General features: G+C 43.6%; 1 protein-coding gene across 1 annotated transcript; it reads left to right on the top strand.

Moving 5' to 3' along the window:
• Nucleotides 1–68702: 68702 nt before the first annotated feature.
• On the top strand, nt 68703–129683 carry LOC147705954 (BPI fold-containing family C protein-like). The gene is made up of 16 exons (XM_086932420.1): nt 68703–68834; nt 77183–77312; nt 88262–88370; nt 89010–89138; nt 93561–93716; nt 95545–95608; nt 96356–96416; nt 100408–100499; nt 101519–101692; nt 101794–101838; nt 106617–106778; nt 108527–108615; nt 115627–115687; nt 121738–121801; nt 125327–125403; nt 129410–129683. The coding sequence occupies exons 2-16, from the start codon at nt 77207–77209 to the stop codon at nt 129458–129460; spliced, it is 1440 nt and encodes a 479-aa protein (XP_086788546.1). The 5' UTR covers nt 68703–68834; nt 77183–77206; the 3' UTR covers nt 129461–129683.
• The last annotated feature ends 14496 nt before the right edge of the window (nt 129684–144179 follow it).

The following is a 144179-nucleotide window of genomic DNA, read 5'->3' as shown; positions in this document are numbered from 1 at the left end:
TATTTCTCATCAAAAATTGAATCAGCTAAAAACTCAGCCAAAGAACTTTATCAAGTCATTAATAAGCTCACTAGACAACCAGATTATAAAGGAGAATGGGTTAGCCAGTCTTTCTGTGATAAGATTGTCTCGCATTTTAAAGACAAAGTTGATTCAATTTCAACGCCTTTGCTCACACTGACTACCATCATCCCCAACAATCAAGTCAAGGTGCTTGGCAATCCTAAAATTGACATGACAATGAACACTCTCCAATCTTTTTCCTCGGTCTCTTCCACACAAATAATAGACCTCATATTGACCATCAAATCAGACTCTCCAGATGATCCTTGCCCAACTTCAGTCATTAAGTTGGTCCCCAACATTATAGCAGATCACTTGTCAAACATATTTAACAACATGTTTAAGACAGACAGGTATATTTCCTCCCCAATGGAAATGGGCATCCATTCTGCCCCTTCTGAAAAAAAGAATGCGGACCCCGAAGATCCCGTCAACTACTGGCCAATCTCCAGACTCCCATTCCCTGATAAAATAGTTGAAAAAGTTATTAACATCCAACTTAATCAGTTCAACAAGGATTTCATTTTCCTTGACCCTACCCAATTTGGGATAAGATCGGAGCATATTATTATTATTATTCTGAGTTTTATATAGCGCCTGGTTACCAGAAAGGCATCCCAGCGCTCAACAGGGAATGAAACTACAGAGTAATGCGGGGGTTTAAGCAGAAAACAGAAAGGTTTTTAAAAGCTTGCGGAACCGAAGCAGACTGGCTTCCGAGCGAAGTTGTAGGGGAAGAGAATTCCACAGAGTGGCTACGTTTATAGAGAACCTTCTGCCACCAGTTCTTACTTTCTTCACCCTCCCAACCTGCAAAAGATGTTGGTGGTCAGACCGGAGAGAGCGGAGGGCTTTGTAGGGCTGAACCATCTTCCCCAGAATAGGTGGACCTGCCCCCTGCAGGACTTTATGAGCGATACAGAGTGACTTGAACTTCACCCTGTCCCTCACAGGGAGCCAATGCAGTGCCTTGAGCGCAGGGCGAGCAGATTGATGTCTGGGGATACCCGTCAGAAGCCTGGCGGCCGCATTCTGCACTTGCTGCAGTTTGTTCATGGTAGATTCTGGAGCACCCAGGAACAACGCGTTGCTGAAATCCAGCCGCGAGATGATAAGCCCCTGGATGAGAAGTCTCCTAGTGGCCGCTGGGAGCAGCGGTAGAATCTTCCGAGCCGAGCGGAGCAGGCCAAAGCACACGCCAGCAGTCTTTTTGGCATGGGTTTTAAACGACAGGTCCTGCTCAAGCCAGACCCCGAGGCTCTTAAACTCCTGCTTGGGGGTGGGTACAGGTCCAAGGCAGTCGGGCCAGCTGCTGGGAGACAGAGATGGAGAGGAGTTTCCCAGCAGCATCAGCTCCGTCTTGGAGCCGTTGAGCTTTAAAGCTGAGCTGCACATCCATGTGTAGATCTTCTCCAGACACGAGTGCAGCCGGTCAGGATGGTGAGCCGACTGGGAAAGGCCTACCACCAACTGAGTATCATCAGCATAACTGATGATTTTGATACCCAGTGGCAGTACCACGCTCTCCAGGGGGGCCATGTAGACGTTGAATAACGTAGGGCTCAATGAAGAGCCCTGTGGCACACCACACTGGAGAGGGATTGAAGATGATTTTTCAGGGCCTTCCCATACCTCGAATGTGCGACCTTCCAAGAAGGAATAGCACAGATACTGCCCTGATCAAGCCAATGGATGAACTAAAGTTCATCCTGGATGAAGGGGGATCAGCCGCTCTAATTTTGCTGGACCACTCTGCTGCTTTCGATACGGTGAATCATGTGATCAACATCTATGCCTTTTCTTCTAAATCTTTCCGTCTGCCCTGTGGGGTTCCGCACGGCTCTTCACTCAGTCCCACCCTTTTTAATGTTTATGTTGCAGATCTAGCTCCTATGGTCTAATCCTTCGGTTCACTCTTACATCATATGCCCACGATACACAAATCATCCTATTAGCCACTAAAAATACATATGATACCAGCCTCGGCATTCATAACTGCATGAAATACATCTATGATTGGATGAACAAGCACTGTCTTAAGCTCAAACCTGGGAAGGCTGAAATGATCACACTCTGCAATAAACTCAATTTCTGGTTTGCTTTGTGCTGCTGGCCTGCAGATATGGTACCCCTTCCTGTCCCCATCAGGAAAGCCAAAAGTCTGGGGGACATAAAAAATGATCACCTACGTTTAGGCAATTAAGTCAATACAGTTGTCTTCTACTTCTATAACATCTTGAGAATGCTAAGATAAGTTCTCATCTTTCTGCCTATCTCAGTTAGGAAGTCAGTGGTATCCACCTTAGTATTATAAAAAATAGACTACTGTAATGGCCTCTACATGGGCCTGTGAGCTCAATATTTGAACAAATTGGATGTCCTCCCGAATTCTGCAGCCAGTTTTCTACTGAAGATACCCAGGCATCATTCAGTTTCCGCCACACTCTAAAGACCTCCACTGACTGAAGGTCAAAAATAGAATTAAGTTTAAGGCCCCCTGTTTGACTATAAAGAGTGATATGCCCACCTTTCTGAGGGAAACCTTTAGTTGGTACACCTCAACTAGAAACCTGAGATCATCAGGCATGCATAGAATAAACTCCATTAGATTTAAATGAATCAAAATGGGGAGGCAGCAGCTTTGCCATCAGAGCAGGTACATCCTCAAACCTCCTGCCAATCACCATAAGATCTGCCCCTTCCTTGCTTCAGTTTAGGGAACTTCTAAAAACCTGTATTTTCAATCAGTAGGCTCTATTACTCTGTTCATAGTCTCTCACAGAATCAGCGCCAAGACACCTTCGGGTATACGCTGTGATTTATAAATTGGGCAACATAACATATCATTTTCCCCTGTGTGGGTGCACACCTGATCAGGCTAGCGCCAACGCAGGCACCCTTGCACAATAGTGCAAGGGTATGCAAGGATGTCTGCATTGAGCAGAAAGAAGACTGTTTATGTGCTGGAAGGCTCACCTTCTTCTACATGAACAATCAATGACCTTTTACTGTTTCCCTGTGTATCCTACAACGCAGCAAACATTGGACCATCAAATATGATGAGAAAATAAACAGTTCTCATTCTTGCGCATGTTTAAGAATTTTCTTTCAATAGTTGTACCTATTACACACTCCACCATATTTACGCTGCCCTTGGGGAAGCGTACAAAATAATGGTATTTAGGTTGTAACATTGCCCATCCCTTTCACCCTAACTATGGGGTGAGGGGGGTCTTATGCACAAGTTGATGTTAAGCAGCGTTAAGTGGCTTAACGCTGCCTTCTGACTAAGGCTAAGCCACTATCGATACCACAATGTTGTGCAAAGTAATGTTGCTGTGGCCATAGGTTCGTTGAAATATGCCTCAACATGTCAAAGATTCACAATATTTGAAGCAAGACAGGGATTACTGTTTGAAATTGAAGTTGGGTACCAAACTATGTCTTATGGTTGTATTTACTCAAACATATTTTGGGTTAGGCCACTCCTCCAATATTGTTACATACGCCAGCTCTCAGTTTGTGTATGAGACTGCCTCTCTGTAGTAATACTTGTCACTGACAACTGTTGCTCCAATGAGCTGAACATCAGTGACAGCTACATAACATCAGGGTGTACATGGATTCCATGTCTGGGTATTACCAACATCCCCCAAATGTGTCCTCTTCTGTATGCACACTGTGAAACCCACCTGCATCAGCTGGAGTAACAGACACAATTTGCACTTATTTATTTATTTATTTAAATTTGTATATCAGCACACAGCTACCCAAAAAGGGTTTCCCGGCACCATGAGGAACAGCAGAGAGTGGAGAGACCTATTGGCTGAAAAGCCTGGACTTAGTGAAAGTGCTGCTGTAACTTCACAAGATTCATTGACTTGTGAACTAAAGCAGCCATGTCCACATGATACTCTAACAGGAAGGCATATTCACTTTCTGGTTTGGGCATGAATTCACACCTGATATCACAACACTATGCAAATTGCTGGCCCACTGTGTGACAAATTCATACAGTATTTATCTTGCCATTAGCACCCACAGCCACAGCATTCAGGACGGACAAAATGGAAACCAATGGATCGACCATAAGATAAAAATACTGTCAAGAGGCAACGTTTGAGAAGAATGGTGTAGGGTAGTGTCTTTCCAAATTGGTTTCCAATCTGCTCCAACAAGTTGCAAAAGCATGATAGCAACAATTGTGCTATGATAACAGGCAAACACTATTTTTCATTTACAAACAGTGTCCACTTTTTCTGCCATGCACCAAAGCTGGCCCCGTGCACAATGGTGGCAGAGTGCCTACATGGTTGGGATGCAGCAAAATATGCACAATGACAGGGCAATACACTGAAACAAGCCATAAAGTTACTAGTAGAGTGCAGGGATGAATTTAACAAACTGGGAATGTGCAACAAAAACTCAAGAAGGCTAATGCTGTGCTCTATCAGTAGATCATAAATATGTTAAAAAATCTCTACTTAATGCTCTCTCATCACAATAGAGTTAAGGTCCATGCAATGCACACCCAGACTGTGTTCAACAACATACTGGAACAATCACAGAAAAGTACTTCTTCTCACAAAAAGCTAAATTTATGACTTAAGGCACTCACCAGTGGTGTGTGGGTCTCTGAAGGCATCAATGTCCATCTGAGTGATCAATCATCTACCAGCTGTGACGCATGTAAAATAACAATTGTATTAGACATAACTTTTCACATGTCACGATCATTACCGAAGTCATCTTCATTCAATTTTGTGAACTGTAACAGTTTTGTCCCTATCCATGTTCCCTACATGAAGGGAGGTGCTTTACCTGTCTGACTCACAACAAATGATGATTGCAGCCTTGTGGACTTCAAGCCAATCCTGCATGTATACATGATCATATTGTGACTACAACTTGAGGGACACATTCACAAGGCACTATTCCCCTCCACAACATCACTTTTCTTTACATTGTGTAGTCAGTTTGGGCCTAGCAATTATCCCAAGGGTCTGTTCAGACACTTGACGTGGTTTGATCCCTGACTGATAAAGACACTGACCAGCTTATTAACGACCTTCTCTCTGTAGATCTTGAACAACTGATAACAGCTCCAACACATAAGGCAGGACATATGCTTGATGGCATTTTTACTAACAATCCTCATATCATCAAGAACAAAATACTTCCCCTAACATGGTCTGATCACTTTGCCATTCTATTTGACATCAAAACTAAAACTATAGCTCCTAAAAATACATCTCAGAACTCCCATCTAACCACTAGAGACTGGAAAAATTTAGATTACAATCAACTCACACAGACTCTTACTGATGCTTTCATGGGTATAGACAATGAAACTGACCCTAATATTGCAGCCACCAGATACACTTCCATTCTGGAAGGGGCATTTTCCACATTAGCTCTATCCAGAACATCCAAACATAACAGTAAGACCCCCTCGGCCCCATGGTTTACTGAAAATCTTAGACTTCAACGACAACATTGTCGTAACCTTGAGCGCCATTGGCGCAAACACTACAATTCATCAAACAAAACAATATACAAAGCTACACTTCATAATTACAAGCAGAGCATAGCAACAGAAAAAAACACCTATTACACCACCCAAATAGATCAAGCTAGATGCAGCATGAAGAAATTGTTCGAAGTTGTAAACCACCTTGCCGAACCATCCAACCCTCCTACCAAAACATATCAAACCCTTTGTAACACATTGGCTGACTTCTTCTCTGAAAAGGTCACATCTATATTTAAGGATTTCACCCCAAATTCCAACATTACTGATTCTTCTAACACTCAGATAAACTTGAACTCTACAGCTCTAACGGAATTCACTATGATACATCCACAATACATCCATAAATTAATTCTGTCAATCAAATCTGGTTCCCCACTGGACCCTTGCCACCCTTCCATACTCAATACTATCCCAGACATCATTACTCTACCACTGACACACATCTGTAATATTATGTTTTCAACAGGATCTTACCCTACTATTTGGAAAAATACTGTAATCAGGCCACTTCTCAAAAAACCTTCCCTTGACCCTTTACTACCTTCCAGCTACCGTCCTATTGCATCTCTGCCGTTCCCAGCTAAGATCTTTGAATCTGCCATGAACAAACAACTGTCTGACTACATTCAAACTAACGACCTTTTAGATGACACCCAGTTCGGTTTCCGACAAGGTCACGGAACAGAAACTGCCTTGATTAAGGCTGCAGATGAAATAAGGACCACGATGGATAATGGCGGACAGGCTGTCCTGATTTTGCTGGACTTGTCGGCGGCTTTCGACACGGTCGATCATTCTACTTTGATCGGCCGTGTCGAGGCCATCGGTATTAAACACAAAGCCAGAGATCTTATTACATCTTTCCTGGCTGACGGCAAACAGGCAGTTAAGTTAGGTACTTTCACTTCTCCTACTTTCAGCCTTCCTTGTGGAGTCCCTCAGGGTTCCTCGCTAAGTCCGACCCTTTTTAATATCTATGTTTCGGACTTAGCGAGGGTAATAAAAGCTTATAACATCAACCTAACAACATACGCCGACGATACCCAGTTGGTACTATCCATACATAAAAATGGACTCAAGGTTGCAGCAAACTTCAAGGACGGCATGAGGGCCATCAGCAGTTGGATGGCTTCCAACTGTTTAAAACTTAATTCATCTAAGACGGAGGTCATGCTCTTTGGAAGTATTCAGCCTCTGTGGTCCCCCTTATGGTGGCCGGAGGAAATGGGAACTCCACCTCAACCAGTCAGTAAAGTCAGAAACCTGGGAGTAATATTTGATGATAAACTCCTTTTCCATCATCACGTGAACGCTGTAGTATCATCATCATTTAACATCTTAAGGAAAATAAAGAATCTTCTCCCATATCTTTCCACAACTACAGGAAAAACACTTATATCTACACTGGTGTTTTCACGCACTGACTACTGCAATGCCCTTTTCCTCAACGCACAAAAAAAGGTAATCTCCAAAATACAAATGATACAAAATGCCTCTGCCAGAGTTTTACTGGGCATTCCAAAATCTAGCTCTGTCTCCGGACATTTGGACCAATTGCACTGGCTTCCAGTTAGAAGTCGCACAAAGTTCAAGGCCCTTTGTATTGTCTACAAGGCAATAAACAACATGGGACCTAAATTCCTCAGAAGTTCCCTTAAGCCTTTGGCAACCCCCAGAACGCTTCGTTCCAACACGGCTCATCTGCTTCAGATACCCAGAACAAGGAAAGTTAACTGGGGAGACATGTTTTACCATAGCAGCTGCAAAACTATGGAACTCCCTTCCTTTTAATATAAAATCCAGTCCATCCCTGATTATTTTCAGAAAACAGCTAAAGACATGGCTGTTCTCCCAACGATATGGCTAATCATAAATCATTCTAACCTTTGCCTTAGAGATCTAACTATTGGTATCAGCTCTTAGCCCTCAGCGCCGAGACACCCAAGAGTAATTGCAGCGCTTTAAAAATCGCATAAATAAATAAATAAATAAATAAATAAATAAATAAATCCTGCATTGTGTCTAACGCTGCCTTTCAAACTCAACTTTGTGTGAAGTGTTCCTTTGGAAATTGGTGTTGTGATGGGCGTTCCACCACAACACCCATATCATATTGCGATGGAGCATATGGAGCATATTTAAGAGGCTGGGGTACATATGGTCCTGTGCCTACATTGGAAACTGCTGAAAAATGGTTTGACCCTTGCCCACCAGAGACAGAGGAGGGATTCCATCAGGTATGTAGTTTTGCTGTGTGTGCTGTGTGTGCTGCATTGTGCAGCTCACATAGGTCCTTCCTGCACATTGCAAGTCCTCACAGACAAAATACGTTGTCCACTATCTTTGTATTCTGCATTGTGCAGCACACATACAAACATGATAAAGTACTTTCTGATTGTTTATGTGCAGAAGGGAACATATTTCTACGCATCGGGCAAGTGTGGCTGCGTTTGAGCTAGGCAGCTTCTGTTCCCAAAAAGTTGATGGTATCATCCTGTTGCGTATATTACATTGTGCCACTGACTGCAGTTGTTAACAAAAAAACACACTGTGATATCATACAACTTTTGTCACGTACTTCCCTCACCAAAATGGAAGCTCTTCATTTAGTGTGATTTCAGTGTTTACAGTGGTATTCATTTACCATTAAAACGTAGTATTCATTTAGTAAGCATGAAGGCTAAGTAGTATGCCCACGAGCCGAAATATGCTAATGAGGGAATACTAGTCCTACTCAACTACCCTTCAAATACATGATGAACACTTCAATTGATTGCTAAAAGAAGACTAGTAGTATTCTAGAAGAATAGTATTTGAAGCTTAGTAGTCTTCTGTTAGTGTTTATCTGCAGCTCTTGTGCTATTTCAAGAGCAAAATGAAGGCTAGTCTCATTGATTGTGACCACCATTTGAAGACTAGTGGTATTCTTTGTGAGCAATATCTGAATACTAACTGACCACTATTTGAAGACTAGTGGTATTCTTTGTGAGCAATATATGAATACTAACGGACCACTATTTGAAGACTAGTGGTATTCTCTGTGAGCAATTTCTGAATACTAATGGACCACTATTTGAAGACTAGTGGTATTCTTTGTGAGCAATATCTGAATATTAACGGCAATGATTGTGAAGACTCAAGTAAGACTAGTAAAATTTAAAGTGAATGTTAATTGAACACTAGTCACATTTGCTCTGATTAATTCATAGTAATGCGATTGATTTGATAGCATGCACAGCGCTTCTCTTAATGATGCCTTATGGGCCTTTCAGACTACATTTTATTTGCTACATGTTTTCGGAGTGAATGATTATAATCTGCCTGTTACAAACTCATTAGTCATACATTCAGCAAACATTTTATGATGTGTACCTGGAACATGTGTTTGTTTTCAGAGTACCCAGAAGGAACAATTGTGCAAAATTGAATTAGTCGCCAGATAAAAGCTTAACTGTTCTAACTCCTCCTGTGTTGATTTTCATACCTGCTTGGGTCTGTACTCTGCCACCAGGCAGGAATTTTGTCTTTGTGGACGCCCTTTCCAACGCCCGTTTTCCTCGGGTCTGTAGTCTGCCATTAGGCAGTTTGTTATTGCACACCAGGGGGGTCAGTAACAGGCCGTTTTGTTATATGCTCCTGGGGAGTCTGTTATGTTGGAATTTTAGAATTCCAAGGGCCCACTTCTGTTAGGCAGACTGCCCATTAATATTTTTCCTGCACCTGGGCTGTTGGGTCCTGATCTGTAGCCCTATTTAAACGCAGGCTCTGCTTGCCCAAAGTGTAGGCTGACACCCAGCACTCCATATATGACCTTCGAATTACCCACTTACCTTTTGAAGGGTTTTTCTACCTGGGGTCATGGATGACCAGTGGGAGGAGGATCCCCTTAACGCCCTACCATGGGCTGTTTCTTTTTATGACGTAGTGGACAATTTCATAGTCGCGGAGGCATTGGCGCCGTTAGAGGATCGCCTGACACGCAAAATTGATAAGGCTTGTGAGATATTGGCTAAAGCTGCGCTATGTGTGCCAAACCCTACACCAGGGAATGCAATGACAGATGCTCAGCCACCACCTTCTAAGCGACCCAGAGACTCGGGCGTCGACACTGATGCGGTCAGTCGCCTTAAGCAGGCATTCCTGGCCAGTTCTCAGGCGTCCACAACCACTGTTGCAGCAAGCCCTGCTGCAGCATCACCTGCCACCCAGGGGGCGGATGATCAGGGTGGAGCGGATGATCAAGGGGACACTGCGCTATATAAAAGTTTATAAATTACCTCCAGTAAGTCCCACACAGCGAGATTGCTAAGAGGTCTTCGGAGGCCATGTCCCCTTTCTCCACCACTCCGCAAACGCGCTCCTGGCACACTACTGGTTGGGGATGAAGTCCACTTTACTCCTGAGGGACCTTTGGAGGCTAAGAAGCCCTCCTTGTACCTCCTGTAAGTGCTACACAGCGGGATTCCTGAGAGCTGTTTGGAGGCCCATCCACCTTTCTCCACCACTCTGCAAACGCCATTACGGCTTAAAAAACTATAGGCATTCGCTGAAAAAAATAAAGGTTACAGGGGCGTTATAGCTAGGAAACGGAGATTGAAAAAATGTTAGTAGTTCAATGAAAAAACCAAAGGTCACAGGGACGTTTTAGCTTCAGCCGTTACGTTACGGGCAGCTCTGTGGTGCCGCCGTGCTACTGGCTGCCTGCGTAGGACAGCGAGGGCGCGAGGCAATACTTTATTAATATAATATAATTAACCCGGCGGCCGTTGCAGAGGCGGGACGGGCACAGCACAGACTTCTAATGTTAGCCTCCCCTTTATGTTGCCCTGTATGCCTGGACACAGCAGTTGAAGGTGCGCCGGCCCGCTCCCCCAGTCACAAGGCCTGGGACGGAGGCCTACTTTTAATGCACATCCAAGGGGAAGCCGTCCGCTCTGGAGCCCTTTACATAGCTAGGTACTCACCCATATATCACATCCATTCACTCACCCTCACAGCCATACACACACTAACCCATACAGCCCCTCACAAATGCATTCACTAACCCATACAGCTACTGACTCACCCACTCATTCATCAATACAGGCAGTCGCACACCCCCTCACCCAGACAGGTACTCAGACAACTAATCAATCGCCCATACAGCCACTCATGTACCCACTCACACACCCATACAACCACTTAGACATCAACTGACAGACTCATACAGTCAATCACACACTCACTGAACCATCCAGACAGGCACTCATACACCCAGCGATTCACTATATACACCTTGGTATTTATATTTAACACTTAAACTCTATAAAAACAGTCAGTCACTGAGTGATGTGGTGGTGTTGGGAGGCGTGCAGCAGTGGGAGGCGTGCAGCAGTGGGAGGCGTGCAGCAGCGGGAGGCGTGCAGCAGCGGGAGGCGTGCAGCAGTGTGAGTAAAGCAGCAGTGTGTGGCGTGCAGCAGTGTGTGGCGTGCAGCAGTGTGTGGCGTGCAGCAGTGTGTGGCGTGCAGCAGTGAGAGGCGTGCAGCAGTGAGAGGCGTGCAGCAGTGAGAGGCGTGCAGCAGTGAGAGACGTGCAGCAGTGAGAGACGTGCAGCAGTGAGAGACGTGCAGCAGTGAGAGACGTGCAGCAGTGAAAGGCGTGCAGCAGTGAGAGGCGTGCAGCAGTGAGAGGCGTGCAGCAGTGAGAGGCGTGCAGCAGCGTGCGGCAGTGTGAGGCGTGCAGCAGCGTGCGGCAGTGTGAGGCGTGCAGCAGCGTGCGGCAGTGTGAGGCGTGCAGCAGTGTGTGGCCCCAGAGTGATGTGCTGGTGTCCCAGAGTGATGTGCTGGTGTCCCAGAGTGATGTGGCGGGGTCCCAGAGTGATGTGGCGGGGTCTCAGAGTGATGTGGCGGGGTCCCAGAGTGATGTGGCGGGGTCCCAGAGTGATGTGGCGGGGTCCCAGAGTGATGTGGCGGGGTCCCAGAGTGATGTGGAGGTGTCCCAGAGTGATGTGGCGGTGTCCCAGAGTGATTTGGTGGTGTTGCGAGACGTGCAGCAGTGTGAGGCGTGCAGCAGTGTGAGTAATGTAGCAGTGTAACGTAATGCAGCAGTGCGAGGCATGCAGCAGTGCGCGGCGTGCAGCAGTGCGAGGCGTGCAGCAGTGCGAGGCGTGCAGCAGTGCGAGGCGTGCAGCAGTGTGAGTAATGTAGCAGTGTGAGTAACGTAATGCAGCAGTGCGAGGCGTGCAGCAGTGCGCGGCGTGCAGCAGTGCGCGGCGTGCAGCAGTGCGCGCGTGCGGCAGTGTGACGCGTGCGGCAGTGTGACGCGTGCGGCAGTGTGTGACATGCAGCATGGTGCAAGCAGACGGGGGGTTGGCTGACGGGGGTTGGCAGACGGGGGGGGGGGGGGGGTGGGGGGGGGGGGGGGGTTTCACGCGGCAGTCTGTCTCTTTTTATGCCCGGTGTGGTCTGTCTTCAGGCAGCGCACTGTAAAGAGACAAAGCTACCTTGTTTTCTCTGTTTCTGGTCACCATGCAGAGCCCTCACTCACCCTGTCCAGCCTACAAGTTTACCCTTTTCAAAACTTCCAACGTTAGTCAAATCCTGGTCTCAAGCCCCACCCGGAGAGCCCCTTTTTATCCCGTAATTCCTTACTTTTCCAATTGTCTTCTTGCATGGACTGTGCAAAATGGCCTTATTTGGATGATTAAAAATTACGCTTCCCATTGACTATTTCTTCCACGTAGAGATCGTTAATACAAATGCCAATCTGTCATTTTACACACCATTTCCTCCTTTTGTCCCTCCTAATTGAAATCTTCCAAAATTCCCTACATGCTCAAAAATTCTAATGGTAACGGCTGTTCCCCTTGGCCTGCTCCTCCAGATCAACCGTTAGACCCCCTTGGTGCCTTTCTAAACGTCACCATTGGTCTGCGCATAGCTGCCAAGGTTTCAGATTGCCATGTGTGACATTTCGATAATTTCAGTGTTATTATGAGTGACACTTCAAAGAATATGAGTGACACTTTCTCGCAAGCACAATAAAGCAATGAAGATGAGGGAAACATATTAATATCACAAATTACAACCATTTGTGCAATGAGACACTATACTAGCTCCTCAGAAAACCCCTGCTTCCCTCTGTTGCAGGGGATGAAATATCTAGCAGACATCACTGCACTGTGTGAGTTGGACGTTAGTCAAGTTTGAATGAGGGTTTCTGCAGGCTGTGAAAGGCCCATAGGCAATGCTACTGTGCACACTCCAACTGAGACGAGGAGGCAGAAAGGCATGGATTGACTGACACTGGGACACACATACTATAACAGATGCTTATTTACACACTGGAATTTAGAGAGATTGACACGGGTAAAAAAAAAAAAGACATGGGCAGACTGTCACTACAACTTAATGCAGACACAGGGTAGAAAGGCACAGGGAACTCGCACCTCAACGTAGAGACACATGAATGGGACATAAAGGTCTGGGTGAATTGGCACTGACAATTACACACACGGGTAGAAAGACAGAAAGCGAGACCTATTGTCAGTTGGAAGGAGCAGAGAGTCACTGTCGCCCTAAGAGAACATAAATCGACACTTCTGTTGGAAACATGTCTCTGCTTAATCACTTATGGCAAAGCTCTGCAGTGAGTAATCCACTGCAAGAACGAAGGCGACTGATGTTCAGCCAGCGCAGTGTTGTGTTGCCTGCCCATCAGTAACTTTGCCTAACATAGACCAGCAGTCTGGTACAAAGGCCAATTGACTCCTGTGTAAGTAGGGAGCTCCTCTTACACCGGTAAAAACAAACTTTGGGGCGCAGCTAAGAGGAAAATCAATGGTAGAAGCACTGAAATTGACCTAAGCAGACCTGCGCAGTTAAAATGGAACTTTCGCCACAAAGATTACATGTTGTCAATTTAGAGCACGATCTAATGGCACATGCGCAGTCGTAGCTAGTAGCTGCCCTAGCACAGACATGAAGATAGCTCAGACACAGAAATGAAGTGGTAAAGAACAGAGGGTCTGCACCTGGCGATGAAGGCACAAGCACCAAGTCCTTCCCCACCAGTCCTCGCCCGCTGTTGGACTGGGCTAGTAGGAACCGCAGCAAACAAGGGGCTGGCAGGCTCAGCTTTGGGAAAGGCTGCCCCAGTGTGCAAGCGCATTAGTTCCTATTCCACAGCACAAGCAATACACAGTCCTGCCAAGTATCACGCATCAGGCGTGACGCTAACGCATTTCAGTGTGGTGTTCCCGCAGCACCGCACTGAAATGCATTGTCACGCATTTGTGCCACTGACCAGCACTCTGATGACAGTGCTGAAACAGCGCCTCTGACACCTGTGCGCTGCTCGGGTGCAAGGCAGGCGCGGTGCGTCCGTTGGGGCGTAGGGGCGTAGCCCCACTAAGCCCCATGGACCCACCGCGTCGCCACTAAACCACATACAATTTTTTTTAAAAAATCGCGCTACCTGCCGGCCGGGAATCCGGGAGACACCCGACTTTCCCGGAGTGCGCAGGGGGGGTGGGGGCCTGATGGGCCTGCTAAAGCTGCGCATGACGACTTTTGGGCACAAACATGCCAGCGCATGCGCAGATTGTTTCCCCCCTGATTTTCCCTTTAGAGAGAGGACATGGGGGTGGGCGGCAGCCCCCGGGGTTGTACAGGGCGACTGGGCGAGCAGTTATGGTGCCCCCCCAGCCAATCCTGGCTGGGGGGGCACCATACAGCGCCAAGATTGGCTGGTCAATACCTAGCCCGGGTACATAACCCCCTGTCTGGGGGGCCAGAGCTCTCTCCCTCCCACGTACTTCGGCCTCTGTTTGTTTATGGGGTTCGTTTGATGGAAGACTTGACCTCAGACCTGACTTGACCGGACCCAGGAAGGAATACTTGAGAGGGCGACACTGCGACAGTCAAGTCCCAAAGGAACTGCTCGGCCAGGGAGACCCGGCGTTCACACCAGCTCAGGTATGATCAGAGTGCTATGAAGGAACATTGTTTACTAAACGGGTTCACTGTAGTAGTGTAGTGTACACGGAACGTGAAATCCGACCTTGAGAAATATAGATGCCGAGTGATTTTTATTTATTAAATTATGCCGCAGTAGCAATCGCCAGTTAGGCAGCACAGGTTTGCTTATGAAATGTGGTGATAGAAAAGTAAATACCTGATTAACGCATTAAATAAACTATAGGAAGTAACGTTATGCAGCGCTTGGAATGGCGATTGGAATGGCGGTTTTTGGCGCGCTGCTACAAATGAGTGTAGCTTTGTCGGCAATCTAACTGCTAATGACTCGTTTTGCTGCCCTTATTTAGACTAGTTTTGCTGCCCTTCTGCCTTCATTTACACTCGTTTTGCTGCCCTTCTGCAACTCGTTTTGCTGCCCTTCTGCCGTCAATTAGACTCGTTTTGCTGCCCTCATTTACACCTGTTTTGCTGCCCTTCTGCAACTCGTTTTGCTGCCCTTCTGCCCTCATTTACACTCGTTTTGCTGCCCTTCTGCAACTCGTTTTGCTGCCCTTCTGCCGTCAATTAGACTCGTTTTGCTGCCCTCATTTACACTCGTTTTGCTGCCCTTCTGCAACATTTGTGTTTGTCAGTGTTACATGCAATGTTTATTTCCCACGATCCCCACCCCTTTATTATGATGGATGCAGGATGGATGAGTGGATGGATGAGTGGATGGGTGGATGGATGGATGGATGGATGGGTGGATGGATGGATGCATGAATAAATGATGGATGCAGGATGGATGCAGGATGGGTGGGTGGGTGGATGGATGGATGAATGATGGATGCAGGATGGATGGGTGGATGCATGAAAGAATGATGGATGCAGGATGGATGGATGGATGCATGAATGAATGATGGATGCAGGATGGATGGGTGGATGCATGAATGGATGCAGGATGGATGATGGATGGGTGGATGGATGGATGGGTGGATGGGTGGATGCATGAATGAATGATGTATGGATGCAGGATGGGTGGGTGGGTGGATGGATGGGCGGATGCATGAATGATGTATGGATGGATGCAAGGTGGTTCCGGCTCGCTTGCTGTGCTCGCTGCGGTGCAATATGCAAATTAGTTTACGGCCCACCACTTTCAAATGTCACTAGCCGCCCCTGGTGCAAGGCCCTCCCTGCAGCTGTAGTGTGCACTTGTCACAGGCTCTTTTAGTTCAATAGTAATTTTGCATTCATTTATCACTACGGTCCCTCGTGTTACTGCCCTTCCATTTCTGGTGCTGTGCAAAAGTTTTAAGATTCCCTTAGAGTGTTTAGTTGCTCAGATTGGTGTAATTTCTGATAATGTGTCACTCATAATTAGACTGAAAGTATGAAAATGTCCCAAAACATTCTGAAAACTTGGCAACTATGCACAGTTTAATAGTCTGATCTCTGATAAATTATTTTAGTCACACACAATCAATTTAGTTGACAGGCGGGGCTGCTCTGGCTCATCATCCTTCTGAATGAGCCCGGTTCATCTGCAGATCTGATTTAACCACAGTAACTCTGCAGGCCCGGCCGCAGGGCTGCTCGGTCTCCTCATCCTTATCGTGGGCGCCCTGACTAACTGGGCTAATCTTCCCAGACTACGGGTCAGCGCGTGACTGTTTTCCAGGCTAGCTCTCGCATGTTCTCTCGGCACTGGGGCCCAGGCGGGGACAGGTGATTGGGGGGCTGAGGGAGTTCCTTGTTGCTCAAATGTCTGTTATTTCTGATATTCAGAAGTTTCCCTAGTCTTCATTGCATGATTTTTGCTCGAGAGAAAATGTCACTCATAATTTCAGAGAAATTGTAAAATGTCACACATGGCAATCTGAAACCGTGGCAGCTGAATACCAAAGTCACGCACCTCTGTAAAAGGGTTCATCCTACCGGCAGATTCGGAGCCTTCTCTCGGGATCTAGCGCTACCAAGCACAGGCTCACACTATCTTTTCTTCGAGACAGGAAGTTCGAATTTGAATTTCAGCGCCGTCGCTATTAGCGCATGCGCACCAGATGTCTCTCCATGGTAGGCACTGGCGGCTCTCGCTGTCACTCGGCGGAAGTGACCGCCCAGAGCGGGTGTGTCTTTATCCTTCCAAGAAATAAACTACTACAGAGCCCGGAAGTAGGGAAGACCCGGAAACGTCCGCTTTTATTTCACACTGTTTTGTTCGGTGCCAGTCTTGTCATTCGTTCTCGTAGTGCAGGATCAGACCGGATTTAATTTCAATGGGTTGTGTCCTTAGAATGGGTTGTGTCCTGGAGGTGCACCGTGTCAAAAGTCAAAGCGAGGGCAAGTTTATTTATGCGATTTTATATAGCGCGGACTTTACCCGAAGGTGTCAGAGCGCTGAACAATGTCACACCTTTCAGACTCAGCAGTGTAAGATGTGAAAGAAATGAGAGATACATCAATATATCAATGTGTTTTACTCTCTTAAGCTCGGTTTACCAGATGTGTAAGTCTATGCGTGCTCAATATGTATGTAATACACGAGGACCTATGTTTGTTCTGTATGTAAATAACTCGTAGGTCTGTGTGGATAATCACCTAATAGTAGACATTCATATAGTGCACTATACAAATCCCATTCTTTTTGGTGCTTTTTAAAAGGTAGCAGTGATAACCCAACGCAATGGTACGCATTTTATCAATATTAGAAGAACAAAATATAATGGTAGTGAATATGAGGCTTCAAACGTGTTGTTGGTTACCAGCCTATATATGTAGCTTGTACTTAATGCAGCAAGTTATTTTAACAGAATTTGAACTGGTTGCCAGCAGGTCACACAAGGAGGTATGCAACAAGCACATCAACCCTCTGATCTAAGGTATTTGGATACAAAACTTTGACCTGCAGCTTTTCACACAGTGCTCTAGGGCAGACCTCCCTACCGTTAAAGATAGTTTATTCCCATTCAAACTTGCGAATAGAAGATGGCACACTAATCACTAATGTAAATACATTCTTCCAGGGCCCTCCAGTTTTAGAAATTTCTAAGAATAGGAACTAGGTGGCATATTTTCTGACACCACAGGAAGTGATTTCTCATGACTTTTGACTTTAACACGACACAAGATGCGACTGAGTGACCTGACTAAATACCAAAAGCTAAATAAAGAAGACACATTGCTTACATTGATTGTGGAGAAGCACTCTTTTAATTAACTGAGCCTCGAGAAGGAGGATGAAGCTGATTTACAAAATGACAATTAAAATAATGCAATCACTAGCAATGACCATAGGTCTGCTTTTTTAATAAACACTGTTTTCATTCATTGTTGAGTTTGTCCGTGTGAGTGACTCTGGAGGTATGTGTGAATATTTGTGCATCTGTATAGATGCATGTATATAGGAGCATTCATGGATGGTTGAATAGATAGTCGAATGCAAGAGTAAATGAGGTATTGGTGTGTGGATGCATAAATGGATGAAAGGGTGTGGCTGAGTGCATGGATAAGTGAGTGAATATAAATAAGTGCTACTTGGATAAATTAGTGGATGTATAGAAGAATGCATGGAGTGACTACTAAGCAGGAGCAGTTTAATGGGTGAATAAGATAACAAGTGTGCCTGGATGGACAAATGAGTGAGCGAGTAGATGAGAGAATGGATGCCTATAAATAAGTTAGTGAGTGCAACTGCATTTAAGTCACTCGCACCTGCACTTCTAAAACTACTAGCATACTTAAGCCAGCAACCTCATTCACACCTCACTGCCACATGAACTAGTAACCTTTCTCGAACCTGCAATGGAAGCTGCAAAATATTCTCATTTGCACCTCACTCACTCAACTGGGACTTCCACCAGTAAGCTCACAATCACCTTGCTCACACCTCTACTGTCACTTGTACCAGCACCTGTACTGGCACTTTAACTCTCATATGCCCTCACACTTGGAATGGCATCATTAATCTCTCTCACAGCAGCGCTCACCTCTGCTCTGCCACTAGTGTTCACTCCTGCTCTCCTACTTGCAGTCAGAGCTATCTTGACACTTGCACCAGTAACATCTGGTCACTGCTAGATGATTTGAATAAAATTCATTGGTGGATTCATGCAGCGTCTCAGTCTATTGCAGCCACACTCACTGCAGACTGATGGAGGACGGTGATTCCTAATCCTCAAAGAGCAGAAATATCTCTAGGGAGACTCCTGGTAACTTTGAGGCTGGCTCAGGCTCCACGCTGGGGCCTTTCTCACATCCTAGTGCCCTTCCATTTCTGGTGCTTTGCAGCATTTTTCAGATTTTCTCAGTATATCTTGTTGCTCAAATGGGTGTAATTTCTGATATTTATATATTTGCCTCGTCTTCATTGCTTGATTTTGCTCGCGAGAAAGTGTCACTCATAGTTGTTAAATGTCACTCATAATTACACTGAAATTATGAAAATGTCACACATAAGCAATCTGAAACCTTGGCAGCTATGACCGTGCGACTTTTATTGCACAACGCCTGTTCATTAATTAGACGTTTTATCAATCACTGAATATATTTCAACACATCCGATTTATTAAAAAAATATATATAAACACAAACACCATTTTTGATTTATTTATTTATTCATGCATTTTTATATAGCATGAACTTTACCCAGAAGTGCCAGAGCGCTTCACAATACAGCGGCTTGTTTCTAAGAAGTGCCGGTACTCTCCCTCTCAAAATAAACAAGAAGACCCTACACCTACCCCCTGTCCGTCCCCTACACTGAACCACTACCTTTCACAGCCCCGGCACTACCCTAAACCCTAAAACACTACCCTACGCTACACAAACACCACAACACTACCCTAAACCCTAAAACACTACCCCCAGAATGACCCCCAGTCCGGTCCCTACACTCAAACACTACCCTGCACGACCCCTAGCACTACCCTAAACCCTAAAACACTACCCTGCACTACACAACACTACCCTAAACCCTAAAACACTACCCCCAGCACGACCTTACACCTACCCCCTGTCCGTCCCCTACACTGAACCACTACCCTGCACAACCCAGACACTACCCTAAACCCTAAAACACTACCCTACACTACACAAACACCACAACACTACCCTAAACCCTAAAACACTACACAGCACTACCCTAAACTCTAAAACACTACCCAGAGCACGTCCCTCAGTTCGGTCCCTAGACTCAAACACTACGCTGCATGACCCCCCCAGCACTACCCTAAACCCTAAAACACTACCCTACAAAAACACCGTAACACTACCCTAAACCACTACCCCCAGCATGACCCTCCCCCGACCCCCAGTCCGGTCCCCACACTTAAACACTACCCTGCACGACCCCCCAGCACTACCCTGAACCCTAAAACACTACCCTGCACTACACAACACTACCCTAAACCCTAAAACTACCCCCAGCACGACCCCCAGTTCAGGCCCTATACTCAAACACTACCCTGCACGACCCCCCAGCACTACCCTGAACCCTAAAACACTACCCTGCACTACACAACACTACCCTAAACCCTAAAACTACCCCCAGCACGACCCCCAGTTCAGGCCCTACACTCAAAGACTACCCTGCACGACCCCCCAGCACTACCCTGAACCCTAAAACACTACACAGCACTACCCTAAACCCTAAAACACTACCCCCAGCACGACCCTCAGTTCAGTCCCTACACTCAAACACTACGCTGCACGACCCCACCAGCACTACCCTAAACCCTAAAACACTACCCTACACAAACACCACAACACTACCCTAAACCACTACCCCCAGCACGACCGTCCCCCGACCCCCAGTCCGGTCCCCACACTTAAACACTACCCTGCACAACCCCCCAGCACTACCCGAACCCTAAAACACCACCCTGCACTACACAACATTAACCTAAACCCTAAAACTACCCCCAGCACAACACCCAGTCTGGGCCCTACACTCAAACACTACCCTGCACGACCCCCCAGCACTACCCTAAACCCTAAAACACTACCCTTCAAAAACACCACAACACTACCCTAAACCTCTACCCCTAGCACGACCCTCCCCCGACCCCCAGTCCGGTCCCCACACTTGAACACTACCCTGCAAGACCCCCCAGCACTACCCTGAACTCTAAAACACTACCCTGCACCACACAGCACTACCCTAAACCCTAAAACACTGCCCCCAGCATGAACCCCGACCCCCAGTCCGGTCCCTACACTCAAACACTACCCTGCACGACCCCCCCAGCACTACCCTAAACCCTAAAATACTATCCCCAGAACGACCCCCAGTCCGGTCCCCACACTTAAACACTACTCTGCACGACCCCCAGCACTATTCTAAACTCTAAAACACTACACAGCACTACCCTAAACCCTAAAACACTACCCCAGCATGACCTCCCGACCCCCAGTCCGGTCCCTACACTCAAACACTACACTGCACGACCCCCCCAGCACTACCCTAAACCCTAAAACACTACACAAACACAACACTACCCTAAACCCTAAAATACTACCCCCAGCACGACCCTCCCCAAACCTCCAGTCCGATCCCCACACTCAAACATTACCCTGTACGACCCCCGAGCACCATACCCTAAAACCTGAAACACTGCCCTAAACACCACAACACTACCCCAGCACGATCCTCCCTCAACTCCCAGTCCGGTCCCTACACTCAGTCACTACCCTGCACAATCCCCCAGCACTACTCTAAACACTAAAACACTACCCTATACTACACAAACACCACAATAGTATAATAAATAAGGCATAAAAATAGTATAATAAATAAGGCACCATTAATCTACCATTCAGCATGCAGCTTGAATAGAATGATAATAGTAGTCTGGATAAAGTCCAGTAGTATTCAAATTGTTTGTATTCACTAAATGTTCTGCATTGTAAATGAAGACTATGCGAATACAAATAAGTATGTGCTTAGTATTCTGTTAGTATTCAAGAATTTCCACCCAAATATCAGTAGTCTTCATGCACTAGCCTTCCCAAAAAGAATACTACTGAATACTAAAATTGGCATAAATTAGTCTTCGAATGCTATAAAAAGACAGGTTAACCACTAAATGTAGTATTCCACTTCGGTAAGGGTTACCACCTTGCCTGCCAACAATGATCCCCAGGTGATCCAATAGTTCTCCCTCACATCCGACACAATCCTGCTATCGGTGTTTCCACTGGTGGACAGTCGTGTCTACCCCGAAGATGCGTATCATGTGGTTGCAGATGTGCTCCCACCTCACCTTATTGATCTTGATGTCATAGCCCGGCAGGACCCATCCCCTATTCTGCACGAGCCATGGAAAGAAAAAAACTTCACCAGCTAGAGGAAGCCCCCCCAATGCCCTCTCAAATAGCCCTCCCTACCCTCACCAACATCTCCCACCACACAACTAAACCCATTATCTGAGAAAAACAAGTAAATAACCCAAAAACGTATGACTGGACAATCACGAATACGCAAAGATCACGGAAAGACAGCAACAGAGGTGTTTACATAAAGATTAGGCACAGTAGACTAGACACCAAACCACTATCTCACACCACAAATCCAGCAGAAACCTCTAAACACCTCCACAACTTTCCACAGACACTAACAGTGAGGTTAAAAGAGAATGTGAGAGTGGACAGTACTCCCCCATGAAAGAGGATGCATTCTGACATCACTTCCTGGGAGTTTTATGCCTGTTTTTGAACTTCACGTGAAACAAATTAGCCGCTAAGGGGTAAGTGGGAATTCTTCATTGTAGACACATGTATTTAATGAGTATTTTCCATAGCAGTTATTAAAAAAATGATCACTTATGTGAAAACGCAGCCAATAATTTGGCGCTAAGTGCTAGTTGATCAGCATATGTACCATACATTAAATGCTTAACCACACCATATGGCATGTGATCTGTGTTGTGTAGGTGACTTTAGTCATTCTGTAATGTATTGACATCAGGAATCCTGAACTGTCGACATGCCCTTGTTTCTCACATTGATGCATATACAGATATAGTCATTTGTGATGGATTATACATCACTCAGTGGTAGTCATGCTGTTTACCATTGTTTGCATGTGTGACTACATAAAAGACTGTTACATTACACATTGCGGTGATGTCAGTACCAGGTTAATGGGCTTCCAATACATGTTTACTTTAAAAACAAGCAGTCACTACTTGTAAACAAGAATTATAATGCTGCATACATTGCAAAGGTTGACTACAGAATTTACATATCTGGAGGCAAAGATGTGTACATTTACATTGGTCTGTGCAAAGCCACTCATGGGCATAATTTAACAACATTGTGCTACACATTTTAGAGTTTGCTAAGCAATAAATGTTTACTGATGTTGTCAATCGACCACATCCATTGTCAAGCTAGCGATGTATGTGCCATACGTCGTTACATGGCATTAGGATCAGTTCATAGCAGAAAAAATTTCCCCTCACTCTAGCATGACAGCAATACAGATTCTGAAGCTAAAGAGAAAAATAATGACCTATGGATGGTTAGCAGTCAAAAAATAATGTAACTCAGCCCTCCGTCACTTTCTGTTTAGGAGCAAAAAGATCTTGAAAAGAAACATCTGATGAGAAATTAGAAAATGTATGTACCAGAATTCAGAATGGAGCAGCCATGACCACATTCAGCACAGGTCAACTACTCATACAAAGCCAGCAACAGCCATGATGTTGAGCTAGACTCTTAGTAGCAGAGGAAATGCTGAGTCTGGGCCTCATGTCTTAAAAGTGGTGCATTGTTAGTGAAAAACAGCAATGCAGCACTTCTCACTGCACAATCCATGTGCCACCATGGCGTCCAATGCCTGGAAGTGCAGGCAGTATCCAGGGGCTTGAGACCATGCTGTGTCTTTGTCTGAGACACGGAGTGGTAGGCACAGGTGCTGCTGAGTCACTATAGGCTGACACTGGAGGCTGGGCACATTTTGTATATAAGTCTGTGGTCCCTGGCTGTAGACACTGAGGCGTCAGCAAACACTCTTACCTGGTGGCAAAATCTGACAACCCTGCATGGTGCATCTTGGAGGTGGATCAGTCAAGGCGATCCTGAACAACAACAAAGCATAGTCTGCATTGCATGGCATGCACCAACACTACAACAGAGTGACAAGGGAGATTGCTAATGGTGGGCTGCATCTCTCAGCATCATGCGGCCGTAGAGGGTTGTATTAGGCAGATGGTGTGCCGGGCGAAGCCCCTGAGCTGTACAAATCTTGTGTGGTAGGAGAACCTAGACTATGCACCTCACAGGGGCCAGTTGCATCACCTTCATCAGGATGTTCCCATGCAGACTAGCAGGACATGGCTGTAGCCAGGCTTGTGAAATCTATACTGGCAGAGGACTCTGCTGGCTGAGTCACAGAGTCAGAGAGTGCTCAGTGGTTTAAAGCCTAATGTAGATGTCCAGCTTAGGAGAAGGTTGGATGTAGATCAGAGGAGGTCCAGGGGTCATGTCTGGGAAAGAGCTGTGGGCTTGTACCACTGTGATTTCCTAGTGCACTGAGAAACATGGAATCTGGTTGCCAAAGTGAGATTGGAGGAAGCCACCAGGTAGTGCAGCCTTTTATCTCACCATGGCAGTGAGCTCTTGTGTGTATGGGGGATTTCCCACACTTCTCTGTCTTTGGGATGTCGAACAGAGCAAGTATGATGGGATGAGGATAATTCCCGTTCTCAAAATTTACAGCCATGCTACACTCATGTTGTTGGGCATGTGATATCCACACTTTTTTGTCATTGCATTGCCATGTCTATAATCCTACATACACGTTGTTGATTGCTGATGCCTTGCAGTTGTCCCAGGGCTGACCTATGTGTCATTGTTCGTGGAGCTAAAAATATAGCATTGTTAGACCAGTCCAGTGTTGAATGATGAGTCATGCATAGTGTTAGGGATGCAAGACATTTGCTTATTTGTCATTACAGTGATACGTGTCAGCTAGGGAGGTAATGTCACTTGCTAATGCAGAGTATATGTGGATGCTTGCTGTTAAAAGCATTCCCTGCACTGTATTGATACATCTGTTAGTCTGGCTCTACTATCCTTTGAATCTTTATCCTCCACACCGTAAAGTTGATCTAGTCCACCATTTTCATGTATCTTTGTGACTTTTGGCAGTAACATTTTTCCAGTGGTTTAGATTACACAGAGATGTTGTGCTTCAAAAATTTAGAATGGATTAGATCCGTGTGGCCCCAGCTACAATGATGCATTAGACACACATTGTATAGAGTACTACGCTATTGTGTGAAGATGGACCTGACTGTGCTCAGGAGACTACACAACAGGCACTTTTTATTTCTCAATGATAAACCATATGCAGTCAGTAGTTCCGATGCCTAAAACATTCACCCATTCGCGGTCTTACTTTAGTTGGTTTCATATCCCCTGCTAGGTGATTGATCTGTGTGACACTGTTGTTTTGATAACGTAACTTTACATGATTGCTCACCTTCTGAAGTCACAAAACAAGCATACAAGATATTGTTAAAGTGTTTGATTACTGTGATACATCAGAAGGTGAAACCATTTGTGCAAAGCTATAGGTGATATCAGACATTGGAGAGTTAACATTATGAAAAGAAGTTAAGGATGATGGCATTCCTCCTTGAAGTTGCATCTGCTGAAGTTGTAGGTTGGCTTGCATTAACTTCTTCCTCCTGCCCATCCTCTGGATTGTCCAGCTCTTCCTGGTCTTCAGGCATAGGTGTATTAGTCCATACTAAGATGTTGTGCAATATACAACAGACTAGTATTATTTTACAGACTAATTCCGGCCTGAACAGGAGTTTTCCCCTCGAAAATGTCCAGGCAACGAAACCTGGATTTGAGGACTCCAACGGTACATTCCACAATAGCCCTTGTGCAGCCCAGTGCTACATTATAGTTTCTCTGGGCCTTTGTGTGTGGCACTTTGATGGGGGTCATCACCCATGGTAACAGTGCATAACCTTGATCAGCTGAAACAGAAAATGGAGAAAAGGGTACATTAGTATACTATCCTAATGTGTTTGCAGTGTATATTTTTTGACTTTGTGTCCATTGTGCATCTGTCTACTTTCTCCTTCCACAGGGTGTTGTACATACAAATGACCTGCATCTATACCATTGAATTGCCTATACCTTATACATTACAAATCACTATAATGCGATTGGCTTGGTCCTGTGTAGTACCTCCATGTTGTAACTGTTAGGATATATGGGTACCTTTATAAGCATGAGAACACTCATCATCCTTTCGCTTACATGACACATGCCAATGGCTGTCGAGGTTACTGCAATTTGTGAAAAAATTGTTATAGGCTTTGATATTCTTCATGTTAAACTTGAAATGGGTCAGACATGGACATAAAAACATATAATTTTGACCCTGTGATTTTTGATCATCACATGTTAGTGCATTCTGGACATTTTTGGGATCCCATACGTTTCCCTTGGTGATTATAGAGTTTTGACATTGAGATGTTCACGAGTATACTGCATCCACTGTAAGTTCAGACACCTTGGCGCTAGTGTATATAATATCTTGGACACTGTTTGTGATCCATTCATTGGGTATTTGTGCTGACACATGCAGTTCTATTTACCACTGTGACACACGCAGTTGTGATTAGATGAGATGTGTTGAGTATATGCAATGGGATATGTACTAGCTGCACAGTCTGTTCCCTTGGATGCGAGCTATGGCGATGTTGTTTCTCAGCAACATTTCTTGTGTTTTTCACTGTCAGCTATTTCTGTCATTCTTTGTATTGTTATACAGTATTGTCTAGCATGACTTGTGCAGTACATGTGTCTGTGATTCAATAGCTTACTCAGATGAGTGTGTTATGTCATCTCTCATCTTGCCCATGGGCACTCATCAGGGCCCACAGAGTTCACCATAGGGAGGATTTGCTTTCTCTTTGGCTAGCTGTGGCTGTTTAATCTGAATTGTGCTTACATACATGTCTCAGATAATATCTGGATGTGCAGATGTTTGTCATGATGTTCAGCGTGCCACTTTACATCAGTGATTGTGCAGAGGTCTGATTGAATCTGAATGCATAGCAAAGTGTAGCAATGTGCTTTTGTATGACACATACAACATCTGTGTTGTTCATACTACAACAGATTTATCAATTGATGTATTTGCATGACTGAGCTGTGAGCGTTGGCACATTGTGGACGTGCTATCTTGTTTCCTGGACGTAACATTTGGTAATATGATATATATGTCACAAATCTGTCTATGTGAGCTGAGCTGCTCCTTCTTACAAAATGTGATACAAGTACCATTGCCTGACCATGGTGTATATGAGGATGACCCCTATGCTTCTGTATCCTAATCTGGATACAGAAGCCTTGGAGCCTGTTAAATGTCTGCACTGCATTTGTGGGCTATGCTGAGGTTGTGTTCTCACAATATATTAAAAGTTGCGGAAAGGCGGGCAAGATGGCCGCTGGCAGGTTGAGGTGAACAGTCGCACTAAAACCTCTCTCCTGTCGAGTTGTGGAATCTGGCGAAATGGCGTGGTAGTCTCCCTCATTAGCCCTCTTCTGGAGGAAAAATCTAAAAAGGTCTTCTACAGACGTGCCTGGAGATGAAGGACGAGTCACGGTGATGCTGGAATCTCTTGTTATTCAAAGGGCAGCATTGTTAAAGAACAGCTATCTCAGGAATTTTGGCAGCGCAGCGGCAGCAGGAATTGGCAGGTGGTCAAGGAATATAGAGCGGAGTTTCGAGCTCTTAAAAGCCAACCTGGTTAAACACTCTGTAACCTTTGCAGCATTGGGCTTAAAAGGTTTGAGAAGCGTGTTTCCAGACGATATGCCGCCAAAACCAATCAAGATCGACAAAAAGATCGACAAAAAGAAAAACAAAGAAGATATTGAACCCGATCAGAACACCACGACATCGGCTACACCTGGCATGAGGAAAACACAGGAAGCAGCAAAGAACCAGGGCGCAATAAGGAAAGCGCCTTTGCCACCAGTAAAAAAGAAACCAGATGTGAAGGATAAAATGTCGGGAGACGAGCGCACAAAAACAAGCGAGAGAGCAGTGATCTCTAAAACCAGACTAAAAACGACCCCTCTCAGGCAGCCTACCTTACCTGAGACTTTTACCCGCCCTGGCTCTGTAGACAGTGGAGCGTCCAGTGTTACAGAGCAAGTGCCCGATTCTGGAATAAGACGAGGAAGCGTCCTCGAGGACGCAGCAGCAGCGGCAGCGGAGGCAGGAGCTCAGAGCGTGGGAGACGCCAAGGCAGCAGTTGCTAAGCAACCTACAACGGAGCCTTCGGAGCCTTCGGCGAGACGCGAGGAGGACGTCAGCTGCAAGGTAACAGCTGGGCTTACGGGACAGAGGGCAGAAGGAGACACAAACATAAGCGCTAATGCTATAAACGAAAACGAAAGGGTGTTGGCTCAGAAGGGGTCGCTGGAATGCGGAAAAAAAATGGTTGAAGAACCTGGTAAAGATAATGGTAAATATAACGACGAAGAGGCGGAGATGGAAGCACTAATGGAGAATGTAACACCTAGTAACCACGAGGAAGCCAGTGATATGATGCAGGCAATTATGCAGGTGGAAGCCGAGCTAATGGCTAGACCCTCTAACCCTATCCCTACAGGGGGAAGCACAGCCAGCCTGGCGCACGGAAAATTAGCAACTAGGCACCCTAATGAGAAGGAGAAGGAGAAGGAGGATATATGCTCACTGGAGGGTGACCGTTTTTTTTCAGTGGATGAGGATTTCGACCCAGCTCAGCAGGAGAGGAAGGGTACCGAGCTGGAAGAGGAGGAGGAGGACGAGGAAGAGGCAGTAAGGGAGGATGAAGAGGATGAGGAGGACGATTCATGGTCAGCCTCTACCTCTACCGCCTCAGAAACAGATACTGATAAGGAGTCCACACTGAAAAAGGCAAAGGCAAGGAGGCATAGACATGAAAGGTCACCGACAAGGGGTACTGAAAGGAAACTGGTTTGGGACTATTCAGCTACATCACAGACATATCAAGATGAGTCAGAAGTAGGTTTGAACCAGGGAGAAGCGCTCGGAAAGGTGTTTAATATGCTGAAGCAAATTCAATCTGAAGCAAGATCTACAAGCCGGAAAACAAGGCAGGACTACAGGAGAATACAATCGACGCTCAGGAAGACTAACAAATTATATGAAGGCTTAGCAGGGAGAGTCTCTGAGGTCGAGGAGAGAACAGGTAAAATCGAGGATGACTTTCGTAGCTTCAGTGAATTTAAAGAACAACAGGAGAAGAAAGCAGATGACATTCTATGGAAAATGGAGGATTTTGAAAATCGCCAAAGGCGAAACAATGTACGCATTTTGGGAGTGGCAGAAGGGCTGGAAGGGCAAGATCCAAGGGGTTTTGTGATTAAGTTATTAAGGGGGGCATTCCCGGAGTCCCAGTGGCAGTGGGAGGCAGAAGTACAAAGGGCTCACAGGTTCCCCTTTTTCCAGAGGAAGGTATACGGAGCCGAGGGTGGGTCAAAACCCCCACCTCCCCGAGCAATTTTGGTCTATGTTGGGAACTTTTTACTCCGTGAGGAACTCATCCAGAAAGCTAGACCAGATAGCAAAAGGTCAGTGGAGGGTGTTACATTCTTCACGAGACCAGATTTCTGTCATGTGACAGTAGAAAGGAGGTGGAGACTCAGAAGATTGATCTCGGAGTTTCAGGCTCTAGGCTCAGAAGCATATCTGTTATTCCCTGCCAGGTTGAAAGTAGTTACGAAAGGCAAGGTCAGGATGTTCATATCAGAGGTGAAAGCGCAGGAGTTTATTCAGGACTTGGAAAGGGCGAAGAAAGAGGGGCGATGAGGGATAAGTATTTCATTTTCTTTTTTTTTCTTTGAGAAAGGGGGAGACACAGTATAGGAGACGGGAGAGGGGTGCGACTAACTCAATCAGGAAGCGTCCACACATAGGTCATGAGTGACCTATTTGCCTGTAAGGGGAGGGGAGGGGGGGTCAGGCAGGGGAGGTGGGGGGGAAGGGAAAGCAAAAAACAGTTGAAGCATATGATTCTGATAAAACAATTAGCACACATTGACTACGCATTTTGGTTGTTGTTTAAATTGTTGTTTAAGTTTTTTTTTGGTACAGCAGGAGGGGCTGGCGTGAAGTCAGTAACGTCAGTAGGGTTAGGAAGAGTTGGTTCTTTTTTCAGCATTAAATGGCATGTAAGATAGTTTCATTAAATGTATGTGGCTTGAATGACCCAAGGAAGAGGACAAATGTAGCAGCGTACTTAAGAAATCTGCAGGCAGATTTAGTATGTTTGCAAGAAACACATATAGAGGATAAACAGATCTACTTAATGAATCAACTGGGTCTTGATGTACTTGCAGCTAGTAGACAGGGATCCAGGACAAGGGGAGTTGTTATTCTGGGGAGAAGGAGAGAAGTGACTGTTATAAAAAAGAAAGAGGATCGCTGGGGAAGATGGGTTATCACGGAATTAAAAGTTAAAGGGCTCAAACTCACATTAATAAATATCTATGGCTCTACTGAGGATGATTCAGAGATCTGGGAGTTTTTAGATTTAGAAATGGCACAGTGGCCTGAACCTATAATTTGCTGTGGCGATTTTAACATGCATGATCCTACCAGTTCTTTTATGGGTACAGGAGCAGTATATAAGGGCAGGAAGAAAAAAGTACACAGAGCCATTACTAATATGGTCAAAAACAATCTTCTGGTAGATCCCTGGATAATGCAACACCCGTTTTTAGACGGTAGTACCTTTTTCTCGGCACCTCACCAGGTGTTGGTAAGACTAGATTACTTTTTAGTTTCTAGGTCCCTGGTTCACGCGACTCAGGTTGAGAAATATCCAAGAACATTATCTGATCATAGTCCATTGTCATTATCAATCAAGGTTGCGCAAGTACGGAGAACGAGGTCCACATGGACGTTTGAGAGGAGTCTGCTCCAAGATCTTGAATATAGGAAACATATGGTAGAGTGGATCAGGATTTTTTGGGAGATTAATCACGGGACAGCTTCTGTAGGGCAGACCTGGGATTGTTTTAAAGCAGGCATTAGAGGAGAAACTCTAAGCTATGTGTTGAATAGTCGCAAGAAAGAGAGGTTGAGGTATGAAACCTTTCAGCAAAAATTAATCATAGAGGAAGGTAAACTAGTCTCTGCAGTAAGTTCTAAGTCCAGCTTGGAAGATATAATACTGACAATAGTAGCTCTTAAGGCGGACGCAGTTGAAAGCCTCTCGAAAAAGTCTGCTGAAAAATATTTGGCTAAGAAAGAAGAACTATATGAATGTAGCGAGAAGGTGGGTTACATACTTGCGGTTAAAACCAGGCAGCAAAGAGCGGATGCTGAAATAAAAGAGATATTAGATACAACGGGCACCATTGTTACAGGCTCAGATCAGATAAGAGAGGTTTTTAGAGGATTTTACGAAAAACTGTATACACAGGGTAATACTGAGGATATGGAGGAAGTTAGGAACTATCTTGGAGGGGTGAGAGCATCAAGAGTTACAAAAGAAGAAGGGGAAATGTTGGACTCTACCCTATGTATGGAGGAATTTATAGATGCATTAAATAACTTACCAGCAGGAAAGGCATCAGGACCCGATCAAATCCCGGTCGAATTTTATAAAGTATTCCGTGATTGCTTGTTGGTTTATATGTTTGAAGTTATGGTTCATGTGCAACAAGGAGGGCTGTCACCAGATTCTTGGCGCGGCGCAGATTTAATTGTTATTGCCAAAAAAGGGAAGCCCGCAACCCTCCCGGGATCCTACAGACCCATCACACTGATGAACTCAGATAGCAAGGTCTACTCTAAAATGTTGGCAAAGAGACTAGCAGGCTGTATTGAACATTTGGTGAGCCCGTCACAGCATGGTTTCATACCTGGGAAGGGTACCACTCAGCACATTAGGACGCTAATTACTACGATTGATGTGGCAGATGTTACAGGCGACCCTTTTTCAGCATTGTTTTTAGACGCCGAGAAGGCTTTTGACAGGGTCGCCTGGGACTATCTATGGGAAACTATGAGGTGGTGTGGTATCGGGCCAGGCTATATACGCGCTATACAAGCTTTATATAGAGAGCCAGAGGTCAAAATTAGAGTAAACGGAGGGCACTCGGATTCAATACAGGTACAACGGGGGACACGCCAGGGCTGCCCATCTTCACCATTACTGTTTGCTCTGTACATGGAGCCACTACTACGTAAATTAGAGGAAAACCAGGCTATTCAACCCGTCTCATTCAATGGATGCACTGTAAAAATTTTGGCCTACGCTGACGACGTGGCTATTTTGACTCCAAATCCAGATATGGCTATGGCTGGGGTAGAGGCGGAGGCGCATGAGTTTGGGTTGTTATCAGGTTATAATCTAAATAAAACTAAAACACAGATCATTCTGAATAGATTTGCAACAAGTTTAGATAGCAGGGTGGTCAGCAAGGCAATCTATCTAGGCATTGATGTTACTGTAAAATTGGAGGACTTAGTAGAGCAAAACATCGAACCGTTGCTTACTAAGGTAAAAAAAGATTTGGAAAGAATAAACAATTTACATCTTTCTTTGGTTGGAACTACAAACGTGCTGAAAATGATAGTCCTGCCTAAATTTTTGTATTTATTTAGGTCAATACCTCTGATTTTTGACAACAAATGGTTTAACAGATTGGAAAGCTTGGCCAATGGATTTATATGGGCAAGAGGGAAAACTCGCAGGGCATATAAATTCATTTCCCTGCCAAGGGATAGAGGGGGGTGGGGAGCACCAGATTTTAGATTATATTTTTTGGCGGCAGCACTCCAGTATATGCAGGGATTAATTGGAGGAGGTGGCGGGACATCACAGACCATGAATATGTCAATTGAAACGTACACAATGATATTGGGTCAAAACGCTGTCAATGGATTCCTGTACTATACGGATTTGGGGTACCTTAGAAGGCAGCCGTACAAAACCCTAAGGGCAGCACTTAAAGTCTGGAGTATTTTTTTAAAGAAATCAGGCATGGGTAGATTTAATAGGTACACCAGAGTCTACAAGAACAAATCATTCCCTGAAGAAATCTTTTCTGATGCATTAATGGCAGAATGGGAGGGTAAAGGGATACAGCAAGTTGGGGACTTAGTCAAATCAGAGGGCATAATTCAATTCGAGGACTTGATTAGAATATATAAAGTAAACAGAAGGGACTTCTTTAAGTATCTTCAGATCAGGAGTTTCCTTAGGAATAAACAAGGAGGCCCGCTGGGTTTTCAGCCAACTGAGCTGATGGAAGGGCTAATTACAGGGGAGGAATACTCTATTAGGCTAATATATGTTGTACTGGCAAAAACCAGACTTGATGATCTAGATAAACATAGGGCCAAATGGGGGGAAAGGATAGATGCCACACCCGAATCATTTAACGTTTCACTGGAGCTAGGTCGGTCTATCCTATGCTCCGCCCCCTTGCAATCCCAACATTACAAAACGCTATTCTCGCTATACCACACCCCAGCCAGGATCGCGAAGTGGGGGGGTACGGAAGGCACTACGTGCCCCAGGTGCAACTCCACTGAGGCAGATATCGTCCACATGTTTGCCACTTGCCCTCAACTATACACACTAATCAAGGATGTAGAAAACTTTTTAACCAATTCATTAAAGATCAGGTTAACCTTCTCGGTCGATTTAATTATGCTGGGTGTGGATATTGGTAATGAGTATGCGGATTCAGGGGACGAAATGTTTTTGTTTATGGCAGCGGCTGTCTTTAGATTAATGTTAGCCAGGGTATGGTTAGATAAGAATCCCCCGTCTTTGCAAACATGGTTGTCAAATCTTATTGCCATTCATAACTTAGAAAAGTACATATATGCAAGAAAGGGTAGGAGTGGGAGAGTACGAGGTATTAAGATATGGGGACCTTTGGAGAAATGGAGAACAGGAATAGGTTGATTTAGTTTTTTACTGACGTAATATGATGGTGTCTACTATACTATATAACTTAATATACGATATGTTTTCCCCCTTTCGGGGTTAAATAACTTTAATGTGAAATTTATTTGGATTGTACTGTAAGACGAACAAATGTAGGAACAAAATGCTGTATTTTTGGTTTTTCTTCTATTTTTCTGTAATGTGTGCTTTTTTCTTACTTGAAAGATAAAATAAAAGATATTTAAAATGTAAAAGTTGCGGAAAGGCAAATTGTCCATGTAAGCCAATGTTGCCATTTGCTAAGTGGGTGACATCCTTCCAAGTGGGTTGCCTTACATGACTACATAATATTATTTTGTGTACTCAGTATTAGTTCTGCACATGACCAGGTCGTGTGGCAATGGCCATTTTCTCCCCCATGGCATCATGCTAGATTAAAATTGTAAATTGATACTTGTATAGCGCACTACTCATCCACAAGGGTCTCAAGGCGCTTGTACGAATACCGCTGTGGAACCCATCCTGGCTTTCCCTGTGAGGCGTCCACTCCTGGGCACCCCCAAGGTGGAGGCCAGGCATCCTTAGCGTTGTGGGGGCCGTTGTGGAGACTAAGCAAGCTATTGCCCAGAGTTGCAGAGTGGGACTCCATGATTGGAATAGGCACCAAGGCGAGAACTATCAGGTCCGTGGAATTTTGAGCCCAAGACACGCTGAGGCGGGGAATTGAACCCTGGTCCCGGGCTAGACCTCTGCATCAGGGTCTGCCGCTCTAACCATTGAGCCACACTTCTCCACTAGATGACAGTCCCTCATCCCACAAGACTGGTCTCACTGGCCAACAATATCTTGTTGAATGTCAGAATGACAAACATCAGGGCATAGATTAGCACACAGTAGACATAATTGAGCATTGGAAAATGTGACAGATGTGTTTGACATCCCATACTTGGTTGTCATCTGTGGCAGGACTGACTTTGTATGGAGAAAGGTAAAAAAGTTAACAACAGTGTGATTTTTTTTTAATAAGCTAAAATTGTGATTCAGACTGTTTATGGACTGTGACCCACTAAACAGGAATTATGAACACTTGATGGATAAACTATTATTACTTATCAAGACATGGCAACAGCAGGACAGAATTATGATAGACAGAAATAGGTATGAAAGGTAAAGTATTTGGAGATGAACAGACCTTGACTGCACATACATCATAGATAATGGTTTGATGATACAAGTGTGAGGCAAGTAAACAGTCAACGTCAAAAATGGTTTGGCTTATACTCATAGATTGGAAATTGAAATTTGATGTGAATGAATAAAAAGTGGCTTGAGTAATTTTGTAAGCAGACCAATCTGATTTCACATGGGAAGGAGTGATGGTGGAAGGGCAAGGAAATGAACGTAGGCACAGTAAGATTGGATGAATGGAGTTCGAATCAAAGTTTATGGGTGGAGGTTAGAAGGAACAATGGAAGGACTGGTGGTAATTCATCCAACTGGATTGACAACATGGAAATAAAGTATTAATTGTGAGGCAGATGAGATTATTTGAACATGAAAATGAGCATTGCATAAAGCTAGGAGATGTGCAATATGTTGAGAGAATGGACCAAGGTGATGTATTACTTTAGATGAGATTCTGCTGCACATGAGATTGGAGGTATTGATTGAAATGTTTTTGTGCCACTATATTTTTAATGGCTAAAGTATGTAGTGATCTGAATGTGCAGTTTTTACACATTACTATGAATATCCACTATTGTGCAATACTGTACTAAGGGTAGCTGGCACCAAAGGGCCCTTGAATGCTAAATGTTGAACTCAATGTGGCTTAGTTACAACCCACTTGCACCCTAGATGATTCATAGTTTGAAATGCAGCAGCATAGTAACCTGGTGCACTCTACTTACTGGGACGTGTCAAGCCAAACCACATGTCTATTCATGGACTTGGGTATTTGGCAACTTTAAAGCTGATTGATTACTTGTTGGAGGCTGGCCATGGGTGTTGATGTGGGTGTTTCCCGCACAACATCCATTTAGTAGGCTACCTTTCTGAATTTCTGCAAAAATGGTACATTTGGAAATGCATCAGATTGATATGCCTCACCCGGGGTGGCGTAGGGATGTGCAACATGGAGATACACTTACTTTCCACAGGGTGCCTGTTTTGGTGCATGTCAGCAAGTTGTGCACCAGTGCAGGGGAGAGCAGAGTGATCCATCATTCCATTGCACATATGACACATCCCTTTGTTTCAGAAATAACACAGCACAGCGTAGGCATATTGCTTGTGGCACCCGCTGCATTGTATCCTGTCAATTTGTGGCTGACGAGTTCTGCAAGATCTGTATTCCTTGAGTGACTTAGTGGGTTGTGAGTGCATTTGCATCCTACTCACTTGTTAAGACTAATTACATATCTGTTGTTCTTTGCCTTTATGTGTTTGTGCATGGTAGTTGGCCCAGTAACAATATATACACAATGCAATTTGATACATGTACATTCTCACATAGTTGACCTCTATGATTGAGTGACTTGAGGTGTGTGGTATGTTCAGTTTGTACTTACCAACAAGCGGTCCATTTCCATAGATGCCATTCTAGAACTGCTAGTTGACTAAGTGGCGGAAGATGAAAGAATCATGGACACTGCCTGTGCACTTGGCCATGACTATCAGGAACACACCAAGATGGTCAACTATTGCCTGCACGTTCATTGGGTATATGTGCTTCCTGTTATAATAGATGTGTGCAGTGTCCACAGGAGGCACAGGTTGCACATGGCTGCAGTCCATTGCCCCCAACACATGTGGAAAACCAGCAATGGCATAGAAGCCTTGCTTGTTGGTAAGTTGTTCTTGCGCAGTGTTGGTGAAGTATAGATGCTGCAGCGTCAGGCTGATTATGGCACCCAGTACAGTGGGGAAAAACATGGAGAAGGAGACCTGGTGAACTCCAGCCACTCTGGCAGTGGTAGGTTGGAAAGTGCCTGAGGACAACATGTCCAGCACAGCAATTAACTTGGTCTGGGAGGGATGTTTGTGCTGTGCACGGATGTGGCCTGCAGCCTTGGTACTATATAGTTGGGTAGGTGTACAATGGAGGACCATTTTAGCCTGTAATGGGCTATCACCTCATCAGGATGGAAGTGTATGAGGTTGATCCTTTGGTGGTAGACCCGCTTTCTTCTGCGGCGCTGCCTTGGTGGTGGTGGTTTTCTTGCTGCTCCACGATGCAACAGTAGAAGCTCCATGCAGTCGCTGAGGTTACCAATGATGATCTGGGATTGTTTACTTGTATACAGGTTTGTTTGTACCATTTTTAAGGTCAGGAAACTGCTGCTAATTTGACTTAGCGGTGTACTGACATTTCCTTGTAAATATTGCGTTGTGTGTTTAGCTGCAGTTTTTTCACAGGAATGCCTTCCTTCCATCTTATTTTCGGTAAGTTCTGCGAACAGAAGTGGTGATCTGGAAAATTCACGTTTACGCTTAAAAATAGTCGCTAACTGGAGTTAGGGGCAACTTGTACATATGGTGATAAAAAAAATCTGCCGTAATATAAAAAATGTACACTACGGTGGCGTTAATTTCTTGTAAATATGCCACTAAATTGCTTGTTACTACCTTAAGAAAACTGTGTCGTACAGATTTAGCACCTTTGTAGTTAGAGCCCTAGGTACAACCTGAGAACCACAAATTTCAATTATGGGAGAATAGGTGAGTTTTCTATCTCTACTAGGTTTATAATTTGGAAACCAACATGATGTTATGTGAAAGCTGGCTATTTCCTGTGCTATAATCCACAAAATAGTTTGAAAACCTGCAATGTTAGCTCAACTGTGTAATGTAGATTTAGCTGAGTATTGACTTTCCAGGCTGCCAGTGACTCAGCATTTTCTATTTTAATAAACAATGAAAAAATGTCCATAATATTGGTAAAAATAACATGTGCTACCTATATTTTTTATTTAGTAGTTGTTCTGAGTGGTGATGCTGTGCCTGGAAACTTTGCAGGGTTGTTTCTTGATAGGAATTTTGAAACTGGTATCCAATGTTGGAAACATGGAGGGCATTGTCTCGAATCTCTGCTCTTTCCGCCTGGCTCATGTGTGGGTTGGTTCTTAGGTGCCAGTGGTGGTTGCATGTTCTTTCTTGAAGGGTGAAGTGGTCCTGCTGGTTACTGGATGGATTTTGTATGCCCTCTAAATGAAGAGGCTTTGTGTGCAAGACCCATTTGAGTATTAGCAAGATAGGGTGGCTAACGAATTAGGAGGTGGACAAAGCGCCGGTTTAGGTATTCCGGAGTCATTGTCTGTAGGAAGGTGGATATCTGACTATATGGTTACCCCAACTTTTTACCTAGAGTTTAGATGGTTTTTGAATTAGTTGACCTGGGATCCTGCTAATCAGGGCCCCAGGCTATCTGCTCTCACTGTAAAATGGACTCCATTTACTTTAGGTGCATATCCAATTGGGTATTGGGTCACCTTTGTGAGCCCCTGTATAGTGTACCATAGGTACCCAGGGCATAGGTGCATCCAAGGCCTACCAAGGGCTGCAACATGTATTATGCCACCCCTGGCTGGCCATCCACATTGACACAACTGGCTGATCACTCAGCTGGGGCAAGGTCGTGTAATCACCCCTTGCTTAGGTATAGTATCCCTACACCTACCATTACATATAGACACATATATACCTATATGTCACTCCTATGGCAGGCCTTAACAATCCTGGAGGCAGAGTGCTTGGTTTTATGTGAGATGGGGCTCTAGCATGAGCTGAGCCTGTCTGCAGCTTTCGGAACCATGTCCTTATAGATGTTCTATGATGTAGCAATACCATATACTCTTAAGTGGATTATAATCCTCGTGGTTAACGCTAACTTTGGTTTGGCTTTATCGAAACATGTCGTGTAAGGTGTCATACGCTTTGGAATACTACCCCCTCGCCAGTTCTGGTGACAGGGGTAGACAAATAGTTGTAGCTTTACCCGGTTAAAGTTAAACAGAGCCTCAGCATCACAAAATGGATACTGCTGCCACAGACACAAGTCTGACCTCCTGCAGCTGGGAGCCCTTCCAGCGAGGGAGGCCTGGACAATAGATTTCCTGCCTTGGGAGGTGCTAGCACCTCCCCAGACAGACTACAGTGTATTGGGGCAGGGTGGGTTGAATGAAATGAGACACTGCCTGGGGCACACAAGGTGCTCCATGCATAGCCCGGTTCAAACCAGTTGCTGGGGCACTACAGCCCCAGCTCTGGCGTGAAACTGGACAAAGGGAAAGGGGTGTAACCACCCCCTTCCCTGGTCCTACCCATAGGAGGGTTTCAACAGTAACAATAGAGGGTCCCTGAAAACTGATAAAGTGAGGGGCGGGCAGGGAGAAATGAACAGCAAAAACAGACCCCTCACTAAGAAATATTTTAAACTAGGTGGTACATCCTAGATACATATGCCAAAGAACATTGTCCCACAAACAGAAGTTATTCAAAAAATGTTGTCACTTTTTATTTACACATTTTTCTGATACTTTAGAACATAGTATGAATTAATATTCGTCATCACAATATACAACAAGTAATCTATATATATATATTTATATTATATACACACAGAGGCACCCCCATAAACCAGAAACACAGGCAAACAAACCCAGTCAGTCAGAACCACTCATACACTTATCTAAACAGACAGTTTCAACACAATCACAAACTCACTACACATAATATTCAAAAGAATAAATAGCAATCCATTTCAATCAATAATAGACAAACATAGGAGAAGACAAAAACAAAAAAAAGCGCCGACGCGCGTTTCGGAAAAGGAACAAGTGGATCCTAAATTCCTTCGTCAGGGCGCAAATACATCATAGGTTCCATATAAATGTTTTTTATTCTGGATATTGATATAAAAAATCCACGTAAATGGTTATGCGGGGGTACACTCCTCATTCATAGGAGTAACCTGAATTCAGATCCAAATACATGGGAGAAGGCACGGGTCACGGACGCCAGGTCTAGTAGATTCAAACGTTCAGTAAAAACAGCAAACATGCCCCCAGATGTAGGAAGTGTATTGCCCAAAAGCGGAATCGGTAGAGCACAGTGTCGATATCACAAAAGGTCGAAACCACCGGTCCGGCTCTAGCGTCCCACAATATCCACTTCACGGGGTCAGAGTTATTTCATCCACATCCGCTAACGAGTCGGATAATTTCAAGGCTGAGTACGGCGAACTTGGCAAACACGGTCCATCACCGGAGGGGTCAGCGTGCCAAAAGGTCTATCCATAGGAGGGACCTAGCAGGTAATCCAGCCCCTTTAATTTTTATAAAGCTAGGAGCTGAGTCTAGAGACTTTAGATTATCCTGAACTAAAACTCTGAAACAAAACTCTGGACCTTCGACATTCTACTGCAACTAGAAGACTGAAGAATCTCCCTTGTGGTCAAGGAGTGACCACCCTGTGCAAACAGGCACCACCTAGCGAATTGCCGATTTGCTTGGTCGATGCTCCCAAAGGATCCCGATGACCCTGCTTCACAGGACTGGACTTCCAGACTTTTCCGACCCCGACTCACACCTCCAGCAAAGCTGAGACCCGTGCAGACACGAGAGATGTGGGACCGGACACCTGGCCATTTTGCTCTTTGCTAAATTGTGCAACTTCTGAGGCGTCCTTGAAGTTGTTGCCCTCCACACACCACGAGTGCATTTCCTCTTGATGAGTCTTTGCGATTGCTAGCCCGCTGGCTAGTGGCCATCTTGAAGACTCCATTTTAAAACAACACTGCTTGCCTGGTTGCTCTGGGCTTGCTCTTGCTTTCCTGTAAAGGGGAAGCTCCACAGACCTTGCTGGTCTGTACAAGAAGCCAACTTTTACTTCCTGCATGGGTTGCCTTTGCCAAGGTTTGTTGACTCCAATCCAGAAGCCGATACCGCCAACAGCGAGAGCCTTTGTGGGACAGTACTGTTACAGCTCCTGGTTGTTGTCGACACCTCCTTGTCCAAGTGGCTGCAGAGACAAGCTTGAGTTCTTCACCTGTTTGCAGCTCGACATCGCCTGGTTCCTTCCTGGCTCACTGGATAGTGACCCAGACTCTGTCCCCTCTGCTTTCAGGTTCTTCACTTCTCTGATCCACCCTTGGATCCATCTGGACATCTTCCTCCTGGTCGCCTGCAGCATCTTCTTGCAGCTCTCCATAGGAATCGACGACGAAACCCGACACGACTTCACACCTATGCACCGGGCTTCCCTGGGTAAGGCAACTCGAGTACTCCGGTGCTCCCGTGGGTAATAACTATCCAAGTGTCCTGTTGTAACTGGGTTACCCCACAAGTCCACCCGAACTGTCCGAAATCAACTAGTTTCTAACTTTTAGGTTCCCATTGAAAGTCTATGAGAACTTGCGTGTGTGTTTAGACACTGCACACGCATCCTGTGAGACTCCTACTTCCTAACCTGTGGTTGTTCAGTGTAGTCCCAGCGATTCCTTAGGCCCTGGGCCTATTCATCCGTTTTGAAGTGGTTCTTATACCACTTACTTAGTATATGGTTTGTGAGGCCCCTAGGGCAGAACTGTATTTGTGCAACTTATAGTATGCTTATTGAGTCACTTGTGCTGTATCTTGAACTCTGACCTCATAAAGAGTGCAGAGGGGTTGTGTTAGTAATAAATACATATATATTTTATATTTACCTTGTGTGGTGTCCTTTCATTTGGTATTCAAGGGGTTATTATTGGTAAAACAATTGACTTCACATGCTCTCTGAAGTATTAGCCTAAGACTGCTTTGTCCATGCTACCACTAGGATAGCTGGTCTATAAGATTGACTTTACAACCATCACCATAAGGGTTGTTTGAACTGATACAGGGTGCCCACTAGAATAGCGGACATCACATATCAGGCCAACTTCTCACATTGTCCAAGGGCTTTGACCCTCTTTTGCTTCCTGTGGTTACGTGTGGAGCTTAGTGTTGCCTGATCAAAAACTGGGACAGATATTTTTGGGGCATTTGGTTTCTGCTGATATTTCAGCACTTTGTCGCTGAAGGCTCTGTACAGTTTTGATCTTGGTTATTTGCTCTTTGGAATGTCACTGGTATTATAACAACAGTAGAAGTTTAAAAAAAAGAGCGCCATAGTAAAACAAAAGGGATACAAATTGTATATTTCTTTGACAGAACAACTATATGTCGTTGATTGTTTATTGGGTTGACATTTTGATCACAGGGGCATGCCACAAGGTTTTGACTGATTTGCTATGGTCCAAACATCCACAATTATCCAATTGGGTGACACATGCTTTAGAGCTGCTAATTATACACATTCACCTAACTGATGCTTCCCTGACACTATGATGGTGGTGTACTGAGGTGAACCAAGGTGATGTTGCCTGTAGTTATATTTTAAGGCATGTTTAGTTGCCTTTAATGTATTTCACAACAAAGGCTAATGGCAGGTTTTAGCTAGAAGTAAATACTAATTAACGCATATGCTGATACTATTAATTGAAATGCTCATGGTTTACAGCATGCAAAAACTATGGAAACAATTGTACCATGCAATATGACAATACAGGAAAATATTGCAGATTGTCATATTAAGCCAGTATACTAGCAAGGTTGCTGTTTCATGACAGGGTCTCACCGCAGGACGTAGGTTCTTTTTTAGCCGAATGAGCTACTTTTATGGATCAGAAGTCCTGCATTTTGCCCAATTTTTCAGGTGACTGGGAACTGATTGTTTCCATAATGAATTTGCTGGTTCCTCTGGAGGCTCTCTAATTTTTCTTTTGGGACAAAACAAAGTGTTTGGCCTCGTGCACCAGGAGATTTCCCTTTGTCAATACTGAGAAGCTTTGTGCTGGTGCAAACTCACAAGATGTGACACAACTGGCACATAGGTTTGATAAACTTTTTGCTTGGAGGATATCAAAAAGTAAAGCATTAAAGGTAATGAAGTGAACTAAGTTCCTGGGCAGAGCCCAGGGGGGCATCATGTCATGGAGGAAAACATTTACCCATGTGCAAGCTCTTTGTCCACTGTTGAGGAGTAATATATATTTCACCACAGGGGAACAATCAACAGGCAGGTAATACTGAACAGTGGCAAAAAGGTACATTTAGCCGAGGCAGGAAAATGACAACTTTCTAAAAGGGTTACTTCACAAACAGTAATATAAAATACAACTTGACCATTAAGTTGGATTTTAAAGTGCCATTAAAGCTAGTCTTTGAATCATTTTTCTAGCTAATCCTAAATTGTGAAGTTAAGCATAAATTCTTAAAGGGAAAAACAGCGCTTTTCTATTGGAGAGATAGCCTTTTCACAGCTAAAAATATCTTTAGTAGTTTGTTGACTGCTAGGCCATGTAAAACATATGCACACATGTCCTACATTCAAATGCCATGAACCCTAACCTATAGGCATTTAGGGCCTACCTTAGAGGTGAGTTATAAGTATTAAAAAGCTAGTTCTAGGAATAACAGAAGGCTTATTTTTCTAGGGTGAATTTCCTGTTGTAAAACTACCTAACCAGGCTGCAGGGGCAGGCCTGGGGACATGTTTTGCATTGTCATTTTAGTGGTGGCACAATAAGTGCTGTAGTTCATTAATATGGGGCAACCCTTGTAACCCTGGGTACTTGGGCTACTGAACGCAGCAAAAGCATATTGGTTCCCTGTGAGAGGGCTTTCAGGTCTAAACCTCTACTGCAGGGAACCATTGTTCTGTTTCTGAGTCCACTAGTGACATTTAACCTTTAGGCCCAGAGTGTGCTTTGGTACCATTTACTAGGGACATATAGGTAAGGTAAATATGCCAATAATCAGTAGAGCCAATTTCAACATGTTTTTGGGGTCAGAGCACATGCACTGGGGCCTGGTTAGTGGTGCCCTAGTTTGTAGAGTCAAAAAGCATGCAGCATCAGTCCAAATAAAATAGGGATGACCATACAAAAGAGACATTTTTCTACACTTCCCCTTTGTTGATTTTTTGCAACCACTCTTGTATGATGTAAGAGACTATCTGCTATACAGTGCAGCTTTCTTTTACCCTAGTCAGCCCTAAATAGCCTGCATCCAGCTGTTTTGATTTGGCTTTTATGAACACACCGCATGCTACAATAGGCAGATAGAGGGGCAGAAAATTCCTCGCATGGTGTTGGACGTGTTCTCATGCCCTGTGCGCCCCAGCTGCAATTATGCCTGGATTTGCGTATGTTACTATATAAACATGTTTGCTTTTGTGCCCCATTGTACTTTCACATGGAACCTGCTTTTGTTTTCATGCTTTGTTCTTTTCCTGGAATTTATTCCGAGTACTCCAACAAGGTTATACAACAATTTCCCTTGTTATTCCTTCTAGCCAGGCACTAGCACCTAAGCATAACACAAGAATGCAGCTGTTATTTATGTGCTCACATGTTCTATCATGTAGATGAGTCCTTGAGCCAAATACACACACATGGAACAACATTTCTGAGACAAAAGCACTGTCTGCTGAGATGTAGAGCATCCATCTGTGTATGCTAAGGTATGCGGTCTGCCAGTAATCCCAGAGATCTGTTATATGTAATCATTTAGCTTTAGTAGCAGGGGAGGGGGGCTAGGTTGCTCTGTCATAAAAAAATGGTATATAGATTATTAACCAGGCTAAGAGTATTGTTATTATGCATTTTCTTCTAATTGTGACACCTATACTCAGCAGTGGCCGGTGCAGGTAAGAGCTGTGGGGCAACGGGGCAGGGTTTGGGGGGGGGGAGTCGACAGATGGTGACAAGGTAAAAAAAAAAAACACTTACGTTGAGATTGCTGCGTCTATTCAAGGACTGCCCTAAATTTTAAGATCTTCACAGAGAAGCAACAGAAATAAAGGTAGCCCTCCCTTATTTGGAAACAAACCCCATTTAAGTAAGTGAAAGGGACCCTGTGATATATGAAAACAATGCTTTAAATAGTCAGGGACTGCCTCTGCAATCCCCTAAATACCCCTAATATTTTTGCATAATAATAATAAATATTATTATTTTGTATACTTATTGTGTGGCACCTAAGTACCACATGTATTTTATTTGGTAAGATGTTTAACTACACTTCTCAACAAGAATACACTTCTATGAATTGAAGAATACCAGCAACCTGGTCTTTTCACTATCTGATTCTAACCATGAATACAACAGGCTTTTTTTCTGATAACTAAGAATTTCTAGAGCTCTTGGTATGTTCCCTTTTTCCTTCCTAAGGCCTGAAGCAGTGGTCTGCCTGTGATCAGAGATGCATGGAAAGAGTGCACCTAGGACTGAATCTAGGAATGAAGCATCAGCTTGCTGCAAGGCTTAAAAGAATGGTACGGCTCAACCTGGAACAATATAGCAGTCACACAGGGCCTTATTATGATGTTGGGCGGACATAACCATTGCAGTTTGGAACCTCCCGACCTTAGGTCAGTGGTTTGGACCACAGTATTAGGATTGGACCTTCCATAGGGCAGTCGGAAACATCCATTTTCCAATGGAAGATTGTGCGTTGGTCACAAAAAGCCTGCAGCAGAAGCTTCCATTGGAAAATTGATGTTTGTAAACATCACAGCTCCATGTGGCAGGCACTGCAGAGATGTTTAGGTGGGCCTATGCCCCCCAAGCCCCATAGCCAAGGGCCAGGGGGATGGGGGCCCTGCAAGAGACTCCCAAAGTCACTTTCCTACAGTCATTCCATGTCAGAAACCCCTACACAGAAAGGCTGTCTGAAACCAGCATTGTAACCCCGTCGGAGGAGCCGAGGTTAGCTACGCCATTATTAAAGGGATTGTTCATCTTCCCGCAGGTTTCCCTCTGACCACCATCATTGTAATATGGCGGTCTAGGGAAACCCTCCATGTCGGGCAGAACACCTCCAACAGACTGTCAGAGGCTTCCAGCCCCACATCGAAATCTGGCTGACAAGAACACCACCATTTTCTTAGGGTCTTATTTTGTCAAAATGTCTAATCAGTCATAGTAAAATCACTGAATAGCCGACCTGCAGCCACACCAGCAACCTGACTTTTTTACACCAACGAATGAGCTTCTGCCTTTTAACTAGAGAGAATTATTGCACAAACTCGTCAACTAACCTGTCCCATAGCACGTAAAACATGCACAAAATCTAAAAATATAAACATACAATAACATTTAAAGGAAACATTAACGAATCTCAATCCATGTATGTAATCCGACATCATAATCACTACTTTGCATTTTTGTCTCTAAGTAATCAGGCTCAGCAAAACGTATGCACACAATTCATAATTGAGAAAACCTTAAAGGAAGAACCTGGTGACCCAACCTGCTCACTAGGTATGTGAAGCTACTGAAAGTGAAATCTGAAATAATAGAAGGCCTCATTTATAGCTTGGCTGACTACTACCAGACATCAGTTTAGGTCTTGGTCTCCATTCTCTTGAAGGAGGACAGCACACCATATCTAGGGATCCCCACCTGCCTGGCGTGGTTCTTTGTACCTTCAGTGCTTTAGCTAGTGTAAGAGATGCACTGAAGGTACAGATTTAATTTTTGATCAAATGCTATTTTATGAAAAACAAAAAAATGCAATGGCCTGCAGAACGTTTGCTCCCTGTCTGTTAGCATCACCTGTGTGTTTCTCCCTTTGCAGTGTGGTCATGGGTTGGAAAATCAGTGGTAGTGACCTGGCTATGCAATAGCAGGGTGTCAACTAGGTAAAGGATGTCTTAATGGGACCTAGCTAACATTCTGTAGTCAGAAAATCGGTGTAACCATTATATTTAAATGATTCCTTGCAAACACACTTTTGGTGGGTTGGAACCCCATGCCATTTATGGAAAGGATTCTTATCTGCCAAATTCTTATAAACACAATAGTTTTTGTTCCCATTGATTACAAGTGAAAATTGAGGCATTTGTTCGGAAGGACCATGCAGAAATGAGTCATCCTACGTCTGTACTGTTAAATGACCAATGAGAATCAAACCTTAAGACTCCATTTGCACAGAACAGCAATAGAACTTGTGACAAAAGGTCACCAGGATTCAGATCCAACCGCAGGCATTCAACCACTATTATAGAATGCCACAAAGCAGAGACTACACTCATGGGCTGTCCTTGGACCCTGGCATAAAATCTGTTATGTGTTAGTGCAGGCACCGCCAGAAATCCCATAATGGCAGTTCAATCAACAGTGACCATTTCGCCACCCAGTTTGATGGAACGGCTGTCTGGAAGATCATTAACACAATGGGTATTCAAATGTCATTGACATGCTTGGAAAAAAAACATCTAAATTGTCTTGGATGGTTGAAGTCTTAGTGATGACAATTTAGTTCAAATTTAGGGATATATATTTCCAGTGTAGATATGTATTAGTTGATTTGTCTATTCTACACAAAAATTGTGAAATTGCCAGAGCTTTTCCTGAGTTTTTCTCCAGAACTTGCTCCCATGTGACCAGGGTATCACACAAAGCCAAACCAAATAATTCCCTAAGAATTGCTGCCTCAGCATTCTGTTTAGATCAAGGATTGCCCTGAAGAAGATGTTCGGCAATGAAGTGCAATATCAACAAATCACAAAGCAGTAAACAATATGGGAACCATATTAATAGAAATTAATATGTATATCTGTTAGCATCCTGTGGCTGCGACAATAAGTCTCCCCAGGATTTTCTTCACTTTGTTTTCTTTTGTAAATATTATGAATTTCCCAGGACCTTTTATCTTAAATCGCTCTTAAGATAGATACATTTCGTGCAAGTACGCCCAGCACTATTGTATCTGCAACTACTTAAACCAGATTGTATCCCTTTTTGTGGCCGGTTTTTTGAAATGTGCAAGGAACCTCAGGAAACGTTGGGACTTTTGAGAAGTTATTGTATTTTACTGCTTTTACTTGTGGCTTTTATTTATTCCCTCTCTTAAGTGCAAATGATGTTGGTAATAACTAACCATTGCTTTTATACATGGAAATTCTACAAACTGTGTTTTTTTCTTTTTTTTAAACATGTAATTAGCTGTACTTTATGGTTTCTACTATTGAATACCGCATAAAGTATTATGATGATAATAGAAATTAATATGTACATCTACCTATCAAAATATTTAAAAAAGGGGAAATAAGGACATATGACTTAAATGGTTTCAAGGGGAATGACTCATACCATGGAATTATTTTGAAGGCAATGTAATTAAACAGTCTACAGGTAAGAAGTCAGAAAAAGGATTATGTGTCACTGTGGATCATTTTATCGTCACATGTGCAGAACGTAGGTTGGCTGACCAGTGCATGGTTCTATAGGAACACTTGAATAGTATTTCATAACTTTAATGAGGCTACAAAGTGCTACAATTTTCATTGTTGGTTGAGGTGGTGCATGAAACTTGAAGACATGTGGAAAACATGCTGATGCATGTGTTGCTTGAAATGCGTGTTTAGAGATGTGAAGTTTATTAAAGCAAATGCAGACATACATTCTAACCTACTAATATGAAGAGATGATAGTTTCAATCTTTTGTTTACTATCACACTGAGTTTTTTCATAGTTGTAGAAACATGCATGATTACTCAGTGAAGAAAGCCTCCTGTCTGCAAATTCTCAGTAAGGCCCATAGTATTTCAAAAATATATATACTACTACTGTACAGCCATAATACTTTATGAAGGGGATCCCACAAACCATATCACCCATATGCGGCAGACACTACAATCTCTCACATAAGGCTAATATAATTCTAATATAAAACGGTAATAAAAGTAGGCCTTGCAGTTATTTAGTCGTGGGGTGTTGCCATCCTTCTACAAGCACATCATGGTTTACAAACTTCATAAATCCTAATTGCCATCACAGTGTTAAAACCTAATGATACATTTTGGAAAGGGGGGAACTGTCAAGGTGTTATACTGCAAGTTAGTTTTACTGAATGAGGATAGAAAGAAATCCAAGCATGTATGTCTAACAGTACTGATGTATGATGGCCATTGCTAAACCCATGAGACACACTGCTACACCAGTCTTGACAAATTTCATTGTTTAGTAAATTAGTCTGGACCTTCAAATTAAGAAACACATTTATGTTGCATTTTGAATTACAGGTTTATGGGGTTTTGAGCAATATGCTTTTCAATACACTGTGGCGATGTCACTTCAACATTCGTGGACAAAACTTAAATGTTTGGGGGGCTTCTTTATGAATGTTCTACTGGTGGCAGGTTCTCTTGAGGCTGCTGGGGATTGTGGTTGACTACATTAAAAGCTCTACATTTCACATCTGTATCTTGGCATTCATTTAATTTGAGATGCTACAATTTTGCAGACAATTTTTCCACAACCTCACCAAGTCTGATTTAATCCTCCCAGGAGGAGAGCTGATCAAGCAGTGCACTTCATGCCACACAAGGAACCTTCGCAGATCCAGACTAATGTGACAGGCCAGTGCACAGCTCTATAGAGACAGGCTTACCATTTGTGTGTGGCACTGTTGAGGTTTGTGCACATTTTCGTGGATATGGTGGCCCAGTGACTGTGTTGAAGGCATGTGAGCCCAATGCATGGGCCTAGTGACGGCATTAGAAGGCAAGAGCCCAGAGTAGGTTCAGCATAGGGTCGTACAGGTGGCGCGTGGATCTATGAGTCACAGATGAGGATTTGCTTTTAGTTATATGGTAATGCCCTTTTTTACCCATTCTATGGAACGATAAAATAAGGCTTGGCAATAAAAAAAACTGGCACTAGCTCGACCTTTTAAATGCAGATTACAGCATTTCAGGCTTTTGTTATTCAAGCATTATACTATTGTATCAACTGTGATATGCACACATACTGCGTGGCACAAGCAAAACTCTATTTGGAGATACATTTACTGCAATGAACACACATTGTCAACTGCGATACGCACACCCTGTGTGTGTCATGTACATTACAGTACAGCAAGATAATCTTTTGTCAAATGTGATACAACTTGGACTATGGTCATGCACATTTATTGTCAACTGTGATACGCACACATTTTGTGTGTTATGTACATTACAGTACAGTGTGATACTCATATGTCAGCTGTAATAATACTTGGTCTACAGTATTTTTACAGCGATACGCACATTTGCTGCATGTCTGTGTTCTGTGATATGCACACAGTCCATTTTTCGCCTTTGATTGTGCTACTATGCAGAGTATGTACCACCTTCTCTCTTTCTAACACCTGGAGATTTGCCCATACCTTGGAAGTCATGGTTTAGGGCTTTTACAAAGTTCATTGGTGCTATAGGAGGAAGCAGCTATTGTCCTGAGAGGAAGAGATTTCTGTTAGAAAACTATATGGGATTTGAAATCCAATATATTTATGAACATTTATCACCACTTGACTAGGGAAAGATCAGGAAGATGTTGATGAGTTTCTGCTAGTGGTAATGAAGTTGGAAAAACATTTCAATATTGAGCTTAGTTTGATTGTCAATTGGCACAAATTTGTTATGAGCGAGCAGCGTCAGAATGAGTCCATTGATTACTATGTTACTGTATTACGAATTTTTGTGGCTGACTGCAAGTTTAAGAACTTTACTACACAGCTGATACTTGAAAAAAATAATTGTATGTTTATGGGATGAGAAAATAAAAGAAAAAATATTGACACAGACAAATCCAACACTCTCTGAGACTATTTATATAGCAAAAAGCATTCAATTATCACAGAGGTCGTACAAGAAATCAACTCAAACAGCAATATGGTGTTGCTCCAGTAAAAGAGTCTTGGAATTACAAGCAGGATGCCCAGTATACAAAGAAGGTGAAGAAGACGAGGGGAAGGATCCATTTTTTAAACAAAGAAATGTCTGTTTTGAATGTGGTTTTCTTAACCCAATGGTTGTCCTTATCTCTCCAAAAATGGCAAGAGTATAGCCTGCGGGAAATTAGGACATTTTGCTAAAGTGGGCCCCAAAATAGGGGTAAGGTCAATTCGGTTCCAGAAAGGGAGATTAGTGAAGGTTCTGAAGTTGAGCAATGTTTTGGAAGAGTTGTTGTTCTGGTGGTTCAGGGAGGTGAGTCAGGTTGCATTGACCATTACGAGAATATCATGGAAAAGTGTTGAATGTATTAATTGACTCTGTGTCAAGAACGACTGTGATTTCAAATGATTAGTACAGAGAATTGGTCAAATTAACAGTCATGTTTACCTGATAGAAAGGATTGAGGTAACAGGGTATTTTGAGACGTTTCTGGAGTTCAGAGGGAGCATACCTAATGGCATGGTATATGTGGCAAACAAAGGACTTAACATACTTAGTTGGTACCATCAGGGTCTCTTTGGGATGAGGCTTAGGCCTGGAAATCAAATGCAGGTGGCTGTGGAAGGGGATTCTACAGTTCCTGTACAATTAAAGGACAATGTCTGGGTAAGTTGTATAAGTCAGCCTTTAGTGGAAAACTGTGCAGAATCAAAGGTGTAAGCATAAGATGTGTGTCAGGGGGGGGGGGCTAACACAGACTACAAAATATACTGTTTAGTGTGAGAGAACATCTAGTGGACATTTAAAAGAATGTTAGGATGATTTCCTTGAGCCAGTATAGTCTTCCTTGTGGTTTTCTCCTTTGGTGATAGCCCACTTGAAGAATGGCTAATTGAGTGTTTGTGTAGAACTCTGGAGCTTCAATAAAGTTATATGGGTTGAATCTCATCCTCTCCCCAGGATAAATGGCATAGTCTATACTTTTGCTGGTGCTAGAGTGTTTAGCAAGATTGATCTACCATCCCCATATCACCAAGTGGTACTGGCAACCTTTTCTAGACACCTTACCACCTTTGCTTAAATGGTGGGTACTATCCTATTTAAAAGGATGATGTTTAGGCTAGCACCCACAGCATCTATCTTTCAACAGATGATTGAAAAGGTTTTGAGAGGGGTTAAAGGTGTGGTAAATTTTTAAGCTGACATTTTAGTTGCTAGAGGAAATGTCGAAGAAAATGATGGGGTCTTGTGTGAAGTTGAAGAGATTGGAGGAGGAAGTGATTGTGGCAAATATGAACAAGTGTGGCTTTCAAAAAGACAGCATTGAGCAGCTGGGTTATGCCATTTCTGAGAAAGGAGTCCCACCACAACCAACAACAAATTTGGTTGAGGCTATAACTAAGGCTCCTACTGAAGATACATACAATCAAGTTGCTTCCTTTCTAGGAGTGTGTGAGATTTACACACAATGTATTAAGAACATTGATGCTAAAACTAACAATCTGCATGAGTTGTTGAAGTAAGGAAAGACATTTCTGTGGGACGAGGAATGCTAAAATGAATTTCTGTCATTGAAAAAGAAATTATTTCTGCTAATGTATTAGCGCTGTTTGATCCTACCAAGAAATTTATCATCAGGTTTGTGTCAAGGGCATTGAGAGAAAATGTTTGGCATGCTGTGTTTTATCTGTGAAAGGAAGTTCACACCAAAAACTGACCATAATCCATTAATTAACATCTTGAATGGGATTGTTATAAATGATCATACCCCCAGGATAGCCAGGTTTAGCTCAAAATGATTGCAGTATAATTTTCAACTGAACATGTCTCTGGTGCGAAGAACATCAGAGCTGATTACCTGTTGTGTTCTACTGTTCCTTACAGTAAGGATATTTCTCTTGGCGATGATGGAGATAAAGACTGTTTGATAGCCACTATTGATGTATATGATGAGTGGGGTTTCACAGAGGATGAGTGGAGTGGAGCATTTTCAGTGGATGAAATTCTGGGGAAGTCTCTCGCTATATCACAGGAGGGTGGACCAGAGAGAAACTTATGCCCGTTAGAATTCAGCCATTCTTTAAAGTAGCGGACAAACTATCTCTTGAGAATGATGGCATGTTGATGCGATAAGAAATATTTATACATCATGAAAATAATGCTATGTGCCCAAGAGTAAAAACAACAATTGATGGACAGATTGCAGGACAATGCCATACATTCACCCTAGTACAGAGATCTGGACCTTAATCCATAGTTTATTTGCTCCCCATGCCATTCCAGTTTGACCCCAGCTATATGCAAATCAGTCTTGACCCTGCGCCTAATCGTAACAGTCCAGTCTGAACTGCCAGGCAAGGTCCACCCTGGACTAGAAACAAGCATCCTAGGAACGGTTTCATGTACCCATGAGTGGCATTTAGGACTAACTGAAAAGTCAGAGCAAATTATCAGTGGCCAAGTATGGACAATGACATAAGTGAAATGGCCAAGTGGTGTGTTATTTGTTCCAATAGTGATAAAGTGATGAAAAATGTTCCTATTCCTCTACAACCAACTGAGATACCTGATGGACCATGGTCTAAAGAAAATTGGCTTCATTGGACCATATGATTCTTTACCTTGGAGACAAGGATCTGTGATGCTTTTTGGTTGATTAGTATAGCAAATGTTGGTAGGTGGAGATCATGGAAGAACATAACAGAGAGTGTAATCAAGTTTCTGAAGAAAGAGTTTCTAAGAGAGGGGTGCTCCAAAGAAATGGCAGAAGCAGTTGAATGGATGCTATGGTCTCATCGTTCATGCCTGAACTGCACCATCGGTGATAATCTGTTTGACGTTTTGAGAGGACATGCTTTAGTGTCCAAAATGTGTCCGGCATTGTTGAGTAAGTTTCAACCTAAAACCAGTCATGAGAAGCAAGTTGACATTATCATCCTACAAAAAATGGAGGCATCCCAGAGTAAGATGAAAGATTGGTATGATGATAGACACAAGGTAAAGAATTCGGTTCCTAAGATAAAGGTAGCGGAGAGGGTGCAAGTCAAAAATACAGCTTATGTTATAAAGGGATTGTCAAAATTCAGGGCATCTGTGCAAGTAGAAGCGTGTCTGAAAGTGCTCTCTGTATCAAATGGAATGAACAGTGGAACATAGAGAGGTTAGTGAAAGTTGACAATGTGGGGTCCAGTAGTTACAGTTTGTTGTCAGAGCATACTATGTATCCTAATATTCAGGATATCTCCCCGATTCAAAGTACTAATGCACAGTCTCATGAGGCAGTTAAAGATTGTGATGTTGTTAGATGCAAGACTGCTAGGTCCATTAAGAAACCATTGTGATAAGGGAATGCATAATGTAAAGTATTGTATTTTATGAGAATTGTGCAGTTTTCTCCACTTTTTTATTTCTTTATATGTAGTTTGTTAGTTTGATAGTGTGGAATGCACAATATGTATAAACTGCATGAGATGTTAGATGTGATTGTCTATGTCTTAGAAGAATTTTTTATTTGTTTGTATGTCAAATACTGTGGCATGTATTACACCTTATGTATACATTGTGTATATACCTATTTGTATTTATTAGGAACAAGGGAGATGTTGTGGTGATTTCACTTCAGAATTCCTGGATAAAACTTAGAATGTCTGGGGTGTTTGTTTATGAATGTTCTACTGGTGGCAGTTTCTCCTGATGCTGCTGGATGTCGTGGTTGAACACATTAAAAGCTCTACAATCCACAGCTGTAACCTGACATTCATTCGAACTGAACTACTACATATTCTCCATGTGAAACCCACTTCAGTGTTCCTATGCTCAAAATAGGCATTGCAGAAAATCTGTTATTCAAGCAGATTTCATATGAAACTAAACTCAACCAATCAGTTTGGATCTCCAAATTTAAAAAAAGACAGTAGATGTTTCACGCAACTGAGTTCACTTATTTTTACAAAATTGTATGTAACTTGGCACCTCCTGCATAGGCCAATGTTTATTTTTTGTAATTAATATTTTTAGTGGCATTTCAAACAAGCAACTACAAACAGGATTCCTATTACATCACACTTCAGCATGAAGATGATACAATAGTGTCTCAGATACTAATAAGGTCATACTCGGCGTGCCGTATACGTATACCCATTCAAGTACTTGATTGGGGCATTAGTCCAAACTTACATATAACATTTTATGTAAGTTCAAGATGTATCCTGGGCTACAAGCAAACCACAAGATTTCTTGTTAGGAAAAATGATCCAACTTACAGACAAGAAGGACTGGTGTGGAGTCGCCACACTAGACACTTCTGATGAAACCTTGTCTGTTTTTCAATCAATCAATCAATGAACTTGTAAAGCGCACTACTTACCCGTGAGGGTCTCAAGGCGCTGAGGGGAGGGGGTGCTGCTACTGATCGAAGAGCCGGGTCTTGAGGAGCTTTCTGAAGGTGAGCAGGTCTTGGGTCTGCCACAGATGGTTGGGGAGGGTGTTCCAGGTCTTGGCGGCGAGGAAGGAGAAGGATCTGCAGCCGGAGGTTGTTCGTTGGATGCGTGGGACAGCTGCGAGAGCGAGTCTGGCGGAGCGGAGCTGGCAGGCGGGGGTGTAGAAGTTGAGTCTGTTGTTCAGGTAGGCTGGTCCGGTGTTGTGGAGTGCTTTGTGTGCGTGGGTGAGGAGTCTGAAGGTGATCCTTTTGTTGACGGGGAGCCAGTGCAGGTCTCTTAGGTGGGAGGAGATGTGGCTGCGGCAGGGGACATTGAGGATCAGTCGGGCGGAGGCGTTTTGGATGCGTTGTTGTCGTTGCAGGTGTTTAGCCAGGATTCCTGCGCAGAGTGCATTGCCGTAGTCCAGCCTGCTGCTAACGAGGGCTTGGGTCACCGTTCTTCTGGATCCACTTGAAGATCCAGCAAAGCATTTAGAGGGTGTTGTAGCAGGAGGAGGAGATGGCGTTGACCTGCTTCGACATGCAGAGGGAGGAGTCGAGGATGAATCCTAGGTTGCGTGCATGGTCCGTGGGTGTTGGAGCTGTTCCCAGTGTGGTCGGCCACCAGGAGTCGTCCCAGGTGGAGGGGGTAGAGCCGAGGATGAGGACTTCCGTTCTTTCGGAGTTCAGCTTCAGGAGGCTGCTCCTCATCCACTCGGCGACGGCCTTCATTCCCTCGTGGAGGTTGGTTTTGGCGGTGTGTGGGTCCTTGGTGAGGGAGAGGATGAGCTGGGTGTCGTCAGCGTAGGAGATGATGTTCAAGTTGTGCTGGCGGGTCACTTGTGCAAGGAGGGCCATGTAGACATTGAACAGGGTCGGGCTGAGGGATGAGCCCTGGGGTACCCCACAGATGATGTCAGTGGCTTTGGATCGGAAGGGTAGGAGGCGGACTCTCTGGGTTCTGATGGAAAGGAAGGACGTGGTCCAGTCTAGTGCCTTCTTCTGGATTCCGGCTTCTTGGAGGCGTGTTCTTAGTGTGCGGTGGCAGACCGTGATGAAGGCGGATGACAGGTCCAGGAGGATGAGGGCTGAAGTTTTGCTGTTGTCTAGTTGGCGCCTGATGTAGTCTGTGGCTGTGATGAGAGCTGTCCCGGTGCGTTGTTTTGTCTGAATCCGGACTGGGATGGGTCTAGGACGTTGTTGTCCTCGAGGTGGCGGGTCAGCTGCATGTTGGTGATTTTCTCGATGACCTTCGCCGGGAAGAGGAGCAGGGAGATGGGCTGGAAGTTCTTGAGGTCATTGGGGTCTGCCTTGAGCTTCTTGCAGAGGGCGCTGATTTTGGCTGCTTCCAGCTTTCCAGGAAAGTCGCTGTGTTGAAGGAAATGTTGATGACCTTCCGTAGTTGGGGTGCGATGGTTGCGTCAGCTTTGTTGAAGACGTGGTGTGGGCAGGGGTCTGTCGGGGATCCTGAGTGGATGTAGTTCATGCCCTTGCGAGTTTCATCGTCATTTATGTAGGACAAGGAGGCCAGCTGGTTGGTGCATGTGGCGCTCGTGGTAGGGTCTGTTGCAGTCGGGGTGGGTGAGGTGTTGAAGCTGTCGTGGATGTCAGCGATCTTGCAATGGAAAAGGGTGGCCAGTGAGTCACACAGATCTTGCGAGTGCGGGAAGTCGGTGTTGGCGCTGGGGTTGGAGAGTTCCTTCACAATGTTGAAAAGCTATTTGTTGTTGTGTGCGTTGTTGTCCAGGCGGGCTTTGAAGGAAGATCTCTTGGCTGTTCTGATGAGGTGGTGATGTCTGCGGATAGTGTCCTTATGGGCTGCGTGGCTGTCTGGTGTGTGGTCATAGAGCCATTTCTTCTCCACTTTCTGGCATGTATGTTTGGAGGTCTGGTGTTCTTTGGTGAACCAGGCGGCTTTCTTGCTGGGGTGGTTGATGGAGGGTTTCTTGAGCGGGGCCAGAGTGTTGGCGCAGTCGTCGATCCACTGTTCGAAGTTACGGGCGGTGGCATCTGTATCGGTGGGGTCGGTGGGTGGGTTCTGGGCAAGGGTGGAGGACAGCTGGTCTTCTTTGGTGACTTTGCTCCTGCAGCGGCAAGGCAGCAGTTGGGTGCGGTGGTGCGTAGTTGGTTTCTTGAAGGTGAAGTGGATGCAGCGGTGGTTGGATCAGTGGAGTTCGGTGGTGTGGTTGAAGGCAATGTGGGTGCTTGTGGAGAAGTCGGGGTCAAGCGTGTGGCCGGCGGCGTGGGTGGTTTTGGTGACGAGTTGTCGGAGGGCGAGGTTGGCGAGGTTGGCGATCAGGGTGACAGAGATGGCGTCATTGTTGTTCTCGAGATGGAAGTTCAGGTCCCTGAGGAGGATGTAGTCCGTCGAGGTTAGTGCGTGGGTGCTGGCGAGGTCAGCGATGGAGTCGCTGAAGAGGGCCCGGGGTCCGGGAGGTCTGTAGATGAGTGTTCCTATGAGGGCGGTGTTGGGGTCAGTTTGGATCCGGAAGTGAAGGGGTTCGCCGGAGTTGAGGGAGTCGTCTGCGAGGGTGTGGACCTGGAGGGTGGACTTGTGGACCATGGCTATTCCTCCTCCAATTCTGTTGGTGCGGTCTATGCGGGAGATCTTGTAGCTGTCAGGGATGGCTATGGCGATGTCAGGTGCCGAGGAGTCGTTCCACCAGGTCTCGGTCAGGAAGGCCACGTCTGGGGCGGAGGTGTCGAGTAGGTCCCAGAGCTCGACAGCGTGTTTGCATGCAGAGCAGGTGTTGAGGAGTATGCAGCACAGGTGGTTGGGACTGGCTCTTAGAGGTTTGGTGGTTCTCTCGCAGGTGAAGTTGCAGGTGTGGCAGGAAAAGGGTCCGTCGGTGCGTTTCGGGGCACCCCGGAAGCAGAGGTCCTCTCGGCAGGTGTTGAGAGCGTGGAAGGTGTTGGCGTTGTATCGGAGTCTGGCGTCGTGGTGGGTTCGGGGCCCAGGGATTCTGGCGCTGGGCGCGTTCCAGGTTCATACGGGCTTGCGGATGTGCCCGCTGTGTGGCCGCTTCTCAGCCTGCATTTGAGGAGGCCTGGGAGGGAGGAGCAGCTGGGAGGCTAGAGTGGGGAGGCCAATGGGTGTGCTGGGGAGTGGGGCCCCATGGAGGCAGCGGCGGGAAGGCTGTGACAGGAGCAGTGGTGGGCGGGGGAAAAGAAACTGGCATGCAGGGAGAGGGAAGCCCAGGGACCAGGAGGCGGCAGCAGGGGCACAGGATCAGCTGGTGACGAGTGGGGATGTGGGGGCGACCTGCCTGCAAGCAGGGTCAAGAACACTCCCGCTGCTGTCACTCGGCTGGTATTTCAGGAGGCCTTGGTGGGAGGATCAGCTGGGAGGCGGGAGCGGGGAGGCCAATGGGTGTGCTGGGGGCCGCAGGGAGGCAGCGTCGTGAAGGCTATGATGGGGCGGTGGGAGGCGGGGGAGAAAAGAAACTGGCGTGCAGGGCGAGGGAAGCCCAGGGACCAGGAGACGGCAGCAGGGGCACAGATTCAGCTGGTGACGACTGGCGGTGTGCCACCGACCTGCCTGCAAGCAGGGTCAAAGGTCGCTCATTTAGAATGAGAAACAGACTTGCTGACAGCTGTGCACAGCTGATGATTGGAGTATAGACTTGCCACTGGCAAGGCACCGCAGCCAACATGAAGGAGAGCAGCCAACCCCTCCCGCTATGCACAGTATGGGGGTGGCAACATGGGCCAGGCATCTTGCCATATCCTGCATTCAATATGCTGTTCAACTCTCTAAAGGTTCACAGCTTTTTGTTTTTGAAATTTGTTTTGAGTACTGCAGTACTCCTGCAGAACCCTTCACAGAACTATCCACCCTATTTTATTAGGCTACTGTGCAACCTTCCCCAATGAAGCTTGCATTATGTTATAGACGCAGGGGTGTAAGCAGGAGCAGCAGATGCCGTGGGAGTACACCAGTATCACACATGAGCGCTGCACTGGGTCTTCTAGGTGTACCACAGTATTCGCAGTTTGAAAATCAATGACTATTTTAACCTATGAGGAGGTGTCACTGGTTCTCCAGGGGGTCAGGGTGTTGCTACCATGCCCCCTTATGCCATTTTTCAAAAACAATATTCCTAGACATGGGTACAGAGTCCTGTAATTGTGAGCAGAACATATTCTAGAGTTGTGGCCACCTGATCAGATCATTTGGTGCCGATTCTACGGTACCGAAATGTCTGACTTGGAAAAGAGCTCCTTCAGCCAATGAGAAGGTCCTATTTCGTTAGCTCCGGAATCCTACAGAACCAGCCATCCAGATACACCTAACTTGTTAATCCTTTCATTCCACCCCAAGAACTTCTTTAAATGTGATTTATTTGATTTACACCAAGTCACAAAAGGCATGCTTTCTGGGTAAAGTTCTAACTTTCTTCCAAATTTGATGTAGTTCCGTTCAGCCATTATTTTCTGCATTGTACAGCAAATTCCTGTTTGGGAATTAATATGAAAAATCAGCATTTCAAACCCACCCCTTCTTCTTGGGCCATGCTCGACAGATCAGCGCAAATCTTTCCTTGAAGGTGTTGAGTTGGATGAACTTTTCTTTTGGAACAGCTTGTGCAGATTCATCAAACAGTGACAATGTTATTATCAGAACTAACCACACAATGTATACCTGATATATATATATATATATATATATATATATATATATATATATATATATATATATATATATATATATATATATATATATATATATATATATATATATATATATATATATACATATATATATATATATATATATATATATATATATATATATATATATATATATATATATATGTATATGTATATACACACACCATTGTGTAGTTAGAAGAGCAGAATATATATAAGTAACATTGCATACTGAATGGAGTTTATATAAACTTTATTGTTAGTCGTTTTAATGATCATGTTAAAGGTAAAGTAATATGTAATCTGACTTGAACGGTGCTGTCAGGAGAACTGCATTTGGTATTGGAGATACGGTTTGTTGGACCGTTATGCTGTTATGTATAACAGCCCTGCAATATATATGTATATAGCAGCCCTGCAGACCGTATCTCGCATACCAAATGCAGTGCTCTTGACAGCACCCTTTAATTGTCAGATGTAATTACAGATGTCATAAATGGTCCGTCAAAATAGATTACCTATCACATTACCTTTAACACTGTCATGAAGATGGCTAACAATAAAGTTTATATAAACTGCTTTCATTATGCTTTGTTACTTATATATATTCAGTTTTTATATGCTGTATTTTATTATGATAAATATTGTGCGGTCATAGGCATTGCATTCGTTGTAGGAGTAAATGCTTTCATGACAGTTGTAAGAGTTATAGGTTGCCTGGCTAACAGTAACTGGTGAATGTTACTAAGGTTTAGGTGTAATTTAAAATAATATTAAAAATCATTCATAAAGTGCCTGGTTACACCAACTGGTGTGTCCCTGCACTAGGAGCTACTACATAAAAATGTCTCAAAAGGGCAGAAAGCAGTAAAACAGGGGCATTACTTCACTTTTTTACAGTTTTTTTGGTTTAGCAAATATAAAGTTGTTATAACCACCCCAACCATATCTTAACTTTAAGTGTACTTATGACCTTTGCCCATGCACAGTTGGTTTTGATTGAATAGTTTGCCCACATTACCATGACTTGCAGCTAACCTTCCATGGGTAGCCAGCCCCAACTGTGCACATCCTTTGGCACAGTGAAGGCTGGCTACAGTGATTGGCCACAAGCCCTATGGTTTACCACAGAAGGCCACCAACTCCCATTAGGGTTGGCCACAGGACCTGGTTTTGGCAAGGTCCAGTTCCCACCCCACCACTGACAGACGTGTATTTAGAATTTTGCTATATTTTAGGGTTGTTTCAATACCCTCTGCTTCAGCAATAGTCTCCCTCCGCTGCCATCTCTCATGCCTTGACTTGAAATGTCTTCTCTTAGTCGAAGTGCAGAATTAGTGGAGTTGTCTCTGTCATCATATCAGCTTCTGGTCATAAAGCTTGCAGGTGGCCTTCCTGTGATTTAATGTCTTCTTTTATATATGACCCCCAAAGTGTCAGTATTCAATAGCCTATTATTTTGTACCAATGAACAAGACATCTAAATTGCACCCATGGTCTTGGTGCAGAAGCAGCTGACAAGCAAAGGGGGCCTAGTGTTATTCCAAGAGTTTCTGAGTTCACAGTCCCAGTAACAAGACCGTGAATTTTGAAAGGAAACCTAAGATGGGTCTAGGTGTTTCATAGGCTGTAGTCCAGGTACTGGAACTGAGAACTTTTGACAGGCGACACACGGGGAGTTTGCAGACCGGTTGCAACATGAACACATTTGACTTTAATTTTGAACTATGATGGTTTCGCTTTAGCACTCCCATCATCAAGACCCCTTCGGTCAGGGTCTATGCTCCATGACCCCTTATGTGGTCTTTTATTATTTCTTCAGGCCACTGTCTGCCAATCAATGCCTTTCGGTCCATGAAACCAACTTAGAGCTCAGGTACTTGAAAGATGGGGAAAAACGCTTCTTAGCCAATCAAATTGATATATTTTTTTATTTTGGTCACAATCGTTCCTTTAACCTGACTTCAAGGATGGCTTGTGGACTTATAGTACAATATCTTCACCTTTTTGATCCTTTCAAGTCCACTGACAGTTTTTGTTATACTAATTTCTCAAATACTACTGAACTGATTTACACCAAAGCAAAGGCACTTTATTGAGTAAAGTTCTACTTTCATGGCAAATCTGGTGTGATTCCATTTAGTGATTTTTTTCTAGCAGAGTAGAAAGATTCTTACAGGAGTGAGGAATGAGTAAAGTAATATTGTTACCCCTATTTATTGCCCCATCCAACCGATCTGCATGAAAATTTGACACAATGAATTCAATTATTTGCTCATTAGAAATTTTAAAACACATTTGCCAAATGGGGCCAAAGTTATTAAGAAACAAAATGACTCTTCAATGTAAACTCAGTGTGAAATAAATTACTTTATGCTGTGTTGCTATAAAGGAAGTACCAACACTGGTAATTATGTAGAATTCATACTGTAGTGTCTCAGTGGTGAAGGCATCCAAGGATCTAAGTCATGAGGCACTGCTGCTTTGTTCACGAAGTTTGTTCTTCCACCAGAAAAGAGTTCACCATTAACACAGGATGTATTTTATTATTTGTAACTCCATCCGTTGGAATGATTCAAGCAGTGTTGTTTAATAATTGAGGTGTTATTAAGTACTGCTCATAAATGAATGAGGGAAACCAGTTTGTTAAGCATTTTTCCAGGTAGTCATGGAGTACGCACAGTTCCAGAAATGAGTGATATTTATTAAAGGCAATATTAATAAGCATGCCTCAGGTAAAGATGAAATAAGGTCATCTATTAATTTTAATAAACGAATTCTCTCTCTTAGTCCTATTGATTGTGCTATGGCAATTTGACAAACCTGTGTATTAAATTTACTCTTCAAATATGTCAAATCGAAACATTAAAGACAAACTTCATACAGGTCGCTATTTCCTCGACGAAATCTTTAAAGAGAACTATTATTTTTTAATGTTAGTTACACCCATTAGCAAATTTATTGCAGTGCGTTTAAGCTCCAGCTCTGACATGAAGTTGTATTTGAATTATATGTCTCTCATATGCTTAAAATACACACATTTTATACAACCCCAGTATAATTTTCTAAAAATTTCACCTCATATTGACGAATGCTGCTCACATAATGTGTTGATAGGTGTATCATATTATTACTGACATCATCAACAAATCTTTGGTGGAAAGGTGTTAAAAGTCTTTACAATTTGGTTCAGTGTTATATAACTGATTCGCTCACCATGTCTGTCATAGTCTGGATGTTTAAATAAATAAATTACCGTTCCTTATATCAAGTCCACAATATTGATTGCAACATGTCATCAAGCTAAATATATACGAAGTTAAGAATAGAGAACTTGGGGCCAGATGCACAAAGCATTTTACTAGTCCCAATCGGCCCAACATGCTGTTTGCGACTGGTAAAATGTATTTTGCTATATACAGAAGGCAAATTGGGATTGGTAACTTGTTATTACAGAATCCCATTTTGCTTTTTCGATTAGGTATTAGGAAGGGCTGTGTTGAGGGCGCCCCTTCCTAATACCGAATAGCACTGGTATGTTAGAATGTTTTGTTACTGGGAACTTCAAGTTGGCAGTAACCCATTCGCGAACAGGAAGGAGTCACCCAGGGACCTCTTCCCCCTTTGTGAATGTGGACATCAACATTTTTTAAGAGCAGGCACTGGTCATATGGACCACTGCTTGCTCTTAAAAAATTAAAAAGGTAGCTTTTTAAAATTTTTGAAATGCATCCTGTTTTCCTTTAAGGAAAAAGGGCTGTCTTACAAAAAACAATATTGCTTTATTTAAAAAGTAATCACAGACGTGGTAGTCTGCTGACTGCAGCAGGCCACCATCCCTGTGATTGTAGCCATTCACAATGGATCACAAATTACAACCTGCATTATGAATATTGATGAGGCATGTCCCTATGGGACCCACTGCGAATCACTAACAGTGTCAACACACTGTTGTACATCGCAGTTTGCAATTTCCTAATAGCGATTCGCTAAAATGTGCTTTTAGGAAATTACAAAATCAGCAATTTTGGACATCTGGCCCCTATTTTTTCCTGTTTAAGCATATTGCAGTGATATCGTGATATTGTGGATTTGGTATATGTGCAGGTCAATGTTCTGGACCTCGATATTGTGACATGAAACCAAAACCGAACCTGCATTTGCAGAATGATAGTCATTTTACTTACATAGCAAGATGTGCACCCTGATATTAGCTTGATAGCACTCAAATCTATGATTAAGACATCACAGAGAAAGATCACTCTCAGCCAAATTATTGATTGTCCCATACTGCATCCATAAAGCAGATTCAAATGCATGGCCACACTGATAATAGGAAGCCACACTGGTAAATTAAATATTCAGGCTGTTGGTAAATATAAGCAACAATCCCAGCGGAAAATATATAAGGTGATGAAATACATGCAGTAATACTGGGTCTGCACAATCTTCACAATTAAATGCTGTTAAATTTGTAAATGCATGGCTACAGGGTGTTACTCCTCAGACCGTGATTACAAGTTCTCAGCTAGGCAATTATTATCACACCTTTTCAAATCCAATATTACAGCGATCAGAATTTAAAAAGATGCAAGAATGATTGCCTATTTTGAGTTGTGACTTTAAAATGAGTCATAACATGCAGAATTGGTGTTTGACATACCTAATTCTGCATATTTTTACCCCAGAAAATTGCCACTTTGCACATGCAAGACCTTCCTTGATATATCTGCAAATGCAGTCATCACCCTTGATATATTATGGGATTGCACATTTCTTATCAGGGGCCGTACACCGACGGAAAACGTTTGATTACCCATTGAATTGGGACTGGTACTGTAATCTTGTAGGAAGCACTGCTTTTAATTTCATATGAGTACTGTATTTAATGCACCTTATTCTCGCTTAGGCTGTTTATTTTTTTTGAATTTTTGTTTTTCATTTTGCACACTGTTTATTTTATTTTATTTTATTTATGCAATTTGTAGAGTACGCAAATACCCTCGGGTGTCTCGGCGCTATGGAGTGTCTAGAGCGGTACAAAAGGGGGTGGTGATGGACGGAGCATCTAAATCAATCAAACTCTCACACCCAGTCAAAAGATCTGGATTTAATCCATCACCGTTCTTTAGCCCACTTTGCCACCCCAGTTCAGACATGGCTATATGCAAATCAGTCTGACCCTGTGCCTCATGGGAACAGTCCAGCCCGAACTGCCAAGCCATGTCTTCCCTGGACCGGAAACAAGCTTCTGAGGACCGGTTTCTGGCATTCCAGCCGTCTTCAGCCCGGCTTGCTTGAATCCAGTGGCAAAGTGAGCAAGGGACTCACGTCTGAGCATACCCTGCCACACATATGGCGTCCAAAAGCGGTACAAAAGGGGGTGGTGATGGACGGAGCATCTGAATCAATCAAACACTCACACCCAGTCAAAAGATCTGGGTTTAATCCATCACCGTTCTTTAGCCCACTCTGCCTCCCAGTTCAGACATGGCTATATGCAAATCAGTCTGACCCTGTGCCTCATGGGAACAGTCCAGCCCGAACTGCCAAGCCGTGTCTTCCCTGGACCGGAAACAAGCTTCCGAGGACCGGTTTCTGGCATTCCAGCCGTCTTCAGCCCGGCTTGCTTGAATCCAGTGGCAAAGTAATCAAGGGACTCACGTCTGAGCATACCCTGCCACACTTATGGCGGCCAAAAGCGGTACAAAAGGGGGTGGTGATGGACGGAGCATCTGAATCAATCAAACACTCACACCCAGTCAAAAGATCTGGGTTTAATCCATCACCGTTCTTTAGCCCACTCTGCCACCCCAGTTCAGACATGGCTATATGCAAATCAGTCTGACCCTGTGCCTCATGGGAACAGTCCAGCCCGAACTGCCAAGCCATGTCTTCCCTGGACCGGAAACAAGTTTCCGAGAACCCGTTTCTGGCATTCCAGCCGTCTTCAGCCCGGCTTGCTTGAATCCAGTGGCAAAGTGATCAAGGGAGTCACGTCTGAACATACCCTGCCACACTTATGGCGGCCAAAAGCGGTACAAAAGGGGGTGGTGATGGACGGAGCATCTGAATCAATCAAACACTCACACCCAGTCAAAAGATCTGGGTTTAATCCATCACCGTTCTTTAGCCCACTCTGCCACCCCAGTACAGACATGGATATATGCAAATCAGTCTGACCCTGTGCCTCATGGGAACAGTCCAGCCCGAACTGCCAAGCCATGTCTTCCCTGGACCGAAAACAAGCTTCCGAGGACCGGTTTCTGGCATTCCAGCCGTCTTCAGCCCGGCTTGCTTGAATCCAGTGGCAAAGTGAGCAAGGGACTCACGTCTGAGCATACCCTGCCACACTTATGGCGGCCAAAAGCGGTACAAAAGGGGTGTAATCTTGTAGGAAGCACTGCTTTTAATTTCATATGAGTACTGTATTTAATGCACCTTATTCTCGCTTAGGCCGTTTATTTTTATTTTATTTTTGTTTTTCATTTTGCACACTGTTTATTTTCTTTTCTTTTATTCATGCAATTTGTAGAGCACGCAAATACCCTTGGGTGTCTCGATGCTATGGAGTGTCTAGAGGGCAAGACCAGTGATGGAAGTTTATTGGTCAAAAAGACACGTCTTTAAAAGTTTCCTGAAGGCAAACAGATTTTGACATGATTTGATGTGCATGGGAAGAGTGTTCCATAATTTAGCAGTGGTAACAACGAATCTTCTGTCACCCTAGGAGACTTTTTTTGTCCAGGGAACCTTCAAGAAGTTGGCCGTTAAAGAGCGCAAGGCTCTATTGGGAGTGTAGAAACAGAAAGCCTTCTTCAGGAAGTGCGGTCCTCAATTGTGGATGGCCTTCAAGGCGATTCGCAGGGCTTTGAATTTGATTTGGCTTGTTATAGGTAACCAATTGAGTTTTCGGACTTGCAATGCAATTGGCTGGTATTTTGGGGTGTCTGTTATCATTCTAGCCACTGAATTCTGCACCATCTGAAGTTTGTTGGTGACCTTTTTCTGTGCGTTAAGGAACAGGACATTGCAGTAGTCATTTTTTGACATTACTAGTGTGCTGATTAGGATTTTCCTGGCACTGGGTGGTAGAAATGGGAGGAGTTTTTTATCATTCTGAGGGTGTAAAAGGCTGATGAGACAATTGTGTGGGTGTGTGATAGGAACGTGAGTTTTTCATTAAACATGACACCTAGATTTCTCATTTTGGTTACTGGGAGAGGTGGTGGTCCCAGGATGGTTGGCCACCATGTGGAAGACCGAACCAAGTGTAACTTGCTGAAGATCCAAACTTCAGTTTTATCGAAATTTAACTTTAGGCAATTATTGGCAATTCAAGTGCTGATCGCACGCATTCCATCTTGGAAGCTGGCCGCGATTGCTCCTCCGTCATTATGGATAGTGAGTACCAGTTGTGTGTCATCGGCATAGGAAGTGAGTCCAATCCCGTGGGCTTTGAATACCCTGGCCCGGTCCGACACATATATGTTAAAGAGTGTTGGGCTAAGGGATGAGCATTGTGGCACACCGCACGGGAGGGAGAAAGGTGCTGATTTGTAGGAGCCGAAGGCAACACATTGTGTACGGTTGGAGAGAAGCAAGGCACTTAACTCCTTCTGTGTGATGCCTATGTTTGAGACACGATCGATCAATGTGACGTGATCGACTGTGTCAAAGGCTGTTGATAGATCTAGCAGCACCAGTACTGCAGTGCCCCCATGGTCTAGGATGGTCATTACTTCATCTGCTGCTTTAATGAGGGCGGTTTCTGTGCCGTGGCCTTTCCTGTTGTGATATATTTGTGAATGCCACCCTCATCCTTCACAGGTTATGGAGGGGTGAGTTCCTCAGCATGGACCTTATGCTGAAGGATAATTATTATTGGGTACTGAATGAGGACTAACATTAAAATCTTTTAGGAAGTATTGTTTTTAATTTGGGGTTGATATTGTTTAACATGTATCTTATTAAGGTCTTGTCAGTATTCTAGTTATGTCATAACAAACCAAATACATATAAGGGCTAACAAATTGATAAACAACTATTGTGCATGCTATAGTAGCTTTGCCCTTTATTACTATGCATCCGTATAGTATTATTGGTCTACCCTTAGTGTAAATTTACTTTTATGGCCATAATGTGGCCGAATAAAGTTTTATTGACTGACTGACTGTCACATTTTTCCCAATAAATTTCAGAAATGTTTCCAGATAAATGTTGGTAGGGTTGATAATTATCTCACAACTCGTAATTCCTTGAGCAAACACATGTGTGCACTCAAATCACTTTTTAGCTCTGCACTTGTAATCAGGGCCACAGCGTTGTGTTTTTTATGCAGATTTAGCACCCTGCCAGTACCATGCAATTCGTAATCGTGGCCTCAAAATAGTAAGCAACCGCCCCTGGAAACCAATCCAAAGACTGTGCATACATTAATCTCATCACCATAATTTAATAGTAGTTCAGATATACATCTTTTTCACAAACATCCCCCCAAATCCTAAATAAGGCAGTCAAAGTAACCAATAAACCACAACATGTAATCTACGAATCAATGTGTATTATCTAGACTAGGACTTTCTGAAGAGTTCTATCAATAGGGGACCTCATTATGAGTTGCCCATAATCTCTAATGGATCCAGTAGTGGAGGGTACCAGCCCATTGTGACTACAGTTAACACGGAAACACTTCCGGCCCATTCATTTCACTCTTGTGAAACCGACTGCTCAAATCAGTCGAACTCTCTGGGTAAAAATCCGAGCAAGAATGAACTCTCTGGGTGAAAATCAGAGCAAGAATGGTGTATAACCATTTGAATCAATTCTGTTAAATCCAATTCTCAATTTTTCCCCATTCCTAAAGAGACACTAAGGGACCACCACAGTGGCCTGGCGGGGGGCAAATTTCCAGACTAATTAGCGGACATTTTGCAGTGGAGTCCATGCCCTTTGAGAGGACAACATCTCATAATCATCTTTTTGATGCCATTTCACAACAAACAACAACAAACAAAAAGTGCCAGACATGTAAAGTGGTATTGCTTTTGGACTGAATCAAAGGCTGAAGGGATTTCTGGTTTTTCAAGTTGTGCAAAGCTTCTCGCATATTAAACACATCTTCATTTACAAGTATTCAGTAGACAGTTTAAGAGTCAACAGCAGCTCAACATGTGTTTACATGCATACAATCATTTCCTGTATTTAAGATTTTTGAACAAGTGTTCACCTCATCACGTAGCTTTGCTGCATTTGCTTTGGCCCCCTGCATCATACTCTCTGGCCTTCTTCACCTCATAACTCCTCTGCCTCAGATACCCTGCACGGTTACTATCCCAAATTCTCTTCTCCTCGATCACCTATCCACACCCTTTGTCCAAAAGCAATAATTATCATTAGCATAATTACACCCTGCTCTGCCCAGATTCCCTTGTGACCTGTATATCTGTCAAGCACTCTGGGTCCTTTCTCAGTCCTGTTCAAGCAAGGAAGCCTAAGGTTGTTCTAACCAGGACCTGGGACCAAGACAGCACCTTCAGGTATGAGCAGCACTACACTGCACTACTATCTGTATTCCTCTCTCTCACTCCTAATGCAGTGTGCATGTTAGACACGACCTTGTGAGTTAGTACAAAAGCTTTTACAAGTTTATTTCACTAGTTACTAGTTATTATTATTATTTTGAGTTGTATATAGAGCTAGCTAGACCCGAAGGTATCAGAGCTCTTTACATGGTATGTGACTATGTTTACAAGATGTACATGAGAGGATGTGCAGCACACATACAAAGTTGGAATAGCCTTGAAGCATAGGTGTTGAATTGGAAAGGATCCCTTCCGATATAATACCTATACTTCGGACAAAGCAGACACTCTTGCACTTGGTGCAGGATGTCTGCATTGGCCCTTTGATGCCTAAAGTTCAACAGTGCAAGGAGAGAGCAGCACAGCACCACATCTTCATATATATGGCACTGCTCTGCTCTCTCCCTTTCATGCAACGCAAAGTGCTTTGCTGTGCTGCATGACTGCTTGATAAATCTGGAACAGGTACCTAGGCCAGGTTTCTAAGGAGAGAGCACCCTACGGAAACAAGGATTTCAATACAACCAGCTTAGAACATTTGTCAAGGTGAATAAGGCTTCAGCAGGATCTCACATTGATGGTATCCTTTATTGTGCAGCCCTCTTTGGTTACAGCATCCAGACTTGATTCACGAAACATATTGGAAGAAAAAAGTGATGAAGTATAAAGTTAAAGTTTGGGACCTAGGTGAAGTGGCTCCAAAATCAATCTGTGTCCTGCTCAAAGCTTTAGGTGCCCAAACTGAAGGCTTCAGCTGGAGCACAATGACAACATATCTGAGTTTTATGGGCTTTTGCCAATGTCTAGTTCCCAAATTGCCACATTGGAGAATTTTGCGAATAGAAGACTAAGAAATCCTTGAGTAAAAACCTTTGAGCAGTGCATGTCACTGGATTCGCATGCCCCAACTCCATTGCAGTCAGCCTAAAATCGCTCCTAGGTACTTCTCATGAAAATAATGATATTTAGTAGTGCTTTCTATTTTTTTTGTATTTTTGTGTCTAACAAATCCATACATTTGTTATCATTATCTGATTTGAACCGTTTTATATCAATTCACTTTTAATTTTTTTTAACATTTCGAAACTGGTTTGGGAGATTTATTGCTTGGTCTTAACTTTAATGATTTTTTTGTATTACTTGAACTTAGCTCAAAGTTTGCTCAAGAATTGACTATTTGCTTGTGCCATTGTTACCAGTAGTGAAACGGAAACTGACTCAGAACTGTGTTGTGACCTAAACATATTATGTTTATGAGTTTGGTTGGGGAACTCCTTACTAAATTAATTATCCTCTTAACACAGGTACTGTGTTGTTCAACGTCATTGTAAACATTTGTAAAAAGTGTACCATTTCAAATGCACTTGGCTAGGTACTCTATTCAACAGCAAGGTGAGCTTACCAGGGGGAATAATACATCAAGATGACTTGATAGGATTTCCTGTAATCTTGAACTATTCATATAGGTACATTTTAATGCCATTCTTTAAAGTTCCTATGTCATAATGACTTCCTGGAAAATCCACAATAGAGACTAGGTATAGCTTAACTGTGGCAGTCACTACTCTACTTTCAACCAATATGACAGGTCTCCAGACCAGACAAAAAAAGGCTCTTCAAATGTAAGTGAGGATGCTTGAAAATAAGTGCTTGGAAAATTACCCCTGTACCAACCCAGAAATAACCTGCAAGTGGTGATCAGCCGAAGTGATAGGTCACTACTTTTCACAAGGACCTGGAAGACTTCTGGCCCTTCAGCCTAATAGAATTCTCTTCCACTGACTCAACCCTTACTTTTTCTTTGACAAAGATCAGGTGAGGCAACCAAAAGAGGTAAAGAAAAGGAGAATTAGAGGGATAAAGAAGAGAAGAAGAGAATGCAAGTAAGGGAAAGAGAGAAGGCATGGGAAAGTTCTTTCCAGGTGCTGAGACGGCTCCATTTTGATTTTGAGGGAAGTAGTAATTGAAGGCTGCTTCCTAAAATCAGTTATATCAGCAACTAGGCATGTCTTGATTTTGTAAAACTTAGTTCAATTGCGGCCTTTTTGACTTGGAACTACGAATGATATTAAATATTAAAAATTGTAAACTAATTGAAGCAACAAAGCAAGTCAAGCCTACATCAATCAATGTGCATAGCCCTGAATCAAGCAAAGGTACCCAAATTATTGTTTAATAAGCCAGGTTTTCAGCTGCTACCTAAAGTTCATCAAATTGGATCCTTGATGGAAAACCAGATGGAGCCTAATCCATGTTTTTCTGCTGGCATTGAAAAGTCAAGATTACCATAAGTGGCAGTGCAAGTCCCAAATACATGGATTAAGGCAAGCTAGGAGGGATCCCTGGTTGAGAGGATTTAAACTTTGCTTCCATGAACTCTGGAGTTTTACCATAGAAAGCTCTGTGATCACTGTGGTTTGAATAGTATTCTTTGGTAAAGATAGAACAAATGGCAAAATGCCCAGTTTATGTGTGAGGAGGTCACAGAGGAAGAGACCATAAATCAAGGTTGCAACTGCATTTTGAGGAAACTGGTGGCTGTGTAGAGATTTTTCTGGTACGGCTACAAGGATTGCATTACCATAGTCTGGGATAGGATGATGGCACAGAATACTGGCTTCTACAGGAGAGTGACAACGAAGGGAAGGATGTATTTGAACGGATTGATGTGGAGGAAACAACTTTGGTCACCTGCGTGGCCTAAGAAAGAGAGCTGTTGTTAAAGCTAAACAGAAAATGTGTGCTAACCAGCTTTGTAATCATTTGATGCCTTTGTGTGAAATACTAAAACTCATAGCCCTAAGATTGTGATGGACTTCCTGCAAAAGGATAGGCAGTACATGGGAGTAATTGCTTAAACAGATGCATGGATTCTGGATGGATCCTGCATGAGTGGCTTGGACCCATAGGTTAATCTCCAGATCCTGTGAAAATAGTTTGATTTTCGTAACTATCTCTGGCTTATCACTCAGATTCATCAGTATGAGATTTGAGACAGTGCAATATTGTTTCAATACTCTGCTAAAGATCATCCACCTCCCAATATAAATGCTCAGATAAAGCTATTACTGTAAATTGTATTGTTCTAGGGAATATACTTAGTTTAACACCTCCAGAAGTTGTCCATCATACCTGAATAAAGTATAAAAGGTATATATTGGACTTGGCCCTCTCTGCAGGGTCACCCCCAAACGTTTTGCCCCAACCCTCCTATTTTTGCTGAATTCATATTTGTTGACCTTAGGACTTGTGCACTTTACCACTACTTACCAGTAATAAAGTACTTGTGCTCACTATGAAAAACATGGCGAATTTGCCTTACACCTTATTGGCTTATTTAATTTACTTATAAGTCCATTGTACAGTGTTATATCACATACGCAGGGCCTATACATCAAATGCTATAAGTGGGTCTGCAAAAAAGCACAGATGTTGGACTGAATGCTGAACAAATCAAACATTCACCCTCAGTCACAGATCTGGGTTAAATCAATTGGTTTTTTGCTCGCTATGCCATTCCAGTTTGGACACAGCCATATGCAGATCAATATTGGCCCTGCTTCTAATGGGAAACAGTCCAGCCCAAACTACCAATCCAGGTTCTCTCTGGACCAGAAAAAAGCGCCCTTGGACTGGTTTAGGTGTATCTTACCTTGTACCTTGCCTTGCCAGGCTAGCTTAAATGTGGTGGTATAAAGAGCATGGGCCCCATATCTGGACATACTCTTCTCTTTAGACCAATGAAAAATGAACAGATGATGGACGAAATTCTTAACAACTCAAACATACATCCCAGGTCACAGATCTGGGTTAAACCCATTGTTTTTCACTTGTAATGAGGGCCCAAGTCTAGAAAGTGGACAGGAAGCTGGAAGCTGAAAGTCTCACACATCTCAGCTCACCGTGTCCGTCCATCACAATAAAAATAACAAAGTTTAGATGCTTGGTTGTGAAATATCAAATAATACAAATTAAAAAACTGTGGCCGACCTGCTGCAACTTCAAACTTTACACCAGTTTCAAACCCATGATCTATTATCAAAATTGCGTAGGATATGGTAACAGATCAGCTTTTTAGAAGAACCAATGTTCTACATCTCAGCCAAATCAGCTTCTAGATTAGGGAGTGGTACACAGACAGCAAAAGCTGATATTAAAGACGTTCTGCTCTCTTGCCTTAATATCCAACCTGAACTTTTAATTCTACTTGATCTCTCTGTTGCAAAAGGTACTGGTGCTTATTAAATGCTTTTAGAGTGACAGGAAAACTGAGGTAGGAGCCCTAGAAAGGCCCTTTAGGCCCAATCATTCAAATCAATCTGCAGGAAGAAACTGAGAATTTGCTCTGTATTCATGAAAATAACACGTTCCATACTGAGTCACACAGGGAATGAATCAGTTACAAAAGTGCACTGATGATACTTAACTCCATTTCTGTCTGGATTGTCATTAACATCATCACAAACATTTCGAACTTCCTAAAATACATATATACATGTGTTGGAAATTGCCCTTTATGCAGGGCTACCCCCAGACATTTGGCCTTCCTCCTCTCCTTTTTCTCTGCATTAGTTTCTGTTGGCCTTAGGACTCTGGGCACCTTGCCACCACTTGCCAGTGCTGAAATGCATGTGCTCTCTTTTGAAAACATAGTAACATTGGCTTATCCATAACTGGCATATTTAATGTACGTATAAGTCCCTAGTAACGTGCACTTCATGTACCCTGGGCCTGTAAAGTAAATGCTACAAGTGGATCTACATCACTAATTGTACTGCCCACTAAAGTAGCCCCTTAAATGTATACCAGGTCCACCATTGCAGCCTCAATTCAGTGTCAACCTGCTTGTTGGACTTGGCACTATAACGCCCTTTGCCAAGAGTTACGCTTCACTTTTATTGCACATATGTCCCCTCTAAGGTAGGCTCTAGGTAGCCCACAGAGTAGGGTGCATTCTAATTAAAAGGTTGGCCATGTACTTTTAAGTTTGACATGTCCTTGTAATGACAAACTCACTACTTTGAAGCCTACCTGTCCCATAGGATAACATTGGGTTGCCTTATTATATTTACAAAGTACTTAATTTTGAATGAGAACATGAGTCATTTCATGTTTGGAATCTAAGAAATAGTAATTAAAAAATCTCTTAAATTGTAAAGTAGAACTTTAAATTTCAATTTTGAAAATGGCACTTTTAAAAAAGTTGGCATTTTCATGCCCTTACTATTTGCTGCCTGCATCCTATCCTAGGTAACATGATTCGGTGTAGCTGGAAGTTGGACCTTGTGTATTCCTCCTAGACATCCACAAAATAGAGGTATTAGGTGTGCCTGAATGGGATATCAAGTGGCAGGATGTGGGAGCAGAGCAGGGCACTGTCCCACTTGCAACTGAATAGACTTTACCCTGCCTTCACACAAAGTCCTTGTCACCACTGCATTGGTACAGGGGAGTCAGGAAACTTCAAGCACTTCGAAGGGAATTCTCTGGAAACCTTTACTACTTTAAAGAAGACACGAGGTTTAAAAAAGGGACCTTCAGACGTACTGTTCAGTATGTTTTCTGGACCTGCGGAAGGTATCTCAGAGAAATGTCCACTGCTGCGACCTGCTGTGTACTTCACAAGACTGTTTTGCTGCACCTAGAAGTACTGTTGTGCAAGCTGCAGCCTGCCTTGAACCCCCAGAGGCATGCTATACTGCTTAAGCCTTGCTTTCTCAATTGAGTCCAGGATTACCAGAGTTACTTCAAGGCTAGTTGGCTAGCCTCCAGGGCAGAGCCTCAGGGACAGAAAAGGCTTCAACTATCTTGAACCCACACCTGAATCCAGCCTGAGTGAGTCCTAAATGACCAATTGGGTACCCCTCCAGTCCTCGACCCAGGTTCGTGGCGTGAAAAGTGCTCACAAAACCAAAATCCACAACAGGGGACTTAAACAATGTTTGACTAAAACTTGCTCTGAAAACAGAAAGAAGACTGGGACAATCTGCTCATCTATCTGCCTAAGATGCATCGCCAGTCGGACCTGACTTCGCGGCTGCTACCCCTACTTTTTCTCCTAAGGGGTAAAGGGGTATCTAGACTCTTGGAACTCTCGTCAGCTACAATCGCTTCCCTCATCCTGCTGGAGTTTTTTTGACTTCCAAAAAAGGAGAATACATCAGAACTTAGAAATTTCAGAGGGACTTTGTCCAGCGGCTCCCTGATGACGACGCACCCACCGGCAGCTTTGCCAATTGAACTTTACCTTTTCTGAACATTTTCTTCAAAAGTTTGTATGTCAAAGGTAGGTCCAAGGTTAGCACCAACTGGACCCAATCCACATCTCATATCCGGCTCACACTCCATCATGGTCGGCCATATTTTTTGACTTTGACCCGGTCTCGTGCCACTTAATGTCCATAGTTGGTGCTTTGATCATTTAGGTGCTATTTTTGACATTAAAATGTATAACTCTGGTTCAAATGATTGGATTTTTTTTGTTTTGGTGTCAAATTATTTGTTAAAATTCGCTCTAATTTTCTAAAGTGGTGTGGGATTTTCTTATGTTGTGTTTCTCATGTTATTGCTGTTTCTGTGCTGCATACATGCTTTAAAGCCTGACTGCTTTTTGTGCCAAGCTACCAAGGTCTAAGCACAAGTTAATTTAGTGACATTGTGGTTCACCCTGACAGGGACCATGCCTTGAACAGGGGTCACCCCCATTCAACCAACAACCCAGTTTCTCACAGTGTATATACGTGGGTTCTCCTAATGATAACTGTTGTGAGATAAAGTTTTCATGACTACAGGACTTTTTGCATGTCAGATGGTTGATTGTGCTGACAATTTGAGTTACTTACTGATGCATGAAACACCACATCAAAGGACTTGCAACTGAAAATGATGTGGCCTGAATAGAAACTGCAGCACTGACTGTCTTGCCTTCTGCAGAATTTATACTATAAAACCAGTTACTGGCAGTTGATAACAGTTTGTGAGGTCTCCTTTAAGGTTTTATCCAATCTATAACACCATTAGGAAGGCAGTGTAAATGGAAATCATTTGATTAGACCACTGACAGTGTGTACAGTGTGTGAATCTTTATGAATTTTGAGTGCTAGGCAAATTTGGACGCATTTTAATAAATAGTACTATTCTCTTAGTTTATGATCTTTAGATTTCGTACTGATTTGATAATAGTACTATCTAAGGGGCATATTATCAAGGGATTTATCTCAGCTTTTTTGGCCTTAAAAGCCAAGAAAGCAGAGATAAAATTATCTACTTATCAGCAACAGGGTGCTAACACGCAAATTTGCATGTTAGCACCCTTTTTCTCTACGCTTCCCCTTGCATCTCTAATGAAATGCAAAGGGGGCGTTCCAGAGAAAAATAATAGGAGAAATGTTAAGCGACATTTCTCCTATCATCAAGGATTTCGCTAACCCTGTTAGTGATAAAAAAAGCAGTGCTAACCGCGGTTAGCACTGCCTTTTTTACACCTGGTATTTTCTTGACTTAGCCATGATATCCTATGGAAGGTGAATATCATGGCTACGTTTGTGAGCCCCTATCATCAAGCTAACGCCAAACTTCGAGAGATTATCGTTGGTTTTCCAGCGATAATCTCTCAGTTGGCAGTTAGCACGAGGATTTTTATCACTACTGAGATAAACCTTGCTAATAGCAAGTTATCTCTGCGATAATTTCCGGCGATGCTTAGCGTTAAAAAATTCGTTGCTAAGCATCGTTAGCGGTAAATATCGCTAAACGTTAGTAATATGCCCCTAAATTGTTTACCTAAACCAATTGCAAAATATTCATGGCATGAAAAGACCGTAAAAATGGAAGAACAAGATTAGGGAGTTTTATAGTAAACCATTAAAGCAGAAGCACAAAACACCCTTGCATGTGATACATTTTAATTTCATAGTGTGTGGTGCAATATATGCAAATACAACCTTCAACAAATAAAATATAAGCCCTGACGTAATGGAACGTATATTCCCAGGTCACTCGACTTTCCTCTGATGGCTGCCCTCCTACCATGAGCATGTTGTACTCTCTAAACTCTAAACTCTTTAAACTAAACTTTTTGTCATGTGGTTATTTGTTGGATGCTCACCTGTATGAAAGTCACTGGTCTGGTCCCCTGGCCTAAGAACATTGCTTGTTGAAGTAGCAACTACCACTTGCATTCAGGTCACTGACCTGCCACGTTTTGTGATAAAAAGGGAGGATATGGCTTTTCATGTGCACTGACTCAATGATCACAAGTCTGGTTTACATTATCTGTTTATCCCTTTTCCCCATTTTTGCAGGAAAATTAAAGAGTAGCGTTAAGGATGCTGCCCGAAATATACTTTGCGCTACTGTTATGTCAAGCTGCATGGTCCATGGAAAATAACCCAGCTCTGAAGGTTCAATTCTCCAAAAAAGGAATCAACTATGGTAAGTCCTGCTGGAGCAATAGTCTGGTTAATGGAGGCAAAATCCATTAGAAAACTGTGCACTCTCAGTGGTTGTTTCTGATAAGCAGTGGCCAGGAGAGGTGAATTTGTGCCATATTGTTGTTCATGTTAAACTCAATCTATGTCAATGAGTTTCATTCAGATTCATTGTATGCACGTGTAATGTATGTTGATATCCAAAAAATCTTGCATAGCTCTGCCTAGTCCAGACATAGCCTGGCCATTAATGTCCTAGATATTGCCAAGCACCAGGGAAGCTATTGCTGGGAGAACCAAATGAGAGGGCTGACTAAGGCGTTCTTCCTAAGGCACAACATTCTGAAAACCAGTAACAGCTAAACCTGATCTCTCATATCATATCCCAAAAATTAGACATATTTTTGTATCCTCCTTAGGGCCTGGCTTTAGCTTTACTGGCTTATCTGGTCTAGGGGCAGATTGAATGTGGAACAAGCCAAACATCTGTAGTATTTTTATAGTCTTTTAAAATCCTTGTACAAATCTGCATGCAGCACAACATTAATTTGCTAAGATAGATCACATGCTTCATACAATCACATTTCCATTGCCCAAATTTGTCTGATATTAAAACAGATAAGAATATAAATTGATGTTTTTTGGTGTGGGGTTACAATGTGATCTGCAAGGAACTAAGCTCAGATTGTTTTACCAGATATTGGTCATTTTCCTGTACTTAATGTTCGTTCATTGCCTTTGTGAATGAACTCTGTAGTCTAGCGCCAACATGCTTGGGAAACAGAGCGCTTTATAAGTTCATGTAAAATAACTACTTGCCATTTAAGAAATATTCAAATAAATCATGAACAAGATGTGGGGGCATATCATCAAGGACTGGTGATAATAATCGCTAAGCTCACTTAGCGCTAGGATCATTATCGCCGGGTAACGTGGAATTTTATTCGCAACGCTTATCTCAAAAGCGATATCAATCAATCAATCAATCATAGACATTTATAGAGCGCACTACTTACCCGGAGGGTCTCAAGGCGCTTGGGGGGGGGGGGTGTGCTGCTACTGCTCGAAGAGCCAGGTCTTGAGCTTCTTCCTGAAGGAGAGGTGGTCTTGGGTCAGGCGCAGGTCGGTCGGGAGGGAGTTCCAGGTCTTGGCGGCCAGGTAGGAGAAGGACCTTCCTCCTGTTGTCGTTCTTCGGATGCGGGGGACGGCGGCGAGGGCGTGACTGGCTGATCGGAGATGGCGTTTGGGAGCGTAGAAGTTGATGCGGTTGTTGAGGTAGCTCGGGCCTTGATCGTGTAGGGCTTTGTGTGCGTGGGTGAGGAGACGGAAGGTGATTCGTTTGTTGACGGGGAGCCAATGCAGGTCTCTCAGATGTCCGGAGATGTGGCTGTGTCGTGGGATGTCGAGAATGAGTCTGGCTGAGGCGTTCTGGATCCGCTGGAGTCTCTTCTGGAGCTTGGCGGTGGTTCCGGCGTAGAGGGCGTTGCCGTAGTCCAGTCGGCTGGTGACGAGGGCCTGGGTGACCGTCTTCCTGGTCTCGGTGGGGATCCACCGAAAGATCTTCCGTAGCATGCGCAGGATGTTGAAGCATGACGAGGAGACGGCGTTGACTTGTCTGGTCATGGTGAGGGAGGAGTCCAAGATGAAGCCCAGGTTGCGTGGGTGGTCTGTCGGTTTGGGTGCGGTGCCCAGGGCGGGGGGCCACCAGGAGTCGTCCCAGGCGGAGGGCGAGGAACCCAGGATGAGGACTTCCGTCTTGTCTGAGTTCAGTTTCAGGCGGCTGGTCGTCATCCACTCGGCTACGTCTTTCATCCCTTCGTGAAGGTTGGCTAGGCGGCGGCGGGGTCGTTGGTCAGGGAGAGGATCAGCTGGGTGTCGTCAGCGTAGGAGATGATGTTGAGGTTGTGTTGGCATGCGATGGCCGCGAGGGGGCTCATGTAGACGTTGAAGAGGGTGGGGCTCAGCGAGGATCCTTGAGGGACGCCGCAGATGACTTCGGTGGCCTCTGACTTGTACGGTGGTAGACAGACTCTCTGTGTTCTTCCGTCGAGGAAGGAGATGATCCATTCCAGAGCATTCTCCTGGATTCCGACGTTGCTGAGGCGCTGCACTAGGGTGCGGTGGCAGACAGTGTCGAATGCCGCGGAATGGTCTAGGAGGATGAGGGCCGCTGTTTCTCCGTTGTCCATCAGGGCTCGGATGTCATCGGTGGCAGCGATGAGGGCGGTCTCGGTGCTGTGGTTGGCTCGGAAGCCAGACTGTGAGGGGTCGAGGGATCCATTCGTCTCGAGGAAGGCGGCCAGCTGTTTGTTGACGGTCTTCTTGATGACTTTGGCTGGGAACGGGAGGAGCGAGATGGGGCGGTAATTCTTGAGTTCGGTGGGGTCCGCTGTAGGTTTCTTTAGTAGGGCGCTGAGTTCGGCGTGCTTCCAGCTCTCCGGGAAGGTGGCGGTGTCGAAGGAGGTGTTGATGATGTCCCGCAGGTGGGGTGCGATGACAGCATCGGCCTTGTTGAAGACGTGGTAAGGGCAGGGGTCGGTCAGAGATCCGGAGTGGATGGAGTTCATCATGCGGACGGTGTCTTCGGTGCTGATCGGAGTCCAGGCGCGGATGGTGGTGGTGGGGGGCGGTGGTTCGGTCGTGGCGTGCGTCGGTTGAGTGCTGAAGCTGTTGTGTATGTCCGCGATCTTGTTGTGGAAGTAGGAGGCGAGGGAATTGCAGAGGTCTTGCGATGGGGTGATGTCGTTGTTTCCGGCGTTGGGGTTGGAGAGCTCTTTCACGATGTTGAAGAGTTCCTTGCTGTTGTGTGCGTTGTTGTCCAGTCGGTCCTTGAAAGCAGTTTTCTTGGTGGCGCGGATCAGTTGGTGGTGTTTCCGGGTGGCAAGCTTGAGGGTGGTCATGTTGTCCGGTGTTGGTTCCCTTCTCCAGGCTTTCTCGAGGGCTCGGCAGTTCTTCTTGGAGCTCTTGAGTTCGTCGGTGAACCATGGGGCCTTCTTGCTGCCGGGTCTGCTGGGCGGGGTGCTTAGTGGGGCGAGTTCGTCCGCGCAGTTGCTGATCCACTTCGTGAGGTTGTCGGCGGCCTGGCTGGGGTTCGCTGAGCTGGCGGGAGGGTGCTGGCTCAGGGAAGCGGCGAGCTGGTCGGCTGTGATCTTGTTCCAGCTTCTTCGAGCAACCTGTTGCTGGTGGTGGTGGATCGTCGTTTTTCTGAAGGTGAAGTGGACGCAGCTGTGGTCCGTCCAGTGGAGTCCCGTGGCGTGGCTGAAGGCTATGTCTTTGCTGGATGAGAAGACGGCGTTGAGTGTGTGTCCGGCGAGGTGGGTGGGGGTGGACACCAGCTGCTTGAGTCCGAGGTTGGCGAGGTTGTCGAGCAGGGTGATGGTGTTGCGGTCGTTGTTGTTCTCCAGGTGGAAGTTGAGGTCCTTCAGGAGGATGTAGTCAGCGGAGGGGAGGGCATGCGGGGTGACGAAGTTGGCGATGTCCTCGCTGAATTGTGTGCGTGGTCCCGGGGGTCGGTAGATCAGGGTGCCTCTGAGGGTGGTGTTCGGGTCGGTGCGGATCTGGAAGTGCAGGTGTTCGGCGGTTGTCAGGGTGTCGTCGGTGTTGGTCGTGATGTGGATGGTGTCCCTGTGGATGATGGCAATGCCTCCTCCGGGTCTCTTCGGGTGATCTTGTATCCCTCTGGGATGGCGATGGTGATGTCGGGTGCTGAGGAGTCGTTCATCCAGGTTTCCGTGAGGAAGGCAACGTCAGGAGCTGTGGTGTCGAGGAGGTTCCAGAGTTCGATGGCGTGTCTGTGGACGGAGCGGGTGTTGAGCAGGATGCACTTGAGGTGGTTGCTGCTGGTGTTCGGCTTGGCGGGTGCTGGTGCGAGGCAGGTCCGGATGCAGGTGAACTTGCAGACGTGGCAGCTGAAGGGTCCGTGGGTGCGCTTCGGAGTGGCTCGGTAGCATCAGGGATCCCGCCGGTGTTGAGTGCGATGAGTTCGGTGGCGTCGTAGGACAGTCGGGTCGTCTTCCGTCGGTGGGGGTCAGGGGTCCTGGCACTGGGCGCGGTCCAGGCGCGGACGGGCGCAGACGGGCTTACCTTTGGCGCGCCTTCGGCGCACAATCGGCGCGCCCGCTGCGCGTGACGGCTGCGCGTTCGCACGGTCGCCATATATGGCGGAGTGCGAGGGAGGGCGGAGCAGCTGGGAGGCGGGAGCGGGGAGGGTACAGAAAGAAAAAGGGGGCGTGGTTAGCAGCGGTGGCGGGAGGCGGGGAGCGGGTAGGGAGGAGACCGGGGGGAGCGAGAAACAGGCGAAAAAAACAAAATCACAATACAATACAAATGAGCAAAATAGCTCAACAAGCAGTGGGGGGCACAGCAAGAGAACGAGGTACAGGAGCCTGCAGGTCAGGCGAGCACAGCGCTACAACGTAGGAGACCACGCCGTTCGGTGGCAGGGGGCGTGGTCACACGGCGGCAGCCGGGGCAGCGAGGCAGGCAGGCGGGAGGCACACGCAGCAGCTGGTGGCCGTGCGGCGCGGGGGGTGTCCTAAAATTCCAAGCGCTAACTGCCAAATGTGAGATTATCGCTGGAAATCCAGCGATAATCCCACAAAGTTTGGAGTTAGCTTGATGATAGGGCGAGGCATACTTAGCCATGATATCCACCTTACATAGGATATCATGGCTAAGTCAGTCTCGAAACAGGCGTAATGAAAGTAGCGATAACAGAGGTTACTTTGCTTGTCGCTCTGCAGGTTAGCGTGCCCCTTGTTAATTGGAGAAATGTCGCTTAGCGATATTTCTCCAGTAATGCCAGGGCAGGAACGCCCACTTTGCATCTCATTAGAGATGCAAAGCTGGGCGTTCAGCCAACAGGCGCTGATGCAAGGTTTCACGCAACAGCATGACCTTGCTGATTAGGCGATTAAATTATCGCCGCTTTTCGTATGAAAATGGACGCAAAAGTGGCTATAATTTTATATCGCCTCGTTGATGATATGCCACGTGGTCTTTCATCTTACCTTCAATGCAGGTGCAGAAGGCGTTTGAGTTAGGTGGAGGGAGTCACGTGATGTCAGGTGCATGAATTGCATGAACACTCTCCTGTCTCTGCAGGGCTTGTCTGTTCTAGGTGTAAAAAGGTATGAATGAGGAGCAACGAACAAAATAAAATGCTAATAGCTCACTGTTATAAAAGTGGTATTCCTGTTGGGGTTCGAGTTTGTCATAGAAACACTCCATGGCAAGATTTGTTGTCTTGAAACACTGAAACCCTCCTTGGAGAACTTTTTAAGTTCATGATCATCCAAATGATATTCATTTAGTGTGATAGGGCCCGATTCATAGAATGAACTTAAGACTCAATGTTAAACTTACTACTATTTTGGTATTCACAGAATGCACTTACTCCTTTTGGCATTCACAGAATGAACTTACTACTTTTGGTATTCACAGAAGTTATGATTTTGTCTAAAATCTGTATTAAAACTGTCTTAAGTTTGTCTTAAGACAAATTTAAGACAAAATCCTAACTTCTGTGAATACCAAAAGAAGTAAGTTCATTCTGTGAATGCCAAAAATAGTAAGTGCATTTTGTGAATACCAAAATAGTAGTAAGTTTAGGATTGAGTCTTAAGTTCATTCTGTGAATCGGGCCCATAGTTTCTTAGCTCGCCGTGGGTTTTTGCCCAGGTGTTCCCGTGGCTCAAAAATGTTGGCTTGGGGAGTCTTGAGAGAACTAATGAGGGCACCGGTTGTTATTACCCTCCTTAACGGAGCTCAACTTACCAGCCTTAGAAGGATGAGCATTTGACTGGTGCCTGCCGGAATTTAAACCCATAACGAGGCAGTTGTTTTACATTTAAATATGTTTTATTAGGACATATAATTGCAATAAAAAATATTACTAGCAAAAATGTAATATTTAAAAATATGCAATATTTGTAAGTAATTTAAAAAAAAAATTATTTGTGTTTTGAAAACTTACGTGTCATAAACAATATCAACTGTAAATACATTAAATGTAATAGTTGACGGAAAATTCAATAAAGCATAAAGAAACGTGAGTAGATTAAAAAGATGAAGAAAGGAAAAGTGAAAAAATACATTTGTTTATATAGTAGAAATAAACAATAAGGAAGTAGTCACAAGATAATAATATGGTATAATCAGTAATGACCAGCTATTGGTGAGAAAAAAGAAAACTGTACTGGAAGTATAACAAATTGTTATAATAAAATTATTATGGAAACAATACATAAAATCATTATAGCATGCAGGTTTTAGTACATCTTTGGCAAATACATCCTTTTTTTTCACTATGGAGACCAAGGTCCTCATTTAAAAACTTTGGGTGCAGGGAAGGGCAGCAATTCACTTTGCTGCATTGCCCTAGGTCAAAAGGAAAGTACAGGAATGGGCCGTATTTATGATATACGGCATATTCATGTCCTTTCAGCCAGCGCTCAATTTGTTGCCTAGCACCAACGCAGATAACCTTGCACCATAATGCAAGGGCATCAGCGTTGTTGGCAGGATTATTTTTGTGCAGGATGGGGCACCTTCATGCAGTTGTATGATGGAACCATGCTTTCGGCTACTATGCATGCGTTTACAATGCAGTGGTTATTACAACGCGGGTACTTTTACCACGCATTACCTTAACCCGACTGTATGTTACAATGATTATGCCTTCACTACGCATGCCTTTACAAGGAATTTTGTTGTTACTGCATAAATGGTAAAAGCATATGCATAGTAAATGTTTTTTCCTCAAAAACAAAAACACCTCTCTACCAGACCTGAGCCCTAAAACTGGCCACTGGCACTACCTCAATGGCCACCACCCCTAATAGAAAAAAACACTCCAACCCTGAGCCCTAAACCTAGACCCCGGCGCGGCCCGCTTTACATTGCCCTCCCTAAACCCAATCCCACACCTGGCCGGCATCCACAACCCTACTCCTGATCCCAATCATATCCCCGAGTCCTCAAACCGCCCCCTTGTGCAACCCCCGCCCCACAGCGCCCAGCCCTTTAAAAAACCCACCCCCAGCCCTGAGCATTTAATTCCTGAGCCCTAAAACCTACTCCCAATCCCAATCCAGGCAGAGTCCCAAAACACTCTTGTGTGCATTACCCATGTCTATGGCAGGAAAAGGGGGGACAAGGCCATATGATGTCTATCCTGTCACCGGTTTCTTCCAGGTGCAGTAGGTATTCGGCTTTCGTCACAGCTGAATGAGGTAAAGACGATGATTACCTTTAACATGCATGTGCCTTTATCGCCTATACCACGCCTACGCCTTTACCGTTCATACGTTTACAATGTAATTCATTGTAAAGGCATGAGTGATAAAGGCATAATCGCTGTAAATTCACGTGTGGTAAAGGCTATGCACGGTGACAGTAGTCGCGTTGTAAGCGCTGCATTGTAAATGTATCGCTTAGTGACAGCTGATTTGTAATGGCTGTTTCCCCCTTCCTACACAAAAACAATCCACAGAGGCGTTTTTCTCATTCTATGTGGTCTGCAGAATGTAGCTGTTGGACTTGGCCTTTTTTGCAGGGTCATCCCTGAACTTTTTGCCTTCCTCCTCTATTTTTCTGACCTGTTGTTGGCTGTTTTATGACTCTGGGTACTTTACCACTGCTGAACAGTGCTAAAGTGCATATACTCTCCCTATTGTAAATTGATGCATTGATTAGTAACTCCATGATTCGCTGGTTTGGTTTACTTGTCAGCCCCTAGTACAGTGCACTGCATGTGCCCAGGGCCTGTAAACCAAATGCTGCTGGTGGGCTTGGAGCACTGGTTGTGCCACCCACAGAAGCAGCCTGTAAAAGTGTGTTTCAGGTCTGCCATTGCAGAGCTTGTGTGCAGTCTGATACTGCCATGTTGACTGGGCACGTACACCCACTTGCCAGTCCATAAATCCTCCCTTTTTTCATATCAGACACCCCTATGGTAGGCCCAAATGCAGGGTGCATTGTAAGTATAAGGTAGGACATGCCCTGGTATGTGTGGCATGTCCTAATAGTGAAGTACAGTATTGAAAGGCTACCTTTTCCCCATAGGCCAGAATGGGCAGTTTGATTATTACATCTTATAATCTAATAAACTTACTCAGGGAACTAGATAGAAATTCGAGTTTAGTATGCCTGAACTCCGAATGATAAAATACATCTTTTAGTGAAGTTGGTTTTAACATTCTGTGTACCACTTTTAGAAAGTAGGTATTTTCTCGTCTAGCCATCCAAGCCTTCCCCTGCTAGGTTGTGTATTACTTGCCTGGAGTTTGAGTGACAGGGGATGGGGGATTCCAGGAGACAGGGTGAGTCAGCCCAGTGGTGAATGGAGAGAACTGCATCTAAATGAAAGGGAGGAATTGCACCTTGTGTTCGTCTGATGTCTCTGCCCTGCACTGTGAAAGGAAAGAAGAAGTCATGTAAACAGAGTGCGCCAGAACTGGTTTGGACTAGGCAAAGTCCCCTCTGCCCTCTGAGGACAAAGGATTTTGGCGTATAAGTATTGGGACCCTGATCCCAAGAATTTAGACCACTTTTGGACAACAACAAGAAACCTTTGCTGAGGAGAGGAACCTGAAGAAACTGAGGAGAGACTATCCCTAAGCTGAAGTGCTGATTGGGGGATTGGCCTACAGTGGTTGCCAAAGAAAGGAGAAAGGAACTTTGTGTGCTTTATTTCAACTTGTGAAGGGTCTCCAAGGGCTTGAGAGAAGAGCTTGCCTCCTGCTGAAGTATCAGGGACAACAGACTTCAACCCCCAGCTCCCCAGAGATCTTTGGGAGTGCCTGCTGCTGTTTTGGCCCTTCTGAGGGACTGCGTGTCGCAAGGAGCTGGAAGCGCGACTCAAGAGGCAGAAGCGTGTCATCGTCGCAGCCGCTATCATCGCATCGTGGATGCTGCCACTGTAGCTGACGCATTGCACCACATCAAGAGAAGTGTGTCGCAACGAGGAAGAAGCGTGTCCCCGTCGCAGCCGCTGCCGTCGCATCACTGAATAAGGAAGTCGCTGATGTAGCTGTCTCATTGCACCGCATCACAAGAAGGAATGAAAACAGTGGTCCGTGACCAGAACCTTCAGGAATAATTTCTAACTATACGTTGTATATATCGTTATAACTAGGTTAGCCAATAACCATGAATAAGCAGAGAACGTTTCATGCATAAATAAGGTGATTATGCATGAAAAGTTCTCCGCTTATTCATGGTTATTGGCTAACCTGGTTGTAACGATATATACAACGTATAGTTAGAAATTATTCCTGAAGGTTCTGTCACGGACCACTGTTTGCATTATCGCATTGCGCCCATGTCCGTCTTGACTTTAAGGGTTACCCCATTATCTATAATGGCATCACACGAAGGGCCTCGCATCCACAGAGAAGCACGCCGCCGTCGGACCTGCTGCTGTCGCATCACTAAACAAGGGTGTCGCCGCTGCAGTTGTCGCATCGAGGGGAAGCGTCTCGCATCGTCAGAAAAGACTGTTGCTGCCAAAGCCGCTGTCGTCGCACCACTGAACAAGGGTGTCACCACTGCAGCTGATGCATTGAACCGAGACTTCTCGCAACATCAGAGAAGCATGCCGCATCAGGAACAATTTGACATCATTATTTCTTTGCTCCCGATCTTTGCCGCATATCCATCTTGCAACACTTTCAATGCCCAGCGTTTCACATCTTAAGGTACATTGACTCAAAGTTTTGCACTTTAAGAACTAAAGAGAAGTAAGCTAAAACTACCATTTTAAGTACAGTTTTGGGGATTTCTGTTGTTTGTGATCCTGTGTTAAATCTATATAAAGAATACTTATTTTTAACATAAAACTTGTGTGGTGTCCATCTGTAGTGTTGTCACTAGATTACTGTATGTGTTCACAAATGCTTTACACACTGCCTCTGAGATAAGCCTGTCTGCTCGTGCAAAGATACCAAGGGGGTGAGCAGGGATTATTTTAGACGTGTACCCCCTTACCCTGAGTAGAGGCAAGGGTCCCTTTTTGTCACAAGTACCTACCTGTGCCAACTAGAGACCCCCAAATCTAACAACATTTCTCCTAGTTGCGCCTTCTCTAGGGAGGTGTATTGTTTTGGTGGTGCCCCGGCTTTAAGTGAATTTGTAAGTCAAGGGCAGTATCAAAATCCATGGGTGTTGCGTTGGAAAACCCCACAACACCCATGGAAAGCTTCCTTGATGCAGAGTAAGACAAGGCAGTGCTTTGCGCTGCCTTACTCTATATCTATGAGGCCAAAGGTGACTTTGTGTCGCCACTAGATATGATTGAGAGGCCTGTGCCACTGGTGTAACTAAACTTGAGGTGGCCCCCCTGCAAGGTTTATAGAGGGTCCCCTCTAGACTCAATTAGGTGTTCTCTGGCCAGAATATTGTGCTGAGGGGGCCCCCTAGAGCTTTCCCCCGCACCGCTAGGGATGCGGGGCCTGTGTTACGCCACTGGCCTGTACCACTGTAGCGTAAAAAATAGTGGTGGTGCAGACCTGTTGTAAATACCTCATATTGCATAACGGCAGGCTTCAAAATTAACATTTATTTGATGAAAGGCCCCAGAAAGCAAAAGATCTATTAACTGATGGGAATGAGGTAAAATTGATGGGGGACAAACCTCTCCCAATGCGGGGAAAGGCTGCTTAAAAACATATCAGATATCATCTACGGAATATTATCACCAAAATCATTATTATTTGTGTCAAAACGATTCTCTAAAATCTAGATGTCGGAGGGCTATTAAAGGGGATATGATTTTAGATGTCAGTGGTGGTCACTTCTCTCAAGGAGGCATGTTGCTTGCATATGCGACTTTTCAGTTCTGAAATTATTTCGTGTTTTCATCTTCCTTCAACGTACACCGAAAAACAGACTGCTCAACCCAATACTTCAATTCCCGCTTAGCTTCTCTTATGTTAATTTTTTCCTCCTCTTCAGGTGCTCAGACGGCCATACACTTCCTGGAGCCAATGTTGACCTCTCTCCCAATTGGAGACATGCATGGGAAGGCAAACCTCAAAGTTGAAGTGGACTATGCAGTCACTGAGTGAGTAGGAATGTCTTTGGCCTAAACTGACAACACACACTCTCTCTCCATCTATCTCTCTCTCTCTCTCTCTCTCTCTCTATATATATATATATATATATATATATATATATATATATATATATATATATATATATATATATATATATATATATATATATATATATATATATATATATATATATATATATATATATATATATATATTTTTTTTTTTCAATAGTTTACCAAAGCACCTCAAAATATAAACCTATACATGTCAATGTTTTTTTAAATACATTAACAAAAAATGTGTACTGAATTAAAAATAGATGTTGCTCCAACATTTGGAATAAAGGGCCTGGTAATTATGCTTTTTATAATTTGTAGTTAGATGTTTTAAGTAATTTTATGTTTTATTTTCAAAAGAAATATATTCATGGCATTAGAATCACAAATTAGGCTACACTAGACTGTAAAAAAATAAAGTAAAATGTAAAAGAAAGAAGAAAATCTGTTATAACATAACACGCTGGATAAAAATGCTCATAACCAGCACCAACATGAATTGAGATTACGTTTTACTCTTTTTTGTTCTTTTTGTCAACATTTTGCAGAGGTTGTAGCTAATATACAGATTTTCTTTTTTTTTACTTGCAGCATCAAAATAAACAAGTTCAGTATTTCTGACGCAAATATCACCTTCATCCCGGGGACTGGGATCCATTTGACAATCTCTAACAGCAGGGCAGAAATCAGTAATAAATGGAAGATTAACAGCTGGGTGGTGTAAGTATACCAGTCGATTCACGTGCTTAGCAATCATATCATGCGAACAGTTTAGGGAAGCAAACAGTACAGGGCACAACTCTTCAGCAATTCTCTTTCAGTTCAAATTTGGCATTATTATAATTTCTTTTTTCAGAGGCAGTCAATGTTAATGATCAACTAACTTGCCCCAGGGACATCTTTAAGATGTTGGGGCCCAGGGCTAAACGTATTTTGGGGACCCCTGTTCATAACGCTTTGTATTTTTGATCCAATTTCAGCTCTTTCAAGCCCTCTCTGTATAGGTCACTGAAATTGCACATTCACACACTGTCTAAATTCTAAGGGGCATGTTTACAATTACTGGCGCATCCCTGCAAATTAGTAGGGATGCGCCAGTAATTGTGCGCCATGCCTCCCTCACCCATGATGCACCGCATTTACAATGCGGCGCACCATGGGGCAAAAATGGCACAGATGCGTGACGTAAAGCGGCGCATTGCTGGAGTTGTGTCGCAAGCACGACGCAGCTGAAGCAATGCTCTGGGGGGCCCATACCACTAATGCTGCGTCAAGCCTTAGGCCTGCTTCAAGCAGGCGCAAGGTTTTGACGTAGCATTGGCCTAAAAGTGACTGAGTGAAATCTTGCAGATTTCACTCAGCCACTTTTAGGAGGCGTTCCTGCGCAGGAACGCCCCCCCTACCCCCCTGCGCCGGAACGCCTCCTTAAGGCGCAGGGCTTTACAACGTGACGCATCTCCCAGATGCTTCACGTTGTAAATAGCCCGCATCATGGCGCATCTTTTGCGCCGCCGCTGGGTCACAAAAGTGACGCAGCGGTGGCGCAAAAGAGGCGCAAGGGGCTTGTAAATCTGCCCCTAAATTTGTTTACACCTAATATTGGGGGATGACGTGTGTTTTTAATATTGAAACACAGCAGCAGCTTGCTAGTATTACTACCCATAATCTTTCTGCCCCCCTCCCATTTCTGATATGTGAGGTCCCGATTTGTTCAAAAAAACTTTGTATGGATATTCCATGAAAAATACGCACAACATTTATCTGTAAAATATCTGTTATAGACTCTCACACATCACCCACATTAACAGTAAATTAAAGGCGAACAGTATTTAAAACAGTCTGTTTAAGAATTATTCAAGGTCACCAGGGAACCAGTCTCTGCAGACCAGAGCTGTGTCTATCATGGGGCCCCCAGAAATGGTGAGGACGGCACTTTGTCCGTGCCTTAAAACGTCTCATTTACTTCCCCCACTGTTTTCTGGACAATATTTGGCTTTTCAGATGAAAATGGCTGCATTTGTATTTCCAAAAATCTTCCTTGTATTTCTTTAACTTTTTTTGATCTGACTGATGAAAGTATATAGAGCGATTGTTTATACTCCAGTGAGCTGCGCAGATAAATCCTTACATCTTGCCATTACTTTTAAACAGAGGTTATATCATGTTATGTTGTCGCCCGTCTGGTTGTGCTATTGCGGTGCTACGCTATTCTGTTTCATGCTATCCTATATCCTATATGGCAATCTGGCTGAAATGTATTGGGAGAAAAAGTGTGGGGAAAAGGGAAAAACATGCAGAATTCTAGTGTTAAAAAACAATTGTCAGTTTCCCGCCTTGTTTTCCTAATTGAAACACAGAATGAAGGTATTTACCATTTGTGATAAATGGTGAACAGCCTTTACGACGCGGCTGTTACACTGCCGTGCCGTTACAACGCGGTCTTTTCAACGCAAGTCGTTACCACGACTTGCGCTGGAGGGCATTGCAGGACAAGGAATTATTTAATTTACTATCCAACACCTTCCCTACTGATGTAGGCTGGTGTTGGAATAGTAAATTAAAAAATTCCTGAGTCCGCACCCCCTCCAACGCAGGTCGTGGTAACGACTTGCATTGAAAAAAACGCGTTGTAATGGCACGCGATGTAAATGTACGCGTTGTAAAGCCGTACATCCGTGATAAATAGCTTACTCTATTCCGCCCAACTCATAATGAGGGCCTTGGTCAAGACTCACTTTTGTGAAAGAAGATAATACCCTTTGGGTGACCACTTATGCACTCTGTATGGAAGTAGTTCTAAGTTCCCTAAGATCTGAGATCAGGGCATCAGGCTTGTGCAGTATTGAGCTGATATGACAGGAGTAATAATTAACATCTCAACTCTGTAATTTCCTAGAATATTTAGAGTAGTTCTCAAGAGCAGGTTGAGGGCTAATTAAATCTGGACCCAAAGGGGATGCTCTTCTGGACTTGTCTAATATATTCTTTTAAGGGAGGGCTGTGCATTTCTAACTGTCCAATAGTGCTATGCTTTCGACCAATCATGAGTCATATTCTGACCCCACCTTTTAATACTTGCCCTACTTGTGTTGAAATATTTATTAGCAACATTCATCTGCAGAGTTGCAGGGAGATGACAGGACTAGTTCTCTAAATAATCTGTTATGGTGGGAATAGAACTGTTGACAGGGTTTTTTAATTTGTGGTGGGTGGATTATCAGATGTAATGAATGCTTTGATAAATCTTGTCAGTGAGGCCGTCCTGCTGAAACTGAAATGGATTGGTTTAGGAGTGTGGATGATATGCCTCCCCCTGACAGGTTTCGTTCAGATTTGTGCTGATCATTGCACACATTTCTTAGGCTTACTGCGATTTACCGGAATTATGGTTTAGTTACCCTGGGTATTTAGCCTTTGGCATTTTGCAATGTGCTGCAGTGTGAAATAATGAATAGATTGATGATATTGCTTGGTATCTAGTGGGTGGAAGAGCAAGCCAGCTCTCCAGCTCTCCGTTTCTGTTCACGTTATGGTAAGCGTGGCCTACAATTAGGCTTTTGTGGGTATTATATGAAACCTAGCGGTACATATATATGTGAGCAAGGACTAGTGCCTTCCGAAACGCGTCATATTTTGAGGAATAAAATCAACATCAAGCCATACCTTCCAGTGGTTCGTGTCTCTCTCTATTCGCCGGAAGGAAGTTGGAGAGTGATCTGTTCTCATATATATATATATATATATATATATAAATAATGGCAAATTTCCTACACTCCAATGGGGTTTAATTACAGGTGTTTCTCAACCTAACAGCGCCTTAAAAAAAAACAAGGACGCTGAAAATAATGTCTCCTGAAAGCATTTGCAAGTATATGAGTGAAGTGCGAACCTGAGTAAAGTTAGCAGTAGTATAAAAAGGAAGCAAGTAAATCAATGGATCTTTGCGTGCTGTGGCTTGTTGGTCCATTCTGGGGAAAGCAAACCTGCCAGCTCTAGGAGGCAAACAACAGCAGGCATCAAGAGCAGCTGGAGAAAACCATCACAAAGGGTGATGTGGCTTCTAGAGGGATGGGAAGCTCCTGCTTTCGATGTCCACGTCTCTGATAGGTTTGTTCTTGGGTGGGGGAGGGGCTTCCACATGTGCCAGAGAATCCGTGTATGAGAGAGAACCAGGGTTAGGTAAGAATTTCCTAGAAAGCATAAAAGGTAAGGGATAGCAGATAATGTACAAGCAAGAAAGGAGAAGTGTAAAAATGGGAGGCAGATGTGCAGTGGCGAGAGTGATATGAGGCAGATGTACAAAGAAGGTGCCGTGTGCAAGGAAAACTGAAATGGGGCAAAGGAAAACTGAAAAGAGGAGACAGAAAGGTGCGAATAGCAGGTCAAAGGAGTACACATGGAAGTATAAAATATTACTCTAAGGATATTGAGGCGCCATTACCAATACGCGGTGAAAAAACAGAAAAGCATGAGGGGCCATTCAAAATGCTTTCGTCACAAACTTCACCGAAGCCTTTCGCTACTTAATTTAGATGTCGATACAGTAGATCATTTCTGGGCCACCTGTTTAGGTGTAAATTATTTTGTACCTGCCAGAAACACCCAATAAATGTATACTGTAGAAACTCTAAAGAGACAACCTAAGAATATGATGAAAATATGGGGGCTGTGAGAAAAACAATATAGCTAATGTCTTATTATTTTAATATCAACTTTAACCGAAAAAAACTATTGAGGAAAGACCGTAATGTGATTCTCATAACTATTATTAGAATGACAAGTTAAAAGACAATATCAGGAATTAATTTGCATGAATGGTGGTGATGTTGGCTTTAACAAAATCTCAGACAGCTGTAGTGTTCTAAATAAAAATACAAAATTGTCTCTAGACTGAATAAATACCATGATATATTCTGATTACTTAAACATGCATAGTGCTGTGAATGAGAAATATTAATAAAGTTCCTGCATTGCAGTCTTCTTTTATTTAGAAATGCATAGAGCACTACTCATTCTAACTATCATCCATATGTTAGATAAGGATGATATATTTTATATATATATTTTTTGTATGATATATTTTATGTTTATATTTATGATATATTTTATATTTAATATGATATATTTTATTTCCCTTTCCAGGAAAGACCAAGGATCCAGCATTCTGAACCTGGATGGAATTTGCGTCAACGCTGTCATCAATATCACAAAGACCAGCGATGGGCTCCCCTCCTTCACTATCACCAGTTGCAGCTCAGAAGTTGAAGATGTCAAAGTCAATCTGATTGGAGGAATTGAGTGAGTATCAGAAACATTTCCACCTTGCCTGCCTAGAGTCTCATCATGTTTTCGTGTGAAAAGTTATTAATCTGGGGCCGTTTTATATCGACAGTTCCCGATTATATAGATGGTTATGGTGGAAGGTATCACCTATGGTAGCATTACTTGTGAGTTGCAAAAAAAACGTATTTTCAGCTACTCCGTGGCCCAAAATATCCCGCCATAGTCAGTACAAATGTTGGCGCAAAGTAGCACATGGATTGACAGTGTATGGCCAAAGTGCATTTTAAGTGTTAGTCTATCCCAAAACTCCTAACGATATTCACACCTGCACAAAAAGCTTTGGGGCAGATTTACAAGCCCTGTGTGCCACTTTTATGTCCCTTTTAACATGGGGAATAGGGACGCAATGTGGCGCACGGGGCTTGTAAATCTGCCCCTATGAGTTTTGGGATTAACCAGGCAAAGACTTAAAGTATTATCTCATGGAATGTGGTGGGTTTGTATACTAAGCTAGAAAATCCAGACTGGAGAACGCTGGTAAAATAATATACCATAATCTATCGAGAGCTGGCTCAAGGGCCTGCCTTACATTGATGGGTATGCTTAATATCCGTCCCCAGCCATCCCTTCTAAGTCAGGCCAGGCAAAAGGAGGTCTGACCACCTTTATCTCTGTCTCACAAGAAGACATTAAGACAAAAGAACTTACCTCAACATCTTGTTAACATTTGGTGTTTTCAGTATTAATGTGTTAGGCATACACCCGGGGGTTATAAGGATAAGTGGCGTAGCATGAAAGTAGAATAAGAGGTAGAGAGTGTGTGTATGCGGGGGGGGGTGTTGTAAACAGTCCAACAATATATGTGTGGGCTAAGTTCAGCTGCTTCTCATAACAAAACACGCATAGTTCTATGGGGGATGAACAACTTGAAAGTACAGTGTGTGAAGAGGGGGAGACTGGAGGCAGAGCTTGGGGGTATCTTGACCTTGTATGTCCATGTCAAGGAGATATGGGAGGGGTCTAATAATAAGCAGAACCAATTGTGTAAATACATGACAATTGTCATCTGGAACATCATCTTCAAAATTGATTATACTTTTTCGTATGTCCCCAAAGATTCCTTTGTATTTTTTCACCTTCTTATCTCATTGTACAGCCACTCTGAGGGTACCATCCAGGAGGACATTGCACTTTAAAAACACCAGTGCGTATCCCAGCACAGGCCTTGAGCAGAACCACATGTGATTCTGGACCAATCTCCCTTTGCCACTAAAAACCTGCCAGTGCCCTGTCAAGTTCCACCACCACACACAACATCCTGAATGTTCTAATGGGTTATCCACAGAATGAGTCATTTTTATGGGTTGGTCATTTTAGTGAGAGTAAAGCCCACATACATTTGTTCCATTAAATGATCCTCAATTAGAGTTTTGATTTGTATCTTTTTCCTTCTGTCAATCTTCATTTTGGTAATTCATTTTGGTTTCACCTGAATACTTCAGTGGTAGCTACCTTGAAAATGTTATAGGTGTGCGCTTGTCCTATCCGAGAATGTTCACTGCTAAATTTGAACTTTATGTTGGAAATCCCAAACTCTTTTCCTAAAGTTTGTTTTCTGTGTGATTTGTATATGTTTATTACATAGTATGATATATCTTGGAACACAGTCCGTGTCCCTTGTACCAGAGTACTATACACCGTAGCATAGGCCCTTAGCACTTACTTCCGTTGTTGGCGTAATGTAGTGTAAATCCATATTAGTTACCAACACAAAAGGGGCTTTTAAGACTGTTGTTTCAAAAAAAAAAAAAAAATTCATGCACTTGAATTTCCCACTTTGCAGAATGTTCCATGGCATGATGACTGAACCTATGAAGAAGATCAGCCGTGAAAAATTTAATCAAAAGGTAAAGTAATACCAAGAAAACGATCAACCCCAGAACATCGATACATAATGGAGTAAATATGCAAGCGAGTATTGGGGGATTCCTCTGAGGCACCCAAACTATACAGTTAAACTTTGGGAGGAAAGATATTACAGTGGGCAGTGCAACTATTCTGAAGTCCCATCATCCACCTTGGCATATATGCCAATAATGTGGTGGTAGGCACCAAGATGGACGTTGACCAAAGAATGATACAGAATATAGGTCTGTGGGATTACTTACAATTTCATTCCTAAACTTTGTAGTAATTGGTGATTGCAAGACGTGATAGCACAAGCATAACATTTAGGATTCAAAAGAAATTATTTTCAGTAGCCTGGGAATTTGATTAGTAATAGCGATATTAGAAGGATTCATGTTATTTAATATGAAAACAATATCAAAGTTGTTCAATTTTTTTATTTTTTAGAAAAGTCTAACTATGATCTTTCAGACTAATTTTAAGTTAATATAAATCATGACAATAGCATCATGTGTGTATGAAAAGAACACTCTGGATAGTTGGAGAAAAACAGTACACCAGCTTAAGGTATCAGAGAAGAGAGGGGCAATGAAGAGATGTAAAAAAAGAAGGAACATTGACCAGTGTGAGACCTAAATACCTGACGTGGAATCGGGTTAGGAACAAGTTAAGGTCTTCTTTGTAACAATCACCAAGGAGAGGCTTCAAGGAGATGATTTTAAAATGATATTTTTGTTTTTCTGCAGGTGTGTCCCATCATGAAGGAGCAAATTGAGAAATGGTCGAAGAATCTCAAACTGCAGCAATGTAAGAGTCTACTTCCTTCTTTACAGTGCTCTTTTGTTAAACCAATTGGCCCGCGTTACCTATTGGAGGAAGAGTTTTGCAGTAGCATATTCATCAGAGCTGATGCTGCCTGCTCAGAAGATAAAGGGGCATATTACCAAGCAATAGCGATAATTATCGCTATGCATGGTTAGCGGCTAAAATTATATCGCCGCGCTCCGATCATTTTTACCGCTAAGATACCTTGATATTATCAAGATTTATCTCAAAAGTGGTAAAAATCCTGCGAAATGCATGAATATCACTGAAAAATCAGCGATATTCATGCATTATCGTGACAATGCTCTTAGCCATGTTATCCACCTTCCATTGGATAACATGGCTAAGAACAGCTCTGGCCAGGCGTTAACTTTTGGAGATATTCGCGCTTAGCGCTAATATTTCCAAAAGTAAGGCTTTGTTGATAATTGGAGATAGCGATATTAGCGACAGTTTCCAGTCGCTAACATCTTGGCATGCCCACTTTGCATGTCATTAGTGATAAATATCGCTGACATGCAAAGTAGGCCCCAAGATGATCGCTATCTCCTACTAGCTGTCGCTAACTGGTATTAGCAACAGCTAGGTAATAGGGCGATACAATTATCGCCGCTTTCGCGGGAAAAAGTCCAGCTAAGGCGGCGATAATGGCCCTTGGTAATATGCCCCAATGTTCCCGAGAAAAGTTCAACTTTGTTTTGGTGAAGAGTCCTGAAATACAGTTCAAGGCAGAAAGAGTTAGGAAGTATTAGACAGGCTGGGATGGCAAGTGCAGGGCTGACTGTGGAATAGCAGGAATGGGGCAGTTACTTTATGCTGACTCCTAACAAAGAGAGTGCTGCACTGCTGGAATTGCTTAATTTGAGCCGGAGGTTTCCGGAGCTCTGCACCAGCAGTTAATATTGAACAACACCAGTGCTTGTAACAGTGCCACATGGTGGCACTGTCTGTTCTATTTAAAGATGAGCACAACAGTTGTTTATTAATTCAACATACATTTAAAATGATTATTGACTGTGGCCCAAATCATTCATGTAGCTCTGGGGGCCTGGAATAGACACTTATAGGAGTGTGATTAGTAGTAATTGTGTTGCTGCTGCCATTGGCAGCATTGGGAGGGGCAATGTGTGGTGCATGCTTCAGTGGCCTCCTGATGAAGGCCCTGGCCCTTATTTTTTTTACAAATTAAGCACTGATTGCAGGGAGTACTGATCGTAGAACAGTGACAGACCTGCAGGTGTGATCTGCTGACTGTGTAATATTGAGACTTGAGCTGAGTTCGACATGCTCACTGTAGCAGAGTAGAAGTGCCTCAGGGCTTAACCTGCTGCACAGCAGTGATAGTGTAGCAGTTAAAGTTATGGTGACACTATAACAGTGCGAGCGCTGCAGTTGTAGTAATAATGACTGTATAATAATGGTTTCTATAAGTAAGTGTGTAGTTTTTTTATTTCAACCTAGAAAAATATTGAACAATACTGACTACCACAGTATTGTGAAAATATTTATTCATAGGTAAATTTAGGCTTACTATTCTTAACTCTGCATTTATATAAACGTTGATGATATGTATATATTATATAATCTAAACGCCAAGCTCTCCAAACCTCCTTCCGGCGAAAAGAGAGTCACGATATCCAGTGGGTAAATTGGCATGAAAGGTCTTTATTCCTCACAAGCCTCCATTCTGACGCGTTTCGGTCAACAAGTGACCTTGAACACATTATATAATCTATATCCATATATTCACTGAAAAAAACTGCAAACTATATAGATAGGTGTTCAAATGTTGAAATGAGTTAAAAACGAATGCTTAAGAGCCAAAGCAACTCAGAAATGTGCCAGTTATAGTAACTTGTGCCCCAATCATGCGCTGCTTATTGACCCCATATATTGTATCACTCATGACATGTTAAATGGCATCATTGATGACATCACTGATGACATTTGAAATGTCATCCTCGATGACATCTATTAATGAAAATATCGCTCATGACATTGTTCAAGCTACTGCTCCTCAAATTACTCTATTAGCTACTTGATCATTCCAGAAAAAAGTAGGTAGTAAAGAGCACACTAACATTGACTGTATTTATGGGTGTGCATCTATGAAATATTTATAGTGTAGTCCTGGGGACAAATATGATTCAGCCCCTCCCTCCTGCCCTTCATGGTCCATTGTGCTGGCTCTCCCCCTAATGCCCTGCATGGACATTTGAGCTGCCACTGCCCAGTTTGCAGCCTGTTGATGTCACTGTTCCTGTCCCTATCCCATCTCCCTTCTGTCCATTGTCTGAGTCCATGTCCTTTCTCCTTCCTCCTGTCCTCTTTCTTTGACTGTGCTGTTCCAACCCCAGGACCTCTATGGTCAGTTGTGCTGCCATTGCATCTTCTGCCTGACCTGTGTAGCCTTTATTTTTCTGCCACTCCCCCTGCTGCATGGTCTGTCTTGCTGCCACTGCCTCTCCCATCTGCCCTACCTGATCAGCGTGCTGCTCCTGCCCATTGAACCGACCCAACTTCTCGCCATTGTCTGTTTGAATGCGTAAAAAACACATATAATTGTTATGAGCAATAAACAATACCGGAGCCCGCCAAACTGCTTCCTGTGAAAACCGAGTTAAAGTGGGTAAATCTGTGGTTGTTCTTCGACTGAAACAAAAAAAGTCTTGCAACCATTCTGAACAACCCTCAGACAGCACCATGCACAACAATCCTCCCTTTTCCAGTGCCATCCTTCAAAAACTTTAAAACTTAGGATTCGTTGGCAATCAAAATAGATACCATGATGTCTTGATAGAGCAATGAAGGAGACATGAACAAAATGGTGAACATATCCTTCTGAAAGTAGCTGGTTCGAAGTTATCTAATATTAGCAACCATCACCCCATTGCAGATAATTGGCACTAGTCCTACTTGGGCCAACAAACTAGCTGTCAATCTCTAACCACTTCCACTTCACTAATACTCCATAAAAGTGGATCTTAGAATAAGAGTACAAAAATATACTGAAATATTGAGCTGAACGGCTTGTCCATCTATCAATTTGAAGTCTGCTCATTAAGAAGTACATAATACACCCTCTATGAGCATCAGGCAGAACTTCACATTAACACTGATGAAGGTTGAGAAGCTATTTGGATAATCATTAAACTCTCTGGATCTTAAGAAACAATAGACCATGAAATATTTCTGTCCAATCTGAAAGCACAAGTAGGGATATCCATAAGTGCTCAGGCTAAACTTACCTGCTTTAGATCCACAGAGTCATACATCCAGATGGTGTCATGCGCAGTGCCACACACACGCTCACCCTTTTCACTTTTGTTTAAAGGCTACACATGCTCTCTATAGCAGGGCCTCGGCGATATAAGGTGAACTTCCAAAACTATGACTGACAATGAAATAAAGACCCGACTCTAGAATGATGATTTGCCGACACGCGTCACAGTACAGAAACCACACTGATAATTAGATGGAAGAATGTTTCCTCTACCTAATAGCAATGATTTTTGGCACAGGTAACAGTGATGGGGAGAGAGCAGGGCGGGTTGGTGGGAAATCTACAGATGACGGGATAGGTAAAAGGATACAAAAGAAAAAATAGTACTACTTACCTCACGTTCACTGCAAAGCCGACTCGGCGATGCAGCGAGTGAAAATTAAGTGGTTTTATTTATTTATTTTTTAATTTACATATCCTGTTGTCTTGTCGACTTCCCCCGCCTCGTCCCCACCCTACCGCTCTTACCTGTGCCGGCCGCCACTGCCTAATAGGGTACAAATCAGACTCACTGTTTGTGTGTTGGTGCAAACACCAATGCACTTCCATAGAACTCAGCCCAAGCGTGTCAGTTTTAGAAACAATAGGCTGATTCTGTGGACACATTTCTAATTGAGAACCTTGATCATCTGCAGTCTAGACCTTCTTTTGATTCTCTGTGTAACTTGTATTTCTATTGTCTCTTCTCAGTCCGGATGAACGTCAACAAAGATGTTGGGTTTGATTATACTCTTGTGAGTAATCCTGTCACCACAGCGAATGATTTGACCTTCCCTCTAAAGGTAAATATCTACCGACAATCCCTCTGGTATCATTTACATTTTCCAGGTATTGATCTCTAGTTCCCAGTGCTCACTGCCTGCTCATATTCGTGCCATTACGTGTAACTCACATGTGAAAGAGAATCTGAAAACACTTATGTATACTAACCTTCAAAGTATTTCAGTAGTCCATATTCTGCCTGCGATGTTTGTAGAATACGATTTATGCTCTCTATGTTTTTTCATGCAACCATCCTAACCTTGCAAGTGCATAGATTGCACATGTGCATGGGTTAGGCAAACTGGGAAGCACTGATTTATGTGCCTATTGTATTCACACATTGCAGACAGTATACAGGAAGCCAAGGCATGTAGGTCCCACCTGCGCAATCACTTTGCATATACATTAAATGTTGTGGATCATGTTATGCCACATGTGTATGTTACTTTTTTTTCTCCAAAAAAACAAGTTGGTGCCAATCCTTAAACCATCAAACTTTGAGAAAGTGTGAAAGTCTGTCAAACCTTGAATAGCTCTAAAATTCATGTGACTCAAGTTCTTATAGGTTGGTTCACCCAAAAATAATTCTATCAACATGATTTTAGGCACTGTTTCATATCACTATCTTATTGTCAGACTAAGACAAATTGTGAAAATGTTCTTATGCAAAATATGCATAATGTTAATGAAAATTATGTGATATTATGCCTATTGCGCAAATATACAAAGCCAGTATCTCGTATGAAAACTGAACATAAAAGCATATCTTGTATTCAAAAGTGAACAGAGAAACTGGTAGAGGGCTGATTCCAGCAGAAAATAGCTCTATGCAGCAGCAGAAATGCATTTTATATTTTTTGCATGGCACTTTCTGCTCAAACTGATCTCACTTTGGTAAAATTTCACAAAATAATGCAAATATCAATACATTGGTGGTATGCTAAATAAGCAAATACCACGAGAACTTGGTTGAGTTACAAGAAAAGTCTTATAACATTGATTATGTACAAACACATTCATTTTGATTTTCTCTCCATAGGGTATGTTCTATGCAGTCAAAGCCCCTGAAGAAACTCCTTTTGCACCAGTATATTTCTCCCTCCCAAGCCTGATTGACAAAATGCTCTGTGTTGGGATCTCTGAATCTGTCTTCGGATCTGCAGCGTACTCCTATTACAGATCTGGTTATTTCACTCTCAGCCTGGACCCTTTTGTGAGTCAAACCAAGTAGTGCACACATTTTTCATGATGTATACACATTTCCTAGCCTTTTCTTTGTTATTTACCACCTGTATGTCTTGTCTTTATCCTCAGCTAGCCACAATGAACTCTACTACACTTTCAGAAATCTTTCCTGAGGTGAGTTATATTCGAGGCCAACTTTTATGCATCTGAAAACAATTGCTGGGCATGGGGTCTAGCAGTGAGTTTTTTAAAGCTGGGTGAGCTAGGACACGGAGAAGTTCCTAAATGAACTGTCTGCCCCTACATTTACTTGGCATTCATCTTGATGGGACTAATTTCTGCATGCATAGCTAATACTGAAAACGTGGCTTATCACCAACCTCTATGGCTATCGATAAGTATGGCTGTACTAAATTATGTAAGGCATAGTTTCTAAACAAATTTGTATATTTTAGTGTCATGGTACTGACAGGATAATCAGCATGCCTGAAAGCAACTCCTCTGGCAAGGAAGGTTTTGGTGTCCACATACCTTAAGGACTCAGAAAGCCATGACCCTCCTGATGGTTCATTTTACCTTCTCACAATGTTGTAAAGGGTCATCTACAATCAATCACATTACTAAAGCCGTATGATTTTTTTTCTAACAAAACCAGCAAATAATCTAACACTGTTAGCACAAATCCTACTGAGCTAACAACACTCTTTCTGTTCTACAAGTTCTCCTTGCTTTCCATGATCTTTACTTCTCTCTGGAATTGATCACTTGCTGAGCATTATATGTTTCCAATACATTAACGATTTTATGTATAATACATGGATATGATTACTTGAGTATCTCTTCAACAAACATTAGCTATATACCTCCTCCACCTGGTACACCCCAAATCGTAGCAAACACAAAAAGATAATTGACGGAGTGCTGAAACGTTTCAACCACTCACGCCCAGACAAGAGATTTGGGTGTAATCCATCATTCATTTGCTCACTATTTCCCCCCAGTTTGGACTCAGCCATATGCTTATCAGTCTTGACCCTGTTCCTCATGGGAAAAGTCCAGCCCAAACTGCCAGGGCAGGTCCTCCCTGGACCGGAAACAAGCACGCTGGGACAGATTTCGTGGTTTCACCTATCATCAGCTAGCCTAGCTTGAATCCAGTGGCACAGCGAGCAAGGGACCCACGTCTGGGCATACCCCAAATCATAGTCATGAGTTTTCCAACAAAACATAAAGCACAAAAATTCTGGGTAATTGGTGATCGCTGAGCTGTACAAATGCCACGTAGCAGAACAGCAACTATCGCCTCAGTCCTGTGGACAAACACTTTTGAGTGGACTTTCGCGCCAGCTCTGACTATCCCAATATAAAGCACAGCAAAATCACCTAGTGATATACATCGATGCTGCTACTACTTCCACACTAATAATACTTTCTGCTACAGCTAATGCATATTACTACTACTGCTAATACATCTGCTCTTTCTCCTTATACTGCTACTGCTACTAATACTTACTACTTCTATTGCTTCTACTGTTGTACCACAACTACTTTTGTTGTTCATACAACTTTTAATTCTTTCCTGCTACTGCTACTACTAATAATACTCTTTTTACTACAGCTAATACGACTACTACTATGTTTACTACTACTACATTACTACAGCTAACACTTCTACTCTGCCCCTTCTACTGTTACTACTACATACTAATGCTACTACTGTTGCAACTATTTTCCTCCAACTACTCCGGCTGTGCCTACTACACTGCTTCTACTTTACTGCTACAACTACTGCTATGGGTAGTACTACTTGTTTATTACTAATACTAATACTACTCCTTCTACTTCTACTGCAGAACATATTTGTACAGAACACATTAACCCGGGAGGTAAATAAAAATTGAAGCTACCTTCTTCCTTTAATTTCAAAATAAAATAGTATGAAACATTTTGAAAAGTGAAGTATCCTGAAAAACAAAACTACTACCAATGTGAATTTCGTTACTTAGAAAACACGAATAACGTATTTGTTACTAAAACACACATCCTGATGGAATGAGTTAAATTTTGCTCTCAGCAAAACACAAAGTGTAACTTTCAGATTGGTGTGAGTGAGAAGCATATGTTCTTTGTAGATGTATGATAAGGCAAAATGTTGTAGGTGCTGTATTAAAAAGCTTTGGAGCCCGTCTCAGATGTATTTACGCACCTAAGTCACACCTTGGTTTGCAAATACATAAATTACAAGTGCAAATCCAATTAAAAATCTCACCAATGTAAATGAATAGGTGTACATTCATTCACTCACATAGATAATTTCACCACTGTTGTCTTGAGGGCCTTTCTGGATTAGGACACTTGCCAAAGTAGGACCTAAGACTCCGACTTCTAAGTCAGCGACACCTCACAAACATCTGGCAGGCATATTCGCACCTGACAATGAGGGCAATGCTTGTAGAGCTGAGGGACAAGTCTGTTTTCAGGGTGGAAATGAGAAGGAGCACCTCAAAACTGTAGACCCTGTGTAAAGTTTTTTTCCCGCGGGAAAATGTATTTACACAGTGGAGAAGCTAGAGAAAAAAGTTTAAAAGTGCAATTGCACATTACCATACCCTCTGCTCGTGCAAAAATGCATGTCTGTGCCTTTGCGTGTGTGACTCGGTCCTAATGGTATACAGCAACAGATGCAGCTACCCAGAAGATCTTGATTTCATAGTGAGACCCAAGTTGCAAGTTTACCCAAACATGAACATAAGCCTACCTGAGAAAGTTTCCAAATTGCATTTTGAATCTGTTGCATCCTTACTTATCGCCATCAGAATAACAACCCCAATCATGACAGATTATTGGCGCTTGTATACCCTAATAAATTGATGTGGTTGGCATGTTCTAATACTTTATATCTGCGCCTTTGTAGTCTCCGACAGTGTCTACAGCCTTCATCTAGATCTTTGCCGAGGCACCCGCTTGGCCCAGGCCAAATCCTCAACATCACCTCCCCACCCCACTGCCCAAGCTGACGCCAGTAATTTTCCTTGATACAATGGGTGGCCAGGCTTTGGCAGGAGAACTGCAAGGTCGTCGTATACAAAGGTGTAGCGATGGAGGCGCCATTATTCTAATGTCCTTGTAGTTCCTGCCAGTCCTGCAAGGTCAGCTGGTGCAAACTGTCCTTGCCAGAACCCATGCAGGGAGCCCTCGGATTTCCATCACCCTCCTGTGTTAGCACAGCATTGTGGGAAGAGGACCGAAGACTCCCCGGTCCAGGGGCCCCAAGCCCTTACCTAGGGTGTCCCAGTATCCTACACAAATGGAGAATCCTGGTGATTCCCTTGCGGGTACCACATCCACCTTATGAGTAGGTGATCAGAGGTCACCTTTCAAGGCCTCAGTGGATCCGCAGACATTTCCCTAGCCCTGGAGTGGGTACAGCCAATGCCCAAGCAGGTAAGAGGGGTGAGACCTTGTGTGGGTATTTTGACGGACTAATGATTTATTTAATTTTCCCTCGTCATTGTCCATCGAAATATGGGCTGGGTTAGGGCTTGTACCAGGTTAGGACCATCCACACAGTGCCCCACTGCTCTTACCTGGATGGGCGCGGCTGAGCGGGGGATGGTAGAGGGCTTGTACCATGCTATGACTGTCTCACACACTGCCACACCACCACAGTCTTCCTTCCCCCAAGGCCATGGGAATATCAGACAGTGAGCACTACCATCCGGTTCTTACTTGATAGGTGTTTGAGGGGCACAGGAGAGGATATCACCATGTGATATGATTGGATATATTTCTGCCTCTGCCTGATTCCATCTACCAATTGTCATCTGGGAAGCAGGTGGCAGAAGGCTGTCAGAGGGAATTCGCTTCCCCCTTTCATCAATTTGTAAACAGAGGCCTCAGTGCTGTGAGAACCTGTATTCATATCATATTTCATATCAAATAAGCTATATTTCGACACAGAGCCATACGAGCAAAGAGAGACACGAGTTACAGCATAAAAAGAATAAAAACCAACAGCCCGATTCATCAAGCGAAATTGCGCTCGCAAAGGGCCAGATTCTGAGAATCCGGCCCTTTGCGAGTGCAATTTTTGCATTTGGGATTCATCATCCCAAATGCAAAAATCGCTATTAGCAAAATCGCATATTTGCGAGGAATTGGATTTAAGGAATCTCTAATAGAGATTCCTTAAATGCAATTCATCAACCAATTTGAAATTGCGAATTCGCAATATTTGGTCGCAATTTACCACGAAGTCTGACTTCGTGGTAAATTGCGAAAAAAGAGTAAAAAGCACTTTAGTGCATTTTTTTCTTTTGCATGCTACACACACATGCCCTGTGGACATGTGTGTGCGCAACACCTGTTTAAATTTGCATTTAAGGGGTGCTACTGGGTGTCCTTAGGACACCCCTGGCCCCCTTTAAATCGCTATCTTATTTGCGATTAGCAAATTGCTAATCGCAAATAAGGAATACTCCCAATTCATTCCTATGGGACTTTTGGCCCATATGAATGAATTGGGAGTTATTCCTTATTTGCGATTAGCAATTTGCTAATCGCAAATAAGGAATGTGTAGGAATCACATTTTGTTTTGAGATTCCTACATGAATCCCGTTTTGCGAGTCTATAATAGCGATTCCTTATGAATCGCTATTAAAGACTCGCAAAACGGGTCTTTGATGAATCTGGCTTCAACTTCAGTAAAACATACCTTAAAAATACGAATTATATTAACCACATTTCTAACCCGCTTTTACAATGTAATAAAAAAGTACAATCTCCCAAACCCTCTAAAGCAGCTTTAAAAGTTGGACGACGTAAGCAAATCCAATCCCATTAAAATTATTTTTGTAAGGCGGATACCAATTTTGACCTTTATTGAGAACTGTTGTACCACACGAAAAAAAGATCATAATGAGTTCCCTTTTTTTTTATGACCCACCACTAGGTTTCAAATCATCAGCACCAATTGACAGGGACGATGCAAGCCACCAGCGCACCACGAGTCACCCTGAAGCCTGACAACATGACTGTGGAAATCGCGTTCTGTGTAGAGATCTACGTCCAGCTGCCAAACTCTGTCAGCAAATTGCTTGTCAAACAGAATATGGTGAGTTAATAACTGCATGGGTTGAGTGTGCTGGAGAAAATTGGCACTTTCAATGAGACAGGTGTACATTTTATCTGGTGATGCTGTGGATTCAGAGAGGTCCCATGAACGCAGATGACATCCATTACTTCTTCGCAGTGAATGAACTGCAAACAACTGACTAGGGGCCAGACGTACGACCCCTACAATTTGCGAATCGCAAATTGCGTTGATTTGGGACTCGCAATTCGTGACTTGCAAAATGTAATTTACTACAGTGTGTCAAACACTGCGTGTCATTCATAATAAGGGTCACAATTTGCATGCCTTATTAATATTCATGAGGCAGGTGCAATTTGCAACCCCTTTGGGAATGGCTAGCACTCCCAGGGATGGTGACCTGCTGGGGTCAGCTGACCACCATGACTGTGACTGTTTTTTAAATACAGCTGTTTTATTTTCAAAAATGCAGGCTGTTTTCCTTAAAAAATGGGATGCATTTAAAAAAGAAAAAAATGAATTTTAAGAGCAGGCAGAGGTCCATAGGACCACTGCCTGCTCTTAAAATTATTTTCACATCCATTCACAAAGGGGAAGAGGTCCCCTGGGGAACCTTTTCCGTTTGCGAGTGACTTACCACCTACTTGAAGTAAGCGGTAAACTGCAAGCATTTTGCAACCACAATTGTGGTCGCAAAACATTCGTATATTGAAGTGCGAGTCACTATTAGTAAGGGACGCCCTAGGCACGCCCCTTCCTAATAGCGAGTCACAAACCCTATTTAATGAGTCGTTAATAGCTTACCAACTCGGAAAATAGGGTTTGTACTTGGGGCAGACCTATTTTGCAACTGCAAAAAACGGTCGTACATCTAGCCCTAGATCAATTAATCTAGTCATGTCTCCTAGTTGAACAGCACATTGAAACACTTCAGCAGCCTCAGTTAGAAATGTGCTCCTGTAGCAAGATTCCCTCAAGTGGCATGAGACAAAATTGCATTTTGGTGTGTTCTTTTTGAGTGCATGCTTCGTATTGGAGTGTGAGATTACACTTTATGTTCCCGTGTGCTGTGTTAATTAGAGGGGCTCTTGAAAGAGTATTTACAACTGGAAAACATGTATGCTGCAGTGTGAGATTTCGGAAAAAGCTTTAGTTATTTTCGAAATAAAGTTCTATTTGCTGGGGATTTTTATCAGAACTGTAGGGCATCCAAGCCGGGACTCAAAACCAAAATCTGCCTTGGCAAAATGTTCATTCCTATACCACACCGAAAGACGTCACAACTAGAATGACCCTAAGGACATTCTGGGGTCATAGAAGCCCACCCTGCTTTGAAAGCAGTTGTCGAGCGTGCAGCAAGCTGGGGAAATGCCCGGGTGGCAATTGCCCAGTCCGCCAAGGATAGCATTAGAGTGGGTTGTAGTGTTCTGTGGTTGTACACCGAATTATTGAAACAGTCTTTGAGTTTTTTTATGTTTAAGGACTGATTTTCTAGGTGGCAGGAGACAGTCTCAAAGTCTGGTTTCAGTTTATAAGGAGTATCTTTTGGTGGCGTGGTTGGGATCAAGCTTATTCAATACATTTCTTGTTTCAAATCTACTTTTTTCAGGTGAGGTGGCTGCTTTTGGGGTTTTAGCGAATATGTTGTAGTATCGCTGTGCTGAATGGTATTTGCTTTATTGTTTTCTGTTTGTGAGCTTGCTCATTGGTCTACAATGTTGCATGGCCCCAAGGATTTCGGTCTAACAATGTGTTCTTTTTCCCTATAGATTGCCAGCATCAGTGGAAACCTCTCCCTCTCAGACCATGAATCCCCTGACACAAAGCTAAAGGTCACTGGCATACTGGCACTTAACAGGTGACATTAATTGTCTAATCATTCAAACATTTGTGCTGTCTTTCAATAGCATCCATGAAGTTAGTTGACATCATTTTGTTCTACCACTGAAAAAAAAGTTGGGACACATGAGTAATTAAACTTTTTTTATTTGTCCTTTTCAAAAGAGTTTAGCTTTATTAAATGCAAAATGCCTTTCAGTTTTTTGTTATTTCACCACTATCAAGCTGTCTTAGGCCATAACACCTACGGGAGTAACTCTGATTTGTCTTAGGCCATAACACCTACGGGAGTAACTCTGAGGAAGTTCAAAGTGATGGAAACACTATGAATATCATCCTCCTGTGTCCAAAGATCCACTGGAAGCCAGGCCCTTTTGTAAAGATCTCTTGGAAACCACTTCCAGTGCATCTTTGGACACAGGAGGGTGATATGCACCCCTCCGTGCCACCATTAAGGATAGGACTACTTTGCATAACTCACACTGCACAGCACTCAGCCGTCACACAGGTCCTCCCCAACACGGAAGATGCCGGATCTGTGGTGCAACTTTTAAACCTTCAACAACCTGACACAGCGACTCCCACAATTGCACCGGCTATACCCGGGCAGTACGATAGTCAAAGGAAAGCACAACAAAGAAAACTTTGTAGTTGATACGTGGAGCAGCAGAGGGAAAACCCTCTAACCCTGAAGTAGGACCCTTACAAACCATACCACCAGGAATAATCTCAGCCATCCAAAACTATATGGAATGATTCCTGGTGGAGATCAGATTAGACATTAACCTATTATGCTCTGATTTCAAATCATGCCTACAAGAACTGAGGAAAGCAGAAACTGGCATAGGACAACAAGTGGACAACCTAGAGAGCACTGTAGATGTGAGGGCCGAAAACCAGGAAATGCTGTGGCAACGAGTCTAATCATTGGAAGAACATGCAGCGGACCTACAGATGAACAAAGAACACATAAAAAATCACAGCAGCAACAACATACGCATTAATAGCATCCAACTCAAAGCAAAAGGCACTGACATCTTTACCTTAACCAAGGCCTACTACCTCAGAGGCTGGATAGAGCTCACAGAGGGCCAGATTCACAGAACTAACTTAAGGCAAAATCCTAAACTTACTACTTCTGGTATTCACAGAAGGTAGTATTCTGTCTTAAGTTTGTCTTAAGACAAACTTAAGACAGACTTAAGACAAACCTAAGACAGACTTAAGACAAACTTAAGACAGACTTAAGTTAGGAGTTTGTCTTAAGTCTGTCTTAAGTCTGTCTTAACTCTGTCTTAAGTTTGTCTTGAAAGAAACTTAAGAGAAAATCCTAACTTCTGTAAATACCAAAAGTAGTAAGTTTAGGATTTGTCTTAAGTTAGTTCTGTGAATCGGCCCCTCTGTCTTCACCTACTACACAAGATATGACACGTGCTGGACATCCTAACGGGTGTCCATTACCTTGAACAAAAGGAGGATTTACTTCGGAAGGCCAACTGTTAGCCGGGCATAGTTTTCCGAAGCCAACAATCCATCTATTCTAAGATCTCTTGGCTTGTCACTTTGCAGCCACAGAGCATTCTGCCCCATCACGTATTTTCTCATCAACAAACAGATCAAATACCAATGAGGCCACCCTATCAGCATCATGTTTCAAAGGGCAGGGGAACACTGCATAATCATAACTCTCTCAGAGGCCCAAGCCCTATTGGGTCTATCCCTCAGACAAGGAGAAGGGCTCAGCCCTGGAAGACACACTAAAAAAAGAGGATGTGCCTGCATCCGGAATGGCAGGCAGTATGAAGGAGCTCTAAAGACCGGCGTCTTAACAACATTCAGGCAGAAGGAGCAAAAGCAGACATTGTCTCCCATCTCTTCAATTTGAAACAAGAGCCCTCATCAGCACCACCAGATGAACATCTGGAGGCTACCCTATATGTATTATATCAAAGGGGGATGACAAGCTCGGTATTTACAGAGGTCCTACACCTATACTTCTCTCAGAAATAAACTAATTGACTGTCAAAGTAGGAGTAGTTCCTCATAGGCCAAGTGGCCACACAGTGGTGAAACTACGAGGCAAGTAATACTGTCACAGGGAGATCAAACGGTCAGATCTTAATGCCCTCAGACACCTGTTCGGGTGTCATGCTTCATCATTGGGCGCTCCTCGTCTGGCTGGTGCTGCAATACCTGACGGGCCTGGTGGTTCTTTGTCGAATATCTTTTGATCTGAATACGCCATTTAGGTATATGCATGAGAGGGGGCTGTGCGCAAGTGTGTCAGGAGAAAAGTGGGGTGTGTTTAAAATAGACTCAGGTGCCATAAAATCAATTATATATGGGGAAATTGCACCAGGACTAAGTACAAACAGAGGTGCTATTGTATGATCATAATGTACCTAGATAGCTATCAGCAAAGTGAAGTCGACATGTTTCATACCTTGATTGCCCAAATGGTCAGTCGGCATTTCATCAGGACCAAAAATAGTGATTTAGCACCCACTGAGGGGCATGAGACCTCCTTTCTAATAAAGGATGGTAACTCAAAGTGTATGATACTGCAACATGGAGAAGGGTAGGTCTTACGGCACTGTCCTGGACCTTACTAACTGTTTGGCAGTTTTTATGGAACCCTCCAGCTTGCCTAAGGGGTATTGTTCTGATTACCTTGGGGTGGAATCATGCACTGCAATCATTGAAACGGTGTCTGATTTTCAAATAAATAAGGACAAATCATGCATGCTAAATCTCATGATCAGCCATCAGGCGATACCAGCCCAATCCAATGGGCTTCAATATCCCTTTGATACCTTGACGTTCAGATTACCTACCATCTGGAGGACTGGTCTCTGGCAATTTGAACACTGTACCATAAAGAAATTCAGAATGATTTGAGGCAATAGAAACTGCTCTTCTTATCCGGGCTAGGTAGGATAAATGTTATGAAAATGATCATCATACCCTGACTGCTGAACCTTTTCCAATCTCTTCCAAAAACCTGTTGACATCATCAACCTACAGACTAGATTACGGACATTCATATGGAATGAGAAACAATTGCATATGTCACATAAACTCCTAATGCTTCCCACAGAGAGAGGGAGCTTAGTCTGTCTCACCCTCCTGGAGTAGTACTGGGTGGCCCACCTTCGGTTCACTTCAGACTGGACGGTGAGGGAAAGCGAGACTAGTTCTATATGGATCAGTCGGTCACATGCCACCCAATATGGGGCCTCATGTCGCCCACCCCAAAAAGGGCTACTTGGCTACACCAAAGAGAACAGTCTTGATAAATGGGACTGCCTGGCTTCATTATGAACCTGTCCCAAAACACATCAGTAGACCAAAACCTTGACTTTACATTAGCCAATTACGCCAGATCCTTCATTAGGTGGACAGAGAGTGACTGCCGCACAATAAGAGGTCTCTTCCACAATGGCTCAGTCAAAACATTTGAACAGTGTAACTCTTAGAGTACTCTGTCCCTGAAAACGCTAGACTCCAATACTGCAAACTTCGCTACTGGGCCCGATTTCCGACCAACGCACAAGCGACAACACTGACACTGACATCCTTCGAGGACCTAATAAACTTCTTTTCCATCTCCAAAGGGTTGATCTACAGGACATACAAGGTGATACAGGCTTTAAAACCTGAGACCACTCACCCCTACAAAGTCAAATGTAGGTAATTGAGGCCAAGGACTGGAACGAGCTCTGGCATGACATACCCTAAGCTCTAATGAATATTACCAGAGAGAATATGCTTATAAAATCATGTTCCACTGGTACCTTACACCAACCCACCTCTTCAAAATATTCCCCACAGCGTCAACTCTTTGTTGGAGATGTGGGGAGACAGTGGGATTGTCCCTACACACCTGGTGGGAATGTGCACTCATTCAGATGTTCTGGAAGGATATCCCCGTCCATGCCAAAGGCAGACTAGGTTAAGTTATCTCAGCAGAGCTGCTCAGAACCCTCTTAGGAATATTACTCTTCACCATGAAGAAAGTAAACAGTGCTGATAAAATACTCATGCAACACATAACGGGCACACAACTTATCGCACTCAGTTGCAAAAAGAAAGACCCACTTTCTGAAGCCCTCTTGTTCTACAAAGTGTGGCAAGTTTTCAAAATGGAAGGATCGCCAACACACTCACATACCCCCACCAAAAATGTGAACGCATATAGCAACCGCTAATACATGGCGAGACTAGACTTTGTGTTCTCCTGTGTTATTCTTACAACTATTAATATCACATCTTCTATGGGCAGGGACTATCCGCTCAGTGATAACTATTGTATACTTCCCCTCATTGCTCATGGTCTATTGCTGTATTAGCCTGGAAAGTTTATTTTTTCTCACTTGCTGTTCATGTACTACTGAAAACCAATATACAGACTTATACAACAGAGAAACCCATTTTAAAAGCTTGATTTAAACAGTCTATGGAGTTAATTGTTCGCAATAACATATTGGGGCATATTACCAAGGTTGGCGTTAGGCAATTATCGCGGGTTTAGCGTCCGTTTTCGGCCACTAAGCGGCGATAATTCTATCGCTCTATTAGCAAGCTGTTGCTAACTGATGTTAGCGACAGCTTTTAGGCGATAGCGAGCGGTTTGGGGCCCGCTTTGCATGTCAGCGATATTTATCGCTAATGACATGCAAAGTGGGCGTACCCAACCTGTTAGCGACTGAAAGCAGTCGCTAACGTCGCTATCGCCTATTAGCAAGGCAGGCGTAGCGATGGAAATATTCCCATTATCGCCAAAAACCAACGCCTGCTCAGACCAGTTCTTAGCCATGTTATCCAATGGGAGGTGGATAACATGGCTAAGAGCATTTCGTCGCTAATGTGTGAATATCGCTGTATTTTCAGCAATATTCACGCATTTCGCCTGATTTTTATCACTTTTGAGATAAACCTTGCTAATAGCAAGTTATCTCAGCGATAAAAACCAGACATGCGCGGCGATAAAAACATTTTAACGCTAACCCTACTTAGCGATATGTATAGCTATTTGTTGGTAATATGCCCCTCAGTTATTTACTTATTAATTTATTATCAGTTTTATACCGTAGGGCCCAGTGGATGGCAGACAATTTCCCATGTTATATGATATATAATATAACCAAGTTAGTAAAAATTATTATGATGTAAAACACAACAGAAAATAAAAGAGGGACCATGAAATATATTGTAGGAAATCATAGAAACATCATCTATACAAGGTTTGAGCCATACAAACATAGGATCAATTGAAGTTTGGTAATAAAGAAAAAAGAGATGTTCTCAGTTACCTCTGTCATCCCTAAATGTATCTTGCCCTCCAGAGATGGGGAAGCCAGTATTTTGACCTTCCGTTGGGACAGAGGGATAGTTTTCTGCTGTGGCTACTTGCCTTCCTGCTCTTGGAGCTAAATTTGTCACAAAGCTTGATGTGTTGGAAGCTGTGGAATCCAGGGAAAGAGGGCATGGCACCCTGCTGAAAAAAAGCTCCAAATGTTCTGACTGCTTTGAGGCTATGCCAACCTGGCACATTGGGATTGAGCGATAGAGACATTGGCTCACCCTTGTCACACTGTTTGCTATGTTTTCATAAGGTAACCAGACTGAAGAGTCCTTGAAGATTTGTGAACTGCAGATTCTGCAAATAATTAACTGTGGAATACCTTGAGTGCTGCCTGGTGTCTGCCTAACCCTACCACAGAGAGGATACATTGCCCAATAGCAAAGCTTGTGACTTTGAAACTGGGGTGATGGCACCTGACTGAAAACTCTGTGTGTAGGCAGACCACTGTATCTCATAGTGCCTAAAGCCCAAAGCTGTATGATACCAGTCAAAGTTGTGAATAAAATGTACTTGTACAATTGAAGTATATAACTCCCAATTGTATGTACACAATGGTGTCTCATCTCCCAACTTCCCCTACTGATGTCTGTTGCTTCCAAGCTAGGTAAATATTTGCTAGATTTAACAGCATAACATATAAGAACTTTGAACACAGGTACAAAACTCTACAACATGGGTGGACTTGCCTGTAAAAACAGGACGCTCTTTGGAGGAGTCTCTTGATTGAATATAAACATGCTACTTGCTCTCTTAAGCCCGATGCTATCTTCGGATGTTCTCTATATTACGGAACACTAAATGAGGGACAACAGCAAATTAAAACTGATTGTAGACACCCCACACTTTGTTGAAGCCATTGATAGTCAGATGAAAACAAAAGGAGGATAATTCTACCCTATCAATAATTTAACATATCTGAGCCTCCAACCAACAGCCTGTAGTCGATCTGGGGTTTTTGAAGCTTTGTTCACGACATAAGTCATAAACATACTGCATGAAAATGCTCCCTGAGACACATAGGAAATGTGAAATTTATGTGGGAGTAACCAGAGATGATTTCATAAAATTTTCAGTGATACTGATGATACAAAACCAGTGTTACATTGTTGTGTTGGGCCACGAGGACAAGGAGGAGAAGGATTTTCCCTTTGTCCTGCTGAAACCCGGGTGTGGAAGTTGTGAGGTCCCTTTAGGGGCGGCACTGCTGAGAACTAATCTATGGTGAGCTGGATATGTAGCTCGCTTGGCATAATTGCATGTTGGCTATCCCCACCAGCTCCATTGCCAAGTGTAACCACTTTAGAATTGACCAGGCATTAAATGTTGTTAAGTTCAGTCAGACTTACTTGATAAAACCATCAGCTATCCACCTGTAGTAAAAAGTGTCATTGTTTACCACCTTTTTTTCTGCTTCAGTCTGAAAGCAGAATTTCTTCACCTGCAGTAACTCTCAGTTTTATTCAGATCCAAACACGATGGTACAACTAAATTCAGCATGGCACAGAGTTGAACCTGCAACCCTACCAAGTGCAATCAGATTAATTCGTCCAATGACTGCAATTTTTACAGTGTGCACCAATTATTATTGTGGGCTTAGGATAAGGCATTTTGGTTGTAGGTACGTTCGTTTACATATCTGACAACTAATGTTTCGTCTTGCCTTAGAGTTCAGATCAGTCCACCTGAAGCCAAGAAACAAGGTCAAGCCAAGGTCAACCCCTCACAAGTAAGTATGACGTATTATTTTCAGTCAGTCAAGAGGTCTTTATTCGATTCACATCATAAAAGACAAATACATATATATTTAAAGACAATTCATTTTGCATATAAGATAATAAATACATTACATTTAAAAACAAGTTAAGAAAAGTATTACATTTTTAAACATTGATGAACGAGAAGACCCCTTGCTACATAATAACAGTGCTACTTTAAACAAATAGTCATAAAAACTATATAATAAAAAACGTCATTTGCCAAGGTTACGGGTTCGGATTGACCACGCCCAACTCACAAATTTTGCTACACCAATAACGATGGAGGGGGAAGTATCAGTTTTAAGAATCCTAAACGCTGCAAGAGCAGAGCTGGTGCCTAGTAACCGACAGACTGGTAAAAGCCAAACTTTCCTGGGTAACAAATACATAGGGCAGCAGAAAAAAAGATGTTCAATATTTTCCACTGCTGTTACACAGAAGGGGCACTTATCACTACCACCAGTAGTCCAAGAGTGCGTAAGCCCCCGCACAGGTAACGAGCCTACTCGTAGTTGGTGGTACAGTTTGCGATCCTTTGGCTTGGTGATTAAGTCCCAATAAGCTTCATATTTAGGGACATCTTTTACAACCAGAAATTCCAGTGTCATGGTAGGACCATCAACCATAGCGGATCTCCTCTCAGTAATCCAATGCCAGTAAATATCTTTGAGGGCCTTCTTTGAGGGAAAGGTCGCGCGTGCTGGATCAACCCATAATGCCTCCAAATTTAGATTTTTCAAGAGCCTCCTGAGGTGACTGAACCAGGGTACCCTGTGAGACCCTTCAAGACCCCTCACATCGTCAATGGCCTCAGTGAACAAGGATAATTCAGGTGTAGTCCACAGGCGCCGCCAAAACGCCAGTGGTCTATACCGTACCTCATCCTCTATGCATTTGACACCTAGGTCAAGCTGCAGGGGTAAGCAGGGTGTCGATTGTGGGAGACCAGTTGCCATTCTCAGGAACCTATTCTGAGCCACCCTCAAAGAGGATAAATCACTATACCCCCACAGTTCGGCACCGTAGATAGTTGCAGGAATTACCTTGGAACCATAAATTTTAACCAACGGTGCCATGGGTTTGGTGAGAGATTTTGCATACTCCTTCAATAAGGCTCCCCCAAGTTGCGCGTGTTTCAGGGTCATAAGATCCATTTGAGGTTTCCAGCTCAAATTCTCACTTAATGTGACACCCAGGTATGTAAAAACCTCCGTTTGATCCAAAATGGCGCCGCTCATTGACACCTTGGCCTTCACAGCCTTGGGGCCTCGCAGAACCATGAATTTGGTCTTACTGACATTCACCTCTAACTCGTGCTCGCTGCAGAAACACTCAAAACGGGCCAGGGCGGACTGCAATCCCTGCCTCGTTTTAGAAATAATAAGCGTGTCGTCCGCGAACATGAGGAGGGGAATTTTCCTTCCAGCAAGGGTGGGCGCATCCGTTGGGTAGTTAGAAAAATACTTGGTCACCCCATTAATAAACAAAGAAAAAAGGGTGGGGGCCAACACGCACCCTTGTCTAACCCCCTTAGCTACTTTAAAACTATCAGTGACTTCCCCTGGACCACCCCATCTTACTTTGGCATAGGTATTTGTGTGCAAATTGATCAGCAGCACCACCAGCTCTTTGGGCATGCCTAGATCCAGCAAAACTTCCCAGAGCTTGATCCTGGGTACAAGGTCGAAGGCTGACCTGAGGTCCACGAATGCCGCGAACAACAGGCCTCCCCCAAGAAGGACCACCTTCCAATATATTAACATAAATCTAAAAACTTGCTCTAAGGTCCCCATATGTTGCCGAAAACCCGCCTGGAGAGGACTTAAAACATCATGGTCAGAAATCCAGGTCTGGATCCTACCTAAAAGAAGGCGGGCCACAATCTTTTGTAGAGCATCAATGAGGCTTATGGGTCGGTAATTTGCCGTTACTGAACGGTCACCCTTCTTATGAATGGGGAGGATCTCCGCCCCAAGCCATGATTCAGGGACTTTCGCACCCCTTGCCAATGCATTGGCCAGGAGAACAATATATGGGACCCAAAGGTCCTGTTCCTGCTTAAACATGTCAGCTGGTATGCAGTCAGGACCTGGTGCTTTACCCCCCGGGATAACCCTTAGTACTGCCCTAACTTCAGTAGGCGTAAAAACCAAAGCTTCGTTGGTAGTAAAATGCGTCAAATTAGCGGGACTTTAAACATTCTCTTTGAATTGGTTCCCGTAATACTCAACCCATTCCCTTGGCTCTACACTATTTGTGGGGGATCTGTCCTGTGGGCGATTGCCCCATTTAAGCTGCCGCCAGAATTTGGTCATGTTATTACTCTGGCAAGCCTCCAACAATTCCTTCCAACGGATCTCGTCCCAATTCTTCTTGGCAGTGGCCTGCACAACTTTATAAGTGGCCCTGCAGCAACGAATTAGGGTCTGATCTCTTGATCTTAAGGCTGCATGTAGCGCCCTTTGTGATTCCCTGCAGGCGCTATCATACCAAGTTAAGGGTTTCAGCTTATGCCTACTAGGGGCAATAGATTTAATAAAGAAGGTTTTGAGATTTAAAAAAAGGTCACTATGTAGAGATGTAATATTATCCAGAAGGGCCGACTCCTGACTGAACCCGCTGATTTGGGTCATTGTATCCCTCAACATGGTTCTAATCCTTAACAGAACCTCCTCATCCAGGGCTATTTTGGGCCAACTAACCCTTCTTTCATTGTTGGTCAATAGGACCTGTGGCAGGGACGCCTCTGCCACCGTAGGTACTGCAAAAGCTCCTTCTTTAATCGATAGAACCAAGGGATGATGGTCACTCTCGACTCTATTTACTACCACCATATCCAGCAAACTAGGCCACATTTCCACATTCACCAAGATATAGTCAATACGAGAGCCAGATCTACCATTATCAAAAGTCATTGCCCCCATCCTATCGGACTTCAGACGCCCATTTACTGCACGCATTCCCTGGTTCAAACAAAGACCCTTCAAAAATATGGCTGATTGGGACCATTTCTTGATGGGTTGTAGTTCCAGACCCGGGATGCCCCACAAAGAATCCTCGTCCTCGGTGAGCATACCATCATCCAACCCCATAGGTTCGAAACAGGTATTAAAATCCCCCAATACCACCCTGTTTGTATTCACCGGTAAAGAGCTTAGGAATCCATCCAACAACAACGCAGCAGGAGAACATTTTCCCCCTTGGATACCCCTCATGTAGGTATTTACAATCACCATATTCAGTCCTGAAGACGAGATTACCCGTATGGCTAACATATCGGGGTTATCCAATGGGAACTCTTCCACTGTTACACCTGCATGTTGGCGTACCCAGATGACTAGACCACCCACTGGTCTACCCCTTGCACCCTTCACTGCAGGTCTAGAGTAGTTCAGAAACCCAACACGAAATATAGGCCCAAGGGCCCAGGTTTCCTGGAATGCCCAAATGTCAGAATTATCTATAAAGGTCCCCCAATCCGGCAGATCAAGCTTTGATTCAAGACCAGCAATGTTCCAGGAGCATATCCGTAGCTTCGACAAACAAGGGTCGATTACCCCCATCCCCATTCCTGCCGAGCCAAGTATGGCAGGGCATGGTGGACAAGGAGTAGGGCTAGCATCAAAGCAAGATGGTTGCAAACCTACAGGAAAAACTGGAGATAATAAATTACCAAGGATGGCTTTGTCAGCATTTGAACCAACGAATAACCCCTGTTCAGATCCCTCAGCAAATGTGCGACCATCAGCAGAGGGGAGAGCTGTTGTAAGCTCTGTAGATAAGGCAGGTAGCGACCACTCATATGCTGATTCTGATGACGTATTATCATTGTAGGTCATTGGAAAATACAAAGTGTAAAAGATAAATAAGAGTGCAAAAAGGAAACCACAGTATTCACTTCAAATAGATAGCGAAACGGTAGGTTGTTACCCATTTAAATGGGCTGACGTGCAGAATTAACTGATAAGGAAAAATTCTTACGTTCCCTTTGAGGACCTAATAGATTGAACTCAAGAGGCACAAATCTATTACAAGAGTTAGAGTGAGTTAGTACAATGCTTCCTATTAGCAAGTACCTCACCTTCTAAAATGTACTTCACATGACCCTGAAGTATAACATTATCAGCAACTCATGAGTTTATGAGTAATCCGCAGCGGTCCGTGCAGGTAAGCATGGCGGGGATGTTGATAGACGACGCAATAGGGAAAAATAAATAAATAAATCCTATTCTGTCATCTGTCAACATGTCCCGCCCTACTGCACCGTGCTTACCTGGACCAACCGCCGCTGTGAGTGAGTAAGGAGACCTTAAGACCGCTCTTGGGTGAAGGAACATGCCGCCGCGGCCGGTGCAGGTAGGAGCGGTGGGACAGTGGGGCCAGGGGAGGGAGACAACCACGAGTGAACATTAATTATTTATTTAATTTTCCCTTGTGGTCGTCTCTCAAAAGTTCCCCCAACCGACCCTACCGCTCTTACCTGCAGCAGCCACGTGTGGGAACTTGTGCGTATTGTGTGTTCCCTCAAAATGCAGAACAGCTGAAAACTGTTTGAATTGATACAAACTTGTATTAGGAAACAGATATATAGGAATATAAAAATGCTATTTCTTATTCTTAGACACCAGGTGCAAGAGCCATGATTGCAATTCAGATTTGAGAAATCCTCGTGCCTGTAGCATAGCTCTGCCGACACAGATTCTGCACAAGAAAATATCTGTTTTTAGAAATAAAGCCTATCGAAGAACTGCATGGCATAAACTACATTCAGATGCTCTTGGTAATCATTGATGAGAGTAGGGCAGCTGTCCCGCTCGAGGCTTCACCTCTAATGAGTCATGGCTTGTTCCTGTGCTAAAGAATTCAAAACTACCTTCCAGAGTGTGTTGGTAGGTTGTATGTGCAATAGCAGAAGTTAGTCTGTTGGATGGTTGCTTGTCAGTAGTTTCCTTTTGTGCTTTTATATGGTGACTACTAGTAGCCCATCCGGACGTTGTCCGGGTATGAATTGCTGCCGGCCAGTAGTATATTGTTTTGTAGGATTTCGTTTTGATAGCATTTCTTATCTGTGACAGGCCTGCGAAATGCTCCGATTCACAGTGCACTGCTGATGCACTTAAGAGTGCGCGTTCAGTAGTGTTGATTTAATCTTTGGCAGATTCTTCTTTACAAAATCTATACCCACTTGGAAGATCAGTCCCAGACACCAATTTCATTGAAGGGGTTTTTTACTTGATGAAATACTAAGTCCTGAAGATGGTCCTATAAAACTCAAGAGAAAAGACCGAAACGTTGACCAAAGCCATCAACTCCCCAGCTTTCATGCACTCAAGAACACCTTTATACATATGTTGTGTTTGGCTTTCTTCATTTAAAATTCTTTTAGGAGCTGATGAAATGTTATGAATTGATGAGTGAATATCAACACACTGCTTTTCATGGCCTTTATTCAAAGTTTTGTTCTATCATTTGTCCCCATGATTTGTTCTTTGGTATTTTTTCAAATATAATTGATTTTAAACATAACTTCCCTTGGCTGTGTGCTTCTACTCTTTTCCTGTACTTAATCAGTTAAGAGATTGAATATACTCTTTCTAAAGAAATTGTGCAATCAATATCTAAGTAATCCTGTGGATGCATTTGGCCTAATTATCTCATGAGCCTTTGATTCAAACTTCTTAAAGTTTTTCTAAACTAATTGTGAAACAAAATCCCTTGTAGTCACTATTTACTTATACCAATCATTGCCCAAGCCTACAAGGGTTTATTGGGTTTCCCCACATCCTAAACACTGAAAAGAAACATGGCAGCCTACCATGCATTAGCAGTGACAAATGTACAGCCACCATTCTACTAAAAGATGTCAGGTATTTTACACACTCAGACCTTACAAAGGCATCAAATGGCCCAGATTATACAAAGTCATGCTTAAAAAATGGGAAGCTATCTTCAAATTATTGTCAAATAAAATAAAAATGTGTTTTGCTTTATAGCTAAAATATGTTTCTTTACTTTCTAGGTATCTAAAATGGAGAATTCAATAAAGAGCTTGGCAGAACAAGGGCTGCTAAAGATGTTGAATGGTAAGATATTGTGGAGGCCTGTGCACTGAGATTTGATAATGCCGTTGCATCCTGTGATGTTGTAACGTATCTAAAAGTGATAAAGCCATCTAGTAAATACTTCTTAATGCACGTCAAATACTAACTTCTTTTATCAGCATTTACCCATTGATTGGGAAACTCCAATTTTTTCACATAAAATCCTTACTAATCAGAAGAACATTGGACATTACTACCTTTTCCAGTCCTGTATCCATGCCTTCTTTCAAGAGTTAAAAAACGTATGTGTGTTCCTGACGATAAAGCTAAGTCAATATACTTAAGACTTGTTTTTGGATTCAGTCTCACTTTGGTGAGTTAGAGCTCACTTTTACATTTTGTTTTCGTCTGGGTACATCGGGTTTTGATGGATTCTTTGAAATCTAGTTATGTGATTTCCTACTTACTAAACCTGATCTCGAATCAAAGTAGGTCTTGCACTGTCCACCCATTCAGATTAAACATGTAGTGGGAGTGTCAACAGGGTGTGTTGTGATTTAAATATCCACCCTTTATTCCTGGAAGTTGCTTGAAGCTGCCAATCTGGTTACTAGGCTGCCTGCACCACTGAGGCAGCCGCACCTTAGAGGGCACAAAATGTTCTTGTCATGCCAGATGGGGGAATCCACGTATCCTGGTTCTCTTTTATCTTGTAGTGTCCTTAGATACAATTGATCTATGTTTGCCTTGTTACCAGTTTTCCGTACACAGTTATTTGCTACACTCTCCAGAGTCCAGCTTCACTATTACACGAGGGGATAGAATTTTCACTTGTCTTTAAATTTATAGCACGGAAAATCTCATGTTTTTCAAACAGGAATCATGTTATTCACTTGTTGCCAAGGTTGGAATCATCCCTTATGATTTATTTGAAGTAAAACTGTGAAAGTTCACATTTAATATTTTGTCAAGCCATTACATTCAGTCCCATTGTTTTTTTCCTTGGTATTATATTGATTTTAATATGCATTTGATTTCATTGATACAGCATGTATGATTAGATATGGTGATTTAGAGAATAGACAGACTCTAAATTCAAATATTCATGAAAGAAAATATAGTACTAGCATGTAATTATATGTTTCACGCCCATCAACATTTCAACGTTTTCAGTGTTAATCCCCCTATTCACACAGCGGCTTAACACGTGATGCATATGTAGGATAAAATACCCGCTACCGTACATTATAAGGATATTGCAAGTGACCGATAAGTCTGGTTACCATATAAAGGAACAAGGACGTAGGCTGAGTTCCTTTATAAGGTTATGGAACTCTGAGGTGACTTGCAGTATCATTATCATGCATGGCAGTCGGTAGTTTGTTCCGTATAATACATAGTTACACCATCACCTTACCCACAAGCCACCTTTATCCTTGGTGCATAGTTCTTTCATATGAAAGGAAGAGCATGTTTGCAAACATGAGGAATAAAAATAGACTCTCTAGCACAAAATAAAATACATCAAAAAATCTGTAAGATGTTTGTTGCAAAAATATCTTAGAATAAGTTTATAATTCAGTTGTATGTAAAAAAAGGCACAGTAGCTTGGAATGTTTAGAAACATACAGAAAGATTCTAACTTTTCTATAAACACATTGCCTTAAATATCTCCTTTCTGCATGTCCATGTACAGCAAGAAAACAAAGCAGAAGAAAGAAAAGCCACAATTCAGTTTTGTTCCTTAAACAACTGCCCCTTGACCTCACCTGCCTCTCCCCTCCATTGCTGGGTCTGGTGGTAGGCATTGTGACATCAGAAATCAATTATTATAAGCTATTGCAGCTGAGATCTGTTGTCATTTCTTTAAAATAGGTGACTGTGAGTGTCACAAGTTGCCTATTTTATATGGGATAAGGTACCCCCTGCCCTACGTTATAAGGATATTGCAGGTCACCTAGGTGTTCCATGATCATATATAAAGGAACGAGGCGAAAGGCTTTTTCCATTATAAGGTTGTGGAAATTCAAGGTAGTTTGCTATGGCCTTGCCTTTTACAGCAAGGGGTTCTTTATTCCTTGAAAAACATGGTCATGTCATCAACTGTCCTACAAACGACTTACATTCTTGGTGCATTGTGCCACAAAGAATAAAAATAGAATCTGTAGTGTAAAATGAAACAAATCAAAAAGCTGTTAGATATTTTTAGCAAAATTATGTTAGAATCAGTTTAATGCAAGTCAGGTTTAATAAAAAGGTGCAGCAGGTCTGAATGTGTAGAACAAATACAGAAAGATTCTAACTTGCTATAATTACGGAAGGAGTGCAAAAAATAAACATGTGGTCATAAATATTTCCTTTATGCTTGTCACTGTACAGCTAGAAAACCAAAGCAGAGGGAAAAAAGCAAAGTTTTGTCTTTGTTCTTTAAACAGCTGCTTAAATTATGCTCCAAGACTTGTCCTGACTTTCCACTCCGTTACTGGCCCTGGCAGCAGGCATTGTGATGTCAGAACTCAACAAGCTTTTATACAGGGATTGCACACTCCCATATATTATATTTTTATACAAATAGATACAATCTAATGTACTGAAACGAATTATGAGTTCTAAGATAGTGTAATGGTAGACCAAAAACAGCAACCATTATAGAGCCGGGGGACAGGGTGAGTGTTCACATATTCCGTAGTCACATTTCTTTTCTGCATCAGTGTAAAACTGTGACTATAATAGTAATCCACTGTTGGGAAAAGAGAGTGTACTATTGAAAGGCAATGGGAGATTCCTAGTGCACCTGTTTACATCAATGCCCAAAATTACAATAAACATAAAACCCGTGAATTTAGGAAGCATGAGGCCGATTAGACCAAAGGTAGAGAGTTTTTGCTAATATTTATCTGCTTATCTGCTTCATTTTACATAGCGATGTGCTCATATGGATGTTGAAGTATTTCGGAATATTTTCTAGCAGTATTACCATCAAACTAGGGTGTATTATATGTCTGGGTACATTGTGAAGATTTGACTTTTCTTGTTTAATTTAGATATGTATGAATTGTAAAGTGTCTGTCCTGAGGAAGATGGAGTTAATGAGTTTGCACCACTAAACATGCCTTGACATCTTGATTAATAGATTCATGATGACACTCAGCAGTCTTTTGTGAGAAATTATGGAATTACAAGTTCTGCAATGATGTGATCAGATAGGATCTAGGTTTATTACATTATATTATATAGAATTTGGATGTTTGTCTTAAGGAATAGGGTGGGTGTTGTTGTATTATAAACATGCAACCGTTTCCTGAATTTTCTGACATCAACTACACATTTTAGAATTTATTTTCAATAAATGGCATATTTTTATTGGTACTAAAAAAATAAATGTATATTAAGAAAAATGAAATTTAAACTGTGCATTCTGTACACTCACAACATACATTCAATTTGGTTTTCTCTCTGTCTTCGGCTGCTTTTACTATATATTCAATGAGATAGTTCTCTAAGTTTTGGAAACATAATATTTAGCATTTTTACAAGTTTGTGTAACATCATATGTTTATTTTGTAGACGAATTGAAGAGGGGAATGGATATACCTAACCTGCCATTCTTCCCACTGATGAAGCCTGCCTTTAAAATTGAACAGGTGAGAACATTGTTCCTCTTTATATTTACTTTTAAACTGATATTCATATCTTTATATTTACACACATCTTGAATTTATCATGTGCAAGGCCAGACTTCCCTGCAGATGGCTTGATGCATGAGGGTGTATTGGATCTTTGGTTGTACAATTGTATGTTACAGGCTGCCAATCTGTCATTTATTTTAACAAGGACTATATTTAGGGCAGATAACCTTTGGATGGGAACTCTGAAAGACAACTTATAGAAACAGTATGTGACTGTTAGGCATGATATCTTTGGCATGGTCTCCTCTGGCTTTTGGCTTCCGACCTCCTGTTTGGACATTGCTTTTCTGGGTTAAGACTTTGAGTACTTTTCCACTGTCATGCAGTGCCAAAGTGCTGTGCTTGTCGTATACATACTGGTGATTGGTGTATACATGATTGGCTGATTTGAGTTAGCTGTAAGTCCCTTGTCCAGTGGTAAGACACATACCTAGAGCATACAACTCAAACTCTGGGGAACTGGGGAATTGCAGCACTGGTTATGCCACCCAAGGCAGTAGCTCTTCAAATGTACCACAAGTTTGTCATGGCAGGCCTGTGTGTGCAGGGGACTGTTACTCAGATTGGCATTTAAAAGACATTTGCCCAAGTTCTGCATGTCTCTCGCTACATCCAAGTACTCCCTTGGGGCAGGGTGCAGTGTAGGGAAGAGGGAGGGCATGTGCATGTGTGCTACATGTCCTGCTAGTGAATACCATCAGATGGTGTGTCGAGTATTGTGAGGCCTGCTTCTTGCATTGATGAACATTGGGATCTATGAAAAGGCTATTGAGCTGTATTTCCTACATGCAGATGATTAGCAGTATGGTGTTTGATATCAATGGATTAGTAAAGGCAAATCCTTTCTGATAGTGAGTGTAGTTTCGACATTCCTAATGTGGAAATGACATTTTGGGAAAGCGGCCATTTCAATGCTTGTGGCTCTCTGATGTGCCTGTCAGCCTGTCTTCAATCCACATCTGGGTGCTGTGGGGACAGCTGCAGCTGTGCATTCCTCCAAGATGACAATAAACTAGGGCTACTCAAAGAAAAATGCAAATCCCTGACTCTGAGGGGCCTTCCTAGGTTGGATAAGAGGCAGTGGAATTGGCACTTCCATTCCAAGGGGCAGGTCCTGGCCCCATAAAAGATATTGATTAAGCCTCCCTGGGTAGGATGGCAGACAGGACTACATTTAGAGATGGCCTGTGCATTTCAAAGCTGGCCTTTTGAACTGATCTCATCCTCAAAGATCATTGTGGGTATAATTATTGGGGCTCCGTCCTCAGGAGTTTAGAGATGCTTTCAGGATTTGATCCATACTACTGGTTCAATGCTGGGAAAGCGACAAGAGAAACCATTGGGGCAGGAGGGACTGCAACTGTATTTTCCACAGGCTTGTGGTGGCCTGGGGTTGGTTGTGCTCCAAGAAGGGGACTATCACTTAGTGGATTTGCCTGGATGCTGCTGACCTGCAGCTAATTGTCAACTATTGTGGCACTGAGCACTCTTCAAGAGCCAATTGGTTGGCCTCCTATCTGCACGATCCCAGAGACAGAAAGAGTCTCCTCATCTCCATGAGATTGTAAGGACTGTGCTGGGTGCGGTGGAAAGGGGTGGAAATTATCGTCGGTTGGGGCAAGCACCATCCTAATGGATGCAGTAATCACACTGTGCAGAGTGTGTGCTTGTAGGGATTAACGGCCCACCTAGAGGTTCCATAACATGAGGAGCTCTAGGAGTTCTTGGGAAGTTTGCCGAGTCCAAGGGGCCCGAGCTTGCCAGAAACCTGTGCTAGCTCACACTTCACAGCATGTTGTGCCCTAGGGTGTTGAGGGGCATTTGCCAAGTCCACAGGACCACATCCGGAAGCCTGGACTGTCTCCAACCTCCAAATCAGGCTAACAACAGAACTTGACATTGCGGCCTCAGTCCGAGGTCATTGCCTCCTTCCCCACAGATCCTTGCTACAAGGTACTCTGTTGTTGGTAACATCATGACTGGATCCAAGGGATCTCATTGTACCTTGTGTGCACCCACAGCTGTCTGCCTGGAGCAATTGTGGCTAGCACCTCTGCCTGGGGGGGGACATTTCTCCAAACTGTAAGTGTGCTAGTTTCTGGTGTCACAGTCTTTTGCATAGGGTGATAAGGATCCCACACTTGTGAAGGTGCCGCTGGGTGCCTTGATGGCCTAATCGGGATGAACAAAACAAAGAAACTGTTTCCTTCCGCTTTAGGTGGTCCTGACAATCTAATCAAATTGATGCCAGCAGGTGCAACGTTTATATTGTTGGCTGGTGTAGTTTGAGTGGCCAAGGGGCTGGGTCATGAGGCATTGTCAAAACTTGTACAAGTGAATGCCTATGAAGGCCTTAAAAGTTCATGCCATTATGCTGCTAATGAGAGAGTTTGACAATTGCATATACTTGTAAAGCATATATCTAATGTGTATGTACTTTTGATTTCAATGTATGTGCAATACAAATACCAGTGTTTTATTCATACTGTGTTGAGCCTTTTTGTAGTGTACTCAGTGTATTGCAAGGGTGGTGCTGTGCCAATACTTTACACTTTGATCTTGAGGAAAAGCCTGACTGCTCTGTGCAAAGCTACCACAGAGTAGCACAGACTTTGTGATAAGTGTATCATATGCATCTTATCTAGATTGGTGGATTCTGTCTAGCTTCGGGGTGTCCCAGCTAGCCAGAAACTACTGGGTCTAACAGTGACCAAACAGCTATATCTCTTTAGTCTGATAACCGTTTTCGTGGACTTAGACAGCATGAGAGACAAAACATGAAATACAAGTGGGATTTCTGCAGGTATGATTACTTGATTAATCAGTCATGAATCATAGAAAGTGCTTGATATGAGGACATGTGTTTTTCATGGCATGTATGGACAGTTAACCTACATTTCATTTTGTGAAGCTTTGTAAGGATGAGTATAGTGTCACTGACATGCAGTATTGTTTACATTTCCTGTCCACAAAATGAGTATTGGACTAATTGCCAAATGGAATGGAGCTTGTATTTATATGTACAGTTGCTTTTATGACAATCGTCGAATAAAGCTTGTTTGACAACTTGAGAATGGAGCTGTAAAATTTAAAGATTCTTTGCAATACACTAATACACCACTTAGTCGCTACTGCTTGCAATGCATATTGCCAGTCAGGAAGGTTGATGGATTGAGATGGAGGGAAATATTATCTGTGGTCAGTGGCTGGAGATGTGAATGAATCTCCATTAATTATTGTTGAGTTTTTGTTTCCTTAAGGAGATTCGATGACTGATTGGGTGGATAGATTGCTAGTCACTGATGTGCATAAAGATAAAGTCATAGAAAAAGAGACAGTCTTCCTCCTGCTAAGGAAATAGAAGGAGGACTGTTTCTGAATTGTTCCTGTGAGAGAGCGAAATGTACTTATAAGAAGCACTGGAGAAAAAATATGAATTAGGAAGCAAGAGCATAAGTGAAGTGTATATCCTATTTGATCATCTTAAGAAATACTCACATTCAGCCTCTGTTGTTTTTTCACTGTTTCTCGAGGCATGGAGACATTTAAACCCTCCCTGAATGCTCCAGATACTATCCTGTGAATTTGGGCTATACCTCTACTCTGGCCTTGTAAGGTTGACCTCTGCAGTTCCTTTTGCCCCTATCTGGGAAATATCTACTATTGTTCCCCCTGATATCACCTTGATGACGATACCCTTCTGATTTGGGATGGACCCCCTTATATTAGGAGTTCGTCATCTATCCCTAAAACAGGGTTGAGGTCTAATGTGATCTGCTCCTATTTAGGTGAGAAACTGCATCCCTTGCACAGTGGAAATGTTATTTATGTGGTTTGCCAATGAAAGGGGGTTTTCCCACAAAATTACATATTTAGTAAATGCAAACTTTCCAACCAGTGGAGCTGGCAAATTCACAGCAATAAAATATACTTCAACTAACAATACTTTTATTGTTTTCAGGGCATCATCAAGATATGTGGCGATGTTAAGCTTGTACCACCAAAAGTTTAAGAGGATTGCAGTTTTTAATCCTTGATGGCTTCCTACAGTAACCTAATGCACTGTTCACTACTCGATCTCTGCTCTATTGCTTTCGACATATTTCCACAGTTGAAGAACGGCCAAGGAACAGAGATGAATGAAGACAGTCCAGCAACCCTCTCATCAACACCTATTCTAAAATGTCATATATTTATTTATAAAGTAGACAATAAAACTATACATCTACCAACTACATTGTGTTATATCTTCATTGTTCTACCCAGGGTTCATATATGTCCTGCATGGGCTGTTAAAATAACTTTGGTGTCAATTATATGGGTTTTCTGTATGTGAAGCAGGAGACCCTGTAGTTTTGCAGCATGTTCTCCACACCTAAAAGGTGAGTTGAGTTTCGTTTCAGATTTGACAGAGATAGTGTAACAAGGGCCCCTGAAGCCCCCACAGTGCTTGGATAACAATATATAACCATGACCCACCCTCTAGGACATGGGTACTCACAAACTTTCTCTCGGGGGCCAAATTTACAGTGTGGTTTGTGGCTGAGGGCCGCACTGGTGGGGGTTGGGTCAAAGGGGAGGGCGGGGATAAAGCAAACAATAATTGTGACCATGAGGTTAAACACAGGTCCCTGCAGCAGACACCTTCGTCCACTGAGCCACCAGACCCAGCATACACACATCTTTCTCTCTCTCCCTCCTTCTCTCTCTCTCCCTCTCTCTCTCCCTTCCTCCTTCCCTCTCCCTCTGTGTCTGCCTCCCTCTCTCTCCCTCCCTCTCCCTCCCTCTGTGTCTCCCTCCCTCCCTCTGTGTCTCCCTCCCTCCCAGTGTGTCTCCCTCCCTGTCTCCCACTCTCTCTCTGTGTCTCCATCGTGGTCTCCCACTCTCCCTCTGTGTCACCCTCCCTGTCTCCCACTCTCCCTCTGTATCTCCCTCCCTGTCTCCCACTCCCCCTCTGTGTCTCCCTCCCTGTCTCCCACTCTCCCTCTGTGTCTCTCTCCCTGTCTCCCACTCTCCCTCTGTATCTCCCTCCCTGTCTCCCACTGTCCCTCTGTGTCTCCCTCTGTGTCTCCCTCTCCCTCTGTGTCTCCCTTCCAGTCTCCCACTCTCCCTCTGTGTCTCCCTCTGTGTCTCCCACTCTCCCTCTGTGTCTCCCTCCCTTTCTCCCACTCTCCCTCTGTGTCTCCCTCCCTGTCTCCCAGTCTCCCTCTGTGTCTCCCTCCCTGTCTCCCACTCTCTGTTTCCCTCCCTCCCTCTGTGTCTCCCTCCCTCCCTCTGTGTCTCCCTCCCTCCGTGTCTCCCTCCCTCCCTCTGTGTCTCCCTCCCTGTCTCCCACTTGGAGTTCTGGACTTTTTGGTTCCGTCCAGAGGTGTCAGGGAACAACACCCAAAGACCCCGGAGTTCCACCTGCCTTGGTGCACAAATGAACAGAAACACGGGCTTCTCGATGGTGGCGTCAAAGACCAAAGGTTTATTACTGCAGGGACACAGAAGTCACAGAAACCACACATGGGCAGATTCTAGGAGCCTGTTCAAATTGTACAAAGAGGGTTGCTCCTTATATACTAAATTTTAAGCTGGGGGCGAATTCTTTACATGTAATACATTCTCAAAACCTTTGTATCTAAAACAATAAATATTTGGCGTTACACAGGAACCGTCGATAATATCTGATGCCAAACATTACGAAGAGGGGTTCCCACTAGTTCATCACAATCCCTTGTCAATATTGCATTCAAGAGCCGGACCGCCTCATCATAAATTTCGTTACCTCCCCCTAATAAAGATTCAGAAAGAAAGGAACGGAGCCAGGTGTGGAAGATAGAAAAGTGGGATAAGGGATGCTTGTGGGTTGTAAATGGGCAAGGCTACCGGCTTCGGCCGCCTAATCATGATCAGGACAATGGACACGAGAACCAGTTCGGTGGGGCTGGCCTCGGGCAGAGGAGGCAGCCTTTGTCGAGTCATGCAGCTACAGCGTGATCTGTTCCAAGGTGCACGTGTCACTTGGAGAGGTGAATCTCCGGCTAAGGCTACGTGTCCTTAATCGAAATGAAATGATCAGAGGTTATTGCTTATGTGAGGGCAAGAAACACAAAATGGCTGCCATGATCTAAGATGGATGCCATGGGTAGATCAGAAATGTGTCTGTTACAGGAGTACTCTTGCTCGTAGCGTAGCGAAAACACCAGGATATGCTAAATGGATCATTTGCGGTTCGCTGATACCGATATTATGTATTTCCGACAATATTGAAAACACGGGTTCAAATCGTCACGGAACCTCAGACCCTCCTTTTGCCCTTACATAGGCAATTACTCAGTCTATGTCAGAATCTAATTCTATGTTCATCAGGTCAGTGACATGCTGTTGTATCATCATCCTTTCTCGTGCCTTTTCTCCAAACGCAGGTGGTTTCCTAAAACAGGTTGCAGCACACAGACTACACAGAGCAGGACCACACTGGATAATCAGGCAGCATGAGAATAGGAATACTAAGATGACACCAATGACCATTAGAACCTTCCATCCCCATGCTGATATCAGAGTCCAAAACCACTCCATGAAGGACCAGTTTCCCTTGTCTACGTGAATAGAATCGGAAATCTTGTGTAGCTTCGAGATCGCCTCATAGACTGTCGGAGCATTATTAGGAATAAAGACACAGCAGCTCGATTGGATCATTCTGCATACCCCACCTCGATCTGCAAGTATAACGTCTAGAACCATACGGTTCTGCAACGTCATGAGTCTATCCGCCTGAAGCTCAGCTGTCAAATTGCTAAGGGCACCAGCAGTTTCGGTAATAGTAGATTCAACTACCCGTGTTAGCTGACGTATGTTTCTACTATTGGCCATAGGCCCCCAGAACGGAAGGAAGCCTTTGAAGAAGTCTCCAGCTTCCTGACCAGCAGTATCTTCCTTGCTGAAGACACCTCTCGCTACTCTGGTCCTGTGATAGTCAGATGAAGCAGTGTATGTTGGGGGCAACAATCGAGCAATATAGCATGATCCTGAAAAGTCGGCAGGCAACCATGTATAAGCTCGGTCTCGACATATGAAGTAAGTACCCCTAGCAGTAAGAAAGGCAGGGGAAGAGTTAGCCGGAAACACATAAGTCTCTACGCACTCACTCCTCCCTAGCTGAGCTCTCGGATTTCTCCCATTACCTTGCAAACAGACCTGACCTTGGTGAGGTACGACCCAGATTGGAGTTGAGCTTTTACGCTTGCTTTCTCCCAAACTAAGGCGATACTCTGAAGAATTCCAACTTAAATATACTCGCAATTCGTCTCTAGGGTAAGATGGAGTATTATTGACGTCCTTGATCATGTCAATAATTCCCTGGACTAAAGCTTTGTTGGCAGAGTTATATTTAGTGGAGCGTGGTGGACGTGGAGGATAGGTTTCAAGGGCATAAGCAAAGATGGTTTGAAGGGCCTGAAATGATCCATTGTAGCTGAAAGGCAAAACCAGATAAGGAATACCTTTATCCATAGTGTGGGGTATCAAGCCACACACCCAGCAGTCTGTAGTGTTAACTACCAGTTGGTGTTGATGCAAGAGCTGTACAAAAGTGTTATTGATGAATTCAGAGCGTCGAGCTTGCTCATGTTCAGGAAACGAGTGAAAAGAGTGTATAGAGGAAACAGTAGAAGCAGCAGGATCAAGGGGAGGTACTGTAGTTACTGGCACAAAAATCAAACTCATACCGAAAACGATTCCACCCACCAACGTTATCAAAACAATCAAGAATGTAATGGCACATTGTATTAAAAAGCATTTGCTGTGAAGAATTCTGTAAAGTCTGTTTCTGCGAACATAAATCACATTATCTCGTTGCAGCGCAGGAAGCTCCATCTTCTACAATCCGCTCGCGACCACTGATGATGTGTACGTAGATGAAAATGCCTCTATCAGCCCTGGGAGTTCCCAGAACCAACAGAAAGATCGACCTTGTGTCAGACCCCCGCAGATTCAACTAGGCACACAGCCACGACCCTACGGCTACCCAGACGGCAAGGCAATTTTAAAAACAATAAAACAATAGCAAACTTCCTGGCTGAAGGCAAAAGTTCAAAATTTCAAAATATCACAATGGGCAGTTGCCTGCTTTATTTGTCCATATTACGAGATCGTAAATTGTATCTTTGCTTTGCAGGAACTGTTTGGTCGGCAAATAGTGTATCACTGGTAGCTGTTGCAGTGTTCAGGTTCGCAGATGACAGAGTTTTTTCTGATGCAGGAGGCAAATGTTCAGAGTTCAAAGGAGTCTTTTCAGGAGGAGAGTCAGAGTTTGAAGTGTCGGTAATCAATTCGGCATCGCTGAAAGGGATGAACTTTGGCGTACGTTCAAATTCGGAGGCACCAATTCCCTTCTTCACCCAGTCGTCGTAAGGAAGTGGCAAAGGTACACGCTTAACATGGGATGCGTGCACCCAATGCTTGCGGCCAGCTACACGAACTGCTGTTCTCGTTGCAAGTAGGACCTGGAAGGGGCCGACGTATCTGGGCTGAAGGTTCTTCGTCCTCGCGAAGTTTCTGATCACGACTTGATCGCCGGGTTTCAGCTGATGCCCTGGACTCTCCGGAGGCTTTGGCAAAGCATCGAAAACCTGTTGGTGAATAAGACTCAATTTAGCAGTCAAGTCGTAAAGGTAGTCTATCAACATAGGATATTCTAGAGAACAAAACTCCTTAGGCCTCGGCACACCTCAAATATTTGCCGGGCGGCCAAAAACTATTTCATAGGGGCTAAGCCCCACTCTAGAATGTACAGTTGCTCTCGTTGATAGCAAAGCCAAAGGAAGTGCGTCTGGCCAGGGTAAACCTGTGGATGCTTGTATTTTAGCTAGTTTCAACTTGAGGGTGCCATTGTAACCCTCTACTAAACCAGCAGACTGGGGATGATTCGCACTGTGGAACTTCTGTCTTATGCCTAGGCCGGTACATACACTCTGCATAACTTTCCCTATAAACTCACTTCCGTTATCTGACCATACAGTCCGTGGCATTCCAAATCTAGGGAAATATTCTTTGAGAAGAATTTTGGCAGTTGATAGGGCAGTATTGTCCTTTAGTGGATATGCTTCGATCCACCTGGAAAAAGCACAGACTACCACAAGGACGTATTTCAGATTATTACAGCGATCCATGTGAATGAAGTCTAACTGAATCACTTCAAAGGGGCAGGAAGGAGGAGCGAAGTGACCAGCAGGAGTTGGAGTTCCCTTGCCAGGATTATGCATCAGGCATACCATACAATTTTTCACCACTCTCTCTGCACACTTACTGATCCCATCATTCTTCCAGACTGGAGCCAACATCTTACAGATTCCTTTAGAACTTATATGCGCTACTCCATGCGCCATTGTCACCACTGCAAGCACATACGCGTCAGGCAACATCCAACGCTGCTGTTCCGTCAGATCAATCCAACACCCATTCGAATCCAACTTGCCCGTACTTTCTCTCCATACACGTTTTTCTTCCTCAGTTGCCTCTTTCTGAATCTCTTTCACACTTTCCGTTGTATCCTCACACATTCCAGACTCAGCAATCCATCTTGCAGACGTAGCAACATACATTCTGCTCATCATGTCTTTAGCTGTTTGTTTAGCAGTCTCATCAGCAAAAGCATTCCCACGACCAACATCATCCGTGATTGCTTTATGAGCACTGCACTTCACAATCGCAACTTCAGTCGGCAAGGTTAGAGATTCCAACAAGTCGTTAACTAGCTGACCATGTTGAATCTTAGTCCCATGGGACGTAATGAAACCTCTTTCTTTCCACAAACGGCCAAAACTATGGGCCACGCCGAACGCGTACTGACTATCTGTGAACACATTCACTCTCTTTCCCTTAGCTAAGACGCACGCTCTTGTTAGAGCTATTAATTCTGCAGCTTGGGCAGAATTCTGACTCACTCTTGCAGTCTCCACAATCGTCTTCAAAGTCGTTACTGCGTAAGCAGCAGTCACATCACCATTCTCCAATTTAAAACATGACCCATCCACATACAGCGTACCATCTGGATCTGACAATGGAGTATCCTTTAAGTCAATACGTCCTTTTGTCTCTTCCTCCGTTTTAAAACAACAATCATGTGGCTCGGAATCACTCGACTCTTGATTAGCCGGCAACAACGTTGTTGGATTCAATACATTACATCTTTTGATCTGAATATGACTCGCTAGCAATGTCAGCTCGTAACCAGATAGTCTCGCACTGGTAAGGTGTTGTGTCTTAGTTCGGTTCATGAGTGTATCCACAGCATGAGGAACCATGACCACTAGCATGTTGTTCATCACCAAGCCAGCAGATTGTCGAATGGAAGCCGCAGCTGCCGCTGTAGCTCTCAAACAACTAGGTAACGCTCTAGCTACCGGATCTAATGTTGATGAAAAATACGCACAAGGGCGTTGTTTATCACCAAATGTCTGTGTCAGAACACTCAACGCGCAACCTTCTCTTTCGTGAACGTAGAGCGTGAATGGCTTACTGTAATCAGGTGTACCCAATACAGGAGCTGAACACAGTGCTTTTCGTAATTCAGAGAAACTCTCCTGACATTCATCAGACCATGGCACTGGACGCGGAACATTTTTCCCAGTCAAAGCTACCAAAGGTTTTGCTAAAAGAGAAAAATTTGGGATCCACTGCCTACAGTAAGAGGTGATACCTAAAAAGGCACGCACTTCTCTCTGTGTGCGAGGAACACTCATCTGCATAATTGCTTTTATTCTCTCTGGGGTCAACTTCCTTCCCTCCTTTGACAAGAGATGACCTAGGTAGGTCACTTCTTGGCAGCAGTATTGCATTTTTGAAGGTGACACCTTGTGATTCAAATTAGACAAGTGATGCAATAACGAAATTGTAGCTGCTTTGCAAGTTTCCTTGTCATCGGCAGCCACTAGAAGATCGTCTACATACTGTACTAGAGCAGAACCTGGAGGAAGGACAAAGGCATCTAACTGACTTTTTAATGCTTGACTGTAAATAGATGGGCTCTCACAATAGCCTTGTGGAGCGCGTTTAAATCTGAAACTTCGACCTCCTAGACAGAAGCCAAAAATATCTCTGCTTTCCTTGGCTATCGGAATGCTGAAAAAGGCATTCTTCAAGTCAATGACTGAAAACCAAGTGGCTGTAGCAGGAATCAATGTCAACAAGGCAGTAATGTCTGGAACTACAGGAAACTGCGGAACTACAATCTTATTAACTTCTCTGAGGTCGATAACAAACCTATACACTGGAGGCTTTGTAGGATCAGTTCGTTTCAAAATCGGTAATACAGGACTGTTACAGACATTTCCTCTAGTTTCTTCAACCACACCTTTCCTAATCAAATCTTGTACAATCAATAAAAGTGCACGTTCACCTTCAGTAGAGATTTTGTATTGAGGAATTCTTGGAAATTCTACATTTGCTTTCAAAGTGACTACATATGGTGGTATTTCCAAAAGGCCTACATCGTTAGGACCAGTCGCCCAAAGAGTATCAGGGAGTGAACGCAGCTCTGGCGGGAGTGCATCCATTGACAAGTACATCGGAGAGGTGATTCTTTTACCCAATGTAAGCTGTACTCCTTCCGGAGAACAATACAATGTCGCATATAGTCGTTTTAACAAGTCTAAACCAAGCAGATTTTCATTACAACCTGTCGTCAAAATCAGGGGTGCTTTTAACTGACACGGTCCAACAGAAATAGACAAAGGACCAGATATCGGGTTGTAAACAGGGGCGCCTGAAAAACCTACAGAGACGTTAGTTGAGCCGGACAAAGGTGCGCCAGGGAGTTTCGCATGAATGATAGAACTTTTTGCTGCACCAGTATCCAACAGAAATGGTTCGACTACACCTGATGTTGCTACTGCGACATAAGGCCCACTCTGATCCACTGGAACTGATACTACTCCCTCTCTCTGTCCATGGCTGTCCTAGTATCCATTTTGCTGAAATCCCTCATCCACTTCACAATAGTCTTCAACAAGATACTGTTGAGATCTATTTTGCTGGGCAGACTGTCCATTTCGTTGATCAAAGTGATTGGAAGGACGATCGTTCGTTTGTGGAGGCATAGCACCTCGCCCTCGACCTCTAGAATTTTGCACAAAACCACCACGACCTCTCTGAGCTGCTGCTGCATTGTTTTGTGCTAAGATCGGACACTCATTCTTGTAGTGACCCTCTTTCTTACAGTATGCACACTGGTTCCACTGATATTGAGGCCTCGGTGAACTATAATCTGTTCTTTGATATGAGTTCTGTTGCGTATTATTCTGATTCGTGCGAGGCGGATACGCCTGTTGCAAAAGAACTTTAGTTTTTAAGTCTTTCGTTTTCTTATCTGATTTTTCTTTTTCCTCTTTATCTCTATTTTCATAATACTGTGCAGTCGCAAGTATTTGCGCAGTTGTAGAAACAGCCCATGCACTCTCGGAATCTTTTAATTTGTTGCATAACTCAGGTAACAAATTATGCACAAATTTATCGACAAACAGTCTCTGTCCTCCTTCTGTGCTCATATTCTGACCACTGTGATCTACAAAAGTCTCTTCGAACCTCGTGAAGAAGTCGGAGACACTTTCGTCTTTCTTTTGCCTGCATGCGGACAACTTGTCCCAATTAACACGCAATGCGGGCATCAGAGTCTTCATTAAGTCGATTATTCTACCTGGAAGGTTAGCAATTAGGGGTTCGGGTTTTGCACCACCTACTTGCTGACCATCCGCTGCAACAATAGCTGCCCAATCACCACCTAGGGCAACTGGATGATTCTCTCTACGAATTTTAGCCCAAATTGGTTGCGGAACTACGTTCCCAAATAACATATCGATGTCTGCTAAGTTCATTATACAAGCTTCAACTGTCTGTGTTAATTCCTTATAGTATCCAGCAGGATTCTTACGCGGGTCTGGTAAGGCCTGCTTCACCGCTAGCACTTCTGCTCGTTTCCATGGAATGTGTATCCAAACTCTTTGGAATTGGGCCGGAGCGGCTGCAATATTATTCGGTGCGTCAGCTTGCACAGCTTCGCGCCAAATTGGAGGAACCTCCCTCATTGGATATTGGCGACTTAGCTTCGTCTTACTTTTCTCTAAATCTCTTGGTGAACGAAGTGATGGATCACTCCTATAACTTAAAATCAGTTCCATCGCTTCTTCTATATTTTCACCTACTATCATTCCTGCAGTAAACTCTTTCTGAATCTTAATTAAGTCTTCTAGATTTGATTCAACATCATCTTCTTCTATTTCCTCACGTAACAGCGAGCACATCTCATCAAAGACATACCGTTGCGTTGGTTCTTTCCACTGCATAAAGGTGTCTAGCACATCTCTCGTACTATATCTCCTACTCTTCGAAATCCATCTGAGAGCCGTGGAATCTAAAATTCCCCGTTCCTCAGTACTCGGAAGCTGACTACGTCTTTGAACAGAGTCAGAAGTAGGAGTCTTGATTAAAGTTTTATATAAAGGAGACAGAATGTTAGATACAGAATCAGTGATTCTTCGACGAACAGAAAGTGGAGTCAACACACTCGCAGACGCAGAGAACACACTAGAGGTAGGAACAGATAGCGGGACAGTAGAAGTATCGAGAAAGATAGTTTGTGGAACAGTAGGTGTAAGCGAGACAGATACAGGTATAGAAGTCGGCAATCCAGGAGGAGGAGCCGTAGGAACATTCACATTGACCACAGGAGGTACAGGGGTTTGATTCTGAGGGGCAGGAGCAGGAATACCAAGTTGTCCAGCAACCGGCAATTGTACATTCGGTAAAGGTGGAGCCGTAGCACCTTGTGCATACGGTGGAGGTGACCGTAACAAATAAGACAACAGAGGATCGTTTTCAGAGTCCTCTAGTATCTTAGCTGTTTTCGATGGCAAGGCAGGATAGCATTTGTCAATCGCTAAATTATGCTCTCTAATGGCCACCTCTATGGCCTTCTCTGATTCGTTAGCTTGCAACTGCTTAGCCGCTTGCTCCAGAGTCAACTCTTCTTGCTCTTTTTGTTCTTTCTTTAACCTTTTCATTTCTCTCTGTTTAGATTCTTTTCGCCAATAACGGAAAGAATCAAACATTGCCGGCCGGGCTTTCTTCCTAAACAATTTCGCTTCTAAGTTATCAAGGATTTCGGGTTCAAAACTACCATGCAGTGGCCAACTAAGGACACCATCTTTCTCAGTGTATCGGACCCACACCTCATTATAAGATATAGGACCCACACCATGTTTACAATACAAGTCATATAGGGGAGTCCCAATCGGAGGAACCAGACATGAGTCCTCCAATCGTGAGTCACTGTTGCAACCAAAACAAGACAACATACAATTTCTCCGACTTACCATTTTGCAATCCGGAACACAAATCAAACAAAAACAAGAAACGAATATGTGCACCTGAACCAAGAACTTAGGCCTACCAAAACGAACTGATGTATCGATACCCAAACTAAACCAAATAGATTATCGTAACCAGAACAACCAGTGATAATCTTACGAAACCAAACCAAACCAAGAACCAAAAAGGATTTTAACAACCCTCAGAAGTAACCAGCTAGCTATCACTAAATACTTAACTGAGGCACTGAAGACGTCACCAAGGAGAAACCCGTCACGTTTCGCTGTACTAAGGACTGCACCTCGGGTCCAAGACAGGGCGACGGTCAAGGCAACGGCCCACTGCAGCCGTCCTGAACGGGAAACCTCGTGGAAGAGAACGTCGGGCCACTTTTGCGATATGCCGGGATCGATGAAGTGGGGCGCCTCCCTCAGGAATCTTCACACGAAGCTTCTCGAACTCTTCAGGCTTTTGGACCGGTACCGAATGACGTCGCCCCATGTTGGGCGCCAATTGGAGTTCTGGACTTTTTAGTTCCGTCCAGAGGTGTCAGGGAACAACACCCAAAGACCCCGGAGTTCCACCTGCCTTGGTGCACAAATGAACAGAAACACGGGCTTCTCGATGGTGGCGTTAAAGACCAAAGGTTTATTACTGCAGGGACACAGAAGTCACAGAAACCACACATGGGCAGATTCTAGGAGCCTGTTCAAATTGTACAAAGAGGGTTGCTCCTTATATACTAAATTTTAAGCTGGGGGCGAATTCTTTACATGTAATACATTCTCAAAACCTTTGTCTCTAAAACAATAAATATTTGGCGTTACACAGGAACCGTCGATAATATCTGATGCCAAACATTACGAAGAGGGGTTCCCACTAGTTCATCACAATCCCTTGTCAATATTGCATTCAAGAGCCGGACCGCCTCATCATAAATTTCGTTACCTCCCCCTAATAAAGATTCAGAAAGAAAGGAACGGAGCCAGGTGTGGAAGATAGAAAAGTGGGATAAGGGATGCTTGTGGGTTGTAAATGGGCAAGGCTACCGGCTTCGGCCGCCTAATCATGATCAGGACAATGGACACGAGAACCAGTTCGGTGGGGCTGGCCTCGGGCAGAGGAGGCAGCCTTTGTCGAGTCATGCAGCTACAGCGTGATCTGTTCCAAGGTGCACGTGTCACTTGGAGAGGTGAATCTCCGGCTAAGGCTACGTGTCCTTAATCGAAATGAAATGATCAGAGGTTATTGCTTATGTGAGGGCAAGAAACACAAAATGGCTGCCATGATCTAAGATGGATGCCATGGGTAGATCAGAAATGTGTCTGTTACAGGAGTACTCTTGCTCGTAGCGTAGCGAAAACACCAGGATATGCTAAATGGATCATTTGCGGTTCGCTGATACCGATATTATGTATTTCCGACAATATTGAAAACACGGGTTCAAATCGTCACGGAACCTCACACTCTCCCTCTCCGTTTCCCTCCCAGTCTCCCACTCTCCCTCTGTGTCTCGCACCCAGTCTCCCTCTCCCTCTGTGTCTCCCTTCCAGTCTCCCACTCCCCCTCTGTGTCTCCCTCCCAGTCTCCCACTCTTCCTCAGTGTCTCCCTCCCTGTCCCCCACTCGCCCTCTGTGTCTCCCTCCCAGTCTCCCACTCTCCCTCTGTGTCTCCCTCTGTGTCTCCCTCTCCCTCTGTGTCTCCCTTCCAGTCTCCCACTCTCCCTCTGTGTCTCCCTCCCAGTCTCCCACTCTCCCTCTGTGTCTCCCTCCCTGTCTCCCACTCTGTTTCCCTCCCTCTGTGTCTCCCTCCCACTGTGTCTCCCTCCCTGTCTCCCACTCTCTGTTTCCCTCCCTCCGTGTCTTCCTCCTTGTCTCCCTACCTCTCTCTGTGTCTCCCTCCTTGACTCCTTCCCTCTGCTCTGTGTCTCCCTCCCTCCCTCTGGGTCTCCCTCCCTGTCTCCCACTCTCTGTCTCCCTCCCTCCCTCTGGGTCTCCCTCCCTGTCTCCCACTCTCTGTTTCCCTCCCTCCTGCCCTCCTCTCTCTGTGTCTCCCTCCCTCCCTCTCTGTCCTCTCACCTGTGTGTGTGTGTCAGCCCTCAGCCCGGGCTGAGACAGCTTTCCCGGCCGTGCGCACACAGCCGCACCAAGTACTTCATGGGTCTTTAAAAGACCATTTACATGTTAATTAGGCTTTGTTGAATTTCACCTCTTAGGCCCCTGCAGCTCCCCTCTGACAATCACTGGAATCACCCGGACCCCCACAGAGCACAGTCTGAGTCCGAGCTGCTGCGGCTGTATTTGCGAACACTATTTAATTTATTTAATTTTAAACACAGGAGTCTGCAATGTCCGCGGGCCACCCAGGAAGGCTATGAGTACCCCTGCTCTAGGGGGTCACCACTCAGACCAAGGCTTTGGTGTATTTTGAATGGGCCCACTCTGAGAAAAAAAGTTAGGGTTCCTCTGAGTGAATATGCATGGCTCAGAGCATTTCTCATTGTAACACACTAACAGGCACATGCATCATTATTGGCTTTTGCGATTTCTTAATTGCGATTTTTAAGGAATCGCAATTAAGAAATCGCAAAAGCCTATGCATAAAGAAATCACTGAAAAATTTGGGATTTATAAACATTCCTTAAATGCGACTTGCCAATTGCGAGTCGCAATTAAGGAATGCCTCCCCATTCATTCCTATGGGCTTAGAGGCCCATAGGAATGAATGGGAAGACATTATCAATTTGCGATTCGCAATTAGCGAATCACAAATTGAGAATGCAATTTCAAGGGTGCAGGGGTGCCCAAAGGACACCCTGTTGCACCCCTGAAATTAATCTGTGCACATATGTTGTGCACACACATGCTTTAAGGGCATGTGTGTGCACAACATGAAACTTTGAAAAATGCACAAAAGCGCATTTTTCAAAGTTTTCGCAAATTACCATGAGGTTCAACCTCATGGTCATTTTCTCCCCCTAATTGCGAAATCGCTATTTATAAAACTTTCATGCATTGCATTTAAGGAATCGCAAAATGCGATTCCTTAAATGCAATCGCAATTTGAGAATTCGCAAATATTTGCGGTTTATCAAATTGCGAGGGCTTTCACCCTTGATGCATCCCAAAAGCTGATTTTGCGATTGCAAATGGCCGATTTTTGAGATTCGCACCGTTTGCTATCGCAAAAAGCATTGATGCATGTGCCTGTAAGAATCGAGAAAAAATTGTAGGTAAAGTAGTGAAAGAACATTAATTTCAGTGAAAAGGAAACAATGAATATTCTACGACAATCTGTAATAACTATTCTTTGAACTCGAACATGCTTCAAAAAATCACTACCGACCAATAAGCTGATTGTTTTCAATTAGTTGTCTGGCTACATGCAGTATAGTAAGACACTGAATCAGAAACAGTGACGCAAAGATACAGATCTTGGCATCATGTTTGTCTGATGATATGTCATCAAAGGATACCGCTTTGCTATTTATGACTGTTGCAAAGTCATCCTGTACCCAGGGCACCCCCAACTTTTTCACTGACTGGTACTGGGGGTCACTGACTCTGCCTGATCCTGGGATCTGCCTAACCAGACCCAGGGCCAGTGCAATGCTGAATACACACTTAGAATACAGTGAAATCAACTACAAACACTAGGGTACACTATGTGTTAGGCTCTAAGGCTCTAGTTCATAATAGGGCAGGGGGTTGGATCTACCTTTAAGTCCCTAGTATATATTAGGGACTGGAAGTTTAAAGGCCAGCAGCTTTTCTGAACTTGCATGTGTGCACCTCTGAAACCAGAGGTAAGTTTAAAAGTAGCCCTGTTTTGCAGGGCTGCATTTAAAATGCAAATCGTGCCCAAACTCGAATTTTCTGTTTGGGCATATTAGGTACCCCCAGGGTCTCCCCTATGTGTCTCAAATATAGGAGTCAGGAGGTTATAAGTCGAATCCTAAATAAACATTTTTTTATATGCCATGGGGTTAATAAAATTGCACATTTTACTCCCCACATTGTAGTAAAGTGCTTCCCAAAATTGACTTTTGTGCTAGGAGCACTGTGAATAGAGGATATGCAATATTCTGATATACCGAGAACCCCCAAAGTCTTTCCTAGGTGTTCCAGGGGCAGGGGGTCCTGTAGGTTTAAACAGAGTCCTTCTAAAACATGTTTTATAAGACCTGGTATTGGAGAAATTGGCGAGTTAATTTTTCCATTGCAGATCCATAGGCCATAGGTTAACATTGGAAGAGGTTATTCATTAATAACTGGAGAAAGAAAAGCCATTAACTAGATGGGGGCTTAAGGAAAAATTCCCAGATGTAAGGGGAGTGGACCTATGCAGATGAAACCATCCTGTGGGCTTGTTAAGTTAATTCT

Source organism: Lissotriton vulgaris, chromosome 7, assembly GCF_964263255.1.
Source record: "Lissotriton vulgaris chromosome 7, aLisVul1.2, whole genome shotgun sequence".
Lineage (NCBI taxonomy): Eukaryota > Metazoa > Chordata > Amphibia > Caudata > Salamandridae > Lissotriton > Lissotriton vulgaris.
The sequence above is the reverse complement of the archived record's forward strand: the minus strand, read 5'-3'. Positions and strand labels throughout refer to the sequence as shown.

Bases quoted from the DNA above. Each gene is read 5' to 3' on its own strand.
- LOC147705954 (XM_086932420.1), top strand. From the start codon at position 77,207: ATGCTGCCCGAAATATACTTTGCGCTACTGTTATGTCAAGCTGCATGG. The intron at 88,371-89,009 runs GTGAGTAGGAAT...TTTTACTTGCAG, and splicing joins GTGGACTATGCAGTCACTGA to CATCAAAATAAACAAGTTCA. The intron at 125,404-129,409 runs GTGAGAACATTG...TATTGTTTTCAG, and splicing joins CTGCCTTTAAAATTGAACAG to GGCATCATCAAGATATGTGG.